A 144,179-nucleotide genomic window follows, 5' to 3' on the forward strand; every position below is an offset into this window, starting at 1 on the left:
CCATTATTGCTCTAGGGCAATAAAGTACCTATTACAATATTGAAGAACTCGGACATAATTTTGGATTTATAGATTTTTAAGCTTCTAAAACAGTCAAAAAACTGCCTATTTACAGAAACGCTGGCAAACTCTCCTACATACTGAAATTTTTAATGATCAAAATTTTTCACAAATTTGACGACTTTTTTTTAAAAATGTTAATTAGTAAGTTGTAATAATTACCCAATATTATTATATTTTATTAAATGAATTTACTTGTATATTAGATTTTATATATTTTTTTTTATTAAATTTCCATTTTCATCAAATTGACAAAAAGACAAAATTTCTAAATTTAATGATAAAGTGTAATAGAAAAGTTTATAAATTAATAATATATTCTAATGTTCGTTACAACAATCAATTTTTACTTAAAATAAAAAATGATAAAAAGTATTATAAATATTCCCTATTAAAAATAATCACATGTAATTTCTAGGGTTAAATTTCACTAAAAAATTAGTAGAAATGATTATTTATTAGTAAAATTTACTAATTCAAAAGCAAAAAGTCAGTCACTAAATCAAATTAAGTAATCATTTTTACTATCTCAAATTTTAGAGAGTAAGTAAAAATTTACTTGAAATACACTTATTGAGGAAAACTAATAAACAGAACTTACTCTATTATACTAGATTATAAATAACAAATATTTAAAAAATTAATACCCTGAAAATGGACCTTGAAAAAAATTATTTTGGACCTTGAAACCCTTGAATTTGTTTAAAGAATCGCTGGTCACCCTGAACAAATTAAGTTAATATAAATTAAAATTTTGAATTATTCTTCAATATACAGAGATAATAAATATAGATACATTTATCCTTCGAATATATCCTGTATTGTTTACGTGTAAATATTTTGGTATTTTTGTCAGCTTCATGTACTAACAGGAAATAATGTTGAGGAAATGTCATTGCTGTGTGCGTGTACGATATATATATATATATATATATACTTTGTACATAAATCATCAATATATGGTATACGTAAATTTTTTCTAAAGGGATTCAAGTTCAAAAAAGACTTTAGTTCGAAAGTTTTCATTTTCTCATATATCCAACAATTAAATTATTTATGACCTCTAATAATAACTAATTAACTCTCTAATTTTTAAATTATTTATTGACTTGAATCATAATAACCTCCTGCTTCTTACCGGCTATATTCAAGTACAGTGCGTTCTTGATTGTATTGCCCATAATACTGTATACGTGTTAGTCTCAGTAATATACATATATATGTAATAACTGTTATAACTAGATGCTTTGTCATCGTTTTCAATCTTTTCCTATCTTTTCTTGTAATATTACGTGACACTTGTTCTCGTTGCGTAGTAGTTTAAAATTAAGTAGCGAAATTTAAAAATGTCATCCGTTCAAAAGTATGGCCCTATAATTGCCACCACTCTCTTCCCAAACGTTGGGGGTTGGATTGGTAGTTACATAACCAGAAAAAACCTTAATCCCTGGTACGAGGTAAGAAAAATATTATTTCATTTATAACAATTTTTCTATGATCTATATACTTTAACATTTCTCAGAGTGTTTTATTGACTAATTAGTAGAATTATTATAAGATTAATTCGTCGAAAATTAATTCATTTCAATTCGTTTGAATTTGTTATTTTCTGGTGGCGATAGAGTTTTTCTTTAAAACGAATAAAAAATTTCAAGTACTTGAAAAAAGAGGTTTATATCTGTATACATGTAATTTTACCTTTTATTGGACTTTACATTTTTATCAAATTATTTTACATTATATACACGTACTATTAGTGGATCGCTCGATTGCCCTAGGTTTCTGTTTACATACATAAAGTTCGCAGATAATTTAGGCGGATGGGGGGTCAAGAGGGAGGTTTCGTTGCAACAACAGAACAGTATATTTGTATGTCCTGAATACGAATTATCTTGGTCTATTGTTTTTTTTAATTTTAAAAGGATTTTTTATCGAAGAAATTATTTTTAGCTTAACTTTAAGATATTTTTAAATTATCGTAAATATTTTTTTAAATAAATATCCATTTATTTACCATTACCGCTTACAGTACCGGCCAAAATTGTCAGTCCATCCATTTTTGAAGGAATGAAAATAATTTTTTAACATAAAATTTATGAAAACTCAAATTTTTTTTGGTTTATATTTTGAAAGACGATAAAATTTTAAAAAGAATACCTAAGACCTCACAGAAGTCATTTGACCAAAATTTGTAGAAGATATTCTTAAAAATCGTCATTTTCAATGTTTTACAAAAATTTGAATAACTTCTAAAATAACGAACGCTTTTTAATAATCTTAGGCTTATTTTAAAGGTCATTTTCTACGGAATAAGAATTACTTATAAGCATTAACCTGTAATTTTTTATTTGGAATAAGCATGACGTCAAAGTTGGACAAAAAAATCCAAAAAATTGAAATAAATTTTTTGTACTAAAAACTATTCTAGAACATATATAAAGCATGATATGGTATAGATTTTTCAAAAAGATTTAATAAAAAAATATGTTTGAATTTCAAAAATTATTTTTCTTTTAATAATATTATTTCAAATTTTTTGAATTTTTTTGTACAACTTTGACGTTATGCTTATTCCAAGTAAAAAATTACAGGTTAATGCCTATAAGTAATTCTTATTCCGTTGAAAATGACCTTTAAAATAAGCCTAAGATTTATTAAAAAGCGCTCATTATTTTAGAAGTTATATTCAAATTTTTGTAAAACATTGAAAACGACGATTTTTAAGAATATTTTCTACAAATGTTGGCCAAATGACTTATGTAAGGTCTGATTCTTTTCAAAATTTTATCTTCTTTCAAAATATAAACCAAAAAAAATTTTAGTTTTCATGAATTTTATGTTAAAAAAATTTCTCATTCCTTTAAAAATGTGTGGACTGACAATTTCGGACGGTACTGTAGTTATAAATAAAATCACACTTTTATCTGTACATTGCTTAAAACTTGAAGAAATCAAACTTTTTTAAAAAATTCGAAAAATCAAAAAATTTTTAATTATTTATTTTTTAATTGAATTTATTTAATTTGAATTTAATTGCTGTACTTTCTGTAACAGTGAAATTAATATCACCAAAATACATTTTAATTTGCTTTCACAATAATGACTGCAATATATTTTAAAAATATTAGATTAAAAAAAAACGATTTGAATGGAAGTTATAACTTTTTCGAAAAATCAAAAAATGTATATTTTTAATTTTTGTCTGGTTCAAGCGACACTAATTGTAGCTAATTTTTGAGATAAGTACAACCTACTTTTAAAATAAAATTTAAAAATAAATAATAAATTCGAATTTATAATCCAAAACCATATTTTTATTTTTAACAGTTTTTTTGAAGAACTATCATAAAATTATTACTTATAAATTATTATAATGAACAATTGTACTTAAATATTTTAAAATTAATTGAATTCTCAAAACGTTGCGCTTACAATTTTGATAAATAGGTTAACTTCAAAAGATTTTAATTTGAAATTTAATAAAATTTCAATTTTTAATGAATTTTATTAAAACTTTTAAAGAACTTGGATTTTTGAAAAATTTTAATAATTCAAATTCTTCTGAAATTAGTTAAATTTTTCAATATATATTTCATTAATTATTATAGTTAATAATGGATTTATAGAAGAATTTTCGTTAAAAACACTAAAAAATTGAATTTTGGAGAAGTTACAAATGATTGCAGAAATTCAAGTATATTTTCAAAAGTAATCAAATTATTCGTAGAAATTCAATTATGTTCAAAATTTAAAAAAAAATTCTCGTCAAAATTCAACTATTTTCAAAAATGTCAAAAAATTCTTGTCATAATTTTAATTTTTCCAAAAATTTTCCTCATTTTAATTATTTTTAATATATACTATGTAAACAAAATTTACCAAAAGAATTCAATTATTTAAAAAAAAATTTAACAATAAAATTGTTCGCAAACATTTAATTATTTTCATAATAATAAAAATTTCACAGGGATTCAATTAAACAAATTTAATTTCCCGATGAATTTCATGCGTTTAGCGGTTAGGCCACGCCTTAGCCCTTATTGGCCTTAGCTCGTTGCAAGAATCTCACCGGGAAAACCCGTGAGCGTCCTGCATTTTTACTGTCATAATTTTCACGCGTTAAATGCATATTTTTTCATGGGGAAAAGCCTTGTTTTTTCTCTCCGTGTATATATTTCAATTATTTTTAATACATACTACTATATTTAACTTTATATGATGTACCTATATTTTTAAATTACTGTATTTTTAATGGTTGTCCTCGTGGTATTCACCTAGGACATAATAAATAAATTCTATTCTATTCTAAAATTGATTTAAAATTTTTGATTTAAAAATCAATTTTAGTTAAAATTTTATGGAATAATTAAATGGTTAAGGTCATGTTATTCAGTGTGACGTTTTTCCATGGTAAAGTACATGGGGCACGTGACCACTGAATAACATAACCTTAAAGCATTATAGCATAAAATTTTAGAAATAATTGGATTTTGAAAAGGTTTCAAATTAAAATCTTCGAAAATTTGAATTTTTCATACTTGTAACTAACAATTCTGTAAAATTATTTTTTTAAAAAAGTTTAATTGAATTTTTTTTCTACTCAGTCATCTTTAATTATTACAAAACATGAAGATATCGATTGCTCCAAGTCGATGACTCGGAGTGATTGATTTCTTCATGTTTTATAACAATATTTTATAAGTTGTTTAATTTCAAAAAGGTTTGATTTTGAAATTTTTGAAAATTATAATTCCTATGGATAATTAATAATGAAATATTTATTTAAAAAAGAAGTTATTGATGTTTTTGAATAATTTTACACTTAAAGAAATTCGTAAATAAATTTAACAGAACATTTTTTTTAGTATAATTTCTTCTTTATTTTCGAAAAATTCAAAAATTTTCAATTTCATTTTCAATTAAAATTAGTAATTAAAATAGAATTTATAAACATTTTTCCCTTTATTTTTAAAAAACTTTGAATTTTATTAAAACGATTATAATTAAGAAATAGAAATGATGGAAATCATTCCCTTATGAAAATTGAGAATTTTCTACAAAAATATTAAGAAACGGGAATATATATGTAATGTTTTTTTTCCCAAAGAAAAGAATGAGTTTGTGAACAATATTGTTATTGAGTAATAAAAATTATGCCTAAAATGGGTATATTTCCTATTTTTTTAACATAATTATTTAACAATTCTCTAGTTTTTATAAATGAAAAGGAGAAAAATTTGCATAATTCAAATCAGTCAAACGAAATTTATTATAGAAAAAAGCATTAGGTATAATATACAAAATGGGTATATTTTTTATTCGTTAATCATAATTTTTTTCAAATTTTCTAATTTCAAATATTATTTTATTATAAATCATGAAAAAATACCTGCTTATTTTCGATTTATCAAACAATATTTTTTAAAGAAAAAAATTGTACATTATGCAACAAAGGCGTATTATGGTCAATTTTTGCTATATGTGACGGTGCATGGTAAGTTTCTCCATATAACACAGCTGGTCAATAAAGTGTTCATTATTGCACTAGGGTAATAATAAGTACTTTATTGACCTGTGAGCAGCGGTCAATAAATTACACTTTATTGCCCTAGGGTAATAATGGTTACTTTATTGACCTGTGAGCAGCGTTCAATTAAGTACACTTTATTGACCTAGGGTTATTGTTTAGCTCTTTAATAATTAAGTGAAATTTTATTCACTATTTGTAGTTGAATAATGTAATAAATATTGCAGTCGCTAAAAAAACCCACTTGGACTCCGCCAAAATGGATGTTTGGTCCAGCTTGGACTAGCATTTACTGCTCGATAGGTTACGCATCATACCTCGTTTATCGAGATGGAGGTGGCTTTCAGAATGCAGCCTTGCCTCTGTCCATTTACGGATGCAATCTAGCACTCAATTGGTCTTGGACGCCAATATTCTTTGGAGCCCACAAAATAAGATGGGTGAGAATATTTCTTCCGTTATTTCCAAAAACTACTATTTACCAAATGTAAAAATTACATTTAAAACTCAAGTACTTATGTGAAAATTATTTCAGGCCTTATATGAGATTATTATTCTCTGGGGATCCACTGTCGTAATGGGAGTTGCATTTTACAAAGTGAATCGAACTGCAGGCTTATTGGTCCTACCATATTTTTTGTGGAACACATTTGCAACCGCTCTCAACTATGTGATAGACAGAGAAAACACTGAGTCCTCTATAACATCATCAGAGAAAATCAAATAATTGAACAAAACCTTGTTTTTATAATTATTGTTTTATTGTTGCGTAAATGTTGTTTTACATTCTACACTTTTGTTAACACATTGTTTGGAGATTTTACATTGCACGCTTTTAATAAACAATGAGTTTCTCTCCTAGATAAATTTCGCGTTAGTATACGTACCCAGTAAGAAGACTTAAAAAAAATTAAAACTATCTGATATTCTTGAAAATGTTATCTATTCTATTTGGAAAATTCCCTTTCTTTTCAAAATTATAAAAAACTTTATCTTCTTTTTCTGGAATAAGTTTGGAATATTTTTTAATGTCGAAAAGTTTCGTTAAGTAAAACTTGAAATAGAAAATTTTTTAAATCCCCTAAAGGGAAATTTCGGACTTTTCATAATTTCAAGTGATTCATTTATTATAATTATGACATGTACAATTTTTTATTTTAAAAGTGTTATTTAATATTTTTAAGATTTAGAAGCAAAATAGTGCAATCTAATTTCTTTATACAGAATAAAATAGTCTAACATGGACATAAAAATAAAAGAAGAAAAGATTTACCAAAAAACTAAAAATCAAAATTAATCCCTTAAAAACCTTGTCTTGTCTATTTCGACACTACTTTTTTATTTTCTATGTGCAAAAAATTAAAAAGAAGAAGGAATTTTCCTTATTAAATGGAATTAATTTTTTTTATTACATTATATTCCAGCCTTGTTAACCGGGATTTTTTTTCCATTACCATTAATGGGAAATAAAATAAAGGTCAGTCTCGTTGCATCACGAGTACATTACAGTATACAGGTACTTACAGATAGGTAACAATAATTAATTCTTTATAATCATACAAGCCAGACTGAATAAATAATAATTAATTGATTTACAAATATTTACTACTCCAAATGTATTAAACAAACGAAATTATTCTCATAATATTTTGTTAAAAATATGCAAAAATTTCAGTATTCTCCATTGTACATAACATTCAATGTTAAATTAAAAATAGCGCATCTATTATATTTAAAAAAAAAACAACAAATAATTTAGGTCATTTCTTGACTCATCGCGTCAGATGAAATAATTTAAAAATAATAATCAATTGTTTAAAAATTCTTTTTCACTTACAAGTAATTTCTTATAAGGTAAAAGATTTTCATAGGGTCTGGAAAGAACACTGCATCATGTGGACTTGCACTTGTGCTACGTTGGATCAGTTGCGTAAATGAAACCTTGCTGCTGTAAAACGTATAATCGTTTCTCGACAGCATCTTTATCTACAAAAAAATACGATTCTTTTAATGTTAATACTTTTGTTTAATGTTAATACTTCAGGTGAAAAATTTGCTTTATATTTTCTCATGGATAACAGTCAAAAAGGGGACTTTTATTTTCAAAAAGGGGATTTTTATTTTCCAAAAAAGGGATTCAGTTTAAACAAAGGGGAATTTCCAAAATAAGTAAAAATTATTGTATTAGGATAACACATAAAATTTATTTAAAAATTTTTTTCAATAAAACTATAGCTTTTTAAAATCAAACAATTTTTTTGTTGAACTTTTTCTATTAATTATTGATATTTTTTTAAAATCTATTTCCGTAGTCTGTAACTTTCTTTAAATTTTTAGTCAGAATTTTGATTACAAACCTTAATAGTGTTTTAAAATTCCATTAAATTTAATTTATACAAAGTAAATTTCAGAAAATAAGTAGTAAAATTTAATATTAAAAATTGTTATTTTCAGAATTACTTTTGCATTTTCAAAGTCTTTGAATCCATAAAAAAAATTAGAAAAATTTGTTTTAAAAATAGTACCTAAAATTTTCTCAAAAATAATTTTTGATCAGTAATTGTAATGTTCGAGAAAAATTTGAACAATTTTTATATAAAAAAATGAACATTATTCAAAATTTACTATTAAAAATTGTTATTTCCAGAGTAAATTTTATTAAAAATTAATAAAATACCTATATATATAATAATTTAATTTAGTAAAATTTATTCTGAAAACAATACAATTTGTCAAAAATTCTAAACTATATACCTATGCATTTTTTAGAAGTAAAAGTTATTTTATATTTGTTATCTTTTAGAAAAAAATTTCTAAGTTTAAAGACTATGAGAAATAATATAGAAAGAGTTTTAAGTTTTAAAAAACTGAAATTCTTCCAAAGTGCTTATCGTATTAGTAAACCAGTAAAATAAAAAAGATTTTTGTAAAATTCAATTATTTTCAAAATTTTCAATTGAAAATATTAAAAAAAACTACATTATTTTCGAGTAACTTCAAAAAATGTAATATTTACGAAAACTCTAATAAAATTATTCAAAAACATTTAATTTACTATCAATAATTTTAATAAAATTTGTATCTAATTTAATTCCTTGAATTTAATTATTTAAAAAAATTGTAATAAAATTTCGAGAAGAATTTATTTACTTTCTAAAAATCCTAATAAAATTCAATAATCAAATGTTTAATTACAATTTATTATTAAAAACACGTGTATTTTAATAACTTGATAGAAATTCTTTATGAAATTCAATTATACTTTTACAATATTTCATTAAAATTATTAACATAATTATTATTTTAAAAAAATTCTAAATTTCCCGAAATTATTCACAAAATTTTTTGCGAGAATATAGCTAATTAGTTTCAATATAATTTTAATAAAATTTTTCGAAAAAATCAAATATTTATTTAAAAATATTAATAAAATAAATTAAAATAATGTAATTTACATCAAAATTCTTTCAATGAAAGCAATGTTTTAAAAAGAGGCGAATTTGTTGTGAAAATTAATTTTAATAAATAATTTGAAATGCATTCTTCTTAATAAAGTTTGAAATATTTGAAAAATTGTTTCTTATTCTTCGATTGAAAATAAATATTTTAAAAATTTGCCAAAGTAAAAAACTAACATGCTTATTTTAAACACTTGCGTTTTACTATGTTAATTTAAAAATCTTTCTATATTATTTATCATAGTCTTTAAACTTAGAAATTCTTTCTTAAAAGGTAACAAGTATAAAATAACTTTTACTTCTAAACAAAAAAAAATTCAAATTTTTGACAAATTGCTTTATTTCCAGAATAAATTTTACCAAACTCAAAGTATATTTTACTAATTTTTAATAAAATTTACTCTGGAAATAACGATTTTTATAATAGAAAAATTTACTATTTTCATTGTTAATTTTTGTATATAAAAATTATTCAAAATTTTCTCGAATATTACAATTAGCTTTTAAAAATTACTTTTGAGTAAATTTTAGGTACTATTTTTAAAGTGAATTTTTCTAATTTAAAAAAAATTATTTTTGAAAATAGTTAAAGTAGCTCTGGAAATAAAAATTTTTTATATTAAATTTTAGGTACTATTTTTGAAGAAAATTTTAAAAAGCTATAATTAAGAGAAAAAGTGAATAAAATTTTTAAATAAATTTTATGCGTTATCTTAATACAATAATTTTTACTTATTTTGGAAACTCTTCCTTTTTTAAACCGAATTCCCTTTTTGGAAAATAAAATCCTCTTTTTTACCTAATATTACGAAAAAAAAATCACTTTGATCCCTGAAATAAATATGCATTTCTCAGTTGTTTGTCGATAACCATCAACTGAATAGATAAGCATTTAATTCATTATAATTTTTGTGTGTTTCAATATATTCAATTTAAATTTATTCTTAGGAATTATTATGTCTTTTGAAATTTTTAATTTAAATCTATTTTTTTATTAATTAATTTTTAAGGTCTCTGAAGTTGGCGTCGACGCTCAGCGTCGAAAATTATTATTTGTGGTTTTTAGAGACGAAATTTTCACTAATTTCACTTCTTTTATTTGCCTATAGAAATAAATTATTTTTTAGGGAATTTTGGTAATATAAATATTATTTAAGAATATTATGATATAAATGTTCATTTCACTTACATTTGATGAGAAGTGCTCGGTCTTGGCTATGACTAACGTGTTGTGACAGAGAATGTAATAATATTTGCGCGGTATGATATCTCTGAAAACATTCGGCAGGATTTCCGAATAATTCGTCCAATGCTGCCGATTGGCACTAAAAGGAAAAAATTAATTTTAGAAAGATTCAAAGAAATTTTCTTGTTACGGTCAATAGTTCCTATAATTACCATTTGAATAGCGTGATTATAGAGTATTTTGTCTGCAGTTGCTCCAGTTTGACGCAAAATACCAGCACTGTTCAATTGTTTACACTCAGCCAAACACGATCTGAACTTATCATTCATTGTACTGACAACTGGAATCAAACATTAATAGAAATGTTAAAAAGTCAGGAAAGCAGTTTACCATTGGTAAATATCAAGCATCACAGTACTTTTTATCCTCAAAAAGGTGTTAAGGGAAATTTTTTTCTTAAAAAGGGGACAAAAAATATATCAAACAACAAATTAAAATTAGAGCTGTGCAAAATAATTCGAACCGAACTGTTTGAATTTTTTCGCCTAGTTCGAATGTCGAAAATTCGACATTCGAATTACTACAAAATTCGAACCGAACCGAGTTTTGTTCGGTTTTGGAACGCTAAAATGTCGAATTTTCGACATTCGACATTTTAGCGCCCCAACACCGAACAAAACTTGGTTCGAATCGAATTTTGCACATCTCAAATTAAAATGTATTAAAATATATATATCAACAATGTATTAATATTTAAATTTTCAGAAATTTCAAATTTAAACCTTTTTGAAATTCAATAACTTATAATAATAATTAAACATGATCGAGTGATAAAATCATTATTTTATATTAGATATAAGAATATTGTTACTGTAATTTTTTCAAAATTATTTCAGTTTATGAATTCCCTGACTAGAAAAGTAAATTTTTATAAATTGTTATTTACTTTGTTCGAAGGTAATTAAATCTTAAAAAATTATGATAAAACAATTCTAAGAATTAGTTTTTAAAATATTTAAATTTCCCGGGCAAACATTTTTTTTCCTGTCAATGTCATTTCCCTGATTTTACTGACAAAAATTTTGTTTTCCTGACATTTCCTTGATTTTACTGATATGTGGCCCCAATGAAAAATAAATAATTTATTCAATAATTGAAAATTTTTAAAAATTGAATTCTCATAAAAAATGTAATCAACAAATTTTTAAATAATTGAATTCTTTTGACAAATAATAAAATTTTTAAGAATAATTACATTTTTCGAGGAATTTGATTAAAATGTATTGAAAATAATTTAAATTCTGCAATGAGTTTTATTATTTATGAAATTACGAAATAATTAAAAAATTCCTAAAAAGAATTTTATTATTTATGATCTAATTGAATTATTGCCAAGAAATTTATATAAAGTTTTGTAAATAATAGAATTCCTGTAAAACTTTTATTATTTGTTGGAAAATTTTATTAAAATACATATTAGATATTGAAAATCATTGAATTAAGGAAAATTTTTGAAAATAATCGAAATTTTGCCAAGAATTTTTAATAGAATTTTTGAAAATAATTGAATTTTGGACAAGAATGTTATTATTTATAAAAATATTTGAAATTTTTTTTTAATTTTAGAATATAACATGAATTTTTACGAAGAATTTTATTACTTTTGAAAATACTTGAATTTCTGCAATAATTTGTAACTTTTTCAAACTTTCATTTTTTTTAGTGTTTTTAACTAAAATTCTTCTAGAAATCCATTATTTTTAATAATTAATTATAAATGTATATTTAAAAAATCAATTAATTTCAGAAGAATTTGAATTATTAAAATTTTTCCAAAATCTAAATTCTTTAAAAATTTTAATTAAATTCTTTCTAATTAATTTCTAACTAAATTTATAAAATTTCAAATTAAAACCTTTTGAAGTTAATTTATTTAAGAAAATTGTAAACGCAACGCTTTTAAAATTAAATTAATTTTGAAATATTTGAGTAAAATTATTCATTAAATAATAATTTATAAGTCATAAATTTATGATAGTTCTTCAAGAATTTAATTATTAAAAAAAAATATTGTCAGAAACATTAAAAATTCAAGGTTTTGTATTAGAATTCGTGGTAATTTCATAGCTTATGAAGCAAAAGGGAGTTAATTATTAAATTAACTCCCTTTTGGAGGAAAATTCTTATTTTTACTGTGTAAATTTTAACTCCCTTCATTTAACTCCCCAATGGGTGCGACTTTTATAGAATCCCCTGGGGAGTTAAAATTTAACTTCCTTTTTTTAAAGTGTACTGGTAGCGCTTTATGAATTAGATAAAAATTGGTTACTAGTTTCGATGTGAGACAATATTTTTATTTTGAAAAAAGTTGTCCCCTAAAAATTACCTTCTTTAACGCTGGCCGTTGGTTGCAATCTGCCTGCTTTGAGCTGTTGTGTCGCGAGACTCAATCCAGAACTGAGCCACTGAAGAGCTCTAACTAAAAGAATAACTTGCTCAGCTCTTCTTCGAGTAGCGGCATTGCTCGCTTGTTCAATAGCACCCAAAGGCGCTCCCAAAGGACCAGCTCTAGTTCGCGCAACTTCGCAGACACATTCACACAGGGCTACGACGAAATTAAGCTTTGCCAGTATTTCATTGTGATCCCTTTCAAGTAGAGTTTCCTCCGGCAATTCCGGAGCAAAGAACGTCAGCAGCCTATCATCTGTCGTTCCTTGATTAAGCTCAGGAAAGAAGCTCTGAAAATTGCCTGCCTCTGAAATAAAAAATTAAACCCATTGCTGTTAATCTCCACAGAATTAAATTTTTTTAAAGTTTCTACTTTAAATAGTTTAATGTATTTTCTTGTCGCAAGGAAATGCAGTCGTGAAGAATAGATATTTTCAGTTCAGAAATAAATGTTGAAATTATGCAACAAGAGAGATTTGTTATTGGACTTGGAATCAAAAGAGTTTAGGAACACATTTTTATGGCAATAGAAATACATATTTCAAGATGTGTTTAAGAGATTGCAATAACAAATTATGAAATATTACCTGAAATTTCTGGCAACGTGACTGCTCTGGTTCCAAAAGGTATGACTGGCGAATGTCGTAAAGTGTTGTTGTTATCCTGAAGAGTCTTCGCAGTGGGGGAACCTAACACTGCTAAAGGTCCAGTGAGAAGTGGCGATGAGGCGCTGTTATTTCCAGATGATCGTCTCAGTGGCGATGTTCCAGTGGAATTGAGAGAATGCCTGGCAACTGGACTCACTTGCCAAGTGTTGGGTGGAGGAGGTGTTTCACTCAATCTTAAAAGAGAGGAAAATTGAACAATTTAATATTTAATACAATTATGTGACCTGGTAAATTATTTAAAAGGGATCTTAAGCCCAAAATCATGTTTTCGAGAAAAACGCTCTTAAACAGGGTTGCCACAGGTCAGGGAATTAGGGGAAAAGTCAGGGATTTTTATTTAAGTACTGGAAAAAAATTGAATTTTGGAGAAGTTACAATATGATTGCAGAATATCAATTATTTTCAAAAGTAATAAAATTTTTCGCAGAAATTCAATTATGTTCAAAAATTTTTAAAAATTCTCATCAAAATTCAATTATCATTAAAAATAATAAAATTCTTCTCCAAATTTTAATTGTTTTCAAAAATTTTAATAAAATTCTTTGCAAAATTTCAATTATTTTCAAAAAAATTTCCAATTTTCTCTATTCAATTATTTTCAATATCTACTATTTTAATAACATTTTTTAAAAGAATTCAATTATTTAAAAAAAATGTTGATAAAATTCTAAGCAAACATTAAATTATTTTCATAAATAATAAAAATTTCACAGGAATTCAATTATGTTGATAAAATTTGTTATGATAATTAAATTTAAAGAAACATTCATTTATTCAGTAAATTATTTATTTTTGTATTTAAATAATTGAATTCTCGTAGAATTTTCCAATAAAAATTGATTTGAAAATTAATATTAATGAATATGTTAAAAGCATTATAGCATGAATTTTTAAAAATAATTAATAATTGAATTGTTTCGAAGAAATTTAATAAAATTTTTGAAAATTTACATTTTTCGAAAAATTTACTTAAAATTGTATTAAAAATAATTAAAATCCTGTAAAAATTTTTATTAATTTATGAAAGTAATTGAATCCTTGCAACAAATTTTATCAAAATTTTTTTAAATAATTGAAATAATGTAAAGAATCTTATTATTTATGAAAATAATTGAATTCCTGCAACGAATTTTATTACATTTTATTTAAATAACTAAATTCTTTTGAAAACTTTTATTAAAATAGTAAATTTTGAAAATTTTTGAATTTCAGCGAAGAATTTCAATATTTGTGGAATGTAATTTAATTCTTGCAAAAAATTTTTGAAGATAATTTCATTTTTCGAGAAATTTATTTAAAATTGTATTAAAAATAATTGAAACCCTGAAAAGAATTTTATTGTATATAAAAATAATTGAATTCTTGCAACGAATTTTATTATAATTTTTGTAAGTACATAATTTATTTTTTTTTTGAAAATTATATGGAAATCTAAATTTTTATAAAACATGAAGATATAAATTACATTTTTTTGTTAGGAATCAAAAATTAACTTCAAACTGCGAAGAGATTCGGGAATTCAACGATTATTGTTAATAAAGATTTTGCAAAATAAATTAAAAATAAAAATAAGAAAATTGAGTCCTTATTGAGAATTCTATTCGTCACCTATTTTTTCCATTTTTAAAAGTATTTTTTTTACTTGAAAACTTTAGTTTATCGATCGATTTTGATTTCCTAGAATATTAAATTTTACGTAAATGCAAAAAAACAATTTTCCATACAGATATTGAAGAAATGCTTTCTTCCTATTTACTTTCTCTTCTTCGATAAAAATCAAAAACAAAAGAAATAATTTTGTTAAACTATCAGTAATTTACATTTCGTGTTAGTCAGAACACTTTTCTCATAATTTTACACTCAACTCTACAATAACAAACTGTAAAGTATCCTCGACAAATTTTTCACTCTCTCCAAAAATACAAAATTGGCTCAGACAAATCGCATTTTTTTCAAAAGTATAACTGCAAAACTAAAGTGTTATTTTTTAATATTTAAAAAATATAATTTCAAGTTATTAATTATTTTACCAATTTAATTATTATTCCTGTACAATTATTACAAGAGAAATTTTTTTTCATTTTTTCCCTATTACACTATTGAAAAAATGTTTATAAAATTAATAATCATCACTGTGTTAATTATTTTCAACAATCCAAAAATTAGTGGAGAATCCGATACAAAATGGATAGACAGTTTAACTAAAAGTGTTCAAAAGAATAAAATTCACCAGACAATATTTTTCATAAATGAAGTAAAAGTGACGAAGAATCAAATAGTTGAGAACCTAGTGAGAAAGTTTTCGAAAAATATCCCAGTCATAGAAATTGTCACACCAAACTATGAAATACCGACAGAATTCGATTTTACTCGATACAATCCAAGAGTTTCGTTATTTATTCTCTCGAATTCGGAAAAAGATCCCCCACTCGTTCGAACCATCGATTTCTTGACTAAACTGTCAGAAGCGAAACGTCGACCAAAATGTCTGCTACTTCTATTCTACAAAATTGAAAATTATCGAAAATTTTTCGAACAACTCTGGCATCGTCAATTTCTCGATGTTACTCTAATTGAAATTGGAAAAAGAATAATTGGAACCGATTTAATTGTTCATACGAAAGATCATTATCCTGATCAGAAGATGATTAATTACAATCCCTTCTTAAAATTGATCACTAACAAAACACTAAGAACAAATAATGTTTGGTTTCCGGACAAACTAAAAAATATGCACGGTTATCAACTGGAGGCAATTTTACTTTTCGCTCCTCCGGACGTAATTATTCCCCAAGATCCTTCGAGTGAAATTTCTGGTTTAGCAATCATGAAAATAGAGGCTTGGGAAAAAGTGATAAATTTCAAAATGGTAAGATCGCCACTTCGAGAATGGGGAAAATTCGGATGTACAATTAAAGATAGCACTGGCGTTTGTCTCTATGTATATGCAAATAAAGCACAAATTTTAGGCGTCGAAGCTCCCGTAGCATTATGCGACGGAAAACCAAGCGAACTCAGCAAAAGTATCCAAGCAAGTAAAATCGGAATGCTCGTGCCACTCGTAAAAAAAGACATCGAAATCGATCAATTAAAATGGCAAATAAAAAGTATTCTCACGGTTGTAATTTTACCCATTTTCTTTTGGATTGTTTCCGTACTTTTGGACTTTTCGAGAAAAAAATGGAAGCTCCACTACATGTTTCAAATAACCCTGGGCAATGTAATACCACAGGAACCGCAAACATTCGGTGAGAGAATTATTTTCATCGCATTTATCATCGGATGTTTTATGTTCTCGTCGGAGATTTACACAGCTATAAATCGAGTCCAATTGAAAGGAAATTCACCGTATAAATTCGAAACTCTGGAAGATGTTGTCGACTCGAATGTACAGATAATTATTAACAGGAACTATGTAAGCATTCTGAATACTTCTGATGATGTTATTATGCAGAAAATTTTGAAAAATGCTGTCGTAGTGACTACCCATCAAGAAGAATGCGTGGAACGTTTATTGAAGTACAAAAATGTGACTTGTATTCTACCAGTCCTGAGAGCAGAACTACAACTTCGGAATAGAAGAGATGAATGTGGACAACCGCTTTCAAAATTTATTCTCGATAAATTTCTCTATGATTCCGGAGCTACTCAACTTGGTGCTGGTGTTCCTTACGCAAAACGCTTCGATCAAGTGCTTCAGAGAATTATTGATTCTGGTATTAGAAACAAGTGGTTGGAACCATATTCTGGGACAAATGCTCCGTTATCTAAAATCGGAAAATCTTGCACTAACAATGAAATGGAACCTGTTATGACCAAGCGGCAAATAATAATTGTTCTCGTCACTGGTTCTTTCTGTTCGTTTGTTATTTTTATTTTGGAGCTTATTACCCATCGTGTCTCTTAAAGTAATCGAACTTTATTTCAAAAAGTTTCTGTAACATAGTTCCAAATTAATAAGAGAAAAAAATGCTTAATTCATTTTTCTAGTATAAAATTATTAATATTTCCCTCATTCATTTCTATCCAAATCTGATTTTAAATTTTGTAATTTTATACAGAAATTAGCAAATGTTACGCGCTGAACATGCTAATCAGTTAACTATAATAATCTGATACTTTTGTCTTTAATTCATTGTCTGCATTTTTAAGTTAGTTTTTATGGTTAATTATGATTAACAAATAAAAAATATACCCATTTTGTTTATTATATATGCTGTTTTCTATAACAAATTTCCTTTGACAAAACATTCAAATTTAAATCTTTTGGAAATTCAACAACTTATAAGAATATTGTTACTGTAACTTCTTCAAAATTATTTCCATAATTTAAATTCAATTATTACTTTCTAGAATTTTTAATTAAAATTCTTCTTTAAATCAATTATTTTTAATAATTTTGGAAAAAGTTCTTCGAGAATTTTTAAATCCATTTGTTTACAATTCAATTTTGTGAAATTTCGAATATTCGAAAATTTTTCAATTAAATATATATTAGAAAATAAAGTCAAATAATTAAAAAAAATTCCTAAAAAAAATTTTATTATTTATGAAAATAATTGAATTATTGCGAAGAAATTTATAAAAAATAGGTAAATAATTGAATTCCCGTGCAATTTTTATTATTCATGAAAATAATGAAATGTTTGAGTATAATTTTGTGAAAATGTTTTTTAAATAATTGAATTCTTTTGAAAAATTTTATTAAAATAGTATATATTGAAAATTATTGAATGGAGGAAACTGTTTAAAAAAAATTGAAATTTTGCAAAGAATTCTATTGAAACTTTTGAAAATACATAAATGAATTTCCAAGAAGAATTTTATTATTTTTAAATATAATTGAAATTTTGAGAATTTTTTTAAATTCTTGAACATAATTTAATTTCTGCGAAGAATTTTATTACTTCTGAAAATAATTGAATTTTTGCAATCATTTTCTTATAACTTCATTATTTTTAATAATTAATTGAATATACATATATTAAAAAATTCAACTAATTTCAGAAGTATTTAAATTGTTAAAAGTTTTCAAACTAAGTTCTTTAAAATTTCTAATCTATTTAAGAATATTGTAAACACAACTCTTTTAAAATTTAATTAATTTTGAAATCTTTAAAAATAAAAATTATTGTAGGAAATAGAAAAAATTGAAGGTTTTGTATTGGAATTTGTGGTAATTTCATAGTTTAAGAAGCAAACAAAAAAGACATCAAAATTTAGAATTTTTTTATGAATTCTATAAATTAAATTTTGTCTATTACTTTTAATAAAAATCCCTGACTTTTCCCTGAATTCCCTGTCTCAAAATATACGATTATTATAGTTATAATTGTATTAAAACTATATTACAATTTATATTTTATTTTTATGAAAAAAATAATTTGAATTTAAATAATTTTTAAAATTGCTAATTTTATTCAAAAAAGCAGGTAATAAGTTAGCCGCGCTCTTTAGCGCGCGAATTATTGCTAGTTTATTATTATTATGCAAATTACAAATTACTTTTTTCAAATATAAACTTCAATTTTTGAATAATTTCAGTTTGAAAATTCTTTAAATTCAGTTATTAAGTACATCATTAGTTATTATTATTGATCATATTTTTAAAAATTGTAAAATAACTCTTCGCAAGAATTCAATTATTTTTATAAATAGTAAAATTCAGTTATTTTTAATACAATTTTAATAAAATTTCATGAATGAATTCAATTTTTAAAAAAAAATTTTCCAAAAATTTTAATTTTTAAAAAAAATTTAATGAATTCTTCGAAACAATTCAATAATTTGTGAAAGTAGTAAAATTCATCGCAAGAATTAAATTAATTTTTATAAATAATAATATTCTTTTCAGGAATTCAATTATTTTCAGTAAAATTTTAATAAATTTCAATAATGAAATATTTAATTATAATTATTAACATGCAGACACAATTATTTAAATTTTTTTTTAAAAATTCTTTATTTTATTCAATTATTTTCAAAATTTTTAATTAAAATTAGCCAAAAAACTACATTACTTTGAAAGAAAACTTAAAGAAATTCTTCATAAGAATTTAATTATTCACAAAAACTAATAAAATTGATAAAATCAGTTTAGTTTTCTGTCAACAATTTTAATAGTAAAATTATTAATTAAAATTATTAACAAAATGGATTAACTTCAATAAATAAAGGGGATCCAACTTTTGACATTGCAGATCGAAATTATTAAAAATTTGCAACAACCTTATTTTATTGAAAAATAGAAAATTTGTTGACCTATAAATTTGGGAAACTCATTTTTTAACATAAATACACAGGATAAGTATTTTATTTGTTGTAATTATTTTTAAAAAATTAAATATGATAGTTATAGTTTTCCTGTAACAGGTCTAATAATTATTATTAGACTAATAATAATTATAGTCTAATAATTATTATTATAATTATTATTAATAACACTGTTCGACAAAATTTTTCTACAAGAATAAATGAAAGTGATTCTTACAGGATTTTTGACGTAGATTACGAATCTGTAAGTGAAATTGTCCCATCACGTCTCAATTTTGAGAAGAACGGGGTCAAAGTGCAAAAAAATGGCTTTTATGGCACTTTTTGAAGTACAATAAAAAAGAACGCGACGTGATAAAATGCTCAAATATGGCTTAAATGAGAGCTCAAACCATCAACTTTAACATCCAAAAGCAAAAAAACATTTAGAAATAACTCAAAATTGTTGGGAACAACTTTTTGCCGCATGCGCGTAAAACAGCTATTATTTTAGCGATCATATAGGGTAAATTGGTAAAAAATTGTTCTCACAATATTAAATTATTTCTACATGGTTTTTTGCTTTTGGATGTTAAAGTTGAGGGATTAAGCTCTCATTTAAGCAATATTTGAGCTTTATATCACGTAGCGTTCATTTTTTATTTAACTTCAAAAAGTGCCATAAAAGACATTTTTTTGCACTTTGACCCCGTTTTTCTCAAAATTGAGAAGTGATGGGACAATTTCGCTTACAGATTCGTAATCTACGTCAAAAATCCTGTAAGAATCACTTTCGTTTATTCTTGTAGCAAGAAAAAACCTTAATTTTGTCGACCAGTGTAATTATTATTAATTATTATTATTAGGATTATATTATAATTATTATTAATAATTAGATTATAATCTAATAATTTGACAAAATCCGTTTGAATTTTATGTTTTAGGTGAATCTACTTTTCATAATCTTGATCACCGCAATCTGTGTTTTTCATGCAGACCTAATTAAGATCGCACAAAACACTTCCATTTTTAAATATTTAAAAAAAATTTTTATTCGAATTTGAAATTCTAATTGTCTACTAGTTGGATTGCCCTAGTGAAGTTTTTCCTTCAAGGTCGATCGATGTTTAAAACCTCGATATTTTTTTATTTCGATGTTTCCGATGTATCGAGATTTTTTCCCGACATTTGAAATCGATGTTAATTAAGTGGGGGAAAGAGGTTTTTTTAAAAAAAAATATCTCCTTTATATTTTGCCTCTAGCAATTTGTATTTTATCTTGTAAACAATTGCTCTTAGCGCATTGAAAATCTTTAAACACAAATTGGTATACACAAAAAATAAAAAAGATATTTCAAAAATAGTATTTGCCCCTCTTTAGCACTTTTGCTCCATTTTCCCCTAAATTTTTATTAAAACCAGCCAATATCGTAGGTTTTGAATTGCCCAAAATGTGAATCATCCTAAACTGCTAAACTATAAAATGCTATAATAAATAGTGAAAATTAAAATACGACTGAGTGATGTAATCATCTCTACTCTTATAAAATGCTATATTTGTCTTATAATATATTAATTAATATAATTTAACTGATAGAATTTAATTTTCATTGATTTCTATATTTCATTGTACTTTAATTACTTTTCTATTGAAAACTGGAAATTGCGCTGTTAAAAATTACCATTTTGATTTAAATCTTTTTAAAATCATCGATGTTTTTCTTTCGATGTCCCATCATTAGGTTGCCCCGTTAAATAAGTTAAATTTTGAAGATTCTAGATTTACCTTCTTCCTGGTGGAGTGCCAATGACAAATTGCACACTAGGTGGACTTAGAGAGCCAATATCAGGAGCGTGCGTTCTATGTGAGTCGACGCTGCACTTCATACTGATAGGTTGAGATCGAGGGATGACATTGTTGCTTGATCTGCCTGAAGCCGAAGGAGACGATGGTTGAGCAGCACTTCTCTGTGTCGGCACAGGAATAGGTTCTGAAATTGGTAGAAAACAAGGTCGAGGAGGGCTCACTGCTTCACGGCTGTTTTGCTTCGTATATCTGCTGAAAAAATTATCAATTAAACACTTGTATTCAAAGAGCAATAAATGAATATAAAAATATTTAGGTACTTGATCAATTGTGGATTCGGGTTGTTGTCAGCGTCACTACTCAAATCACTGGGCACAAGAACAAAGTCATCTTCAGGACTGGAGCACGGGCTATGCGTTTCAGGACCCGATCTCAGGACAACTCTTTCTGGAACTGGCAAAATACCAGGAGACGCTGGCAATTCAACCGGAACTGGACTCTGATTCTCTCGGGGTCCTTGTAAGAATGAGTGATTGAAAAATTCATCAAAAGACATGCGGTCTCTTGCATTTCGTCTCAGGAGGCCAAGCAATAGATTCGATAATTCCGGAGACGTTCCAGCTGGAATTCTACGAAATTATGTCAATTAGTATTCAAGTCTAGAAATTTAGAATCGTGGCAAATCATCCAAGTTGTCAACTTACTTTGGACCCAAATTGGCATTCTTCTCGTAATAAAGTTTCAGCGCTTGGGGTGTGTGTGCTTGGAAAGGAGCTTTACCCGTGAGACATTGGAAAACAATTGTCCCAAGGGACCACAGGTCTGCTTTTGCGTCGTATTGTAAGGACATGATAACTTCGGGAGCCATGTACATCGGAGAACCACAAAGAGTCGCAGCCATAACTCCATCTTGTAGAAATCTCGCGAATCCAAAATCCGCTACGAAATAATTTTAACTTAGTCTCTTGAGAATTTTTTTTCTTTCTTCAAGTTTCTTGAAAATTATTACTTACCTATTTTGAGGGTTATTTGATGAGGCTGAGGACAAGCTTTTCCACAATTATGACTGAGGAGAATATTTTGCGGCTTAAGATCTCTATGGACTACTCCTTTAGCGTGTAAAGCCTTCATTGCACCAGTTAATTGCTTGAGAAATACTCTAATTGTATCCTCTGATAGAGTTCCTTTAGCTATTTAAAGACACGGAAGAAATTTTTATTTTTTACATCAGTAAACAATGATTGAGGATTTTAAATTTTATAACTTACAGCCTAGATAATCAGCCAGATCACCGCCATTGCAAAACTCCATAACTAGGAAGACATTATGATGTGACTCCTGCGGAGGAAAGGTAAAAAAATTAAGATACCAAGTTAGGATTTACCGTTTCGTTTCATTTAATTATTTATTTATTCACATTAAAAAGTAAATACAAAATACCAAAAATTCTTAGAAATATATCTCGAAAATTAGTATGTAATAACAATACAACTGCATAATTTCAATGAGAAAGTAATTACATACCTTACAATCTAATAAAGCAACAACATTCTCATGATGCAGCTCCGTCAACTCCTGTAATAAAAATAAATTTTTAAAATATAATTACCGAAATCACAGTTAGTGATTTTTACATGTAATATTAGGTAAAAAAGGGATTTTTATTTTCAAAAAAGGAAATTTTGAAATTAACTTTATTATTGTATTTTATAGCGTATAAAATTTATTTTAAAGATATTTTTTTTACTTTTTCCCTTAAACAGAAAGAAAATAAATATTAAATTTTATAAAAGTGTTTTATATTTTGGAGAAAAAATGCGACAAAGGAAAAGTTCGATGTAAAAAATACTATACATTATTTTTTTACAGAAATTAAGATATTCAAAAATTTGAAATTCAATAACATATATATGTAAGAATATTATTATAAAACATGAAGATATCGATCACTCCAAATCTTCGACTCGGAGTGATCGCTCTCTTCATGCTTTATAATAATTAAAACATGCTACTTTGTTATTGTAACTTCTTCAAAAATTATTTTCATTATTACGATTATTCATTTCTAGAATTTTCAACTAAAATTCTTCTTTAAGTCAATTTTTTAAAAATAATTTTGGAAAAAGTTCTTTGTGAATTTTTAAATTTTTTTGTTTACAATTTAATTTTAAGAAATTTTGATTATTCTGAAATTTTTCAATTAAATATATTAGAAATTAAAAACTTCAAATAATTAAAAAAAATTACATTAAACTTATTGAGAAAAATCAATTCTACAGAATTCTTAATTAAAAGTATGAAAAGTTCAAATATTCAAAGATTTTAATTTGAAATTCATTTTTAAATCAATATTTATTAGAAAATTCTACGAGAATTCAATTATTTAACTATAAAAATAAATATTTTATTAAACAATTGAATTCTCATAAAGAATTTTATCAGTAAATTTTTAAATAATTAAATTCTCTTGACAAATTTTAATAAATTTTTTAAGATTAATTGCATTTTTCGAGAAATTTGATGAAAATTGTATTAAAAATAATTGAAATTCTGCCAAGAATTTTATTAAAAGTTTTGAAAATAATTGAATTTCGGACAAGAATTTTTGTAAATTTTTAAACCTAATTGGATTTTTGCGAAGAATTTTATTAAAATTATTTTTAACTAATTGAATTCTTTTAGGAATTTTTATTAAAGTTGTAGATATTAAAAATCATTGAATTGAGGAAAGTTTTGTAAAATAATTAAAATTTTGCCAAGAATTTTATTAAAATATTTGAAAATAATTGAATTTCCGAGAAGAATTTTACTACTTTTAAAAATAATTGAATTTCTGCAATCATCTGTAATTGCTTAAAAATTCAATTTGTTTTAGTGTTTTTAACTAAAATTCTTCTATAAATCCATTATTTTTAATAATGAATTAAATACCTATATACTAAAAAATGTAACTAATTTCAGAAGAATTTTAATTTTAAAAATTGTTTTTAAATCTAAGTTTTTTTTATATTTCTAATTAAATTCATTTAAAATTGAAATTTTACAAAATTTTAAATCAAAACAATCAAACACAATAACTTTAGAAAACAACAATTTTCCAGGATTTCGATCGAAATTCCCTGACTTTTACAGGTTTTCCATGTTTCCAGGTTGCGTAGCAACCCTGTGAATTTTTTTTAAAGTTTAGTATTTTTTGGACCAAAATTTTGTTTAGAAGCACCATTTTCTTTTCCTGAAATTACAGCTTTTTTAAATCAAATTTTTTTTAAAAATGTTTTCTGTTAATTATTGATATTTGATATTTTATATCCTTTTTCCGTAGTCTGTAATTTCTTTAAATTTTTAATCACATTTTTTATTACAACTCTATTTTTGTTTTAAAATTCCATAAAATTTTCTATATCTGAAATAAATTGCAGTAAAAAATTAGTAAAATGTACTTCGAATTTGATATAATTTCCTTCAAAAATAATAAAATTGAATAATAAAAATAGTAATATCCAGAATAACTTATACTACTTTCAAAGAGAGTCATTCCATTATATTTTGACTAAAGTCGTTGCCGACTAATTTTAAAAAATTGTAATATTTGGCAGAAATGATGTTAAAGATATTAGGATCACCGAACAAAAAGAATTTTTTAAATATTTTTGATATTTATTGTAAAATAAGCATCTAAAGTATATGAAGTCGTAAAAACTGTCACTTTTTCATCTATTAGAAAATATTAAAGAAAACACATAATTTACTATAAAAACGTAAAAAATTATAATAATTTATTAAGAATGAATTGTTTTATTATTATAAATTGATAAAAACAATTATTAATAAGAACTATTAAATAAAAAATGATTTTAAAGTTCACCTGCCAAATAACCTAAATTTGCCAATTTCATTCACTAAATGTGAGAAAGAGAAATCATTAAATTGAATAAAACCTTATGAAATATAAAGTACCTGTGATTAACTTTTAGTTTTCCTTATCACTTTCTTCCTTTTTTCTTCATAAATGTTAAAAAATAAGCAATTAAAACTAGCACTTTGCTTATTTTCACGATTTTAAAATGTAAATAACTTCTGCCCAGAAAAATGAAAAATTACGAAAATTGGGCAATAATTAATTGATCACTAGATACACTCACTAGAAAAAGATTTTCTTTGGTCCCGAAGCTAGTTCTCGAATTAATTAACTTTAAACTTTTTACTATTTTTATCAGGTTAATACATGTGTTTTTTAAATGACGAAGTTAGCTCTTCTTGTTTAATTGTTTTGAACCAACTTCAGTTTTAAAAAAATCACATGTATTAACCTGATAAAAATAGTAAAAAGTTTAAAGTTAATTAATTCGGAAAATAGCTTCGGGACCAAAGAAAATCTTTTTCCAGTGAGTGTATCTAGTGATCAATTAATTATTGTCCAATTTTCGTAATTTTTTATTTTTCTGGGCAGAAGTTATTTACATTTTAAAATCATGAAAATAAGCAAAGTGCCAATTTTAATTGCTTATTTTTTCACATTTGTAAAGATAACCTACCTGAAAATTTCTTACTCAGAGGTTTTCAGGGTCACTGATTACGAATCTAAAGTCAGATTTTAAAAATTTTCAAAATTGAAAATGATGGACATCTTTTTCAAATCTGCTTAAATTCCCTTGAAACTTGTTATTCAGGGATTTTTGGTATCACCATTTTGAATTTTATAAATCTGACTTCAGATTCGTAATCAGCGACCCTAAAAACCCCTGAGTAACAAGTTTTAACAAAATCCAATAGCTGGGTTTCCCGGGGCACGAAAGGATTTTATTATTTTATTCAATTAAATAAAATATGTTTTGTCACTTTTACTTAAGAATATGTATTTATTGGTAAATTTTCATATATTTTATCTTTTCAAGGAAAAGATTTTTTTTAAGTGCTAGAAAAATTGTAATAAAACCATTTTTCTATAATAAACTTCATGCCTTACTATGGATAAAATTGTAATTCCTTCAGTGAATAATTGTGTTAACTTGTTTGAAAGTTTATAGTTTAAAGTGATTAAATATTTAACTACTTATAAATATACCTCCTCATTTTGCTATACGTACATTAAATAAAATATTATCTATTGTAGAATTAACCTTATATATCTATTTTACATATTTTCTATTTCTCAATAACAATATTGTTCAAAAAAATTACAAGTTTCTTTAAGGAAAAAAAAATTACGTAAGTCCTGTTTGTTAATCACAATTTTTGCAGAAAATTGTCAATTTTAAAAAAAAAATGTGAAAAAAGTGCAATTTTAAAACAAAATTCCAAGATTGTTTTGAGCAATAAAGTAAAAAAAAAGTTTATAAATTCAATTTGAAAGTCAGAATTTTTATTTTGAAACAAAATTAAGAATTTTAACAGATTTTTGTAGCAACATTTCTATTCTGTAAATAAAATTTTTTTAACAAAAAAATTTCAAGTTCTAAAAATTTGTAAATAAAATTTTTTTTAACAAAATTTCAAGTTCTAAAAATTTGTAAAACAGTTTTTTTTATGCTGAACGTCGACGCTAACTTTAAAAACATAATAAAATTAAGAATTTTTAAACAATTTTTATAAAATAAAGGGAAAAAATTCAATTTATCAATCCTATTTTTTTACAAGATTTTTAGTTTCTTTGGTAAAAAATTTCCATAATTTCTATTTTTAAGTCCCAATTTTTAACGACATTGTAATTTTTCATAAAAATCCAGTTTTTTCGACATTAATAAACAAAATTTACATAATTTCTATTTCTTCATCACAATATTTTTAAAAAATTAAAAACTTTGCATAAATTGCAATTTAACTGTTTTCAGAAAATAAATGAATTTTTAGCAAGAATTTTTTAACAATATTTCAAAAACTAATAAATTTTTTTTTAATAATTTTAATTAAAAATTTGGAAAATAATTGCTTTCTTGAAAATTTTAACAATAAAAAAATTATATTTTAAAAAAGTTATTAGATATTTTTTTATTTTTTTGTAAATATGTTCTTGAATCATCGAAAATATGTAATTAAAAAAAATTAAAAATACTTCAATTTTACCGAAGTATAATACAAAAAAAATTCTAGGAATTATTTTTTTACAATAATTTCTTAATATACTGTTTTTTAAAACTGTTTTATGTTTTGAAAATAGTTGAAAAAAGATTAAAAAGTTGAATTATCCGAGGCCTGTAATCACGATTTTCTAACAAAAACTTTTTGATTTTTGAGAACCAAACGTCAAAAATTGGCATAATTTTGTAAAAAATGTTGTTTTTTTAAGGGAAAAGAAAACATCGTGTATATTTAAAAAAATTCTCTTTTTCAAAAGTGCTATGTTCCTGGAAAATTACTCATATACGCTAATTAGAATCATTAGTGTATTTATTTATCGCAGTTCCAGATTTAGATACTGAGCATTTTTCTATGCTTTTTGATTTCTGTTAAAGAAATACTTTAAAAGAAATTAAATTTTGTTTTATTTTATAAAAGAAAATTAGAAATTTCCGTGAAAATTTTTTTTTTTATAGAAAATAATTGAATGTTCGCGTAGAATTTAATCAAAATTTTTGTGAAAATAAATGATTTTAATATTTTATTTTTGAATTCTTGTGGGAAATTTTATTAAAATAGTCGAATATTGAAAATAGTTGAATTAAAGAAAATTTTTTGAAAATAATTGAAATTTGTCGAAGAATTTTATTTGCTATTCATTTATAAAAATAATTGAAATGTTGACAATTTTTTTTAGATTTTTTGAAAATAATTGAATTTCTGCAAATAATTTTATTAATTTTGAAAATAATTGAATTCTTTTGATGAATATTGCTATTTATGAAAATAATTGAATTTTGCAATGAATTTTATTAAAATCCTGAAAAGAATTGAATTTCGACGAAGAATTTTGCTATTTTTAAAAAAATTGAAATGTTGACGAGAATTTTTTTTCAAATTTTTGAAAAATATTGAATTTCTGGAAAGAATTTTGATATTTATTAAGATTCTTTGGAAGAATCCAACTGAATTCTTTCAAAGAATTGCGTTAAAATTTTTAAAATTGAAACTAATTTCAACAGAATTGAAATTAAAATTTTTCAAAATGTGTAGTTACAATTAAATATCAAGAATATGAATTAAATTTTAATATAACTTTACTAAATATCTTTTAATTTATTTTAAAGTTCAGTACTTTTTATATCAATGAAATTTCGCTTTGTAGTATTTTTCCCCCAAATTTTAAAATATTTATATAAAATTTAATATTTATTTTCTCTCCGTGTAGTTATTAACAGTATAAAAATTAAAATTCAATTCATATTTTATTTTTATAAAAAAAATTAAAATCTAATTCATATTTTATTTTTATAAAAAAAAAATTTGATTTACAAAATTTTAAATTCTATTAGATTTAAAATTGTTAATTTCGTATAAAAAAGTAATTATAAGAAGTTATTTTTTTATTAATTTTTTCTTTTGAAAAAAAAATAAGAAATTAAACTAAAAGGCAATTACAAACCTTTAATATTTTGATCTCTTTTCCAAGAAGATTTTGCGACTTTGCAAGACTTTTCTTGGTGATGCTTTTGATAGCAACAACGAAATTAGGTTTCTGAAATGAAACAAGAAGAAAAGAATAAGGAAAATTGTTGAAAGTGATGAAGAGATGACATTGGAGAGAAGAATTGGTACTCACCTTGCTGTGCCTGCCTTTGTAGACAACGGCGAAGGCTCCATGACCTATTAGGTCCTTGGGATTATATTCGTAATCGCCGACAATCTCCATGATTGCGTATTAACGAAATCCTAAAGTTTGGTTCTGTTAAACTCAAACACGAACTAAAATCATTGCAGCAGCCATACAAGCGAGATGGGAAATTGCTATTGTAAGCTGAGAATAGGATCGATATAAAGAAGAAGTGATTCACTTGTCAAACTGCATAGAGAACAAAGTTTTGATCTTCGTTTTAATGTGTGTCCCTTTTATTGCGCACTCCTGCACAAAACTCAATTTCTTGGTCTACATTTTGCCACTTCACATAAATCTACATAATTATTTAATGTCACCAATTCTAATTGTGAAAGTGAAATAGTTCGTCTACTTGCTGCAGAGCAAACACACACACAACAATGAAAAACGTCAAACTCAAGAAAAAATAGAAGAACAGTACAAAAGCAGGGTTGCGCAGTTACACGTAAACACACGTAGATCGAGTTTGTGACGACGTATTTATGCGCATGTGTTACTACGAGTGTGACAGAGATGCAGCCTACAGTCTGTCGTGTTCGGACACGTGCGTTTTGCGTTGAGCAAGGAGTGTACACACCGGTCATCAAGCAAAAAGAAATGCGACTAAAATGGATCTAATATCTAAAATCTGTTTCAACAGGAAGTCTTTTCACCCTAAAGGTGCTTCTATACCTCCGGTGGATTGGTCAAGCAATCGGCTTGATGAATTTTCACGGTCGGAAAATGTACTTTCATGGCGGGTATTTTTGAAAAAGTAAATGTTGAAAAGGTTTTTACTTGAAAATTTATTTAAAAATATGATTTTATCATAGAAATTATTTTGAAAGTAATGTTAAAAAACATGTTTTATTTTAAAAGTTATCAAATTTTAATTCAAAATGTTTTAATTTTCCAAAGAAGTGTAAAAAGCCTAATGTTTTTGAAATGCTAGTACAGACGGTACAGACTGTTTGTTATGAATGTACATAACCTAGCGTTGTGTTATCGTGCTTGTGATATTATTATATTCTAAATTTAATGATTTAATTATATTAAATAATCAAAATAATAATGAACAGATAACACAACGCTAGGTTATGTACATTCATAACAAACAGTCTGTACCGTCTGTACTAGCATTTCAAAAACATTAGGCTTTTTACACATCTTTGGAAAATTAAAACATTTTGAATTAAAATTTGATAACTTTTAAAATAAAACATGTTTTTTAACATTACTTTCAAAATAATTTCTATGATAAAATCATATTTTTAAATAAATTTTCAAGTAAAAACCTTTTCAACATTTACTTTTTCAAAAATACCCGCCATGAAAGTACATTTTCCGACCGTGAAAATTCATCAAGCCGATTGCTTGACCAATCCACCGGAGGTATAGAAGCACCTTTAACCTATTAACACATAAGGCCAACATTATGGAGAGTCTACAACTCCACAAAAAGCACTTGCACACACTTCACTTTTAAGAAGATTAGAAGTTTTGAAACCAGGGGGCAAATCTTAGGTAGCGGGGATACGTAAAGCGTAAAATCCGTAAAATAAGGTCAATGCACAACTGCTTTGCGAACCTTAAGGCTGCGGTTACACCTCTGCAGGCAGCCTGTCTGCCTGCAGGTTGTCATGGTAACGTACAATAGTAAGAGAGTCAGTGACTTCAAACTTCTCCCTTACTCTCGTTGCTCCTGCCTGCGCAGGCAGGCAGCCTGCAGAGGTGTAACCGCAGCCTTAGGCCGCAGTCCCATGGCAGCGTTTTGCGTTGCGTTGTAATGAGAGAGAATGCAGCAAACGTATATTTGCGTCTTTTTCTCTCCCATTACGACGCAACGCAAAACGCTGTCATGGGACTCCACCCTTAGAGTGCAGTCCCATGGCACCGTTTTGCGTTGCGTTTTGTAACTAGGCAATGAGTGTGAGAGAGATGGAGATATATATTGGCTATATTTGCACTCATGGCCTAGTTACAAAACGCAACGCAAAACACTACCATGGGACTGTCATAGGGCCGTTCCAGAATGGACTCAAATGGTCTCGACGCAAACGCAGACGCGACGCGTCCCAATGCTAAAGGTGCTTCTATACCTCTGGTGGATTGGTCAAGCAATCGGCTCGATGAATTTTCACGGTCGGAAAATGTACTTTCATGGCGGGTATTTTTGAAAAAGTAAATGTTGAAAAGGTTTTTACTTGAAAATTTATTTAAAAAAATGATTTTATCATAGAAATTTTTTTGAAATTTATGTTAAAAAACATGTTTTATTTTAAAAGTTATCAAATTTTAATTCAAAATGTTTTAATTTTCCAAAGAAGTGTAAAAAGCCTAATGTTTTTGAAATGCTAGTACAGACGGTACAGACTGTTTGTTATGAATGTACATAACCTAGCGTTGTGTTGTCTGTTCATTATTATTTTGATTATTTAATATAATTAAATCATTAAATTTAGAATATAATAATATCACAAGCACGATAACACAACGCTAGGTTATGTACATTCATAACAAACAGTCTGTACCGTCTGTACTAGCATTTCAAAAACATTAGGCTTTTTAAGGCGCTCTCTCACCTCTACTGCCTGCCTGCCTGCACAGGCAGGCGCAATGAGAGTAAGGGAGAAAAAACATTTAATTTGAATTTTCTGACTCTCTTACTCTTATGTGTTACCATGACGACCTGCAGGCAGGCAGGCAGGCAGTAGAGCTGTGCGAGCGCCTTTACACTTCTTTGGAAAATTAAAACATTTTGAATTAAAATTTGATAACTTTTAAAATAAAACATGTTTTTTAACATTACTTTCAAAATAATTTCTATGATAAAATCATATTTTTAAATAAATTTTCAAGTAAAAACCTTTTCAACATTTACTTATTCAAAAATACCCGCCATGAAAGTACATTTTCCGACCGTGAAAATTCATCAAGCCGATTGCTTGACCAATCCACCGGAGGTATAGAAGCACCTTTAAGTCCAACGCACAATAGGTTCGCGAAAGTCGTTCGCGAACGAGACGCATGAGACAGACAAGGACACAAATATATCTCTGTCATTTTATTATTTTTTTTTTTATTTATTTTATTATTATTATATTATATATATTATTATTATTATTATTATTATTATTATTATTATTATTATTATTATTATTATTATTATTATTATTATTATTATTAATTATTATTATTATTATTATTATTATTATTATTTTATTATTATTATTATTATTATTATTATTATTATTATTATTTATTATTATTATTATTATTATTATTATTATTATTTTATTATTTTATTTATTTTTTTTTTTATTTTATTTTTTTTTTTTTTTTATTTTATTTTTTTTTTTTTTTTTATTATTTTTTTTTTTTTTTTTTTTTTTTTTTATTTTTTATTGCCTTTAGAATTGTTTCGTTGTGGACTCAACCTTAATCTTGGATCTAATGTAGAGATACCTTAAGCCCGTCTGGCTACCCAACCTAACATTATGCTATATACAATAGTGATGGGATATCGATATTAAATATCGGAACATATCGATATCTATGTCACGATAATCGATATTTTAATATCGATATTAACGTTTTGATATATCGTTACCGTTATCGATAAAATTTTTAATATCGATAATTCTAGCGCGCAACCGCGTAACGACCACACGATGTGTCACACGTTTTGAGTTTTTTTTTAATTAAGAAATTAAGTAACTATTAAGAAGTACTAAATATAAGTACCTAATTATAAAACTCTTATATTATAAAATATTTATAACGTAAACAAAACTTTTAAACCATTTTTTACATTGATTTTTAGGCCAACGCAGAATAAAATCTTTAATAATCGTAAGCGTAACGGTTAGAATAAGTTAAAGAAGGAAAGGTATATTGTTTATCCTTCTCTAACCCATTCTATGCTTTCGGTTACGATTACGGTTCCGGTTAAAGATCTATTCTGCGTTGGCCTTTATGTGGTAAAAATAATGTAAATTTTGAGGTTATGATTGTTATCCCTGTTCTTTGAATATATGCAAGTTCGAAAGTTTTATTGAAAGCTGTCATTTTTAAAGCATTAAAGGTCATCATTTTGTTTACATAAAAATATAAAGTTTGTTTTTATTTATTTCGGTTATTACAAATAAACAGTCTTTATATACTTAAATTAAATTTTCTATGTTCATTAATTAATAATTAAACGTTTTCTTTATATATTATATCTATAAAATATACATTAATATAAAAACCTTATTTTCCTATTCTAAAATTTTTTTATTTTTTTCTTTAAAAAGAAAGTGACTTAATTTATTTACGTTCTTTATATTTATTGAAAAATAATATTAAATAAATAATTATTAATAATATCAAATACACATTCAAAAATTTCTTAGAGTTCTGCGCATGCGCGATATCGTTTTTACGATATATCGATATTTATTTTCGATAACGATATATTTTTAAATATCGATATTACAGATGCAATATCGATAAGCGTAATATCGATATCAAATTTTTTCGATATCCCATCACTAATATACAATGCTATGTACGCTATACACAATGTTTAAATAATTCTGAAATATTTTTTAGCTTTATGTGTAATAATTAATAGTGAAAAAAATGTCTCGAAGAAAAAGTGAAAATTTAAAACGTTATTCTACAGTAGGTAGATTGAGCATAAATACTACAGGGAGCCTTGACGACGATTCGAATGTATTCAATGCAAGTAAGTTTCAAAACTTATATATTGAGAGTAACATAACAAATACTATAAAACCCCTTTTCCAACTTTCATATTAAAACAGTAGGTACTTTAATACTTGAACGTATAAATCCGGTAAAAAGAGGATGATTGAATAGAAAATTAAAATCTTTACAAATATCGCTGAAATCTGAATCATTTTAATGCCAAACCAATGTCACTTTTCAAATTTTGTGTAAACATTTTAATCTATTTTTATAAACCTCTTCTTACCGGGAATTTTAGTTCTATTAAATTCATCTAAATTTCTGTGCCATGGAAATATTTTTGGCAAATTTGATTCCTTTATTTTCAGTCTTAAGTAAAACTGTTTCACTCTACACATGGTAAATTATTGTTTATATTATGTATATTAAAATAACGCACGCTTGGATGCGTTAAAGTTTTTTTGTTTAAAGTTTATTCAAAATACTTAATAAATGAGTTTAGATTTTTTTTAAAATTAAAATGCTTCAGAAAAAAAATGGTTAAAAGTCCACAAGATTATGATCAACGAAAACATGTTTTAAATAAGTATATTATTCAAAGAGAACGCAAAAATATTGTCACAAAAATGTATAAAAAAAGAAGATTTTTATTTTTGCTTTAACAATAATTGTTGTATTTTTCTTTAAACCAATATTCGAAAACTTAAAAAAAAATTTCGTTGATCAACGTTGTGGACTTGAACTTTGTAAATGTGACCTATTTTTGACATGTTTTCAAAAAAAAATTTTCACAATTTTGCAAAGTTTGTAACTTTTTTCTGGATGCTTTAAAAAATTGTGGGTTTTGCACATATTTTAATATTCATATAACTTACCTTCTATTACAATATTACAATTATTACAATAATTACAATAAACTCAGATATTCATCTATAGATTCACAAATATTAAAACTAGATTTTTTAAAAATATGCCAGCAACCACTCTCAGATTTTCAGTAGATTGACCCTTTATTTAAACTAAAAAATATAAAATCAGTCATTATAGAAACTGACCCTTTGAATTTATACAATATTTTTTCCTTAATTAAATTAAATTAAAATAAATTGCTTTCTGTACATTCCATTATTATTATCATGTGTAAATATTGTAATAATATACTTCCCTTACCCTTATTAAATCTTATTACAGAAAAGGTGTAAAAAATTAACTAAAAAATTAATTTTTTTATATGGTTTTTTAACATATTTATTACAAGCAGCAGAAAAAATATTGCTGTTTCTTATAACTAATTCAAGTCTTCTAAAATATATGCGTGAAAGATTTTGAAAGAAAAAAGAGGTTAACTCGTTAACACCTTTTTCAGATTTTGACGATTTTGTCACAAATGGGGGTTAGAAACGAATTGAATACTTCTTACATATTTGTAATTTAAAGAAGATCGAACAATTATTTTCTTAAATGTTAGATGATCCTGTTTTCTACAATCGAATGGGACAGTTCAAGCGCTCCTTAGATGCCACTCATACAGAATCAAGTCATTTTGACTCGGAGTCACTAGTATCAGCGGGAACACCTCCCAAAAATTGGCACAAGAACTTGGATAAATTTAATAAAACATTAATGCATTCTCCTGCAAAGCGTAATCCTCATCATTTAAATACAGGTAAGACATTTTTAACTTTGTACTATATTATTGTATTCTCCAAATTTATTTGAAATTCTTTCTATTCAATTATTTTAAATATTTAAAAAGCAAAGTTTATCACTTTATCTTGAGAAGTCTGTAAAAGTCAAAAATTTTGTATATTAGTCCGTAAAGACACCCCACACTTTAAGCTTGTTTTAAAAGGTTTCTATTTGACGTAAAGTCAATTATGGGTAGTGAATTTTATTGGTTTTTTTAGTAAGGAAAACAATGATATAATTCATATTTTGATAAATTAAAAGAGTTTTGATAGCAAAACTGTCAAAAAAAAAAAAAAAATTGCAAAATTGCAAAATTGCAAAATGACTTTTTCTACAAAAAACGTTCTAGTTTCTTAAAAATTTGACTAATTTAAAAAATATTTTTGATTTTTAAAGTTCAATAGATACAATTTTAAGAAAAAAAAATTAGTTTTTGTATTACTTAAAAAACATAATTATTTGAACTACTAAAGTGAAAGAAATTAAAGACAATTGGCGAATAGTGAAAATCATAAAAATGAACTATAAAATGGACTTTAACAATTAATATAAATTTACTAAAAATAGTGTTATAAATTCAAAAGTTTACAAACTTAATATATCTGAATACAGTAGAGACTCCATTATCCGGACTAATGGATGCAGGCACTTGTCCGGATAATCAAAAATCCGGATAATCGAGTAAAGTACGAATTAAACAAATTTTTTATTCATAATTTTATGTATTTATTTGCATATGTATTAAAATAAGACTGAAATAAACTAAAACTTTTAAAGTCAACATTAATAAATATTTAGTTAGAAATATTTCAAAATATTTACATAAACATTTTCTTAAAATAATTAAAACACTTTAAAACGCAACATTTCGTGTAAATAAATTTAAAATAGAAGTTAATTAACGGCTTGAGACCTTGTAAACTTTATATTAAAAAAAAAATTTGTAATTTTAAATTTGTCCGGATAATCGAATATCCGGATAATAGGGGTCCGGATAATGGAGTCTCTACTGTATATTAACAATAAAATTTATAACTTATGAAGTGATTCTGTAAATTAATATTAAATCAAAGTTTTAATTAACAATTTTAAATGCATCTAAAATATGTTAAGACATTATTAACAATATAGAATTTATATTTTTAATTTTACTGTCATTTACCACATTTTTTTGTTTTAGAATTTAATCTCTGACTGTAGAGAGAGCACAGAAATTTTTAATACCTAAATCTTAACTCAAATTTTATAAGTAGTTACAAATACAAAATGTCTAGATTTTTCATAAAAGTAGAATTTTTGTATAAAAATGTTCCTTTTTTATAAAATACAACTTTTTCATGCATAACCTATTAATTTATACTTTATCAGATGATTTTAACTGATTTAAAATTATTTTTTAAAAAAATTTAAATTTACTTATTTTGATAATTTTTGTAACGCTAGGGAGTAACTGGGGTGTTCAGACACCCCACTCGTATTTTAACAGGAGATAGAGCTCTTCCTAAAGCAAAACTTTTGGCGGCACTACAGCTGTCAACAGCCTAAAACTTTCAAGTATTGTACTTGATGTTTTTTTTTAATAAAATAAAATTTCTCATTTTAGGACAAGTTGCAGAGCAAACTGGAAGAGAAATGTTTGCGTCGAACAAGTCCCCATCCGAAGAGGAGTCCCTGAACAAAACCAAAAATTCAGAATTGACTGACTTGGACAAATCTACTACTCTTAATTATTCAGAAGAACTCCTCAAGAAACGCAAACCACGAACTTTACAAAAACTTGGGAACATTGAAAGTAAATCGACAGATGTTTTTAAGAAATTCTTTGATGATGACAGCTCAAGCGATGCGCCTAAAGGGAAACAAGCTTCCTTGGAAATTTCAAACAGAAGGAGATTAAATGAAAGAAGCAAGTCGAAAAATTCAGAAACGACAGACTCGGACAAAAGCGTTGAATTCGATTATTCAGAAAAGCTCCTTAAGAAACGCAAACCAAGAACTTTACAGAAATTTGGAAACGTTGTAAGTAAATCAACAGAAAGTGTTTTTAAGAAATTTTTTGATGATGATGATGATAGTTTAAACGATAAGCCTAGAGAGAAACAAGATTCCATGGAAATTTCAAGCAGAAGAAGAAATACCTCCAACGAAAGTGCAAACGCGTCTCAAACTAAAGCAATTATATCAGTGAGTCGGAAGAGAAAGTTAGAAGGTCTTGAAACAAGTCACAATTCATCACTCACCAAGAAAAGGAGCTCAGCGGGATCTGAAAAAAGTGTTAATCTGTCACATAGTCCAACTATGTCGTTAAAGTATATAGAAAAAAGTGAAACGTTTACACAACCTCAGAAAGAGAAGTTAAGGGAGCTTTTAAATGAAAGTATCAGTAAAGCAAGACTTGGTAAAAATGAATCAACAGCAAGTCGGAAAGTATTGATCTCTCCTCCTATTGAAGGCGATAAATCAACCACCGAAATTGTTCAAGATTCAAATTTACAGTCGAAAAGTATCTCCAGACATTCACAAAAAAGCACTCATGTTCAAAATAAAAGTGCAGGAAAAAGGAGTTTTGTCATTAATGAACAAAGTGCTGTTGACAATTCAGAATCAGAAATTGACGTGGAATCGAGAAATGAACAAACTTTAAAGGGTGATGCGTTACAAAAAATTGCTCAACTTGATAATCTTCATGTGTTGAATGCTTCTCAAAGCGAGGAGTTGGTGAACAATAGACACAGTATTTCCGACAGCAATATTAAATTAAAATCTCCGAGGAGAAGTTCTCGTTTGAACAAAAGTGTTGAGTTCGAAAGGCAGTTTATATCCAGCCACTTGAGTAATAATTTCATTGAGGAGCCTCAATTTGAATCGACGAGGAAATTAGACTCGAATCAATCCAGGCCAAGTCCAAGGAAACGAGAAGCTATTAGGAAATCAAGATCGAGTGGCATCCAAGTTGTTGATGAAGGTTCAGAGATTAAGCCAAGTGCAGCAGTGCAAAGTGAAAAAACAGTGTCTCTTAATAACTCCAAGACTCTAAATCGAGATGTTAGCGATGAGAAAGAGGCATCTAATTACAATATCCAAGTTACTACTTCTAATTCTAGTCCTAAAAGTAGTACGTCGAGAAAGAGCGATGCAGTGAATAATTGGCCAAAATCAAACTCGAAGACTATTGGAGATGACCATTCCGAAAAGTCTCTTACAATTAGCTTATCTGAGGAAGGAAGCTCTCGTGCAAGTGTATCATCTAGAGAGGGATCTGTTGAGGAATTCCCTCACAACAGCAGTCAACGATTGTCGTCAAGCTTCAAGAGGAGCCCTCAAAAGAGTTGTTCGCCGGCAAGTGCCAATAAAAGTATCCAAGACACAGAGCATCGATCCCAAAAACCAAAAATTATCAGTTCTCAAATTGTAAATCCCAACGATATTGACTTGAACAAACTGAGAGGAAATTACAAAGAATCGCAGACTGAGGAGAGTGTTGAGGGCAACCTTGAGGGCAACCTCGAGAGATCCGGCAGAAATTTCAAGACTTTTTCGAAACGTCCTCGCGTATCAACAATTGAGGAAGAGTTCAGCCTGATGCATGGAGTTGAAGACGATCAAGTTCCATCCACTTCCGACGGTCGAACCGGCAATTCTCGAAATCGTACCACCCTTGTAAGCAATAATGTAAGCAATACGCTCAAGTCCACAACGCAGCACAATTCTTCCCTGAAGAGTCTGCGAAAAACATTAGAAAGCGAAGAAGACAGCGAATATAGCGATAATCCTTTGATAACCTATTATCAAGATGATGAAATTAATAAGGAAGAGAGTCCTACTTCTTCACCAGCCGCTGACAGAAGCAACAAGCAAAACAAGGAGAATGTTCCAGAACCAAATAAAGTTGAGGAAAATAAAAATATCAAAGACTTTGTTGAATCAAGAACTAGAGAAAGTTTAGCTACTTCAACAAAATCAGTTGCGAAACTCAATACGGATAATAGTGAGTTAATGACTGTTTCAGAAGTGATGAACGATAAGAAGAAATGGGAAGAATTCTATAAAAGATTGTCAGAAAATAAAAGGCAGACACAAAAGAGATTGGATGCAGCAGCGGCAGCGGCAGCTAGGCTCAAAGTTGAGGCCCAGAAGAAGACTGTCAAGCCAATTAAAGAAAAGAAACTACCAAAACCTGTTCATCCTGCTTATCTGGTGAATGGAAAAGTTTACAAGCAACCAAAACTTCCTAGGCCGATGCCTTGGGCCACAGACAGACTGTACGACTACATCTCGAAAAAGATAGAACCAAAATATGACATCAGAACGAGAATAGAATCCGGCAATATTGTTAATCATTTGGCTGCAGTTGTTAAGAAAACCTTGAAAGCAAAGTTGTTCAAAAATTATGCGGAGGAGCTTGGAAACCTGAAGAAACACATGGCTGAAGCAGGACTCATTGTTACTGACAAGGATTTCATAGATTTTTGCACCGAGTACCTACCAATCAGCTTTAGAATGAAGGCGACGCCAATGTTGCTTCCCGGCAACAAAATGAACATGCCTTACGATTGGTCAAAACTTTACACTCCTATAGAATATTAATAACTTTACAACACTTTATATGGTAAATTAAAAGGCTAAATTATCAAAATTATTGCACAAATGTATAAGCAAATTGTTGAAAGGCATTTATTACACTTACACTTTTATATTACATTCACAAATTTCTTTCGTTAAATTATCATTAGAATTCATGCAAAAAATTAAACTACATTTATCATAATATATTTCGCGCTTCAGTAAGTGTTAATATTTATTTTTCTAATGATTTTATAAGAAGAGAAAATGTTTCTATTTTTATAGTTACCCAAAGTGTTCCAATTATCTATAATTAATTTTACATAAAAATTAATTATTTTCATAAGAAATAAAATAATTAACAAACAGTAAAATGTTTTTAATGGAATATTTCATATTCTGTTTGTATTACGAGTTATTTGTATTTAATATACATATCTCAAGTCAAACGTGGATTTATATATGTTAAATAAATTATTTAAATAAAAATTTGTTTTTGCTTTAGTGAAAAATCAACTGTCTCGTTACTAAAACACATAAGAAAGTTTCCTTCTAATACTAACCGTCTATTAACCGGGAATAAGCCAGGAATTTTATGCCAAACAGGACATTTTTTCACCGAATTAAAAAAAGTTTCATTATTTTAATTTGTTTTTAAAAAATCGCTTTTTATTTCAATTTTTATAGATATTTATACTGTTTGATCTCAGTTTGAATTAGTTAAAAATAATTAATTGGATAGTAAAAAATCAGTCACTGATTCAACTTTTTAACAAATCGAATTTTCAAAGTATTTTAATTTAATAATTGATAATAATCACTATTACAAATACGTAGTTGAAGAAACTGATGAATTTGCTGCGTGTAAAAAGAAAGAAAATCTTTAAAAACACGAAGGTTCTCCAAGTCTGAAAACTATATTGGAACTCAATGTACAATTGGTAAATGTGACGCGTCGCGAAAAAAGGAGCTTAAACCTGCCTGCCTGCCTGCCTGCCTGCCTGCCTGTGCAAACAGCGCAGCTGCAATTGGTATAAAAAAAATTGTGAGAGAAAAACATTTAACGGTGTTGGAACAAAATAAATTTTTACAAATGTCTTTCAGAACTCATGCTTCACTTGAAATGGATTATTATATATCACAATTCAAACAATTTTCGCAATATTTAAAAAAAACATCTGGAATTTTTTTTTTTTTTACAACAGCCGATTTGGCAGTAAATAAAAATATATACTGTAACAGATTTGTAAAGTCTTTGTCTAGCAGTAAAATACTTGATGTATTTTAGAATCCACTCAATGAATTATTCCTATTATTAATAATTAATTTAATATCACGGTTAAACAGACCATCTTCTTTGGACCAACATTTTGATATCTCTGTAAACTAGCCTCGACAGCAACTGAAAAATATAATATAAATATATACATAATTTTAATTTGAACGTGAAATAACGTGATGACTGAACAACTTTAGAACTTACACACAGCGCCAAGACGTCGGCAGCCATAAGCATGTAGAAAACATTGTGCCATCCGTAATAGCTGGAGACAAGGCCAGCCAGTAGTGGCCCAATTGCGGCGCCTACGCTGCCCGTTCCGTCAATAATGGAGGTGACGGTTGCGAGAGCCTTCGCGTTGTTGCCCAAACTGGAATGTGTGCCTAGCTCAGCGGACACTGCGGTCGTTATAAGGGCGTAGGGTCCGTTCACTAAAAATCCTGCCGTGAGTAATAACAATACATTCACGCCGAAACTGACTGTGCCCAAATAGTCGTAAATAAAGAGCTGAAAAGTTGGAATACAAAACGTTTATTATGTAGTTGCTTCATCATTTTTTGCCTAAGAAATTTCAAACGATAGAGAATCTTTTTTGTAATTTAATTCAACGCTCTGAAATATATTCTCCATAAAATTACAACCTGTTTAATTACCTAGTGTTTCAAGACACTTTATCGAATAAACATTTAATAAGAAAGTTCTCTCACTAGTCCTGAGCTTGAAGGATTTGAAACATTTCTTCTATGGAAGCGTTCACAAATGATGACCATGATGACATGCACTTTTTTTATATTTCAGGCAATTTTGCGGTCTTTTGCATGAGAAAAATACATTGTATCGCACGTTTAGTAGAAACACTCAAAAAACGTGACATCATTTGTGAACGTTTCCCATCGTACAATGGCATAACCATAACCACAAAGTAGTATAAGAAACTTGCCTAATAATCGCTTTCTCTCCACAGTATTTTAAGAGGCTTCGCTCTTAAACTACTGATGGCTTTTTTATACTACTTCTCGGACTACTTACTGTAGGCACTGCAAGAGCAAGCATCACAGCACAGGTTAGAGCACTCATGCCAGAATAGTCCGACAGCATACCAGCTGCAATGGCCCCAAAAACTCCTCCAATGTCAAATACAGTTGAAATGTTGGCACTTTCTTTTGCATTGTACGTTGCTGTAAAATAATTTATAAGTCATCAACTAAAACATATTCACATAATATAACCTAGTTCATTTGTCGGGTCGAATTGTCGTTTAACCCTCCATCCGTCGCATGATGAGGACTTTCCTCACCCAGTTTCTTTTTTTATTTATAACTGCTAAAATACAAAAAATTATAATTCCATATTTTCAGTACCTTTCACAGCACACTTCTTCTTCTTCTTCTTTATATAATTATATTTTTATTTTTTTGTTATTGAAAATGGAAGTTAATTTTACTGCCAATAGGTTTCATAGAAATTCTAATGAACATTCCTAAAATATTTGGCATTTTATAACAATTTTGGACTAATTTATGATGGTGAGCAGTTTGCTCTTCTGCGACGACGGATATAGAGGGTTAAGTTTAAACCTAAAGCTTACTCTTGTACCCTTGTACTAAAGGTTTAGAGACAATTAAAATAAATCGCGTCTTTTCTAGCTTACTTTTGCTACTTAAAGTAGGAATTCTCCTAGGATTGCCAGTGACTATCCCTTTTCTAACTTATTTACTTATGCGTTTTAAAAGTACTCCACAATGCAATGTTCTTCCATTATCTATATCTATTAGAGCTGTTCATTATACATATATAAACATATCCGTGAATTTAAGCAATAAACAGAGAAAAATGGAAAAACGAGTTGGGGTACGATTACACGGCTTTTGGAAAAACCTTTCTCGCCTTTCTCTTTTCTACGACAGATTGGCATAAGTTTGTCTCACTCTAAATTTTCTTACTTTTTGTAGATTGAGACACATTTATGCGAAGCTAATGTTACATACATTAGCGTCATTTTTTCTGCTGGTCGTTCCCCTTGAAGTGGTTTTTGTTATTAAATTGTATGTATATACCCAAGCCAAACAAGAAAAAATCTTTCATTTATCTACAATATTAAAAAGTCAAGGCAAAATGAAGTTTTCAAATTTTTATAATTTTAAATCCTATTGCAAATAATTAATGGAAATTTAATTTTTTATACATTTAACAATCAAAATTCTTTTTTAATTTAACAAAAACATGACATTTGACTTTAATGAAGCATGCGCTAAGAGATTATTTATTATTTATTTTTGAGAAATAAGAAAAACACAGAACGCAATTTTCGATTTTAAATCGACTGTAAAACTTGTGTCCTTCATTAATAATTATTCAACAGATTTAATAATCATTTTATCATGACTTCGGTGTAAATTAATGTTTAAAAAATTAATATTTGAAGTAATTGAAATACTAACATGAAGCAGCAATGTAGAGTGGTATATAAGGAAAAGGAATATTCGAGAACTCCTGGAATATTGATTGCTCCTAGAAATCCTATGGGTATGTCATTTTTTGCATGTCTATTGATACATAGCATAGGACTCGTTTCCGTCCGTAGATTTTCCACTTCCTTTAAAAATAATTACTCGTTAGAATAATAATATTAAAATTCACCATAATAAAAATAGGTACTAAATTAAAAACAGCATAGAAATATATTTTATTTTGAATGTAAATAACTTATGAGTAACGTACTCTGAAGAAAGCTACCCAAGCAGCATTTAACATGTCTACAGTTTGCAGAGAAAGTGCTTACAATTATTTAATAAAACAATATTTCATTTCAAAAGAATAATGAAAAATCTATTATGAGTAACTTGTAATTTTTTGCTGCTCAGATACCTATCTCCAGAGCATACTATAAATATCCATATCTGAATGCAGCGTTACCACAGTAAATTGGTAAAATATTTTGCTGTCTGAAAAATTAACAACGCTCCTAACGCGAAAGAACATTAGCCACTGTGGGTGTCTGAAAAATAAATTATTACATAACCCCTGCCTACATATGGCATTTTGACCTTCGACGACTAAAGAAACTTTGGAGGTGGATCTACGTGATCTACACGGAGAAAACTGGAGGGTCAAAATATTGATGTTCAACCCAACTATTGTGATAGTTCAGTAGTCCTGATTTTATTTTTTGGTAGTCAAGAGAACTCTCCTTGTATATCTGTTTTGTTCAAGAAGACTAGAGACTATAAAGTGCCAACACATGCTTAACTGTATACACTGTATCTGTGTTCTTGAGTTAGTGTTTGTTTTTCGTCAGCTGTTGCAAATGACAGATAAAATATGTATATAGTTACGCATGTGTCGTCCTGTCTCTACACTCAGAGATCTTTTGGACTGTAGCGGAGCAACGTGTGTGACAGCAGCTCCACTATGGTTGTGGTGCGCTGCAATTTTGGACGCGTGACTGTCCAAAATGTGGGTGTTGTTCAAAGTGTCCAAAGTAGTGTTGTTGAACAACTTTTAGACAGTCACGCGCTCAAAATTGCACTGAATTGAACCGCAGCAACCCAAAAGTCTTGTATGACTTGTGTGACTATATTTAAATTTTAAAGTGTTGTTTACCCTGAAATATAGTTAATCGACACTCTAGGTAGTTTCTTCAAACCTCTATTCTTCTCCGTGTACTAGGTGTCCATGCCTATTATATGTACACTACAAAGCCCACGTAATTTAACTAGCGCTAAAAGTGCGGTGGTAATGCATAGTATTTAGTGATACAATAAGGGTTATAATAGTTATAATAGTGCAAAAAAAACCAAAAGTTTAATCGAGTACGTTCGAGTTGAACCGAACTTAATCAGTTTGAGCTGAAGTCGATCTATATAAAAAGCTCGTCGCATATGTTTTAATTAGTAAATTGAAAACTCATTTACTAATTACTTTATTGATTCAGTATACCGCATAAATTTGAAATTTTCTACTTATTAATAGTTTTTTGAGCAATTGAAAAGCTCGAATTCAATCGAGTACTCGATTTCACTCGATACATCTTTTTATCTAGCTATATACGAGCTTTTTGCTCAATTCAAGTTGAAATGCAAAAATTATTTTTATTTAAACGCCAACAAGTGTTCGACATTATTGCTGTTAAATTATAAAAAAATTGATCAACATGCACTTACATGAAAATCGCTGTGTTGGTGCCAGCCACGCCGATAAGCCACATTCTAGGTATAGAAAATGATGTTTTCTACGTTAGTGTGAAGCATGCTGTATGCACAGAGTAGCATAAGGAGACCGAACAGTGAAACACTTTTAAGCTCTTCGCAGAGCACTGCCATGATGAACAATAAGAAGACGGAAAAAATTTGGTGTATCAGACGTTCCTACCAATTGCTAACTTTTATAAGGAATTTGTATAGATTAATGTTTGTCAGTCAGCAGAAAGTGTAAAACCGAGCAGAAGCAGAATCTCATGAGTGCAAGAGAAATAGTCAGATATTCCTGACTTTTTCACTCTCATGAAATCCTACTTTCGGTTTTACGCTTACTGCTTACATGGGATCGCGTCCTGAGATTAGAAAAATTTGACAAAATTATGAAGGCAAGTTCCCGCAACAAATAAAAATTTGTTAAAAGTCATTTAAGAAGAAGAAATGTGTATGTCATTCGGTTTTCTTACACTACTCCATGGCTATGTGCATAGAGCAACCCACATACATAATATGCTCAATATATAGAAGGTGCACTGATAAAAGCTGTTATGTGTCTGTTATGTATCATAATACCAAATTAAATATAATCACAAGAATTTTTTAATTACTACAAATAATGCGGTTGCATGAAATATTTAAATTATTCATTAAAGAGTAACTGGCAATTTCCAAGTGAAAAGAAGAATATTTACGGCTCTATTTCAAAATTGATTTCTAACTTTGGGAAATTTCTGTTATTGCTGACAATTGAACCGCCGGATCGTAGAAGGGCATATAGCCAATATAATTCAAATGGGGTATATGCCCTTCTACGATCCGTCGGTTCAATTAGTCCCACTTTCAGAAAACACAACAAAAAGTAAGCTTTTTCAAAACTAAAATTGCCAGCAACCCCTACAAAAATTAGTAACAATGTGTATTAAAAATACCTCAGTCTACTTTACGTTCAACTTGAAAATTTGACAAGTCGTACTTTAGCTATCTAATATAAAACTATTTTAAAATTAAAAACCCATACAGCGCATTGTATTTCAACAAGATTCACAGAATTTTTCAGTAAAAGATTTACGACATTTAAGGTATTAGTCGCGCTGCTGGCTCTGGCCAAAAGTTTACCGGGCCGCTTACAAGAGTGGGGCAGTGAGAGTGAGAGAGACAGTTTAACTCCCCACTCTATTCGTTCGTATGAAATTTCATATAATTTAACTATTTTTTTACCTTTCTGTCAATATATTTATAGTTTGGTGCGGTCAAAAAAGGTCATGTTTTTTTTATGCATTTGTTTCATCTAATTGAATACTTTGGCAGTTTTATTTCAAAATCTGACGATTAGTTATCATACATATAAATAATTATTTAACAAATTTAATACATGCATTGAGTACTCTCTCCATGCAAAACGTTTGAACTTTGAATTCATTTTTTGAAGCTTTGAAACGGTCAAAATTAATGAAATTGGTCTCATTCTGTAGATAAATACTTGAGGAATAAGTATGCAAAATTTGAAAAAAATCTGACGAAAACCATTTTACGCGACTTATACCTTAAACACGTCAGAATTTTTGTCACTGAAAATAAAAAATGGACCAATCTTTGTTATTCTATTAACAGACGCGCTTCACAGTGGAGAAAAAAGTCCACCTTTTGGACAAAAATCTACTGACAACTCAAATCTTAACCGATTTTAATATTTTTTTTTTTTAAATACTCAAGAAGGTTTGGTCTATGAAGCACAACTGCGGTAAATTGAATAAATAAATATTAAATTTAATAGGACATTGCATTGTTATCATAAGATTTTTGTTCAAAGAGGTGCACTTTTTTCCCACAGTGAGCTTGCGCATAAAGAAATATGAAACAATGGACGCAATAGCGATATTTTCAGCTGTTGAGTATTATGCTTGTAATAATAACCAACAATAATAATCCATGTGCAAATCATTAATACGGTCAAGAGGGAAAAGAACACAATCAATCTAGCACTGAAAAGTTCGATGAGCTTCTTGAAAGTTTTTATTAAAAGTGAAAATTTATAAGTGCACTAATCAATTTTCTATGGTAAAGCTCTTTCTATCCTGCAACTTTTCTGAAGCTTAGAAACTACCCAAGTATACTAAAGAAATACACGAATTTTCTTTTTAAAACAAATTTAAAAATTCAGGTTTCGTTGCGATTTCAGCACATACCTCATCAATATTTCGTGTTTCTTCATCTCCACCACTACTTTCATCTGAACTTCCAGGTGTTTCAATTTTTCTATATCCCAGTGGTCCAGGTGTTGAGTAGCCAACATTTTCTGGATGAGGCACTAAAAATAAGAAAATGAGAAAGCCACAAATTCCCATTATGGCTCCAGGAACTATGAAGCTTAAGCCCCAATCACTTTGGACATAGTAAGCTGCAATCAAAGTGCCTAAAATATTCCCTAAAGAGGTGTGTGAATTCCAAATTCCAAATATATCAATCCACGATTTCCTCTTCCAAACCAGTTTCCAACAACTGTAACAACGCCTGGCCAGCCAGTTGTTTGGCATATTCCACCAAATGTCTGAAACACATGTTTCAGATTTAAGTCTCTTAATTTCAAAAGTTTTGGCAATTTTCAACATTTCCAAAGTAATTCCGTCACTTTGCTTTACATGATATTTTTGAGAAAACAAATTTTGCGATTTTACGGTTACAACCATGTGACCGGGAATAACAAAAGTTTGGTAATATTAGAAATTAAAGACTTATTCTTCAGGCTGTTTAAATTTAAAATAGGTATTCATCACGTGAAACCTACCTGGACCAGAATCAAATAAGAAAGACTATGTATATTATGTATATGATCTTGCTATTCCAAATAAGTAAGATGCAATTCCGGATGTAAGCATTCCCAGAGCCAAAAAATAACGTAGATTTACCCTTTCAGCAATAAAGCCACTGAAAATTTAAAAAATTTAATTTTTAATCTTGTCTCTGAAATTTCAGAGTCAACTGTTGATAAAATAATTCATTTACTTAATTAAATCGAATTACAATAATAAAAATGAATTTAATTACCTAAGGAACATCGCACCAGCATATGCAAATAAAAATGCTGAATCGAGTGTTCCAAGTAATGCCGATGAATCGTGAGTATCTGGTATCTGCAAAATACGGAAATCACTGTGTACATACTATGTTGTGAAAAATTAATTTAAAAAACTTATTTTTGCAACCATTTAGAAGAAAACTGTATTGGGTATATTTTTTTATAATGTAAAAAATTGCATTACTAAAAACACACTTTTTTGAACACGTGTCATCAATTTTGCAAGTTGGATGTTGTTGTTGTTGTTGTGTTTATTATAACATTTTTTGTTTTGAAGCGGGAAAGCCTTGCCAAAACAATTGACGAGCAGTTGCTATGTCTGCAATAGAGCAGCTTACGGTAAATAGATAAGTATTTCAAGGAATCCATGAGTAATGATTCTGTCAATTAGAATTTAAGATTCTTGTTTTTAATAAACTACCAAGAGAATAGTATACGAATCCAGGGTTGCCACGCTTCTGCTCTTTTCAAATTTCCTGACTTTCCCAGGTTTTCCAGGTTTTTAAAACTACATTTATATTTTACCCGTTTTACCAAATTAAATAACTACCTAATTTCCAGACAAAATTTTGACTTTCCCCTGATTCTAAAGAACTTTATTTTTAAATAAATGTTTAATCACTATTATTTTTTCATAGAAATTAATAGTTTCAAAAGTTTTAAACTTTTGGAAATCTTTATTCAATAACATATAAGAATATTATTATAAAACATGAATTTTAAAATGTGCAAATAAATTTCACCATGAAAAAAAATTCTTCAAAAAAAAATTTGTCAGGGAAATTGACAAATTGAAACTTGTGACCACCCCGAGTTAGTAATAAAGGAGCGCGAATTTCAATCACACGGGTTTACAAGAAAAATTAAAAAAATTCTATGATCCGATGAGAAATTCCATGAGATTTCCATGAATCAAAGTGAAATCCCATGACAATTCCATGATTTCCATGACTTGTAGAAACCCTTTCATCCCTCATCAGAAAACTGTTTATATTCTCTTGTTTTCTTAAAAATTAAAACAAATGTTAATAGAAATAGCTTTTAACAATAACTTGTTATCTCGATCAATTAATTAAGACATTATAAACGAGAAACAAGACTTTATAATTTTTGATTAAGTGACATTTTTGTATTATTACTTTTTTCATAAACAAAATGTAAAAGTATATGATTAAAGAATGTTGTGTGTGTGACTTTTAATGACGATATAACTTTGTTATTAAAATTTAATCTTGAAACAATTACTCATAGATAATGATAAGAAAGGTTAAATGTGACATTTTCAGAATTAAAAAATTATTTTATATAAAACTAAAAATTCTTAGCTGGAAAATACAGATTGTAGTTTGAAAATGGACTAGATTGTAATTTAAAAAGAATATATTTTTATAAACATTTAAACAATAACAGGCAGATAAGTTGAAACTCGCCCCCAAAACTTTTGCAACTTTATTGAAAAGAAAAATATATATTATTAAAAGTAACTCACCAAAAGGGGCCCAATCACACCAAGTGTCTCGATTGCTAGAATTTACAGGGAAATTAGGTGGTGGAGATAAGTTACTGCAATTGACAGTCAGTACATTTTTAACGACAGAGATTGGCTTTCTGTTCAAGTGGTAGCACATGTAGGATAGAAAGGTGAGCACCAAAACAGCGCCTTGGTTCCACAACAAACGTGTTGACTGATGACAAGGGCAACATCTGCTCGTAATCTTCGAGACAATGTGTGCACCAAACGGAACATCTTTTGTTCTGGACATATTATGCGAAACAAATTACTTATCCTGTTTGTTATTGTAAACACAAGCTGTTGTGTATATTTATGCAATTATGACAGCTGCAAATAATCAAATTGATTAAATATTATAACTTCCGCCATAAAACAGGGTGGCCACTTTTTTTCTAAAAAAAAATTCACGGTAATTTCCCGGTCCATTCCCGGTCATAAATAATAACTCTGAAAATAAATTATTCCATGAAAGATTGAAAGAATTTCCTGATTTTTAGACAAAACTTTGACTTTTTCTCAAACCCTAAAAATATTTTAGTTTACTCTAAAAATAATTTTGAACTTAAATAGATTTTTTGAAATAAATATTTAATTATTATCCTTTTTTTTCTATATAGTAGGTATTCAAATTTCAAAAAAAAATTCAAATTTCAAATCCTTAAAATTTGAATAATTTTTAAGAATTGCTACTGTAACTATTATTAAAAATTATTTTCAAAATTTCAATTCAATTATATTCTAGAAATAACTAAAATATTTCTAAAATCCACTTGTTTACAAGACAATTTCATGAAATTTTGAATAATTTGAAAATTTTCCAATTAAATATTACATATTTAAAAACATAACTAATTTGAAAAAATGTGAATAAAAATATTTTTAAAAACTAACTTATTCAGAGTTTTTAGTTAAAATCTTTTAAAATTCAACTTTTCTAAAACTTCAATTTGAAACTTTTTAAAATTCAATCTATAATAATATTAGTAATATTAATTTAACATTCTAAAATATAGAAAAATTTGCTTATGAATAATTGTAAAAATACTAATTGATATTAATGAAAAATACGGTTTTTTAAAATTTATTTTCTAAGAAAAGAAATTTTATTTATTATTATTGCAAAAAAATTTTTTAAATTGATCTATTTTTCACTATTTTATAGGATGTGAAATTTTTTCTCTTTGAAATTTTTTTGACATATTTAATTAAAATTATATTTTGTTTAATTATTGTTAGAAATAGAAAGAATTTAAAATTAAATTTAATATTTTCTTTTTCTAAGTCTGTCACGTTGGACAACAAAATTCATAATTTTCTTATAAATTCTAGAAATTGAATATTTTTATAGTACTTTTTATAAAATTCTCTGACAAAATATAAATAGATTTTATAGAAGATCATTCAATCTTTTTTAATGAAATATAGTTAATACCTAAGTCTATTAAAATAAATATTTCTATTTTTTCTCACAAAGTAATGTGTGTTTTAAAAAAAAAATTCAAAAATCCCGGTCAAGATCAAAATTCACTGTCTTTTCCCGGTTTCCCGGTCCAGCGGCCACCCTGATAAAACTTAATCACGAATGTCTAAAACTATTCTCATTATGAAAACTTAATATTTCTCACGAACAACTGTACGATTGAATAGAAATGATAAATATACAATATAAACGTCAAAGGACAAAGGACAACACATTCTTAAGGTGCTTCTATTACGGAAGCTTCTACGCGCCACCCTGCGGCACTCACTCGCTTTACGAGGCACAAGGCAAATGTCGTTTGAAGCACCCTGCTAGTGAATGCCTTGTACGATGCCTCGGTGTGTGCCTCGTAGGGTGCCTCGATGCGTGCTTTGTGCGACCAGTAGTAGACCAGTGTTTTGAAATTTTAAACGGCTTTAAGGGTGAAGTCCCATGGCAGCGTTTTGCGTTGCGTTTTGTAACTAGCCCATTAGTGCAAATATAGCAAACATTAATCTCCATCTCTCTCACACTCATTGCCTAGTTACAAAACGCAACGCAAAACGCTGCCATGGGACTCCACCCTAAATGTAAATCAGAATTCTCAAAAAAAAAATTTGACTAGTTCAGGTTAAATTAATAGCTAATTGCTGTTAATATTTTTAAATTAAAAAGTGTAAATTTTAGAATAATTGAAGGGTGGCATGACAAAAGGGAGTCAGCAACAATTTTTCGAAATTGAGATATTTTTAGAAAAAAATCAGGTAAATTCTTTTACACAGTTCTGTAAAAGGATTTTCTTGTAAATTGTTTTTTAAACTCGTTTTTAATAAAAATAAGAATAAGACAATAGCCTACATATTTTTACTTACAATGCAATTCAGTTAAAAAACAAAAGAAAAGAATATTATTATGAATAGATTAATATCGTTAAAAATATTTATTTCTTTTTTATATCATTAAATATATATTAAATTTCTCTGAAAAACTGTATGTCTATTTAGAAATAATTTTTATTCTTTATCTAATTTTCAATAATTTAAATATTATTCTTCTGTTAATTTTTAAATATTCCTGTTTGTAGTTTACATTTGATAATTTCTATACTTTTTACTTTCAAAAGTTAACATTAAATTAACAATTTTCTTGAAAACAAACAACTTTTTCAAAGCAAACTTTTTTGCATTCAATTCGTCATTTCAATATTAAAAAACTAATTTTTCAGTTTTTCTTTAAACTGTATATTTTTTAACAATTATAATTTTATAACAAAATATGCGCATTTGACGTAACCACAAAATAGTACACTTTTACTTATTTTTCTCACTAATATGTAGGTTGTAGGTTTATCTTCATAAATTTTATTTCTACTGATTGAGCGAAATAGTATTTCCAAACGGTTTTTTTTAGATTTTTCTTTAATGATCAGAAAAAATTTTTAATGTGTTATTTTCGTTTCCTGTAAAATCGTTAAATTGTTGCTTGACCATTTTTGTCATGCCACCCTTCAATTACAAATTTTGTTGAATCTTGTTTTAGATTGTAGTGAGGGTGTTGAAATGTTTCTTTTACTTGAGTATAAAATGTCAAGGTTATGTTTTCACCATTTTCACCTACCAAAAAAGTTATTTATGACAAGCTGCAAGTACGATTCAATATATTTTTATATATGAGGATTGAATTCAATAATTATTCAAGATGTACATATTTGCTTAAAATTTTTAAGACAACTAGAGGTTATATAACCTATCTCTCAAGTAAAAATACATTTCAACACCCTCACTACAATCCAAAAAAAGATTCAACAAAATTTGTAATTATTCTAAAATTTACACTTTTTAATTTAAAAATATTAACAGCAATTAGTTATTAATTTAACCTGAACTAGTCAAATTTTTTTTTTGAGAATTCTGATTTACATTTAAAGCCGTTTAAAATTTCAAAACACTGGTCTACTACTGGTCGCACAAAGCACGCATCGAGGCACCCTACGAGGCACACACCGAGGCATCGTACAAGGCATTCACTAGCAGGGTGCTTCAAACGACATTTGCCTTGTGCCTCGTAAAGCGAGTGAGTGCCGCAGGGTGGCGCGTAGAAGCTTCCGTATTCTATACCTCCGGTGGATTGGTCAAGCAATCGGCTTGATGAATTTTCACGGTCGGAAAATGTACTTTCATGGCGGGTATTTTTGAATAAGTAAATGTTGAAATGGTTTTTACTTGAAAATTTATTTTAAAAAATGATTTTATCATAGGTAGAAATTCTTTTGAAAGTAATGTTAAGAACATGTTTTATTTTAAAAGTTATCAAATTTTAATTCAAAATGTTTTAATTTTCCAAAGAAGTGTAAAAAGCCTAATGTTTTTGAAATGCTAGTACAGACGGTACAGACTGTTTGTTATGAATGTACATAACCTAGCGTTGTGTTATCGTGCTTGTGATATTATTATATTCTAAATTTAATGATTTAATTATATTAAATAATCAAAATAATAATGAACAGATAACACAACGCTAGGTTATGTACATTCATAACAAACAGTCTGTACCGTCTGTACTAGCATTTCAAAAACATTAGGCTTTTTACACATCTTTGGAAAATTAAAACATTTTGAATTAAAATTTGATAACTTTTAAAATAAAACATGTTTTTTAACATTACTTTCAAAATAATTTCTATGATAAAATCATATTTTTAAATAAATTTTCAAGTAAAAACCTTTTCAACATTTACTTTTTCAAAAATACCCGCCATGAAAGTACATTTTCCGACCGTGAAAATTCATCAAGCCGATTGCTTGACCAATCCACCGGAGGTATAGAAGCACCTTTAACCTATTAACACATAAGGCCAACATTATGGAGAGTCTACAACTCCACAAAAAGCACTTGCACACACTTCACTTTTAAGAAGATTAGAAGTTTTGAAACCAGGGGGCAAATCTTAGGTAGCGGGGATACGTAAAGCGTAAAATCCGTAAAATAAGGTCAATGCACAACTGCTTTGCGAACCTTAAGGCTGCGGTTACACCTCTGCAGGCAGCCTGTCTGCCTGCAGGTTGTCATGGTAACGTACAATAGTAAGAGAGTCAGTGACTTCAAACTTCTCCCTTACTCTCGTTGCTCCTGCCTGCGCAGGCAGGCAGCCTGCAGAGGTGTAACCGCAGCCTTAGGCCGCAGTCCCATGGCAGCGTTTTGCGTTGCGTTGTAATGAGAGAGAATGCAGCAAACGTATATTTGCGTCTTTTTCTCTCCCATTACGACGCAACGCAAAACGCTGTCATGGGACTCCACCCTTAGAGTGCAGTCCCATGGCACCGTTTTGCGTTGCGTTTTGTAACTAGGCAATGAGTGTGAGAGAGATGGAGATATATATTGGCTATATTTGCACTCATGGCCTAGTTACAAAACGCAACGCAAAACACTACCATGGGACTGTCATAGGGCCGTTCCAGAATGGACTCAAATGGTCTCGACGCAAACGCAGACGCGACGCGTCCCAATGCTAAAGGTGCTTCTATACCTCTGGTGGATTGGTCAAGCAATCGGCTCGATGAATTTTCACGGTCGGAAAATGTACTTTCATGGCGGGTATTTTTGAATAAGTAAATGTTGAAAAGGTTTTTACTTGAAAATTTATTTAAAAAAATGATTTTATCATAGAAATTTTTTTGAAATTTATGTTAAAAAACATGTTTTATTTCAAAAGTTATCAAATTTTAATTCAAAATGTTTTAATTTTCCAAAGAAGTGTAAAAAGCCTAATGTTTTTGAAATGCTAGTACAGACGGTACAGACTGTTTGTTATGAATGTACATAACCTAGCGTTGTGTTGTCGTGCTTGTGATATTATATTCTAAATTTAATGATTTTATTATTATTATATTAAATAATAATCACGAAGTACGTGATAATAATGAACAGACAACACAACGCTAGGTTATGTACATTCATAACAAACAGTCTGTACCGTCTGTACTAGCATTTCAAAAACATTAGGCTTTTTACACTTCTTTGGAAAATTAAAACATTTTGAATTAAAATTTGATAACTTTTAAAATAAAACATGTTTTTTAACATTACTTTCAAAATAATTTCTATGATAAAATCATATTTTTAAATAAATTTTCAAGTAAAAACCTTTTCAACATTTACTTTTTCAAAAATACCCGCCATGAAAGTACATTTTCCGACCGTGAAAATTCATCAAGCCGATTGCTTGACCAATCCACCGGAGGTATAGAAGCACCTTGAATTCAATTATTTTCTACAATTTTCAACTAAACTTCATCTCTGAATCAATTGATTTAAATAATTTTCCAAAAGTTCTTTTAGAATTCATAATTATATTTTAAAATAATTTTTGAAAGATAATAGTTTTTCAATTTTGAAAAATTTCCAAACAATTAAAATTTGGTAAAATCTTTTAAAAATAATTGAATTTCTTAAAAAAATTTTAGTATAATTTAAAAAAACTAATTAATTTTTTGACTAATTTTACATAATTAAAAATGTTGAACATGATTGTTGACGGATGCTGCGTCTGCCGACTGCGCTGGTGAAAAAAAACAATTGTAGAAAGCCCCTTTGCGGATATTGACAAACAGTCGTTCCTAAACAACCTTGAAGTGAAAGATTTTGGATTAAATATAACATATACGGTAGCCCATCTCTGTCAACAAAAAGTGCTTATTCTAACCTCTTTTATGGTAGTTGAAGAATAATATTGTAAATATACTATAGAAATTCATTTTCATCTTAAACTAATCAATAAAAGTTTATTTTTCATACAATTTTTTTTAAACATAAGAGTAAATTAAGTATGTCAGCAGAAGTGGTGGAAAAATTACCGAATTTGCAAATAGGGCCTGATCCTAGTATAAGTTATCCAATTCATGTACAATATTGTGGAAACTGCTCTCTTCCTATAGAGGTAATATTTAGTACTTTATTGAACGTTTCAAATGAAATAAAATAACAATTAAATTGTCAATTTTATTTTTATAGATGAAAGTAATTTCTTATGCAATTTGTCAAACTTCTTATTTAAAATTTACTAAGTGTCAAATAACATTTATTACTTGTTGAATTTTAGTTACAAACTAAACAATTTTTTATTTAAAACCTTCTGATATTGGTGAAAATTTATTAGAAAAAAATAAGTGTAGTGAAAATTTATTAATCTATTTCTATTGATTTTTCTTTCAATTAAATTCTTATTTTGCTCCTTTTTATCGGCTTTTCATAGAAATAATGAATTTCGGAAGGAAAAATTTATAGAAAATGATTATAAATTGAATCATCTCCAAACAAACCCTTTTCTCTATCTCATGGGCCACTAATGTTCATGAGCATTAATTATTACGGAGTGTCTATTCGGCCAGTTAACTGTCAAAATAAGGTGGTTTAAATATTCTGCCAGTGAACTGGCAGAATAAGTTAGTTTTCTTATTTGGCCAGTGTATCTAAAAAAATATACAATTAATATCTAAATCAGGCCAAATAAAAAAGGGACTCTATTTGGCCAGTCAAAATAAACAGTTTTTAATATTTCAATATACGGGCAAGCTGCCATTTTGATAAATTAAAAAAACAACCAAATAAATGAAGTATGTAGAGACAATTTAACAAAAAGGGTGCAAAAGGTGAAAAAGTAAAATCAGGGAAATGACAGAAAACAAATTTTTTTGGTAGGTATAAATTAAGAAAATTGAGCCATTTTTCGATTTATTTTCAAAAACTGCAACAAAATACCTCATCTTTTAGTATAAAATGCAAATTATTTTCATTTTATAGTGCGAAAAAAAACTATAACAAATTTTTCAAAAATTATTCTTGAATCATTTTTTAAAACAATTGAAAACAATTATTTCTTTCAGGTATTTTTTTACAATTTTTGAAAATCAACTTTTGAAGAATTTTCATTGTAAATTTTGAAAATTATTGAATTATAAATTTCATGAAAATTCTTTAAATGTAAATTTAAAAATGAAAATTAATGAAAAATAGCTTCTAATTTTTTAAAATTCAATATTTTCAATTAAGTACATATTTCTAAAAATTCAGATATATACAAAAAGTAATAACATTTTAGAATTATTTTTAACATTTTGGAGAAAAAAAACGTGTTCAAAATTTTTAATTAAAATTCCATAAGAAATTAATTAGTTTTTTTTTAAATTATACAAAAATTCTTTTAAGAAATTCAATTATTTTTGAAAAATTACATTAAAATATTATTAAAAACTAATTCTTCGAATTGTTTTATCATAATTTTTTAAGATTAAATTATTTTCGAACAAAATAAATAAAAATTGATAAAAATTTACTGTTTTAGATTTTGTTTAAATTTCTGAGAAATGATGGTCATATTTATAAATAAAATTCTTCAAAATTTCGATTATTTTTATTTAGATACTTTTTTCAAAACTTCAATTATTTTTAGAAGATTTTCAATTGTATATAATTAAAAAACTATTATCTTTCAAAAATTATTTTAAAATATTTTTAAAAAATTAATTGTAAGAATTAAAAGAATTAAAAATTTGTTGTAATTTTTAGAAAATATTATACCTTAATAACTTAAGAAAAAAACATGGACAATTACAATTATTATAAAAAATTTACTTTTTGTATTTGAATAATTAAATTCTAATAGAACTTTCGAAAAATTGTTTAAAATAATTGATGTAGAGATGAAGTTTGGTAGTAAATTATAGAAAATAATTGAATTTAGAAAGGATTATAATTGTTATTTTTGAAAATTATTAAAATTCATAAATTTTACTCATTTTCCGTAAACTTTCATATTTTCCTGTAAAAAAAATTTGTCAGGGAATATAATTTTAATGTCAGTAAATTGTCAGGAAAATTGATAATCTGAAACTTGTGACCACCCTGACAATATATTAGGTATTTTTTGGCCTATTGAAAAGTTATAATTTAAATAACTTTACCGATTTAGGAAGAAATTATAAGAAAACTTCGTAAGACACAAATTTTAGGAAATGTGTGCAGAATAAAAACAAATTGCTTTTTTTCCTTCAAATGTGCATCAAGAACTTCTTCTATACTAACAACAAAAATAACAAAAAGCATAAGGTGCTCCTACTTTATTCAAAAATTTTAAACGAAATGTCTATCTTGGGGCTCTTTTCCCTATATATTTATTATTTTTATAATATTAATTATAATATAAATTTTAACAAAAATTTCTTAATAAGTTTAGTTCATGTCACACTTAAAGCAGATTTACCCGTTTTGGAATTTTTTTAAAATTTTTTATAAGATTGGTTAAAATGTTAAATAAACAAACAAACATCCAACAGATATTTATACCTGATGGGCGCTTTATTAATACAATGGCCAAATAGTAAAACCATCTTATTTTGCCAGTGCACTGGCAGAATTATTTAGTCATCTTATTCTGCCAGCTTTTCCCTTATTTCTAGTTACTGGCCAAATAATTAAACCACCTTATTCTGCCAGTTAACTGGCCGTATAGACATGGTCTAATTATTAACCGTTTCTATCCCCTCAACTACCCTAATTTCAAGAAACAGCCCCTAAGAATGTGCAAACCATTTAGTCCCAAATGTACGTTTTTTTCTCTTCATATTTGCACTTATCATTTTCAAAGATGGTGGACTAAAAAAATTCGCAAATCATGTTTCTTATGTATTTTTTCGTCCTCTTTCAGAATCGGCAAAAAAATTTAACTTTTGACTTAAGCATTAAAAGTTGTGATTATTTAAACAAAAAAAAAACACAGAATTTTTTGGTTTTTGTTTCATTAAAACTATATTTTTGATTGGAAATCGCTTCAGAAAAATTTTGGACTGACAAAATATCGCGTTCAAAATGTATGACTTATCATTTAGGCATTGCTAGAAATTTTTATTTTTTCGAAATTCAAAATGAAGGCTCAAAAATGGCAGACAAAATATCTAAAATTTTGAATAGTCAGAAAAATAAATTCTACACACAGTTTCTCATCACAAATGACTAAAATTGGTATACAAATAACATCCATTATAAAATTTTATCACTGTGACTAATTTAATATATTTTAAACAATTTTTATAAACAAATTGATTTTTTTAAAGTCACAAATATTGAAAAAAATTTGTTTGTTTACAAATCGCTCTTATTTTGATAGTTGCAATGAATGTTGAGGATCAAAATTGTTTAATATTTTTATTTAACAATGTTATAAACAATTTTATAAACAAATTAAGAATTGACAATAACTGAAGCTAAAATATATTGTCTTCTTTCACCGACTTTTTTTTACTGTTCTCTTAATGAATCTTTGAAGTGAAAATTATTGATCACAATTATTTAACAACTTTATAAACTATTGTTATAACCAAATTTTAAATTAACAACAAGTAAATAATGTAGAAATTTCGTTTTTTCCTTTACTATTTTTTTCTATAGGATTAATGAATCTTGAAACTTTAATTTATTTACTAATATTTTTCAATAGAGTTATAAACAATTGTTGTAAACAAAATTATATTTTAACAACAATTGAATATAAAAAAAATAGTTTTACTTTTAATATAGCTACTTTTTTCTATGTTATTTCTATGTAAGAGTAATGCCAATACCAGCACTTTACCTTCAGTTATTGTAGCTAAATAATTTATTTACAAGAATTGTTTATAACTTTGTTAAAAATATTTAGAATTAAATTTAAGTTTCAAGATATATGAACCCTATAGAAAAAAGAATATTAAAAGAAATAGTACATTGTACAACTAGTGGCGAAGAGTGAAGTTTGCGGCTCGAGCGTAGCGAGAGCAGCAATCGCTCGAGAAATACATTCTTTCACCACGAGTTGTGCACTACGTTTTCTCCAACGCCTTGCGAGGAAAGGTTTCTTCGTGAGTTTCGTATAATTTTAATTTAACGTCTGCTTATCTTTAATATAATAAAAGGCGAATGTTTTGAGTGGGGAAGAAGTTAGATACAAAATAAATCTCGGTCAAAGAACAAGAAAAAAGAATAAATTCATGACTTACTTTTGCCACGCCAAATTTACTTTCGCCACGCTCTTCAGAGCAGTTGAGAAAAGTTCTACTTTCGCCACACTTTTCTACCAAGAAAAGTTCTCCTTTCAGAGCAAGTGTTGGAGAAAAACTCTTTTTTTATATTCAATTGTTGTTAAAATGTAATTTCTTTACAACAATTGTTTATAAATTAATTGAAAATTATTAGTAGGTAAATTTGTTTATAACATTGTTAAATAATGTTAAACAATTTTTATCCTCAACATTCATTGCAAATATCAAAATAATAGCGATATGTAAAAAAACAAATTTTTTTCAATATTTGTGAATTTAAAAAAATTGTTCAATATAATTTTAATTCTAGCTTTCACACAATGTAAAGTTAAATCATTTTAAATTTAAAATATTATTTTCTTTATAACTTTACGTGTGAAAAATAATATAAAATTAATTTTTCTCCAGACTAAAACATTTTAAACTGCCCATAAAATGTAAAACAGCATTTGAAAAGTTAAATATATAATCCTTGATTGAAAAATCCATGTATTCTTAGGATTATCCTAAAAATTAGTTCCAATTTAATGCATATTTTAAAAGTTCTTAATTATTAAATAATAGGGGAGAGTCGGTAGTGGCGAGACACGCTTTGTTTTTTTTTGTGTAGGACTCATATTTTCATGAATATTTGGTCTGCTTTTGTGCAGACAGACTAGTGAGACTATCTTTTACAAATTTACATAATATAGATAGCATATGTCTTCAAAAAAAAAGTTATTACCGAATTTCAAAAATGTCCCGCGACTACCGACATTCAAAAACGTCGGTAGTGGCGAGACATTACTTAAAATATTTGCCGTTAACCAAATTTTGAAAAGTTTAATTTTATAAACACTTTTTCATACGAAGAATAAAACTTTAAAACTTGCTTAAAACTATTGACAGATTAAAACTATAAAAAAACTGTATTAAAACTATAGTGACAGATTTTACATCCAGAAAGTGTGTATCATATAAAAAAGCTTCAACAGAATAAAACTTTACTTTTACACCAAAAAAAGCAACACTGTCAACTCAGCTGTTTGAAATATCGCAGTGTCTCGCTATACCCGCTGTCCCGCCACTGCCGACAACGCCCTAAATAATTTAAAAACAATAATTACATAATAATTAATAATTTGTTAATTAAAATTATTAGCAATCAACTTTAGAAACAATAAATCAAATTAATAATTTTTAAGGGTAAACATTGTAATTGTAAACATTTCAGAAAAAATTAATTTTTTTATTGGCTTGAAAAATTCTTTGAACTTTCTAGAATAAGGAACAAAAGGTTTTATACATGTCCGAAATCGATTTCATTGAAATATCAAGCTTTTTACTGGAGAATTTTACCTTGCATAAAACATGTATTACAAAAATGGCTCCAGTGCCGCCATTTTGGAATATTAATATTTTTTTTAATATTTTGAATCGGAGTTTTTACTATATATTTAAACAATTGTTATAAACAATAAAGTGTCGTTTTTTGGGTCGAAAAATGAGTTTTTTTGTTCAAGTGCTTGCCAATTACACAAAAATAAATATTTTTAAAATCCGCTACGAATTTCTGCTAAAATCGTAGAGTATTTCCAAAACTCCGTAAAGTATTTTTTCATATCCAAGAGTCAGCCGTTTTCTTGATATCCTATAAAGTTGCATAGAATTGAGATACAAGGTTTGCAGATTAAGATTTTTCATATTATTTTATATATTAATTTAATTAACATTAAGCAACATTTTTGTGTCGTCATTTTGACCTCCAATTTCATTTTTTGTAAGGAAAGAAGGTTCTGTGATCCCTTTATAGTTATAAATTATTTTATTTTGAAGTTTGATTGATTGAAATTAAATATACTTAATGATAATTTTAACAATTTGTTAAATTTCAGTACTGCGAGTACTATCCAGAATACGAAAAATGCAAACAGTGGCTTGAAAGAAATTTACCATCAGAATTCGAAAAAGTTAAGCTCGGTAAGATGATTCATATTCAAATGACTAAAATAATATATTTATTTTAAAACACAAAAAAAACCACGTCAACTTTGAATAAAATTTTTAAAGATTTCTGTTAGAGTTGTGCAAAAAGCTCGAGGCTCGAGGCTCGAGCGAGCTTTTTCGAGCTTTTCATTTTTCGGGCCGAGCCGAGCCGAGCCTAATCAGTTCGAGCTCGAGCCGAGTTCGAGCCGAGCCGAGCTGTGTAAAAAGCTCGAATAGTTTCGAGTACTCGAGTTAATTCGAGTACTCGAATTTTTCGAGCACTCGAGGGAATTCGAGTACTCGAATTTTTTCGAGCTCTGAGTAAATTCGAGTTCTAGAGAAAATTCATAGAATTTTCGCATTTATTATATTTAGCAAATAGAAATATTGATTCAGTAATTCAAAAAAATTCGAAATTTTTTACTTATTAATAGTTTTTTTAGTAAGTCAAAAGCTCGAATCCATTCGAGTACTCGAAAAATTCGAGTACTCGAATTCACTCGAGTGCTCGAATTTAATCGAGTACTCGAATTTACCCGAGTACTCGAATTTTTCGAGTACTCGAAGTCACTCGAGTACTCGAAAATTTCGAGTACTCGATACATCGAGCCGGCTCGGGCTCGGCTCGGCTCGGCCCAAAAAAATTTCGGCTCGGCTCGGCTCGACTTTTCGAGCTTTTTGCACATCTCTAATTTCTGTAAAAGTAAAAACATTTATGAAAATCCATAGTTCAAAACGAACTAAAGAAACTCTTTTAACCATTTTTCGAAATTAAAAATTTTTAACTTTTAATAACAATTTTATAAACAATGTGTACTTTTGAAGCTTTCTAGAGCAAGCATTTTATTAATTTTTATTAATTTAATGAAACTTTATCTAACAAATGCGTCATTTAGTTAATTATTACAGATTATTATTGCATTATACAGATTTTTTTTAAATGATGCAAAAATATGTTATTGTAAAAAAAGTTATAAAAATGTTAAATTTCGAAAAATGGTTAAAAGTGTTTTTTTAGTTTGTTGTGAACTATATATTTTCATAAATATAAAAAAATTGATAGTACAAATTTAAAAAAAATGTAGGGTCAGGCTTTGCCAAACGGATCAGCTAAAATTAAATAAATATTGTTATTTCTGATTTAGAAGTTTGTTATATATCTTGTTTGTATAATAATCAGCAGAAGATGGAAGTACAGAGGCTGGTGGAGGAGGAGGAGGGGGTGGAGAAGATGAGAAAAAGCGACAGAAACGAGGCGGCAAGGGAATGCTAAAAACAAAAAAGAAGGAAGATATCCCTAAGTTGGTAACCGTGTCCAGAGCACCTAGAGGAAAGAAAAAGTCTGTTACAGTAGTGACAGGATTAAGCACTTTTGGTAGGACGGCTTAAAATATCATTTTTTTCTATTAGTCTTGTAATTATTTCATCTTCTTCATATTGAATCTATTTTTTCAGATATTGATTTAAAAGTAGCTGCTAAGTTTTTCGGAAGTAAATTTGCGTGTGGATCTAGTGTCACTGGTGAGGATGAAATCGTAATTCAAGGTGATGTAAAAGACGATCTGTTTGATGTGATTCCCGAAAAATGGCCTCAGGTTTGAAACAATTTTCGTTTTAGTATTATTATCAAGAATATTGCTTCGATAATAATAATTTAAATGTAAATATTTAATTTCAGATTGATGAAGATTCAATAGATGATTTAGGAGACCAAAAGAGATAATAGGTGACTGAAATTTTCTGTAAAGAAATTGCAGAAACTACAAAATTCACAATTTTGAATATTTTTTACTTTTGTGTCCTGAACTCTAAAAATGTACTTTTAGACTCTAATTATGTACAGAATTTTATCTTAATACATACATTTAATATGCATTGATTAAAGATAATTTTTTCCTTATTCTTGTGATGTTTTAATTATATCTATATTTTTTTAAATATGTTCACAACGTTTTTACTTTAAAGAACTTAGTTTGTAAAAATAAACAAAAATTTCAGTTCTTTCTTTTTTGTTTTAAATTATCAAAGTTTAAGAGTTTTATAGAATATTGAAAGAAACTTTTTTATTTGAAAAACATATTTTTTATTGAAAATCTTTTTTCCATGTAGAAAAACTTATCAATTATATTTGTAATAAACTTTCTTATTCACTTATCTATTTTTATCTCTATATTAACATTATAAACGATGCTGTAAGTCTATGTTTAACAATTAAACCAACGATGTGTTTACAATTTTTCTACTAAATTCACTCTCGTTATAACATAAAAATACAGTTATAAAGTAAAATTCTGCAACAAGTTTCCTCAACGAAGATTTCTGCTAACAGTGAGTTAACTCAAAACAATTATAATTGATTTATTTTTTCTAAATATTACTTCAACTGGGTTGTTCCTCTTTTTCTTCTAAATTATCCACAATCACTTGTAATAATGATGCAACATCTTCTTCCGATAGGCGATCTTCACTGTCTTCCACAATCTTGAAAGCAAAAGAAAAAATATTTAAAGTTTTACAATTTCTATATAATTAACCACTTCACTGGCGGGGCGTTCCAAATGGCGTTCCACGCGCCGAGGCCCAGACTGGCAAAAACACCGAAATGGCGTTCCTAATAAAACTTTATTTTTAAAGAGTGTACACTACTTTTTACTACTACAAAGCAATATTTCTATAGTTTAGACATCAGGGAACAAGATTATCACAATGAAAATTTCAGTTTTTGAGATTTTTAATGTTTCTTTGAACGTTGAAATAGTCGATTTTTAACACTTTTTAACAAATGGCGTTCCACTTTTGTTATTATTAATAATTATTAAATTTTATTTATTAATTATTTATATTTATTTTTTACTTATTACATTATTATATTATAATGTTTTGTATGTAAATATATTTTTTAAATAAAAAATATGAGTTTTACTGTGTAAAAATTGAAAAAAAGTGGAACGCCATTTGGTGAAAAGTGGTAAAAATTGACTATTTCATTGTTTGAAAAAACATTGAAAATCCCAAAAACTGAAATTTTTATTGTGATAATCTTGTTCCATGATGTCTAAACTATAGAAATATTGCTTTGTATAAGTTAAGAGTAGTGTACACTCTTTAAAAATAATGTTTTATTAGGAACGCCATTTCGGTGTTTTTGCCAGTCTGGGCCTCGGCGCGTGGAACGCCATTTGGAACGCCCCGCCAGTGAAGTGGTTAACATCTTTGTTTTTAAAACAAAAAGGCATACGCATTATTCCTCAATGTTCAATTCTTTGGAATTTTCGGAAAATAATATTTTGTGAAACAAAACTGTCTATTTGTAATTTTTGTTTTTGTTTGGCCGTATTAATTAATTTGTTGAGTAATGAGAAGGCCTAGATACGGATAGGCCTTCTCATTACTCAACAAAAAACTGTCTGTTGTTCAACTAGATTTTCTTTTTTTCTAATTGGTATTTTAATGAATCATTATATAATAGTCATTTTTCAAAAAATATTTAAAGAAAAACTACAAATTCTATTAATTAAAAACAATATTTATTCTTAATAATTTAACAATTCTAGGTTTACCATGAACTCGGAAAAAAATGATACGTATTTTTTGTTGTCGGCAAAGGAGATGATTTAATGGTTAAAACTACCCCTTTTATTGCTAAAAAAAACCTCTAAAATTATAAAAAGAAGGTTGAAACGTATTTTTAAAATTTACTTGAAATCGCTTAAAACTTGTTACTCGGGTGTTTTTGAGGTCACTGATAATGAATTTGAGGTCAGATATAGAAAATTCAAAATGTCGGATCCAATATGGAGACCGAAAATTTTGAAAAATCATCAAAATCGCAACTTTTTGGTCAAAGATTTCAAAAAATCGATTTTTCTTTTTTTACTTTAAAATGTTCTTTAGTATCATAAAACTACAGTTCTTAAACATTTTTTAAGAAATATACAAAAGAAAAAAAAAGTTGTAGCAATTTTTATGACCGTTTCTTAATTCACTGCGATACTTTACCAAAACTTTAAACGCTTTTTTCTCGAAAAACACATTTTTGAAAACTAGGAGACACTTTTCTTGAAATCTACAGAATCGATTTTATAAAACAATTCAATTTATTAAATATAAAACTAGACAACAAACCTCTAAAATTTCACATTTTTAATTTTTTTTAATTTTTTTTTATTTATTAATTAACTTAAATTCCCATTAACATTAACATTTTTATTAATTAATATTTTCTATAAATTTCAGTTAATAACTCCAAATGTTACATTCCAATTTTCCGATTGAAAATCCTTTAATTCTTTTGATATGTTATGTAAAACATTTTATTGGTAAGATATTTTTATTGTTTTCTTTATAGTGACTTTTATGTTCATTTTAATTATTGTTTTATTTTTTGTTAATTTTTGTTCTATTTATCAATTTTGTTTTATTTATTTATGTTCTGTTAAATTATCATTTTAAGTCTTCGTGTATTTCTTTTTTGTTTTTTATTTTTATTGTTTTAATGTTTATAAATTATTATTTAATGTCTTCGTATTTTCATTTTATATTTTTGTTTTTTGTATTATTTTGTAGACTCCCTGATGAGGAAATCGTTTTGATTTCGAAACGTTGGAGCATTTTATACATTAAAAACCACTTGTCCGAATGTATTCGTGTAAAAAGTTATTTTACCTATTAATTTAACACATTTTTAAAATGTGAAATTATTACCCTGTTATTATGTTTTGCAATAACTATAACCAATTAACCATTAAACACACATGCTATACAATATATAAGAAAAATTTTCTATTTACCAGTTGAATCTCGAGAGCAGTTTTTGGACACAAATTCAGTAACGTCAATTTTTCACATTTTGTTAATTTAAATGACTCGACAGCTTTTAAAAAGCTACGAATCTTTTCTGGAGATTGTTTACTGGATGGTATATTTTCCAGATATTTCACAGTCTGATAAGTAATGGTAGCTAACTGTTGTTCTGAATTTTGCTTTTTACTTGATTTCATTCCTTGCAATATGTTTAAAACTTCATGGTTACTAAGATAAGCTGTGCATTCTTTTAACCTGGAAAAATTTTGGTTAAATATGTTTAAGGAGGTTGTTTACAGGTACGCAGACCTTCAGAAAAAATATTGATTTGACATTAAAGAATTTTGTAATATTATTGTTAATCGTATCTTCTGGAAGAACAAATATAAATTTTCAAGAAAGAAATTTGAAACTTACAAGAATTGTTTATTTAGTCATTTTGCATATGATCAGTTTTCTTCATATTAAAAGGTTAAACTTTTACAAAACTGATTCGATTTAAGTCAATGATGGCTTATTTTCTTCAGAAAATGATTCTCTATAACTTGACCGCTCAGATTTATAAAAAATACACCGTTTTGAAAATATGCTTATTTGTTTACAAAAATTTTTTTTAAATAAATCACTTTTTGTAAACAAATAAGCATATTTTCAAAACGGTGTATTTCTTTGTAATTCTGAGCGGTCAAGTTATAGAGAATCATTTTCTGAAGAAAATAAGCCATCAGCTAAAATCGAATCAGTTTTGTAAAAGTTTAACCTTTTAATATGAAGAAAACTGATCATATGCAAAATGACTAAATAAACAATTCTTGTAAGTTTCAAATTTCTTTCTTGAAAATTTATATTTGTTCTTCCAGAAGATACGAATAACAATAATGTTAAAAAATTCTTTAATGTCAATTCAATATTTTTTCTGAAGGTCTGCATACCTGTAAACAACCTCCTTAATACATTACATATTATATATATTTATGTGATCATCTCCCAAGAAGGGAACCTATACGAAGCAAAAGAATTCTAGGTTATGTTCGTATTAGATTTATCTTTATAAAAATTTAATTTTTAATTATGTAAATTTGAAACTAGTTTTTATTGAACATTTTGAATGTAATGAAGACTTGATCATTAAGAATTTTTAGTAGTAATCGATTCTTTTTCTGTATTTTTACTCCAAAAATTATAAACATAGCCTAAAATTTTTTGCTTAGGTATTTTTCTTGGAAACGCGTCACAAGTAATATAGTTTATATTAAATAATAATTTTTTATTGGAATAATTTTCTCTTTAAATTTTTTATATAAGAGTCATTTTACGTGAAATGTCCGAGGCGCATGATTATTCCACAAATGTCATTTGACCGAACTGTCATTTTACCGAATTGCATTTATTTGAATTGCCATTTTTACGAATTGACACTTTGGCGAAAAGTCATTTTTGCGAAATATCATTTTTACGAATTGTCATTTTTACAAATCGTTATTGTTCCGAAATGTCATTTTTTCGAATTGTCATTTTTACGAAATATCATTTTTGTAAATCGACATTTTTACGAATTGTCACTTTTGCGAAAAGTTATTTTTTCGAATTGTCATTTATGCGAACTGCCATTTTTTCGAATTGTCATTTTAACGAAATGTCATTTTTTCGAATCGACATTTTTACGAAATGTCACTTTTGCGAAAATTCATTTTTTCGAATTGTCATTTTTACGAAATGTCACTGTTACGAATTGTCATTTTTGCGAAAATTGATGTAGTAACTCTATATAAGCATACAAGTTTACTACAGCAATTTTCGCAAAAATGACAATTCGCAACAGTGACATTTCGTAAAAATGACAATTCGAAAAAATGGCAGTTCGCATAAATGACAATTCGAAAAAATGATATTTCGCAAAAATGACTTTTCGCAAAAGTGTCAATTCGTAAAAATGTCGATTCGGATAAATGCAATTCGATAAAATGACAGTTCGGTCAAATGACATTTGGGGAATAATCATGCGCCTATGACCCAAAAAACGTTTTTGACTGTTTCGAAAAATTTGAGGGGGTAAAGGGGGATCAATTTTACCAATTTTGCTAAACACCTTCTACTTTTTCAATTTCTTCTGTACATACTTGTAATGGGAAACATTTTGTAGAATATGTTTCTGAAAGGTTTTTTCATGCTCTTTCCAATGATTTTAAGCTTAAGAAAATGACGTAAGTTCATACGTTGCAGGCTCTTAGTCTATATAAGAAAAATAAATATACCAAAGGATTTTTTAAAATTTTTAGAATTGTGAAAGTTACGCCATATTGAATTTTTTTGATAAGATTATGTAATTTCTTAATTATTTTCTATACATGCATTATACTGCTGTCCCGATAGAAATAACCGTATCTGCATTTCAAATAAGTCAGCTATTTGCCATTGAGATAGTGGCGATTAGGTTACTTATCCGAAATGTAATGATTGTTGGGACAGCAGTATAAATACATTGTAAAAAATGCACATCCAAGTTAAAAACAATATTTTAATACTTAGATTTTTAAATCCAGGAGCTGACTATGAGGTTTTAGTAAGATATAAAGTCTTTGAAAGTTTGAAGGCATTTTTTTTGTCATGGGGCAAATGAAAAATGTCATGCTAGCCTTTCCTGAATTTATCGGAATAGATGCAATCTATAAACTCCTCGATTTGAGAGCACCTTGTGGTAGTGGAAAATTCTCCAGGTCAAACTGATACACGGAAAAAATAAATTTAGCAGATTTTACGAAACTGTTACGGAGTAGCGGATACAGCTTTTTACGAAATTGAGTTTTGTAAAATGTAAGGAATATTTCAGGATAAACTTCAAAAATATTCAGTATAAACTGCGAAAGTTCTGTACTTCATCCTGAAATATTCCTTACATTTTATAAAACTCAGTTTCGTAAAAAGCTGTATCCGCTACTCCGTAAGTTTTGTAAAATCTGCTAAATTTATTTTTTCCGTGTATTGTGGCAAACTGTATTTTGATGCACGAGATCAAAGAAAACATACACTGGTTTATGGACTCTTAAAGAGAAACATCCGCCGAGGTCAAAAATTAAAACAGTGAAGGCTGATAAAGATTTAACTGAGTGAATTTTAATTTGAAAGATTTTAACGTCGTTAGACAATCTTTCCCGGATGCAAAAGTCATTATTTGCCTCTGCCACACCCAAAGAACTTTCAACAGAGAGATAACTACAGAGAAATTAGAAATCACAAATAGTAAAACAATTACCATTGTTTCTACCTCTCGTATTAGAAAATCAGACACGAGAGACATTTGTGGAGGAAGAAGCTTCTACAAGTAAAGACGAAAGAAGAAACGTATGTTCAGAAGTTTTCACGGAAGATGAAGTCGATTTTTCGGACACAGATCATTTTACGGAACACAACGTTTTTCCAGGAGACTATTCAGAAGAGAATATTCCATCAGAAGAATATGTTCTAACGATTGACACCTTAGCAGCTGATGAGGTGTTATCATCAGAAATGCACTTGCATTTCTGATAGTTATTTTCGATAGTAATTGCAATGTAATTCAGGAGAAAGATGTCTCAAAACTAGTTCCTTAAGCTGATGATGAACCTCCTAAACAAAAAATTCGTGGAAGATCAAAAAACTCCTTCACCTCAACGACCATGGGTCTTCCAAAAAAGATATCAAAAACAAAAGAAGATAAAGGTAAAGCAACTCCTTTCATCAAGGAAACATTAGACGTTAAAATACGAAGTGTTTCGTCGATGATTCCTTAGTGGAAAAAGCTTTAAGAGGATATAAAATTAAAGAATGCGAAATAGAAATGAAACCAAAATTAATAAGTGGAGCAATTATAGATGACGATGTAAATTTATCTTTAATTAAGTCTTATTTAAGCGATGAAACATGGCTCAGGTGGGGGAATTACAACAAATAAAAAAGAGAAATAATAAATGGAATTGTCAAACATGCCAAAAGGATTTAGAATTATTTGCTTCAGGTGTGACTCCTGTTTGGAATGGTTTCACTAAAAATTTGGTGAAATCTACTAAAACCATCTACTGGTTCTGTTATGCACGTAAGGCTGGCGGCAATTGAATAGTTTTTTTCTAGTTGTAATATTATATTGGATAATATTTTGCTTTAAAATGTTCATTAAAAAAACAATAAATATTTTATTTAAAAAAAAATATATAATATTAAATATTATTATAAAACAAGAATAATGATATTATATAACATAATAAATATAATATTCAGTGTTATGGATTCTTGGAAACTGTTATTTGAAAGAAATTATTATACTAATTATAATGTGATATTGAAAGGCGACGAATTAAATATAATAAATATTATACGAAAAAAGTTTTTATATTTAATTACTTCACAATAAATTGAACAAATAATTTTTTGATCTAAAAAAGGGAAGAATTTTTATTTAAAATGTCCGCTAATGAAGACAATTTTTGGGATGCGTTTACAACTCATTTTTTTACCGTTTTTACGCATAAATGTTTTAAGGTTAATTAAATTGTAAATAACACAAAAAACATTATTTACATTTTTTAACTCTTTGCCTGTTTCCGACACACGGGTGGGTCGTGTTCATTTTCATTCAAAATAAATATAATTTGTATATAAATTGATAGATATTTTTCTTTATATCTTTATATCAATATTATAAGACATTATAAGGGTCATTAATGATATTTTTTACAATAATTAAATAATTAGTTATAATTTAAATATATTATACTATTTGAAAAAGTATCAGATTCCGCTGGGCATTTTGGGACAATCATGTTTTTTTTTCCTCAAACAGTTAAAGGGTTTTAAGTAAAAAGAAATTAATTCATGATACAATACTAGTCAAAATTGAGAGATGAATGAAAAACATTTTAAAACTTAAAATTTATGAAAACTAAAATTTTTTGAAAGATGATAAGATTTGAAAAGTACACAAGATCTTTTAGAAGTCATTTGGCCAATATTTTATTTCGATATTTTAAAAAAATCTTCATTTTCAATGTTTTACAAAAATTTAAATAACTTTTAAATAATTAACGCTTTATAATGATCTTAGGCTTATTTTAAAGGTCATTTTCTACAGAAGAAGAATTACTCATAAGCATTATCTTGTAATGTTTTTCTTAGAAAATGCAGATCGTCAAACTTGGACCAAAAAATTCAAAAAATTTGGAACAATCTTATTAACAGAAAAATCATTTTTAAAATTCAATTCAATTCCTAATCTTTTATTAAATTCTATTAAAAAATCTACACCATATCACGTTTTATATATTTTCTAGAATAGTTTTTAGTACAAAAAAATTATTTCAAACTTGAATATTTTTTATTCAACTTTGACGAACTGCATTTTCTAAGAAAAAAATTACATAAATAATTCTCATACTGTAGAAAATGACCTTTAAAATAAGCCTAAGATTATTAAAAAGTGGTTATTATTTTAGAAGTTATTTAAATTTTTGTAATGATTTTTTAAAAATATCTAAATAAAATATGGTCAAATGACTTCTGAAAGATCTTGTTCTTTTTAAAATTTTATCATCAAAAAAAATAAAAAGAAAAAAATTTTAGTTTCCTTAAATTGTAAGTTTTAAAATGTTTTTCATTCACCTGAAAATAGGTGGTCTCAATTTTGACCGGTTGTGTATCAAAAGCTAAACATGTTAAAGCACTTACTATCAGTTCTTTTATAATTAGTTTCATTATTAACTGTATTAACTGAAGAACAGGTAAATAAAAATAATGTCGAGTTGTGACGGGCCAAATAGTCACTTAGAAATTTTAATGGTACTTTTATAACTGAAAAATAATTTTTAAAAATCAAATATATGGTCATATATATGGGGCATTCCACGCCAAATCGGAAATTATTTTGCTTTTGCATCTCAAATTTTTTTTAAACATTTTTTTTCTTTTAGTACTCTTTGAAATGAGCTACCTTGATTTTTTTCAAATTTTTTTCATAAAGCAGTTCAGGAGACACAGATTTTTGAAAAATAACGTTTTTTACGTAAATTTTTTTTTAATTTTTTTAAACTCGGTCAAAATTGATCGAATTGGACGTTTTTATAATGAAAAGTTTTGTTTTTACGCGTAGTTTTTAATAAAAATATTTTTAAAAATTTTTTAAATAATTTACAATAAGATTTTAAAATTTTTAAAATAAAATTTCATTTTTAACAATGTATGTATCGATTAATTTTTTTCAAAATTTTTTGTAAGAAACTAGCACTAAATTAACAATTTTTAAGCCTTGTCCGATCGTGGGCAAACGATGGGATCTATTTATTTAAAAATTTTTAATTTTTATATACACAGTGAAAACGGTAGGCCAAGCTTGTCATTTGACCAAATCTCAATTTTACACAGAAAGAAGGTTATGTTTGTAGAGACTTAGTCTGAAAACACATTTTTTAAGAAAATTTTGTGTGATTTTGTCAAATGGCAAGTTAGTCATTTAGCCACCACTGCGTATATAAAAATTAAAATTTTTAAAATAAATAAATCCCATCGTTTGCCCACAATCGGACAAGGCTTAAAAATTGTTAATTTAGTGCTAGTTTCTTACAAAAAATTTTGAAAAAAATTTATCGATACATACATTGTTAAAAATAAAATTTTATTTTAAATATTTTAAAATCTTATCGTAAATTATTTAAAAAATTTTTTAAAATATTTTTATTAAAAACTACGCGTGAAAACAAAACTTTTCATTATAAAAACGTCCAATTTGATCAATTTTTGACCGAGTTATAATAGCATTTAAAAAAAACTTTACGTAAAAAATGTCATTTTTCAAAAATCTGTATCTCCTGAACCGCTTTATGAAAAAATTCGAAAAAAATCAAGGTATAAATCATTTCAAAGAGTACTAAAAGAAAAAAAATGTTTAAAAAAATTTGAGATGCAAAAGCAAAATAATTTCCGATTTGGCGTGGAATGCCCCATATGTCGAACCTTTAATTTTTCAATAAGAAAACAATTTTTTATTTTTAGAGGCAACTTTTAAAAGCTTATAACTTTTTTCGCAATTAAGAAAATATTAATTTTCGTACGGAAAAGTGTCAATTGTTTAATTAACTTTAAAAACATGCGTCTTAGAATTAGTAATTGTTATTCATTGCAAAGTTTTATAGTCGTATTCAAATTAAAATAATTGTTTATCTATTTAATAAATTAATGTAAAATATTTTGGAACTGATTCATCGTATCAAGTACTAATATTTCTAACAAAAACCAAGTAAAAAGTTATTGAAATTGACATTGCAAAATCAACAATTGTAGTGACCGAAAATGACATTTTAAATTTAGTTGTCCATATGTATAAAATTATTGCTTTTGAGGTATTTCTGAATGAAAATATCCTTATTTTATAAAATTTCTATTTATCTTAGTGTTTAAGTGCTATTTATACTTACACTTCCATAGTTATTTAAAAAAATAGATTCGTTTACAGTATTTTAATAATAATACAAAGTTACAACCTAAGTACTTAATAGTATTATTTTTGGAGCAGTTATTTTTTCAGCAATTAAATTATAACAACTTTCCGGCTTCTTGACTACGAGAATAGGTTAGAATTCAGAAATTCATAAAGGCCTAAACACAACTGTTCGCGAAATCAAAGCATGCGTTAGAAAAGGACAGAGTTATATTTCTGTCCTTTTCTATCTCATCTCAACTATCCTTCTTTTATCCATAAAAAAAATTCTGCTTTGCTTTACGTTTTAAACCATGAGTTGACATTACTTTGCTTATAAACAAACCTGTTTATTATATGTATTATGTTTTAAAAAATTGTGCCTCTAAATTAAAAAATAAAATCATTTCAAATTATTCAGCCTAATCTTTTACAGACAACAAATTCAGTATTTTACTCTTTTTTCTTTAAAAAATATTGAAACGAGTTAATTATTGATATAGTTATAATTTCTTGAGTAATATTATTTAAAACTGTTTATTAGCTTTTATAACAAAGTTTAATATATAAAGAATAATAGGAAAATAAAATTTTAGGTTAGTATTACTATTTTAAAAATAATTAAAGTAAATCCTTTTAAATAAGTAAAATTTGCCTTCTTAAAATACTTATTATTATAAATTACATCAATCGTACATATTTATTAAAAATGACAATAAGCAGAAGGTGTAAAATATTGTGTGTAAAATTGGAAGATTTTTCTGTCACTTCAGAGAACGTGTGACAACGTCACAAGGCAAAGTATCAATACAAAAAGTTCTTGTCCACATGGTCTGATATAAACACTTTTTTATTAAAACGATCGAAAGGAAAGGTTTGTTTATTATGACATCAAGGTTTAGTGGAGCTTTGCAGTTAACAAATCTAGATGATTTTATTAACCCTTCACAGGTAAAGTTAAATAAACTATTTACTACCTATATCTATAATTATTTATTTTTTAGTTTTACTCAAATTATTTAATTCCGTCATAAAATAATAATAATCAAATATACTACTGATACTGCTCTAAATTATACAATGTTTTCTTCTTTTTATTTATAAAAAATAGAAAATCTTTATAATTGTTAAAATAATTTTATTAAGAAGTAGGAAATATAGGGGAGAGTCTCCAGTTGTGAGACACCTCCAGTTGTGAGACAGTCAATTTTTTTTAACATGCAATATTAAAAAGCCGATTGGTTTATATAAAAACATTTCTTTTTATATGAGCCAACTATTTCGTGTACACCGAGGCGGATATATAAACTGTTTTTGTTAAATACCAACACTGTGTGTGATAATCGACTAAAAAGCGTTTTTTCAATAAATGCAAAGTACTTTTTTTCCAAGTTAATTAATTGGAAAAGGTAAATGTAATGCATTTTCTTTTAGTGTTTTCCTTATATTTTGTGATGCAACATTGCATTGTTCCAATCTACGGTTGAAAATAATTTAATTTTCCTTTTTCAAAATAGCGCCAATTTCTGGGTGTGAGACACAGCATATCACCAGTTGTGAGACGGTGTCAACACCCATCTGGGCAGCATAAAAAATACTACTTTGCAGGCATACTATTTAAATGTTGTTTTGATTCTTTTTTCTAGTATTTTTGGGCATGTCAAGTGGAAAAAAGTCAATTGATTCAGAAGAAATCAATTTTAATGCTCTTGTTGAAGCTATTAAATTGTGTTTTTTTGATAGTCATATTTTGGCGAATAAATATTATTATTTAGTATATAATAATATATATTATTAATATATTTAATTATTTCTACTAAACATAACGTTTTATGTCAAACTTATTAAATTTTAGCAATTTTTAATGAGTGTCTCACAACTGGAGACATTTTTTTTTGACAAAAGCGATGTGCTCGGAAAATGTATCGTAAAATTTTTTGAGTTCATCGAAACACTATACTTTCTTTTAATAAAAGTTGCGTATTTCTGTTACCTTTCGAACGGTGTATTTTATTTACAATTTCGTTTGCCCGTTTACAATTTACGGGTCAAAAATGAAACCCGTCTCACAACTGGAGACTCTCCCCTACCTATTTTATGCATCATTTTTATTTCCTAATAACAATATTGTTCACAAACTCATTCTTTTCTTTGGGGGACAAAAACGTTACATGTTCCCGTTTCTTAATATTTTTAAATTTTTAGAAAATAAAGGAAAAATTTGTACTCAAAAAAATGTTCTGTTACATTTATTTACGAATTTCTTTAATTGTAAAATTATTCGAAGACATCAATAACTTCTTTTTTAAATAAATATTTTATTATTATTATTTTTCCACAGGAATTAAGATTTTCAAAAATTTCAAATTCAAATCTTTTTGAAATTAAACAACTTATAAAAGTATTATAATTATTTTATATTAAGAATATTGTTACTGTATCTTCTTCAAAATTATTTTCATCATCATTTCAATTCAATTATTATTTTCAAGAATTTTTAACTAAAATTCTTCTATAAATCAACTACTTTTAATAATTTTTGAAAAAGTTCTTTGAGAATTTTCAAATACATTTGTTTAAAATTCAATTTTACGAAATTTCGATTATAAGGAAATTCTTCAAGGGTCAGAATTCGTGAAATTTTCACAGAAAATAAAAAGTATTTTTTTTATATCGAAATGTTAAAAAAACATTTCTATTTGGCCTTAAGAATGTGTCCACCAAAAAACAGAAAAAAAAATTATTTTTTATAAAAGTTATTGCAAAATTAATTTTTTTGCAACTTTTTAAACAAAATTTTATTTCTCCTAAATGAATGAACCGATTTAAATGAACCAAGCGGGAATATAAAGGGGATAAAATATACTTTTGTTTAGAATTATAAAATTTTTAAAAAGTTTATTTTTTAATAATTATTTAATAAATTTTTTGTAAACAATTAATTTTTTTTAATGTTCTACGCCTTTTAAAAATTTGAAAAAAATATTAACATACACTTAAAACTATAAGAAATCAAAATCCGTTGAGAAAATTTTGGAGCGACAATTATTTTAAAAGTTATAAACAAATTATATTGGCGCGGTGTTGTGCATCAACGCTGAACTTAGTTTTTGATCATTTTTATCAACTTTTATGGTAATATAATTGAATAAAAATGTTAATTTGACAGTGTTTTGTTCATTTCGTAGTTAAAAATAATGTTTTAATTCTGAAAATCATCAAAATCGCATCTCCGTTCAATATAATTGAAGCGTTTTGTGCAGAAACAGCATAAGTCCATAATTCGAAATTGTTCAGGAATCAATAAAAACTGTTTTTCTCGTAAATGTTAAGATTTTTTTTAATTTGGCTTTTTGCATTATATTCTACTAACTAATTAATTAATCTAATTCTTTCTAATTCTACTAAGTTAAAAAATCCAATATGATTAATTAATTATCTACTTAATATAAAAAATTAAAAAATAAATTAACATTTGGACTTATGCTGTTTCTGCACAAAATGAAATGAAAAACACAGAACATTTATTAAATCTAGTGAAATATCAAAGTTTTATGAAAAATTTAATAACATTTATTTAAAATATGAAATTTGGATAATTTTTAGTAACATTTTATAAATAATAAAATTGTTTTAAGAATAAATTTAACCAATTTTCAATATTTTCTAATTTTAAAATAATTCAGTCACCACTGTCACTTTTTGCTTCCCATGAGTGTTTTTATTTATAATATAAACTGTTTAATATAAATTATTAAAATACGTCAAGAATATCACAAATAAATATAAAACTTATCATGGACTTGTGCTGTTTCTGCACAAAATGATATTTTAATTATTTTTTTTAAGGGTTTAGAGTTTTGTCACTTATGTAATATTTTATCAGATTGAAAAGCTTCATTTAAAGATAAATTTTCAATAAAAAAGTGATTTTCGATAAAATGGACTTATGCGGTTTCTGCACAAAACGCTTCAATTTGTTTATAACTTTTAAAATAATTGTCGCTCCAAAATTTTCTCAACGGATTTTGATTTCTTATAGTTTTAAGTGTATGTTAATGTTTTTTTTCAAATTTTTAAGAGGCGTAGAACATTAAAAAAAATTAATTGTTTATAAAAAATTTGTTAAATAATTATTAAAAAATAAACTTTTTAAAAATTTTCTAATTCTAAACGGAAGTATATTTTATCCCCTTGATATTTCCGCTTGGTTCATTTAAATCAGTTCATTCATTTAGGAGAAATAAAATTTTGTTTAAAAAGTTGCTAAAAAATTAATTTTGCAATAACTTTTATAAAAAATAATTTTTTTTCTGTTTTTTGGTTGACACATTCTTAAGGCCAAATAGAAATGTTTTTTTAACATTTCGATTTAAAAAAAATACTTTTTATTTTCTGTAAAAATTTCACGAATTCTGACCCTCAATTAAATATATATATTAGAAAATAGAAACTTCAAATACCTAGTTTTAAAAAAATTAAATTATACTTTTTCAAAAAATTTATTCTTCAGAATTGACAGTTAAAAATATAGAAAAATTCAAATTATCGAATACCTCGAATATTTTAATTTGAAACCTTTTAGAAATTATCCAATTATTTAAATACAAAGGAAATAATCTATTGAATGATTTTTAAATTTTAATTCTTATAAAGAATTTTATCAACAAATTTTTAAATAATTGAAGTCTTTTGACGAATTTTAATCAATATCGTAAAAATAATTACATTTTTCTGAGGAATTTGATTAATATTGTACTAAAAATAATTAAAATTCTGCGATAAGCTTTATTATTTCTGAAAATACATAATTTCATTTTCAAAACAAATTTATTATTCATAAAAATAATTGAATTCATAAAAAAATGTACCTATTATTTATGAAATTAATTGAATTATTGCGAAGAAATTTATAAAAAATTTGTTAATAATTGAATTCCTGTGAAATTTTTATAATTTATGAAAATATGTAATTAAATGTTTGAGTACAATAAATTTTATTAAAATTTTTTTTAAATAATTGAATACTTTTGGGAAATTTATTAAAACAGTAGATATTTAAAATCATTGAAATGAAGAAAATTTTTGAAAATAATTGAATTTTGGAGAAGAATCTTGTTATTTATAAATATAATTGTGATTTTGACGAGATTTTTTTCTAAATTTTGAACATAATTGAACTTTGTAAGAAGAATTTTATTACTTTTGAAAATAATTGAATTTCTGCAATCATTTGTAACTTCTCCAAAATTCAATTTTTAAAAATGTTCTTTACTAAAATTTTTCAATAAATTCATTATTTTTAATAAAATTAATAAATCGAAGGTGAACTTATTTGCTCCACCTGTAAATTTACGTTCTTACAATTTAATTCGTGTACCACCCCATAGAACTAACTATGGTAAAAACTCAGCTATTTCTAGAATGGCTGCTGAGATGAATGAATATTGTGATAGAATTGATGTCTTTGAGCAAAACGAGAACATATTTACTAATAATTTGCGAAAACAAGTCTTATTGATAAACTAATTTGTGACAGTACTTACTTATTTTTATAACCGTTTTTTGTATTAAGGGCTTTGCCCGTATAAGTATCTTAAATAAATAAATATATAAATAAATAAAATATATATTGACAAATTTAACCAATTTCAAGAAGAATTTGAATTATTAACATTTTGCAAAAATCTAAGTTTTTAAAATTTTCTTATTACATTCATTAAAAATTAAAATTTTATAAAATTTCAAATTAAAATCTTTTGAAGTTGATCTATTTATGAATATTGTAAACGCAACTCTTTTAAAATTGAATTAATTTTGAAATATTTAAGTAAAATTATTCATTTTCCAAAATGTGGTAATTTTAGTTTACAAAATCCTTGGCAATAACATTTTTTTAATGAAGGAAAAATACATACTTGCAAATGAAAAATACAAGATGTAATTTTACTATTTTGAACATTGATATTTTCAAATTCGATAATTTATTAATTTATAAATTGATTAAAATCATCACAAAATTTTACATTTCTCAAAATGATAGGTACTTGACCATTTCTCGAATGAATTTATTCGAACATATTTTTCTCCGAATGATCATTTTTTCGAATACAATTTTACCAAATGCATATTGACCGAATATATAATAAATTTGAAAAAATTTGGCATTGCTGAATACAAAATACAGTATAAAAAATTAATGTAAAATAATTCATTTTTTTAAGTATAAAATAAAATTAATGTTAAAAGATATTAAATTGTCTATAAAAACTGTCAATAGGTGATGAAAACAAAAAATAGTGATTAATGTTGTGAGCGATTGCACTTAAAAAATTTAATTCATTTCTGTCTTAAAATTTGGTTCGCAAAAAACATTTGGTTAATTCAAACTTGAAATTTTTTTATTGAAAATATTGATTAGAAATTTATATCTGACACTTTATTTATTTATTTACAATTGTTGCTAAGGTAACAAGAATTCAATTTCAAAATAACGTTCAAAACACAATTTTTTGGTCTAAAAATTCCCAAATACCTTTTTGTGAAAAATTTATGTTTGGGAACATGGTTTCGGGGAAATGGATTCGGGAAAAGAGCATTCGGAAAAATAATTTTTAGTAAATTCGACATTCAGACAAAATAGATTCAGGATTTTTTAAGGGAATCTTTAAAATATTTGGATTGGCTATAAAAGTAATTAAAAAATATTTTAAGAAGATAATCCAAGGTTGTGGAGTCAGTTATAAAAAAGTTTTTTTTGTTTTTTAATTAAAATTTTTGAAATGTAGAGGACAACCCAGTGGGCAAAAGGAACATTTACGTTCGAGGAACGTTCCTAAAACGTTTCATGTCTATATATAAATGTTTTTAACATTTTAAAAATTGTTTATGTTCTAGAAGCATATTTTAAAACATATTAAAAAATAACAAAATGTCGGCCCTATATCATTCGAAAAACTTCTTTTCAGGAATGCATAAAACCAGTGGAAATAAAAAAATCTGATATAAAAACTGGATCTAAAATTAAAATTCAAGAAGATGGTTACGTAGAGATTGATGAGGTTAATAATATTTTTAACTGTTATTAAAAAATTTGCAAAATTCCTTTTTTTAATAATAATTTTTATTGTTAGAAAGGAGACACTAAGCAACTAGAAAAGGTCGGCATTACACTTGCCGATTGTTTAGCTTGTAGCGGTTGTATAACATCTGCTGAAAGTGTACTTATTACACAGCAAAGTCAAGAAGAAATATTGCGAGTATTTGAAGAAAAGAAGAACCAACAACATGTAAGTTTTTAAATATATTTACAACAATAAACTTTAACATTGAAGAAAGTGAGCTCGTTGGATACTCAAGATTTGTTCGGTGTATTTAAGATTCTTTGTAGAAACGTACAATGAATCTTATGAAGGATATTAAAGCAAAAAAAGTATTTTGTTTTTTTAAAACTTGACTATTTTAATTTTTAAAAAGTATTTGAACTTCTGAATGTTTATTACAGTTAGGAGAAGGAAATACAGCCAAACATATTGTTGTAAGCTTATCAATTCAACCAATTCTTTCATTAGCTGAACGATATGGGCTTGAACCAAACGAGGCAGCTCTTAAGTTGGCTGGATATTTTACCCAACTTGGAGCAGATGCTATTCTCGATATGACGGTTGCTGAAGATTTTGCTCTTTTAGAATCAGCTAGAGAATTTCTCGATAGGTTTAAATCTTCTCAAGAAGGTGCACAACGTCAATTACCAATGTTATCATCCTCTTGTCCAGGTGATATTTTTAGGCTATCAGTATTGTGTATAAATTTTGGTATCGAAACCGATTTGGGTGTTTTTTGACTCTCAGTATGAAATGACGAATACTCTTTTTTACTTTGGATACAGGCTTCAATTTCGGCGATAATTTATTTAACTTCTTTTCAGGCTGGGTTTGCTATGCCGAAAAGACGCATGGGAATTTTATATTGCCGTATATTAGTGTTACAAAATCTCCACAACAAATAATGGGTTCCCTAGTGAAATATCATTATGGACAAATGAAAAATCTTTCTCCAGAAAATATTTATCACATAACAGTAATGCCTTGTTATGATAAGAAGCTAGAGGCTTCTAGACAAGACTTTTATAATCAATTGAAAGAAACCAGAGATGTCGATTGCGTCATTACGACAAGTACGTAATACAAAGATTTATTTTATTCTGTAGTTTACAATTTTCATATTCGTTGATATCCTTATAAAAATAATAAATTATGCCTTATTCAATTGTATTCTTTTCCTGTACGTATTACAAAAAATTCAGAGTTAACCTATTTGTCGAGTAGTTGAAACTGTATATCATTATTCTTTACCTAAATGAAATAAAACTCAAAATAAGTAAGTAAAACATTCATTTAAAAAGAGAATGTTGACTTCCTTCGGCTAGCATTTAGTGAACATAAAATTTCAGATCATACCATAACAAAATGTCCGCTTTTTGATAAGCCTGTATTTTGTAGTTGAAATTGAACAAATGCTACATCAAGAGGGCCTTTCTTTACAATCTGCGACACTTGGTGAAATTCAGAGACCATTCGATAACAGAGAACAAACAGATTACCAAATTTGTTCTCATAATGGATCCGGTTCGGGAGGATATGCAGATTTTATTTACCGTTATGCAGCCGAGCATCTATTCCAAAATCATGATGCTGAATTAAAGTTGAAAAATTTAAGAAATCCCGACTTTCAAGAAGGTGTTTTAGAGAAAGACGGAAAGATTTTGTTGAGGTTCGCTATTGCTAATGGATTTAGAAATATTCAGAATTTAGTTCAAAAATTGAAGAAGGGAAAGTCTAACTATGATTTTGTTGAAATAATGGCATGTCCTTCTGGTGAGTGAATTGCGTATTTTATGGACGGTATATTTATTTTACTTTTCAAGAAAATATTTTTATTAAATACTTATTATATATATTCCAGGATGCCTTAATGGTGGGGCACAAATAAAAGGGCAAAGTAGTTCACAACCGCGAGAATTAATTATGAAATTAGAAGAGGCATATCACAAAGTACCCCAAAGTAATCCTGAAGAAAATCCAGTTATTAAAGATTTGTATAAAACGTGGTTGGAAGGTGAATATTCAGATAAATCGAGTGCTTTTTTTCACACTCAATATCACGAAATAGAAAAAATGAGCACAGCTCTAAATATAAAATGGTAATTTATTGTAAATGTTCTTTAATAATAAATATTTTTAATGTAGTTGATATTTTTTTTAAGTCCTTTGAATCATTAACCTTCCCATCCAAAAAAATCAGGCGTTATATGTACTTGGTAAACTATCTGGCTCTTAAAGTTTCATAACAAATCACAAGAGAAATTTTCGGGTTATACCGATAATTTCTTCAAAATTTATTTTACGCAAATACGCTTTACCATCTGAAAGCATGAACATTTTGGACGCGATATTTCATGGTTCTACAAACTTTTCTGACTTTATACCTTCGAAAAAAATTCACTTTTAAAAAATAAATTTCAAAAAACGTTTTTTTCAAAGAAATGGCTGTACTTTTTAGTTTTGGATTTTTTTTTCATTTTGAATGCAGATTCTGAAAGAGCGATGTCCAAGACGTAAGGAATAGTTCTCTTGGATTTTTTTCAACCCCTAGTCGCCGAGAAAATTACCATAAAGAATTGTCTCTAAAATGTGTCCATCTGGTCCTTAAAGGGTTTAAAGTAATGCAAAAAATTAAATTTTTAGAATTCATAAGAAAATTCTGAATTTTGGTATCTTTTCTGTTTACCTCATAAACTATGAAATTACCATAAATTCTATAATATAAAACCTTGAATTTTTTCTGTTTCTGACAATAATTTCTTTTTAAATAATTTAATTCTGGAAGAACTATCACAAAATTATTATATATATAAATAATTTAATGAATAATTTTACTTAAATATTTCAAAATTAATTTATCTTTAAAAGAGTTGCGTTTACAATTTTCATAAATAGATCAACTTCAAAAGGTTTTAATTAAAAATTTTATAAAATTTTAACATTGAATGAATTTAATTAGAAATTTTAAAGAACTTAGACTTTTCAAAAATTTTAATAAATCAAATTCTTCTAAAATTTGTTAACACTAAAGAACACTAAAAAAATTTCATTTTGGAGAAATTTCAAATGATTGCAGAAATTCAATTATTTTCAGAAGTAATAAAATTCTTCGCAAAAATTCAATTATGTTCAAAATTTTTTTTAAATTCTCGCCAAAATTTCAATTATTTTTATAAATAATAAAATTCTTCTCCGGTATTCATTTATTTACAAAAATTCAAAAATAAAATTCTTGGCAAAATTTTAATTATTTTCAATTATATAAATATTATATATATGTAATATAATATAATATATTATATTCACTTCAGGGTAAGACTCCGTCAGAAAAATTACAATTTGCATGGGGTCTTCGGATTATTCTGTAATTTGGTGAAGTTGTTATATTTGATAACAAAAATAAGTGTACCAAAGGATTTTAAAAAATTTTCAAAATTGTAAAAGTTAGGGGCCGTACACATAATACGTCACGCGGCTAGGGGGAGGGAGGGGGTCTGAGAATTGTGACTAAGTGTGACATGGGGGAGGGGGGGGGGGTAAACTCATGTGTTACGTCACAATCTTTTAAATCCAAAGATTATAAGAAATTATATGTGACAATGTCACTTTTTCTAAATAAAACAAGTTAAAAATGCTTTAAACTATTTAATATCTATTATGTACCTATTTAACATCTATTGGTTTATTATTTATAATATAATATGATAAATAATATATTCTCTTAATTTGAATCAGTTAAAAATCTTGGTTTTAACTGACAATCAGCAGTGACTGACTTTTTGCTTCTGAATCAGTTAAAAAAATAACTGAAAAATTATCCACAAAACACCGAAACTTTTCTAAATATGTATATATTAAAGATTTGCTTGCATACTTCGAAAAATTTACTTGCAAAGTTTAGTTAAAATTGTGTAAAGATTTAAATTTCTCACTATACAATAAATGTTTATCGTCAAATTTTCTTAAAAATATCCCAGTAAACGAAAACTAATTGAAATGAATTAAAAAGAATTCACAAAGAGCTTTCGTGAATCCCGCTTTGTGACAAATACGAATTGGAGCCATGATGCAATTTTCCTGAATTCGTGAAACTGTATTGAACTTCCGAACCTTCTATCCGTACCAATTCACTGGACAAGTTTTGAGCCTTTAATTTTTTTCAATTCGTTAGCACGAATTCAATGCATTCCTTGGCCATTTCTTTCGAATGCGAATTCGTTTGGACAAATTGGTACATATTGAATTGAATATACAAAGAGCGTGAGTGAATCCCGCTTTGTGACAAATACGAATTGGAGCCTACCAAAAATGTTAATTCGTTTCAATTCATTTGAATTAGTTTTTTTTACTGGGATAGCTTGAAACATTCCTGAACATTTTAATTACATTTTCGACTATAATTTCGTGAATATTTTCAAGAAAGTTTCGCGTTAAACATTTATTGAAGTGGGATATTTAAATCTTTACACAATTTTCACTAAACTTTGCATTTAAATATTTCTAAGCTTGCGAGTAAATCTTTAATAAATTTTTAGGAAAGTTTCGGTGATATCCCACATAGCACAATAATTTTCTGCAAATTTGCGGCAAGTTTTCAAAGCCAAATTCGAAAACTTGCCTGGCAAATTTGCGGTAAATACCAAAATGTCCGTTTGGTGGCAAGTTTGCAGAGCAAATTTGCAGAAAATTTGCATGGCAAAGTAAATGTTAAATGCATGCGCAGTAGTTTTCTATGACATCTAGAGCTGCGCACTACATTTATGTCACCTTCCCTGTTAGGGAAGGCAACGTTTATCAAAATACTTACATTTTGAATACAAAAAGATTTTTTTTGAAATTTTTAGGTTTTTTGAAAGTTTGCTGCAAATTTTCCTCAAGTTTACTACAAAATTATCTGCAAGTTTGCCACGCAAGTTTTCTGCAAATTTGCTCTGCAAACTTGCCACCAAACGGACATTTTGGTATTTACCGCAAGTTTGCTGCAAATTTGCCAGGCAAGTTTTCAAATTTGGCTTTGAAAACTTGCCGCAAATTTGCAGAAAATTATTGTGCTATGTGGGATGTAGGTAGTTAAACGTGACTAAATGAATTAATCAAAAAAAATTGTATTGAAACATCAGTTATTTTTAACTAATTGTCAGAAAAAAATATTTTTAACTGATTCAATAATTTTGAGTGTAGGATATAATATATAATGTCAAATGTATAAAATTCACATTAAAATTTACGTGTGTGACGTGACGTTATAGGGGAGGGGGGGGGGTTCAAGGTTTGTGACGAAGTGTGACATAGGGGGAGGGAGGGGTTAAAAATGGTCAAAAATCGCGTGACGTATTATGTGTACGGCCCCTTACGCCATTTTGAATTTTTTTATAAGATTTTTTTCAAATGTGAATATTTCCGAAACAATTTAACGGATTTTAATAAAATTTAAATATGTTAAAGTTAAAATCATGTCCTTTCAGAATTTTTCAAAAGAAAAAAAAATTTTTGTTTTTTTCAAAAAAAAAAGTAAGAAAAAATTTTTTGAATCGATTTATTAAGCACGGGACCGATTTTTGAGTATTTTTCGATATATAATAAAATATTCCTTATAATTTCACCTTTCATTTACAAAAAAGAAAACGATGGAGACTTTAATAGTTTTCGAGATATTGCAATTTTTGTGGAAGCGCGACCACGTTTCAGTGCCAGCGCAGTATCTTTTACCCGGGACGCCTCACAGTGGGATTTTTACACTTTACTCTTCAAAATTGTCTAGAGCCTACAAATTTTATTGGATTTTGATGTTCTTGGTCTTAAATGAAAGAGGATAAAATTTCTAAGAGATCTCTTCAAACCGATTTTTGAATTTTTAATTGTTTATTTATTTTTTTGTTACTCAAAGTTAACGATTTAAAATATTTTTGTATAAAATACTGTTTATTTTTTATTTTTCCATTGCACAAGATCGAAATCCATTTAAATTAGTCTAGTCTGACCACCTGACAAATAATAATGCATAATACAGTTTATTTAATTTGTTAAAAAAACAATTTAAATTAACAAATAGATAACTTTGGTCTTTTTTTTAAAAAATTGTTTTTTTGTAGACAAATTTATGTTTATTTAAGTAATGTATGTCTATTTTGTAAGAAAATGATTTGAAAGTTAACAATTATCATTGTTATTAATAATTATATAACCATCAATAATCTATTTTCTTTTGCATTTATAAACATTTCCAGCATTTTTTAAACTTTAAATATTTATATCATATGTACATTCTTTCAAAAATTAAAAAAATTTATTAGCTCAAACAATTACATTTGTTATAAGAAATTATTAACTTTATAAACAAATAAATGGCTTATTTCTGCAAAAAAATAGAACCTTTTTGAACGAATTTAACATTTTAAAGCTCTACTTAAATATCGATAACTTTTGAGTATTGTTAATATCAATGATAATCATTAACTTTAAAATCATTTTTTTTACAACGTAGACATGAATTACTTAAATAAACATAAATTTGTCTAAAACAACAATTTTTTTAAAAAGACCAATATTATCTATTAGTTAATTAAAATTGTTTTAAAATCAATAAGTAAATTTTTTAAGTTTTTGAAAGAATGTACATATGATATAAATATTTAAAGTTTAAAAAATGCTGGAAATGTTTATAAATGCAAAAGAAAATAGATTATTGATGGTTATATAATTATTAATACTTTTTTGGTAATAAGTTAGATTATATTGATAGTATCTTCACAATAATATAAGTAAATAAAATACTTACCCTTCTTGAAATATTTCTTTTTTTCTGTAATGAATTTAATCCCATGTTTGAAAAATAATTCGTAAACTATAAGATAACATTTTTCACACAGAATTTCGAAAAAAGGGGTTTTCTAGAATAATTTTACATAGGAACGGAATAAAGGTTTGTTGTAAAATAACAGAAAATATAAAAACTTTATTATCGTATTCAATTAATCACACATGTTATATCACATTTTCAAATAATACTGTAATTGAAAGAAAAACATACTTTGGTATTACATATTGCATAAAGAAATTTGTTTAGAACAAAACATTAAATTAAAGCTATTTTTCCATACATTTTAAGGGATTATTACAATAATTCTCGGGGAAAGAAATTAAATACTTCACATTTTTTTTTAATTTATCGTTAGTGTTTTGTGTCAATTATTTCCTCTCTATGAGTGAAACAGCAACTACAGAATGTGAAAATTATTTCTATTATTTTATTATTTTAGAAATGTATAGGAAATTTTTCGACTTCTGGAAACTTTTACATTATAAAAAGTAACAATGATTTATTTGTTTTTCAATTTCAAGAGATATTGGATACAGTTTCTAAAAGGTGACAGCAAATTTAGAAAGCGAAAATAAATGTTTTTTCATCATTTTAGGATTGTAATGAATTTGTGAAAATGTTATAATCCCATTATGCATTTTTTAACTGTAAGCTAGGGAAATATGGGTTACGATACAACAATTAATCACTATAAAAACAGGACATTATTATCGTAAAACTCTTGTATAATTTTAAAACAATGAAACGTTTGATATTCATTATACAATAAACCATTGAATAATAAAATTATTAACAAGAATGTTTCATTTCCATTTCGGACGATATTGTTATAAATAAATAATAAAAGTGACTTCATTAATTCGGTTTCGATTCTTAAAAATCCCGGTAAGAAGAGGTTGATTCAAATGAGTAAAACAAATTCCTAATGTTGTGGAATTTCAAATACTTTTAATCCTACCAAATGTCGACTCAAATTAATTATTCCTACTGAATTGAAGTTGAAAATAATTAAAATATTTCTATACATCAAATCATCCTCCAAGTTGGTCTCAATTCTAATTATTTTCAGTGAATTACATTTAAAGCTGAAATAATTCTATTTTATTCATAAAAGCTATACATGGATTTTTCATTAAGTCAAATTCCAATCTACATTTCAGCATATGTATATAAAAAAGCATTTTTCCATATAGGCACAAAAGTGAAGTTACATTGTTTTTTATAAAGTGTTTATAGTTGTTATAAAAGTATTTCAGTGTAAGCGTTATATAGAAACGTTTAATTGGCATTCAAATGTTTAAAAAAAGTTTAAAATTCCCAGATAGCATGTAGTCTTGCAAAAATCTTCAGTTTTAGTCCTGAGCATGAGCTGCTGCTAAAGCTTGAAACGTTGACATAAAATAAAAAGGTTTTTTAATCTTTATCTTCGTTAGTTTCTTCAAAGATCTAAAGTTGCTTGTTTTTTATTCTATTTACATTTTATAAATAGAATAATAATAATTATTATTATTCATTTAAATTAATTAGAAAATAAGGGGGTTTTCGGGGTATCTGATTACGAATCTAAAATCAGATTTTAAAAATTCAAAATGGCGGTCATTTTTTCAAAATTTATCAAATTCACTTAAAACGTTAAAACTTGTTATTCTGTGGTTTTCGGGGTCACAATTTTTAATTTTTTTAAATCTGACTTTAGATTCGTAATCAATGACTTCGAAAACTTTCAAATCACAAGTTTTAACAAAATCCACTCGCTGAGTTTCCCGGGAGCACGAAATGGTTAAATATCAGTTTACACGTTGAAAAATTTGAAGCTTGCAAAACTTTCCCGGTAAGCTTCCCGCAAGATTTTTGCAACATTACATGCTATCTGAGTTTCTTTTAAATATATTAATATTTATACATTTATGAAAAATGTATATAAAAATTCATTTACCAATTGAATTCGTTAAATTAATTTTAGTTTTACTGTAAAAAATTCAGTACAAATAAATGTACATCAATTCCAATAATTACAGTAATTACATTTTGTAAATAGAATAATTCTACTCAATTCTTGCTTTCATTTCATTCTATTCGTGAACTGAATCATGATTCTAAAGGACAGTGTTGAATTATTTATGCTAAAGGGGAGTTTTCATTTCAATTCACCTCTTCTTTCTGAGATACCTCGTATAATACATGAAATAAGTTATTTTGCTGCATATAACACTATTAAATTATGCTTTTCAATTTGCGGTTATCGTACGTACATGTATAATTTCATTTATACCTATGTCTTTAGGAAACTGAATTTTTGAAAATAATGTTAACATTTCAGAATAAACTCCAGAAATGTTAATTATTTTTAACGCTTTTAGAATGAACGGTGTAGGTATCTGTGTATACAACAGTGCATCTGTTAGTTCAGAACAGTTATGTATTTGCAGATTTAATTTCTTCTGCTTAGTTCGATTTCGTTTTATAAACTTTTATAGATAACGGGTTAAAATATATTTAAAATCAATAAAATTTTTTTAATTTCAAATTTAGAAAGGAAATACAAGGCATACTTTCTTAAGTAGGCCACACTTCTTTTCTTCATTATAAATTTGATCGAGAAACATTTTATAATTATACGCAGATTAAAGGTAAAAAAGTCGTTTTCAATGGCTTTAGGCCATTTTTGAAATACTAGCCAGATTTCTAAAATTCAAAATGGTTTTGTTATTTTCCCCACAGCACCGAAACTTTCCTAAAAATCGCATAATTATAATTATGCGAAGATGTAATTTCATGTTCAGGAAATGTTCAGGAAAGCTTCGCGCTAAACATTTATTTAATCGGGACATTTAAATCTGTACACAACTTTCAATAAACATAGCAATTAAATATTCCGAATATTGCAAGTAAATATTTAATAAATTTTTAGGAAAGTTTCGGTGCTGTGGGGGTTGTAATAAGCTACAGACTTCCAACCCATTAGCAATTTTGAACAATAGAATTATTGTAGTTCAATACAGCAAGATTGGATTGTTGCAAGCAAATAAACTATATTATTCAGACGTTAGAACTTTGATATGAAAATTTTTTTGAAATGGATCGTTACGTGGGGTGTTTATGGAGAACACAAATCAGCTTTTGAATCAATTATGACAAAGTTACAATTAGACATATTTTTTCTGGGAAATAATGGTATCTTATGTAAAAAATTTGTTTAAGTATAGTATACATATAAAGAGCTAAAATAAACTATAGCTATTAGCGACATTACATTGCCGTTATCAACACATATAAAATTTTCGACGTCATTTTCGACGTATTACAAAAAGTGCACCAATTTAATTTTGTGCAAATAAATTTGACGCCAGTATTGCAGGAATTATCCACTTACTTTCCACTTTTTGTGCTAAATACTGATCGCCATATGTCCTGTTTATTTAACTTGTTAAATTCTTTGCTCTATTGTCGCTGTTATATTTTACTATCATTTTCACTGAAATTTAGATATAAAAAAAAGAAATTCATTAGGACTATCTAGAAATTTGGTTATTTTGAAAGTGTTCATTATCATTTAAAATAACTTCAGGAACCGACTTTTTTAAATCAATGTTCGAAGAAAATCCATCTTCTATATACGTAATAGAATGCCTATCAACTTCTGAGCATTCCTTCATCTGTCCTGCTTCACATAACCAACCTTGATTACTGTCCACTTCTCTTGAAACAACCAGAAATAATTCTTTTTCTCTACTGTCTATTTGGTCTTTTAGGTAAGCCAATAATTCAGAATCCTGTAAATATTAAGATTTAAAAATTTTTTTTTAAATAGAAAACGATTATAAATTTAATTTAAAAAACAATCTCAAGATATATTCAATAGTATTAAAGACTGAACATCACTTTGGGGATAACCTCAAGGCACTTATTGGCACATCTAAGGTCGTAGGGTATACGAAAGTACAAAAGTGGTAGTATGGTTATTACTGGTGGCGCTATGGTTGTGACTGATGGTGGTTTGGTTATTACTTGTAATTGACTACACATTTAAGACTCACTAGTAGATCGTAATTTAATTAAAATTATATACCTAATAATAACGTCACAATAAATATGTATTTATTGTTATATCTCAAGTATTTATGTTCATCCATCTCCAACTCTAATTAATTTTTTTCAAATAAAAAGATAAATTCATGCAAATATACCTTTCCGATAAGTTGAGGAGCATCTAATTTGGAGTCTAAATTGTAGAAAGCACCGTCAATTTTTTTAAGAGCAACCCAATGACGTCTTTTCAATGGCAACAATACAAATCCTAATTTATATTCCGTTGGAACGTTTAATATAAAACCTTGGATGTTTTTAAGACATAGACAACTTGGATCTCTAAAGGTGAGAAAGAAAATTAAAAATTAATTTTATTAGGTAACATATATTACAAACTCTACGAGCTTTATCTACCCTGATACAAATTTTAATTGAAAACAAAACAGTGATTAACAATCCATATAAATCACTTTTTAAATGAAGCATTAACATTTTAAACATCTTGAAATCTTTGCTTCCCGTATTAGAAAAGGAGAAATAAATTAACAAGTTTGTATGAAAAATAAAATAATAAAAAGTTTTAAATATAATAAGAAAATTTGAATTTTAAATATCTATACCTTCGCTTATCAAACCAAACAGCTTCACAGCCTCTTCTTTGCAATGCTGCCATAATAACGTTAATGTCATAATTGCCAAGACCAAGCAAAGATTTGTGAGGATTTATCCATACGTCTGGACTTAAACTGTAACAAATTTGGTCTAGTTCTTGCTTGCTGAAGCCTCGTTCTTGAAATAAATTGTTTAAAGCATGTAATGCGCATAGTTCTTTAACCTGTAAACAAAATAAAATTAATGTTGGTTGGTTTTCGTTATAAGTCTGTTGTCTTCGAAGCACAGTAGGACAGAATGCAAGAATCCTGGTCAAGACTAAAAAAATATTTAATTTAAAGGTTTAAGCATGGAATCAAGTAGATGACGCATTTCTGTACAGTATATCTGGAACTAAGGAGTAATAGTGTTTTTTTACATTTTATCCAACAATAGTCGAGCTATATCCACACCTGCAAGCAAAACGGACTTCCTAACTGGTATGAACATTTCTCCTAAATTTACTGATTAAGGAGATCAGATATTATTTTCTATTGGATCTTTTACACAAACTTCAAAACACAAACGCTCAGACCTCCCTCTACCCTACTCCTACACGAATAGGCCTAACTAACACAATGAATCTAATGAATCACTAAAACAGATTTCAAAGAAGGCTAATAATGAGAACGTTAATTCTAATTTTGCTTCTTCAAAAGAGTCCTCTAGTGCACCTTCTGATCTTCTCACTGTTATCGGTGATCCCAACAGACGATGGAGCTATAAATCCTAATCCTGGTTCTCTTGCCGACGTTAATGAGTCGAATGAATCTATGATTTTTGAGGAGCACGATTTTAATAACTAACAATATATAAGACTCTTCAGTTGTGATGGCTAAAAACTACTTCGCAGCTTATAAAGTTTTAATTTTTTGCTACATATAGACATAAGTGAACATGTACGAGAACATATACAACAACTTGTACAAGTACTATTATTATCATTTTGGTACAACACAATTTTTAAATATTTGATCTAGTACAAATTCTTATACAAGATCTTGTACAGGACAGAGATGCCAACTACAGGATCATGTACAAGAATTTTAAGGACAGATATGGAAATGGGATATCCCATACTGTGAGGGAATTGTACTAAATTTTTTTATCAAAATGTGAAATATAATAATTTTAAAAATAGTTAATATGTATGAGTAAAAATTCTATTAAAATTTTTGATTATATTAATTAATAATCATTTTAATGCATTGGATTTTGAGATAGCATTATCTTGAACTAAAGAATGAATTAGAATTGTCTTGCATTAATTTGTGAGTTAACTTCATCTTGCACTCGTTTTTGAGATACATAGATTTATACTGAACTGACGTTTGTAATGCAAGCGTCCTGAAACTTTAATAGGTAAACTTGCAAATTTCCAGAAAGCTTGCTGCGAAAGTTTAACGTTAAATTAAATATTACTAAATATTTTTTAGAAAGAGGAGTTATTTTCAAATATATGCTAAACATAGGTAACAAAATATGTATATGCCCAATCACAGTGTAATAAAATGTAAATGCACATCGTGTTAAGGGTTTTAAATTAACGCGGCAATACTGCAGTAATATTACACTGCAAACTTCCATGAAGTTATTTATTTAATACACTAACAAATAACACTACTCGCAACTTTCACTCGCCAAATTTTTTGATACTCCGTGTACATATACTGTATAGAAAAATATTTGACACTTATTTTTTTAAATCGGTAAAATCCTGTTAATGGCATTGCAAATTTTAAAAAAGTATTTAATTGTTCTTCTCAGGTTTAACTTCGACGGCAAGCAGACTTTACTGATCTAAGTATTGCAAGTCGTGTTCGTTGACAATACGGACTTTTCGTATTGATAACGAAACAAATATATATGCATTTGTGTAATAGCTGTGAGCATAATAAAGAAAATTTGCATTAAATAAATAAAAAAGTAATTTTGTATTGTTTTCGAAGAGCAACATATGGGTGTAGATTCGTTCAGAAAAAAAGGGTTTAATTTTTTTTGCAGTATTGTCATTATATTTTGTGATTTACCTTCGTGTTTAACCAAAATCCTGCATCACAAAATGTGTTGGTCTTTTTAAAAAATGACTGTCATTCCCGGTTGTGGGCACCTTTATGTTAAGGTGGCTCTACCATCTGAAAATGATGTGGACTACTGTCTCATCTATCTAAACTTTCTGCCAAGGAAATTGACAGCCGCAAACTCGATTAAATGCGATGAATATAGTCGTTCAGTGCATTAGTACTAGCTACTTCACATGCAAGCATTATGCTTTTGTTAGCGATGAGCATAGTGTGAAAACGTGTCATCATTTTTGTTCTTTATCCCGGCAAATTCTCTTAAAATAAAGAAACTTTCATTTCTTCTTTATTTGTGTTGGTTTCCTTTAATATTTTTCCATTTTTAGCGGATTTTTCAAGGGGGCCCACAACCGGGTACAAACATTTTTTTGTCAAAAAATTTCCATTTCACTAAATTTCTAATAAAACTTTTTTATTTAAAGGAATCAATTAAATTCCTTCACTGACAGTCACCTTAGACCTCTAGCTTTAAATTTGTACACATATATTTGTATAATATGCACATGGACAAATGTTATGAGGCAAGAACAAAAAGGTGCCCACAACCGGAACACTTCCCTTATATTTATTGAATAAGAAAAAATTTCACTCACAATCAGTCATTTCTCAGAAAATTTAAGTGGTTCACTGTTGACGCTGGTTCAATGTAGCCCACTCTCCCCTAGGTCAAAACGTCGGACAAGAACTTTTAACTGGTCAAATTAAACATTTACTTCTCCAGTGCACCGGGCCACAGTGGAGTTTTTTGTACAATTTACTATTAAAAAATGTCTACAGCTTACAATTTTTGAACAGATTTAAGTTTTCTTTGTTTTAAATCAAAGGGGACATCCCTCGAGGCCGATTTTTGGGATTTTAATTGTTTATAATTTTCTTTTTAATCAAAGTTAACAAATTAATACATTTTTTTAAAAAAGGACGTTATTTTTTCTTATTCCGTTGCTGCACATGATCTAAATCAATTAAAATTTATCCAATATGATCACCAGATAATTAATAAAGCATAAAATAATTTATTTCAATTGTTAGAAACAATATACAGCCCAACAACGCGTAGGGGCAGTAGACTGCAGAAGTAAATGTATATTTTGACCAGTTAAAAGTTCTTGTCCCACGTTTTGACCTACACATTTTTTTAGGAAAAAACCTCACCTTTATGAAAAAAATTTTTAAAAAATCAAAAATGTCCATTTGATAAAAAAATGAAAGGAGGAGGGTCTATAAGGCCTATTTTCGGCCCACTTAAAATTTTTATTTAAAAGCTTGAAATAAATTTTCCGCCAAAGAAAAATGATAATTATGATGATTGAAGGTTAAATGAGGGTGTTTGGAGAATATTAACCCTTAAATAATAAGGGTTTTCGAATAAAAAATGGGTAAAAAATAAGGGTAAAAAAATTTTCAATTATGAATTAATTGGCTCGAAACTTGTCACTCGGGGGTTTTTGGGGTCGCTGATTACGAATCTGGTGTTAGTTTTTCAAAATTCAAAATGGCGGATCCAATATGGCGGACGACTTTTTTAAAACATGAATTAATTCGCTTGAAAATCATTACTCGGGGGTTTTTAGGGTCGCTGATTACGAATATGATGTTAGTTTTTCAAAATTCAAAATGGTGTACGACTTTTTTAAAAAATGAATTAATTGTCATAAAAATTGTCACTCGGGGGTTTTTGGGTCCTGGATTACGAATCTGATGTTAGTTTTTCAAAATTAACATCATATTCGTAATCAGCGACCCTAAAAACCCCCGAGTAATGATTTTCAAGCGAATTAATTCATATTTTAAAAAAGTCATCCGCCATATTGGATCCGCCATTTTGAATTTTGGAAAACTAATACCAGATTCGTAATCAGCGACCCCAAAAACCCCTGAGTAACGAGTTTCAAGCCAATTAATTCATAATTGAAAATTTTTTTACCCTTATTTATACCCATTTCACATTCGAAAACCCTTATTATTTAGGGGTTAATATTCTCCAAATACCCTCATTTAACCTTCAATCATCATAATTATCATTTTTCTTTGGCGGAAAATTTATTTCAAGCTTTTAAATAAAAATTTGAAGTGGGCCGAAAATAGGCCTTATAGACCCTCCTCCTTTATTTTTTAATTGAATTCTTAAGGTAAAAAAGGTGTTTTAAATTTGTTTACATCATTAGAAAGTGCTGAAAAACAGCAAAAAAACTTAAAGAAACTACAAATTTTTCAAATATTCCATGTAAGACAAAAAATTTAAACTTTGACCCCCTCCAGTTTTTAAATTTGTTTAAATAAATTAATAATATTTGGTATTTTTAATTGTATCTAATAGGACTACTGTTTGTGCAAACTTTTAACTTGATGTTATTTTCTGAAAAAAATTATAGCGACTTCCAAAAAGTTTTAGCGGACATAAAACATTTTGGAAAAAGTTTCTATTTTTATCTGGTAATCACAAAAAAATTTTCAGAAAAATAAAAAATTATGTTTCTGAGAAAATTGAGTTTTTTCAAGATTTTTCAAAAAATGGCCGCCATTTTGTTAATTTTCAAAAAATTTCAAATTTTTAAGTTTACAAAGAAAAAGTATCAAAAACACTACTAAAATCAAGAAAAAAATTGAAAAATATTTATTTTTGTAAGAACTAGAAAGATTTGAAAATAATTTGTCAGCTGTTTAGCTCTAAAAACATTAAACTTGATTTAGAATTTTCAACCTATTCGCCCTGCATGAATTGAAATAGAAACAGCCAAGTATTTTCCATTAGAAATTTCTGGTTGTCCTTTTCGCTTAGAATGCCCCATATATTTAATTTATATCTAAATCCGTTAAATAGTTTCGGAAATATAAATATTTTTCAAAAAAAATTTATGGAAAAATTGAATATGGAGTAATTTTTGCAATTTTGAAAATTTTCAAACATATTCTTATTTCTTATTTAAGGGGGCCACCCCGTGTGATGGGTTCAAAAAATCAAAAATTTTTTTTTTCATAAATCAAATCTACAATATGTGTAGAATATGTGGGTAAAGAGAATTTTTTATATTTGACATCCTATGAAAGTTACAGCACTGAGAAGACAAGGAGTTGCCAAGCGAACGTGGACGCCGATAGACGGCGTTTTTATGATCATCATCACTTTCCAGTTTTATAATTCGGAATCATTAAAATATTTTTACTTACAAAAATTTGAATTTGTTGTTAAAATGTAACTGAATATATGGTAAAAATTTTGAAGTCCTAAGTTTTCATGGTTCTTAAAAAGAAAATCCCAAAAAAACTCTTAAAAAACGTCTGCCACATGGGGTGACCCCCTTAATAATATGGGTAACAAAATTCTATACAGATATAAATAATTGAAAATTCTGAAATAAATGCATCGTTTGCCCTTTCAAAAAAAATTTCTTTTGCGGTAGTCAAGATATCTTTGGAGTGCTTCATCTAAAATAAAAAGATTACAAATTTTCTGTTAGTGAGTGAATATACCACGTGATTGAATGAAGGGTCAAAAATCCAAATTTAAATTTCTTTTAAAACACTTCTTTCAATCACGAGGTATATTCACACATTAACAGGAAATTTTTTGTATTTTGATTTTAGATAAAACAGTTAAAAAATATCTTGACCACGGCAAAAGTAATTTTTTTGGAAAAGGGTCAAAATTATTCAAAAAAACATACGTTTTATGGCCGTTTTGACCCCTTAAAAATTGTAAATTTAGTGATAGTTTATTATAAAACCTTTTGAAAAAATCGATAGACACATTAAACATGTTAAGAAAGGCATTTTATTTTAAAAACTTAAAAATCTTATCATATTGTTAATTATTTTGAAATATTTGTTTGATATTTTTATTGAAAAGTACGTTTAAAAACAAAAATTTTCAAAAAATGCCTAATTTGATCAATTATTGTCCGAGCTATTTTATATTAAACAGGGTTGCCAGAAAAAATTAATTTTGTTTTTCCCTGATTTCCAGACAAAATTTTGACTTTTTCCCTGACCCTAAAGAATATTCTGATTCACTCTAAAAATTTTAAGATACTTAAAAAAACATTCTATTAGATTTACTTACAAATTTCTTAAATTGTAAAATTATTCGCAAACATCAATAACTTAATTTTAAATAAGTATTCAATTACATATTATTTTTCCACAGGAATTAAAATTCTTCAAAACTTTTAAATTGTTTCCACTACTTTAATAGAAATCCCTGACTTTTCCCTGCATTCGCTGACCTGTGACAACCCTGTTAAAGTACAACAATATTTAATTAAATTGTTTTAAAAATAATTTTATAAATTGGTGATGTAGGTACAGTTTATAAAAAACTCCGTATTATTAAAAATTTTGAAAGTTTTTAAACTTTCAAAAATTTTAATAATTACAGGCTTACAGAAGTAAACAGGCTTCGAAACAGGCTTGTAAACAGGCGTTTACAGGCTTCGAAGTCTAGTAGCAGGCCAAAAAAACAGGGTGTCTACTGAAAATATGACTTAAAATTCCAGGACATTTTCAGGACATTCCAGGACAGATTTCTTATTTTTCCAGGACATTTGTATGTGTAACAGGGTTACCACAAGTCAGGGAATTCAAGAAATTCAGGGAAAAGTCAGAGATTTTTACTAAAAGTACTGGAAAAAATTAAATTTTAAGAATTTATAGGGAAATTCTGAATTTTGGTGTCTTTTTTGTTTGCCTTATAAACTATGAAATTGCCAAGAATTCTAATACAATTCCCTCAATTTTTTCTATTTTTGACAATAATTTCTTTTTAAATAACTTTTAAATAACTTCGCATAAATTCAATCATATTACGATGTTATTTTGTTTGGATTTGTAAATTCAATTATGTTCAAAATTTTTTAAAAATTCTCGTCAAAATTCCAATTATCTTTATAAATAATAAAATTCTTCTCCAAAATTCAATTATTTTCAAAAAATTTAATAAAATTTTTGGCAAAATTTCAATTATTTTTAAAAATTTTCCTCATTTTAATTATTTTTTATATCTACTATTTTAATAAAATTTTCCAAAAGAATTCTATTATTTAAACAAAATTTTAATAAAAATTTAACAGGAATTCAATTACTTACCAATTTCTTTTATAAATTTCTTCATATCAATTCAATTATTTAAAATTTTTTAATGAAGTTTCTCGAAAGAATTCAAATATATAAAGCAAATTGAAAAAAATCGTCTGAGAAATTCAATTATTTCGAAAAATTTAAATAAAATTCTATTAATAATTCTATTATTTAAAAAAATGTTGACAACATTCTTTACAAGATATAGTTCATTAAATTGCAATTTTAATAAAATTTTCCTATACAATTCAATTGTTTTCAATACATTTCTTCTTAAGAATTCAATTATTTTCACAAATAAATTTTTTATGGGAATTCAATTATTAAAAAGAATTTGAATAAAATTCTTCGTTAGAAATAAATTATTTTCTTTCTTGAGAATTGAATTATTTTTAAAAATTTTGATAAAATGCTTTATAGATTTGAAAAATTATAATAAAATCGGTCATAGAATACAATTATTTTCGTAAAATAAAACATTTCTTCTAGAAATATACTTATTATCACAAAATGTTTGTAAAACTCTTCGAAACAATTCAATTATTTTCGTAAAAAATAAAATTCTTCTAAGCAATTCAATTATTTAAGAAATTTTAATAAAATTCTTCCCAAGAAATTAATTTTTTTCAAAAATAAACATTTTCACAGGAATTCAATTATTTAAAAAAAAATTATTTTTAATTCTTTGTCAGATTTCAATTATTTTCAATTTTTTATTTTTAATTCTTTGTCAGATTTCAATTATTTTCAATTTTTTATTGAAATTTCTTGATGAAATTCAATTATTTTTACAAAAGTTTTAAAAAATTCTGAAAAATTCAATTATTTAAAAAAATTTGAATAAAATTCTTCACAAGAAATTAGGTAATTATTTTTATAAATAATAATTTTTTTCTCTGGAATTCAATTATTTTTACAAATAAAATTATTTACTGGAATTTAATTCTTTAAAAAAATTTTTAATAAAATTCGTTGCAAGAATTCAATTATTTTCATAAATAACAAAACTTATCGCAGAATTTCAATTATTTTTATAAAATTTTAAATAAAATGATAGAAAATTGCATTTATTCTTACATTTTTTTTTAAATTCGCCGAAAGAATTCAATTATAATTAAATTTTTTTTATAAAATTCTTCATAAAAATACAATTTTAAAAAACATGCAATTACTGAATAAATTATTTATTTTTTATTCAAATAATTAAATTCTCTGGAAATTTTCTAATAAAAATTGATTAAAAAATGAATTTCACTTAAAATTTTAATTTATAATGGAATATTAAAAACATTATAGCGTGAATTTTTAGAAATAATTAAATTTTGAAAAGGGTTAAAATTAAAATCTTTGAAAATTTGAATTTTTAGTTACAATATTCTTATGAAATAAAATAATCATTTTAAATTTATTGTAATATTCTAATAACAGGGTGTCTAGCGAATTATGATTTTCAAATTCCCGGCAAAATCCCGGATTTCCCCGACCTAAAACTAAATTATTCCCAGATTTATTTTTAAGACATTAATGACTATACTATTAAAATTTCATAATTTTTTAAATACAGTGGAAACTGAATTATACGAACTAATTCAGGCAGGATCTGGTTCAGATAATCAAAAGTTCAAATAATAGAAATTGCAATTATTTTTTTTATATTTGTGGATAAAAGATTATTTTTGAATTATTTTGCAATATCCAATGGCACTTATGTCTTCTTTTAGATATTTACATTAAAAGTCACTGAGGTTCAACTGCAATAAGTTAAAAATATTAGGATTTATAATTAAACTTTTAATTGAAGACTTTAAAATGTTAAAAATGTATGCGCAACAATTATATAAATAATAATAATATACGATCAATTCTACGTCACAAGTATATTTTATTTATAGTATATGGAGTGTATAACTCCTTTTTCATTTTAAGCCAAGTATAATAAAGTAAAGAAAAGTAAAGATTTCCTTCTTCTTCTTCTTTACTTTATATTTTATTTATTCCTTTTAGAAAAAAGGTATACGTATCCTTTATTTTTCTATTCTATAGGGGGACCAAAATATTTTTTGCAAACTATCCTTATTATTTGTAAGTATGTATTAGATAAGTTTTCTAAATTCAATAGTTTTAGAGTTATAGATTTTAGAGTCTACTTTTAAAAATCCAAAAATTTGGTTACCTATAAAAAATGAAAAAATATATTTACAATAATATATTTTCATCCTAATTGAAAATGTGGACTGAAATTTAACGTGAAATTGCCTATATACTTATAATATATCTTTTTTTCATTTTTGAAAAATATAAGACTGAAGGTAGTTCTCTGGCTTCTACCTTTTGTAAAAATTTATTTTCTTCAAATTTTGAGGAAATGTTTCTTTTGGTGCCCTTTAAATGTGGTAAAAATTTCAAAACCCTTTGCGATGCTAAATTTTGACTTATTCAAGTTCAAACTTTCACTTTTCCATGCGTTTATGTTAAAAATAAAAAATGTCAACCACAATATCTCGTTTTTTGACATGGCAAAAGGTTTTGAAGTTTCTATCACATTTAAAAGGCATCCGAAGAAATATTTCCTCAAAATTTGAAGAAAATCTATCGAAAATCAATTTTTAAAAGAGTAGCAGCCGGAGAACTACCTTAAATTGAAATTTTTTTTATAGATTTTAATGAATTAGAGAAAATTTCCAAAAATTCCCGGATATTTTTTTCAATTCCCGGCAATTTCCCGGGTTTTTCCCGGTCGAACTAAATTCCCGGCAAATTCCCGGTTTTCCCGTTTTTCCTGGACGCTAGACACCCTGTAATAAGTTATTGAATTTAAGAATCTTAATTCCTATAGAAAAATAATAATGATTAAATATTTATTTAAAAGAGAAATTATTAATGTTCTTCAGGGTCAGGGAAAAAGTGAAAATTTTGTCTGGAAATCAGGGAAAAACAAAAATAAAATTTTATGGCAACCCTGTGTAATATTATTTCATATTACGATTAACATAATTTAAATTAACCTACTTGAACAAAAATATTTATTTTATTATAAAAAAAGTTAAAAATCAATATTGTAGATACCAGTTTCTTTAATCAAATGACAAATTGAAATTATTTTTTGATGGATCAAAAAATTATTTTTTTAAATTTGAGTAAAATTTTTAAATTATTGAATGTTGAAAAACAAAATATTGAAAATTCAAGGACAAAAGTACAAAATCCAGGACATTTAAGGACATATCAGGACATTTTTTCAAATTCCAGGACATTTCCAGGAATTCCAGGACTTCAAGGACCAGTAGACACCCTGAAAAAGTATGAAAAAGTAGCATTTTGGAAGAAAAAAGTTTCCTCTAAATTGAAAAAAGTAGCATATTAAAAATGAAGTAAAATTAGTTTTTTAAGTAAGAAAATTAAGTGAATATATGTTGTTGTTGAAAAAATTGAAAGAAAAAAATACTAGAATAATAGGAATTCACAAAATTTTTATTAAATTTTGATATAAACATAAAACATGAAAATATAATAGCTTTTTTGTCGATATTTTACATTAGAAAGTAAAACGCACTTGTTCATAACATTTTGCACATAATGAAATGTAATCGCTAATAATACTTAAAAAAGAGCTTTCATAGGAATTTGTTTTTTAATAACAGGCTTATAATTTTGAGAAGTAAAATTAACACCTTTTTTCTCATTATTATTTTTTAAAAAACTATCAATAACTTTTTATCAGCCATCTAATTTTTAGAAATGAAACGTAAACATTTTTTAGTAATTATTTACTAATAACAACTATCAAAATAGAAAAAATGGATTGTTTTTAGTCATATAAATTTTTTAAATTTTAGAATCCACATAGCCATAATTTTGTACAATAATAAATTATGAGTAATTTAATTCTAATAAAAAAAATATAATAAATAGTCATGTTAAATAAATATTATTTTGGATTTTAAATCAAACAATTTATATAACCAAAAGAATTAAGTTTTTATTCTTAATTAATTGATTTTTTCTATACTTGATGAAACTTTTATAAAATCAAAAAGGTATTACTATTAAATTATATGTTGAAAAATGAAAAATTGAGTTTTTAATTTTTTTAAAAAGCTTAAAGAATTATTAAAATTAGATACGAAAAATTCAAAACGTTAAAAGTTGTAATTTAATAAACATCCACTATTAGTAATTATTATAATCACGCGTTCAATAATAAATTTAATTCACTTGGCGGGCTTTTTGAAATCTACGAAATTCACCAAAAAAACTAAAATTCTTGAATTCTGTCAATTTTTTTTACCTTTTTTTGGAAAAAAGTAGCATTTAGTAGCTTTTTGACAAAATAAGTAGCAAAAAGTAGGCTTGACCAAAAAAAATGTCAAAAGAGTGGAAAAGTGTGTCACTTCGAAGCCTGCCGGTTTAAATTATTATCTAAAATTTTAACCGAAATTCATTTTTAAATCAATTTTCATTAGAAAATTCTACGAGAATTCAACTATTTAAATACAAAAATAAATAATTTATTTAATAATTGAATGTTTCCTGGAAATTAATTTTTACGAAAAATTTTATTAACAACTTTTAAAAATCATTGATTTCTTTTAAGAAATTTAATTACAATTTTATTGAAATTTATTATATTAACCCCTTCCCTGTTTGGAAAAATATTCATTTTAGTGCCCCAAAATGTCCATCGAAATCTTTAAAATTGTTCTATTACTAAAAAATAATAAACAATTTTTTTTATCACTTTTTATCACACTATAGGTATCATTGATACCTATAGTATGTGAATAATGATATAAAAGAATTTATTTTATAATTTAAATAACAAATTTCTATTTTTTGCTAAAACTTTCACGACCTAACGTTGGGTCGGAAACAGTCTGGGACATCTTTTTTTACGACCCAACGTTGGGTCGCAAACAGGCAACGGGTTAAAGAATTTTATAACAATTTTTGAAAATAATTATCGAAAACTTTTTGAAGAATTTTATTAAAATTTTTAAAAATACTTGAATTCTTCCGAAGAATTTAAATAATAATTTATGAAAATAATTGAATTCATGCAAAGAATTTTATTAAATTTTACTTAAGTAATTGAAATTTTGATAAAATTTTTTTAACATTTTTGACAAAAATTTCGCTACCTAATTATAAAGATAATTTAATTCTTGATGAGAATTTTAAATAAATTTTGATAATAATTTAATTTCTGCAAAGTTATTTTATTACTTTTCAAGAGAATTGAATTCTTGTAATGAATTTTTATATTTATCAAAATAATTGAATTTTGGAAAAGAATTTTATTAAAATTCCTTAAAAAATTTGATTTTATGGGAAGGTTTTTATTGTTTATTAAAATAATTGAATTCTTTTACAGAATTATTTAAAAATTTTTGAAAACAATTGATTTCCTGTGACGAATTAAAAGTTATTTATGAAAATAATTCAATCATTGCAACGAATTATATTATTTTATTGAATAATTGAATGTTTAGTAATTTTGAATTCTTTCGTAGAGATTTAATAAAAATTTTAAGAGTAATTCCATTTTTCAAGGACTTTATTTTAAATTGTATTAAAAATATTTAAAATTCTACCATGAATTGAATTCCTAAATGAAATTTTATTATTTATAAAAATAATTGAATGTTTTCGTAAAATTGTATCAAAAATTTTTTTCAATAACTAAATTTTTTGATAAATTTTATGAAAATAGTAAATATTGAAAATCATTGAATTACGAAAAACTTTTGAAAATAATTGAAATTTTGCAAAGAATTTTATTAAAATTTTTGAAAATAATCGAATTTTAGCCGAAAAATTTTGCTATTTTTAAGGATAATTGAATTTATTCTTGATGAGATATTCGTTAAAATTTGTAAAAATAATTGAATTTCTTTGAAGTATTTTATTACTTTTGAAAATAATTGAATTCTTGTGATGAATATTGTTATTTATAAAAATAATTGAATTTTGCTTAGAATTTATTTAAAATTCCTAAAAATAATTGAATCTTTGTGAAGAATTTTGTTATTTTTGAAAATAATAATTGCATTAAAACTTTTTTGAATTAAATTTTTTATTAAATAAGTTTTAAATTTATTCTTTATATCCAGATCGAAATGACCCAGTGTGTCTACGGAAGGTTAAAACAAACCTTGATGTGAGATTATTATGCTAGAGTTATAGTATGTAAATATTTCAAATTTAAGTGTTATTGAAACTTCCAGGAAGTAGAACAAGAAAAATATCACTTGATTCGCTGTTATGCTTAACCTAAACTGACACTTAATTTCTAAAGAGAATTTCATGGAACTAATTTATTGGTATTTTCTTTATTATTATAATAGTATTCAGTCAATGTTGTTCTAATATAAATATATTTAAATGCGTGTCTCTACATATAAATTTGAGTTACAAGTTACAAGGAAATTAAGTAGAAATGAAATTTAATAGAGATATTAATAGCCTATGTTAAGAAAATAGGTATATATTGGGCATGCCATATATTGTAAATATAAATATAAGATAAAGTTACCTGTCGCTCATGATATATAGATGCAGTCATATCAGTGGTTGTGTTAAAAACCATGATTCCTACATTACTATTACTTCGTTAAAAAATGTTTACTTATATTTTTTCAATATTTGAATAACGCGAACTCTCAAAAGTACACAAGTAATTATATGGGGAAGTAATAATCAATAAATATAACCTTGTTATGTTCGCGACTTGAGAGTTCGACACACCGGACACAGAGCTCAGCTCAATGCATTGAATGTATGATATGACATGATGAATACTATCTATACCTATAGTCATCAGGTGGTCGGAACTCGGAATTTTGAATACACTAGCGCCTCAGTCAATCTTTACGTGTAGTCGACTTCTTTCCTATACACTTAAATCTCCCAGGTGCATAAATAAACCCCAAAAATTTCATTTGTTCAAATATTCCGGTGATGTAATTTTCGTTTAATCGAATTTAAATTAACTTGAATTTCCATTTAACCGAATTTTTATTTAAAGGGACTTTCTAGTGTAGAATTGGTAAAAAAGACACTTTTTTAAAATCTTATTGTAAAAAATGTATTATAGTTATTGCAAAAATTCCTTTTGGATATTGTTACATATTACAAGGAGAGAATTAAAAAAAAAATTTGAGTATTTTTAGTTCATTTTTGCAACTGTAGGTGATGTCTTCTAAAAGATACATATATTTTATGCGGAGAGACAGTTTCCGGGCAATTTCTTTTACATAAATTAAAAATTCAAACGGGATTCAGCTTCAAATACTATTTTTTAATGTTTTGCAATTTCTCTCAAAAAATCGAGAAAATGCTGAGTTTTTTCAGTAAATTTACCCCCATAGAAAATAACAGAAGGTAAAAATATGAAATTTTAGTGGTTTATTGTTGAGTAGTTTTTTAGATAAAGAGTCGAATAGTTTTTCGTTTTTTAAAATCGGTTTAGTAAATTTCGAAAAAAGTATTTTCCCCTTTTCAAAAATGTGTTTTCGAGAAAAACTCGTTTAAAGTTTTTGTAACGTTTTGCAGTGAATCCAGACAGTAATTTTATGATACTATTCCTTTTCATCTCGTATAGGAACATTTTAAAGCAAAAAAAGAAAAATCGATTTTTATGAAATTCTTAACCAAATTTTGATTTAATTGAACTTATATTTGGGAGAATACTGTTAAATAAACTGAAATTTAAAATTCCGGAATTCCCATTTTGACTAATTTTTGTTTTCACAAATGGTCATTTGTAAGAATTGTCATAACGACGAAATGGTCATTGTTTGAAATAAACCTTTTCATCTCGAAATGGAAATGAAGAATGCACAAACTCAGTCCGCCATGACAGTCGGTCATATTCGGAAAATGACCGACCGGAAATAATAATTATTATTATTGAGACAAAATTATTCGAGATGAAATGGTCTATTGCAAATTTTAGACAAATATAAACATTCGACCTTAAAGGCCTAAGCACAACTGCTTCGCGAACGTCATTCGCGAATGCAAAACATGATTCAGAAAAGGACAGAAATATATTGATATCTTTTTCCATCTCATTCTTCACGTTCGCGAACCTATTTTGCGTTTTCCTGAACTTTTGTAAATTCGATTTAATTAAGTTCGAACTTTTAAAAATTCGATGAAATAAACATTCGAACTTTTAACAATTCGACAAGAAAGTCATTCTAACTTTTAAAATTATAACAAATGGTTATCATAACCTTGTCGACGTAAAAATCTTAACCTTGTCAAAGCGCCAAAGCGACGCGTTAAAGTATGTGAGTGAACGAGATAGTGATATGAGGTTGTTTCTTTCACTCTCATTTACTTACGCTTTAACGCGGACGCTTTGACGTTTTTACGCTACAATGGGACTCTCAAGTCAATTCATTCGTCATAGTAAAAAAGACAAGCTTTGGATTAAAAGAATAAAAATAAAAAAACATATCGTGTCCGAAGCGGACTCCGAAAATTAAATAAACTTTTAATTTAACATGTTTTTATGATAATTAATAGTATATTTTGCAACGAGAGTGGAGAACAACGGCTGAAAAACGCATTTTATTAGTTTTCAAAACTAATTATAAAATTTTTATCCACTTATTATTGCAACTGAACATATTAATATAATTAATTTTTCAACATTTTAATTTTTACTAATAAAGTAAGTTAGTTAATTAATAAGTTAGTAAATTAGTAATTAAGTTAGTAAATTAATTAGTTAGTTAATAAGTTAGTTAATAAGTTAGTTAGAAACTTAGTCAATTAGTTAATAAGTTAGTAGCTAAGATAGTAAATTAGTTAGTAAGTTAGTAGCTAAGTTAGTAAATTAATTAGTTACTTAGTAAGTTAGTTAGTAAATTAGTTAGTAAGTTAGTAGCTAAGTTAGTAAATTAATTAGTTCCCTCACAGCACGGGATATCCCGCGAATATCCCATTTCCATCCCGTGATATCCCTAGGATATCTCAGGGAGATCCCATGAGATATCTCACGGGACGGAAATTTGGATATCCCAAGGACATCCACTGGATATCCCTGGGATATCCACGGGATGTGCAAAGTTTTCTTTCGTGGGTCATCCCGTGTGGGATATCCCGCGTTGGATATGTTAGCGCATGCGCAGGAAACGAAATGCAATCGTTCCAAGTGTCAAAGAGTGTGTGTCAAAGAGCTGTGAAATTATATTTAACGCATTTAAATTAGAAAAAGTTTGTTTAAATATTTGTTGCATTAAATTAACGAAAGTGGAAAATAAATATATTTATAAATTCAGCTTGAAGTGTACGATTTTTTAGTTACTTTTTTGGTAGATGATATATTAAATTATTCAAATATTTATTCTAACTACATTCTAAACAAATACTGCATGAATTACTAGATTAATTACTGAAAATCCAGTATATTTTTTCCTTCAAACAAGAAGAAATAAAATTCTATATGTATGTACTCATATAATCTTACACGCGCAGCCGTCGACCTACCCAGCTGTTGAGTGTCATGGCGACCATGGCGTCGCGTCATTAGATCAGAAGCGTGTGTTTTGCAGTGTGTGATTATAAGTGTTGCTGTTTAATATGTTTAACTTTCACATTTTTTTAGTTTCTTGTAAATATCTTTAACCAATAAATATTTATCAGTAATAGACAAAATGAATTGACCAAAATTAGTTTAAACCCACACACAATAAATGTTTAGCGTTAAAAAGACATTTTATTGAATTCAACTAATGTTTATTAAATCACAAAAAAATAACTTTGATATATTAGTCAAATAATCTTTTATTTTTAAAATAATTTTTTTCTCATTCTGGTTATAATTTAATAATGGTTTTTCAACTCTTTAAAGCTCTAATTATTTTTCAACATATTACTATATTTCTCACGTGCCATATCCCGTGTGGAGAATATTTGGATATCCCGCGCGAGTCTCCCATGGGATGGAAATTTGGATATCTCTGAGATGTCACAAATATCCCTGGGATATCCCAATATCCCGCGAGATATCTCTAGGATATCCCTGGGATATCTTTTTGCTGAGAGGGTTACTTAGTAAGTTAGTTAGTAAATTAGTAATTAAGTTAGTAAATTAATTAGTTAGTAAGTTAGTTAGTAAGTTAGTAAGTTAGTTAGTAACTAAGTTAGTAAATTAGTAACTAATTTATTAAATTAGTTAGTTTGCTAGTTAGTAACTATGTTATTTTGTTAATTAGTTAGCTACTAAGTTAGTCAGTAAGTTAGTTAGTAACTAAATTATTAAGATAGTTAAACTATGTTAGTAAGTTAGTTAGTAACTAGTATTGTATAAAGCCCTAAGCACAACTACTTCGCGAACGCAAAGCACACTGAGAGAAAAGAAGAGGTACACTGCTGTTCATTTGGAGGTTGTGTATTGCAATTCAAATGAACAGCAGTGTACCTTCTTTTCTCTCAGTGCAGTTGTGCTTAGGCCTTTAGTAACTGTGTTTTCAATAAAATAACCAAAACCAATAAAATAACAATACAATAATTAGTATTTATTATCTAATTTTATGTATGTTTGACCTTTCAATTTAGTCAAATAGATAAAAAGTTGTGAGTTTTTGAATTTCACGGTACATGCGGAAGGGTTGAGAATTCAACTCTTTGCAACTAAAAAGGGGTGGTGGTAAAAAAGCTAGACAGTTCACAAAAAATGCCTCATATGTGAATAGTAGTAAGAATTTTCAATAAAAATACTTAAGAAAGAAGGTTTAAAATTAAAATTTGCTTTAATTTCAAATTATTTTTAAATATTGAAAAGGAATATATAAGGTTTAGTTACGTAAAAATTAAAAATTGCAATTTCTCATTATTATTAATTAGTATCGCCAAACCAATGAATGAATTATCAAATTAAACAATAAATATTATGTACATACTATAGGAGATAATTAGAAAAATTAGATTTTTTGTGAGTATGACGACGTTCTAAATTCACGTTTTCATTGAAAATGAACCTTTAACGCTTTCCGTTTGAAAACGTCATTGTTGTTGTAAACTCATTGTGGTTAGACCTTTAGTCGAGTTGAATCCAGGCATTTTGAACTGGCCTTTAACCACAAAAAGTTAACCTATCTATAGTAAGTGAAAACCTTGAGATATTGAATTGAATTGTTGTTTGTTGACATTTAGAATAGCCGGTATTTCCAAAATCATTTAATTGACAAAACTTTTTTGCATTTTACTTCATTGATTAATATTTTTCCAGACTGTATTCGAATTATTCACTGCGTCCAAATATTAATCTATAAATGGAAAGAAGAATACCTTAATTTGCACTATTTAATGAGGAGTTTCGCCTTAATAAAATTTCTACTGTTACTAAAATAAAGTGCAACCTATTGACAAGTGGAAAATATTTTATATTTTACAATATTATCAATAAAAATGACGGAAATATCTTCAGCAGAAAAAGTATGTATTCTTTATTATTATAATTACCTAATATAGAAAAAAATCATTGTCACAGAATGTTTTATTCTTAGTTTTCTAAATGTAAAAATGAAAAAATCAATTGATAAAAAAGACTGCGTAAATCAATGTTTTCATGAAGAACTCATGTCTCACAATTTACTGCAAGTTTGCTGCAAGATTGTTATGTAAGATTATGAAATCTTTATGATATTTTAAGGAAAAACTTATTTTTAAATTTTCCTTAATCAATTAGTTATTTCACTTGCAACTATTTATACTACGATGTTGCCAACATTCTAAAAACATAGTCTATTGAATCAATCATTAACGCCAGAGTTGATTATATTCAAATTGTAGGCGAATAATAAAAAGAATATGAATTTACAATAATCAACAAAATGAATTAAATAATAGAGTTAAAATTATCGATCACCTCGAGTCAGGTTGAGAAAAAATATAACGATTTTTATATCTTTTTATGTTTTAACGGGCGCAACCGTCCTCATCAGAAAGTAAAATTTTATTATTATAAATAAATAAATAATTACTTTAAAGAATACATTTTACACATGAGTAAGTAATTAAAAAAAATTTTTTTACCAGTAAAAATTTATAACGATGATAAAAACAAAATACTGAACATTTAAAAGTTTGTAAATCTTTAAACGTTCTGATCAACGCGAATTGATACTTGACACTAATAAAATATAAAAATAAATTATAAAGTTTGTCAGTGATAAACATTTTAAATGTTGACCATTTGAATAAAAGACTTGTAAATATATAACTCTCCAACATGAGGTTCATTATTTACATTAATTTTTTATGTATTGGAGCGATTCCATGTCAAGTGATCAAGGTGGACAAAAATTTTTCTTCATCTTGCCTAAACTTGGGGCTTTTGTAGTACTAGTGGATAGTGATTTTTGGTAAAAATAATTTTTTATCTAGTCCAATATTTTCCTAGGGGGAGGGGGTGAAAGTTTTGGTGTTTTCGGTACAATATGCTTATTTTGATAATTTTTTATTCTTAAACAATTAAAAAGAAAGCTTAAATTATCAACTTTAATGCCTAGAATGGAAAGATGATTGACAATCACGGGGAATCTATTTTCATTAAGAGAGATATTTCGAAGATCGTACTACCGAAACAAATTCATTTTACGTAGACAAAATATTTGTTTTGTGAACTATTATTTGTGTTGTCTTTAAAGACAGAAGACCCCATTCCGCATTGAGGCATTTTCTAGAATAGATTAAAACATTTAAAATACTGCACCAAACATTGATAATTTTTCTGATGATACTTATTTTTTATATTGTTGCATATTTATTCTATAAATTTTAATTCTTTATTTTAGGAGAAATACACGAAGCATTTAAAGAGGCAAATGGATGGTTGGCGAGAAATTATTATACCTATAAATTCTATTTTACTGTGGGAACGTTCTTGGCATCCAGGATTTCTTTTTGGACTATCCTCAATTATATTTTTGTAAGCCATGAGATAGTTACTAATTATTATTAATATTATTTAATAAAAAATTACGTGATCCTACAACAAGATAGCTATAAAATATTTACTTTTTCACTTAATTAATTAAGAAAGAAGTTTATGTTCACTTTAAACAAAATAGAAAGCATTTATTTAAGTCTAGTAGAGATGAGAAAATTGTTTTTTTTTCTATAGTGTTTTATATAAAAAAAACAGTATATCAAAGGATTTGCCAAAAACAAATTTTTTGTTATTATTATAAACAATTAAAGTTTTTAGACACTTTTTTTTAAAAATTAATTAAAAAGAAACTTGTTACCCGATTTTAATAATCCAAGAGGCATTCTTTTTTATTTGAGTCAAAGTTTTGAATAACATTTTTTTCGTAAAAAGATATTGAAATTTAATAAATAAACAAACTATTCATTTATAACAAATTAGCAAAAAACCATGTTTGCAATCGAATTTTAAAATTAAAAAAATAGTACTTATTCTTTGATTACCACTGAGTAATATTCCGTTGATAAAAAAAATGGCACGGCTTGGACAACTGACTTATTTAAACATTGTTTATCCCGAGTAGGACGGGATTTGCATGTAACGTCACGCGCAGCGGTCCTTTGACGCGGGAATATAAAAGAATATCAGAGGATAGGAATATCAAAAAACCTATTAAAATAATGTTTAATTGTTTCTTATGGATGAAAAAACTATAACAATTTATTTAATTGTTTAAACAATTAATATTGTTGTTATTTTTTCATAAACAGTAGTTAGGGCTAGAAATTTCTAGTCTTTTCTCAATTGCTCAATTTTTCAATGAGTAAAACATCTACTAATGACAAAAAATTAATTAATTAAACATTGTTTAAACAATTAATTGTTGTTATTTTTTCATAAACTTTACTTAGGGTTAGAAATTTCGTTTTTTTCAATCGTGCAATTTTTTATGAAGAAAAATCTACTGATGATAAAAAATAAAAAATTATTTATGCATAATATAAAAAAAAACTAGTAATTTCTAACCCTATTTGCAGTTTATGAAAAAAACAACAATAATTAATTGTTTAAACAATTTAATAAATAAGTAAAGTTTATGAAAAAATATTAATTAATTGTTTAAACAATGTTTAATTAATTAATTTTTTATCATAACTAACTAAAAAAAAAAAACCTAACTAACTACTGTTTTTTTTTTTTTTTTTTTTTCCCTAACTACTGTTTATGAAAAAATAACAACAATATTAATTGTTTAAACAATTTAATAAATTGTTATAGTTTTTTTTGTCCATAAGAAACCTTTAAACATTATTTTAATAGGTTTTTTTTTATTTATTTATTTTTATTTATTTTTTTATTTTAAAATTCGATTGCGAACATGGTTTTATGCTAATTTGTTATAAATAAATAATTTGTTTGTTTATTAAATTTCAATATTTTTTTTACGAAAAAAATTTTATTTAAAACTTTGACTCAAATAAAAAATTATGCCTCTTGGATCATTAAAATCGGTTAACAAGTTTCTTTTTAATTAATTTAAAAAAAAAGTATCTAAAATCTTTAATTGTTTATAATAATAACAAAAAATTTTTTTTTGGCATATCCTTTGATATACTGTTTTTTTTATGTAAAACACTATAGAAAAACAACATTTTGGCGAAAATTTGAAATAAATATAACTTTTTAACTTGATAATATAAATAGTAAATAATAAAGTTATTAAATAGGGAACAGTAGAGAAGCAAAAGTAACCACTGAGTGAAGAATCACTCATTAACTATATAACTATAATAATCTTTGTATTTCATTCTTTCATTTTTTTCTGTTTTTATATGCTTTTTATAACAGATTTCGTTTGACTGATCTAAATTATGGAAATTTTTTTGTTTTTTATTTATAAAAAATATTAGAAAATTGTTAAAAAATTATAATTAAGAAATAAGAAATATACCCATTTTATGCATAATTTTTATTTCTCAATAACAATATTTTTTACAATCTCATTCTTTTCTTTGGGGAAAAAATATTACGTGTTCCCGTTTCTTAATATTTTTGAAGAAAATTCTCAATTTTCATAAGGAAATAATCTGCATCATTTCTATTTTTTAATTACAATTTCTTTAATAAAATTCAAAATTTTTTTTATAATAAAGGAAAAAATGTTTATAAATTCTATTTGTTAATTATAAATTTTCATTGAAAATGAAATAGAAACTTTTAAAATGTTTAGAAAATAAAGGAAAAGATTTTGCAAAAAAAAAATGGTTTTTTTAAAAAAAATTTTTTTTTGTAAATTTTTAAAATTTTCTGTTACATTTATTTACGAATTTCTTTAATTGTAAAATTATTCGAAAACATCAATAAATTCTTTTTTACATAAATATTTAATTATAATTATTTTCCACAGGAATTAAGATTTTTAAAAAATTTCAAATTAAAACCTTTATGAAATTCGAAAACTTATAAGAAAATTATTATGAAACGTGAAAATATCGATCACTCCTAGTCTTCGACTCAGAGTGATTGCTATCTTCATGTTTTGCAATAATTTAAATTTCCATAAAATTTAAAAAAAATTTATTTATATTATTTACAAAAATTTTAATAAAAACCTTTGAAAGAATTTAATTATTTTCATAAATAATAAAATTTTTCATAAGATTTCAATTAATTTTAATACAATTTTAAATAAATTCCTCGAAAAATGTCATTATTTTCCAAAATTTTCTGCAAGAATTCAATTACATTTCACAAATGAAATTCTTTTCTGAAATTCAAATACCTATTTTCAATATTTAAAAATTTAAAAAAAAAATTCAATTATTAAAAATAAAATTTAATAAAATTTCACACACAAATTTAATTTTTTTCATAATTAAATAATAACATATTTTACAGGATTTCAATTACTCAAAACAATGTAATTTAAAATAAAATTCAATTAAACTTTTTCAAGAAAAATTAATTCTACAGAATTGTAAATTAAAAGTATAAAAAATTCAAATTTTTAAAGATTTTAATTTGAAACCTTTTCAATATTCAATTATTTCTAAAAATTCATCCTATAATGCTTCTAATATTCAATTAATTTTTAAAATTTTAACTGAAATTCATTTTTAAATCAATTTTTATTAGAAAAATCTACGAGAATTCAATTATTTAAATACGAAAGTAAATAATTTATTGAATAATTGAATGTTTCTTAAAATTTAATTCTTATAACGAATTTTATCAACTAATTTTTAAATAATTGAATTCTTTTGACGAATTTTAATCAAATTTTTAAGAATAATTACATTTTTCGAGGAATCTGATAACAATTGTATTAAAAATAATTGAAATTGTCAATGAGTTTTATTATGTATAAGGGCAATTCCACGTGCGATTTAAGTCGACCTCTTAAAATCGACCAAAAATATTTTTTTTCTATTTTGTATCGAAAAAAACAGATACGTATTTTTTTACTTTTGTTTAATTGTCCAAATTTTCGGGTTATGAATTTTTGGACTTTTAATAATTGTAGACCTATATTCAGTAGCTTATAAGTCCGAAAATATTGAGTTAAGGAAAAAGTTGTCAAAGAATGAAAGTTTTAGTTTGCTTTCGACTTTTAAGAAATGTAAACAAAAAATTTTTTTTAAAAATTTTTTATTTAAAAATTTTTTTTTTATAAACAAATTATTTTTTTAAACTTTGGGCCAAATTTTTTTTTATTTTTTTAAAATTTATTTATACTTTATAGTATGGAGAAGATTTTCCAAATAGTCCCGAAATGGGCCTGATGTGTTAAATGAGTTTTAAAACATTTTCAAAAATCACCTGCAAGCATCACAGTAAGATTTTTTTACAATTAACTTTTTAAAACTACCTACAGCGTAGATCCTTTAATTTAAAACAAAGAACACTCAAAAAGATTAAAAATTATACGCTGTAGACAGTTTTAAAAAGTTAATTGTAAAAAAATCCCACTGTGATGCTTGCAAGTGATTTTTGAAAATGTTTTAAAACTCATTTAACACATTAGGCCCATTTCTGGACTTTTTGGAAAGTCTTCTCTATATTATAAGGTATAAATAAATTTAAAAAAAAAAAAAAAAATCCGGCCTAAAGTTAGAAAAAATATTAATTTGTTTATAAAAAAAAATTTTTTTCAATAAAAATTTAAAAAAAAAATTTTTTGTTTACATTTCTTAAAAGTCGAAAGAAAACTGAAACTTTCATTCTTTGACAACTTTTTCCTAAACTCAATATTTTTGGACTTATAAGCTACTGAATATAGGTCTAAAATTAAAAGTCCAAAATTTCTAAAATTCATAACTCGAAAGTTTGGACAATTAAACAAAAATAAAAAATACGTATCTGGTTTTTTTCGATACAGAATAAAAAAAAATATTTTTGGCCGATTTTAAGAAGTCGACTTAAATCTCACCCATAAAAATAAATGAATTCCTAAAAAAATTTTATTTTTTATGAAAATAATTAAATTATTGCGAAGAAATTTATAAAAAGTTTGTAAATAGTTGAATTCCTGTAAATTTTTTATTATTGATGTAAAAAATTAAATGCTTGCATAGAATGTTATGAAATTTTTTTTTAAATAATAAAGTTCTCTTGGAAAAGTTTATTAAAATAGTAAATATGGAAAATGATTGAATTAAGGAAAATTTGTGAAAATAATTGAAATTAGAACAAGAATTTTATTGATATTTTTTTAAATAATTGAACTTATTGGAGAAAAATTTTGTTATATATAAAGATAATAATTGGGATTTTGACGATTATTTTTTTGAAATTTTGAACATATTTGAATTTTGTCAGAAGAATTTTATTACATTTGAAAATAATTGAATTTCTGCAATTATTTGCAATTTCTCCAAAGTTGAATTTTTTAAAATGGTTTGAACTAATATTCTCCTATAAATCCATTTTTTAAATAATTTTAAATACATATGGGGCATTCCACGCCAAATCGGAAATTATTTTGCTTTTGCATCTCAAATTTTTTTTAAAACATTTTTTTTCTTTTAGTACTCTTTGAAATGAGTTACCTAGATTTTTTTCAAATTTTTTCATAAAGCGGTTCAGGAGATACAGATTTTTGAAAAATGACATCTTTTACGTACATTTTTTTAAATGCTTATAACTCGGTCAAAAATTGATCAAATTAGACGTATTTAAAATGAAAAGTTTTGTTTTTAGTAAAAATATTTTTAAAAAATTTAAAAATAATTTACGATAAGATTTTAAAATTTTTAAAATAAAATTTCATTTTTAACAATGTATGTATCGATCAATTTTTTTCAAAATTTTTTGTAAGAAACTAGCACTTCTTTAACAATTTTTAAGCCTTGTCCGGTCGAGGGCAAACGATGGGATCTATTTATTTAAAAAATTTTAATTTTTATATACACAGTGAAAACGGTAGGCCTAACTTGTCATTTGAACAAATCACAATTTTACACAGAAAGAAGGTTAATTTGGAGAGACTCAGTCTGAAAACACATTTGCTGTGAAAAATTTGTGTGATTTTGTCAAATGACAAGTTACTCATTTGGCCACCACTGCGTATATAAAAATTAAAAATTTCAAAATAAATAGATCCCATCGTTTGCCCACGATCGGATAAGGCTTAAAAATTGTTAATTTAGTGATAGTTTCTTACAAAAAATTTTGAAAAAAATTGATCGATACATACATTGTTAAAAATGAAATATTATTTTAAAAATTTTAAAATCTTATCGTAAATTATTTAAAAAATTTTCATAAATATTTTTATTAAAAACTACGCGTGAAAACAAAACTTTTCATTATAAAAACGTCCAATTTGATCAATTTTTGACCGAGTTATAAGCATTTAAAAAAAATGTACGTAAAAAACGTCATTTTTAAAAAATCTGTATCTCCTGAACCGCTTTATGAAAAAATTTGCAAAAAATCAAGGTAGCTCATTTCAAAGAGTACTAAAAGAAAAAAATGTTTTAAAAAAAATTTGAGATGCAAAAGCAAAATAATTTCCGATTTGGCGTGGAATGCCCCATATATTGAATATTTTATTTATTTTATTTTTAATATATACACGGGCAATGCCCTGTATTACAATGTTGAAAGAAATACTTAAACTACAAAAAAAGGAAATAAAAAAAAAGAAAAAAGAATATTATTTGAATTATTAAAATTTTTTCAAAAATCTAAGCCATTAAAATTTATATTTGAATTTATTCAAAATTGAAATTTTATAAAATTTCAAATTAAAACCGTTTGAAGTCAATTTATTTTTGAAAATTGTAAACGTGACTTTTTTGAAATTGAATTGATTTTGAAATATTTAAGTAAAATTATTAATTAAATAATTTCAAAGTAATTATTTTATGATAGTTCTTTAAGAATTAAGTTATTTAAAAATAAACTATTGTCAGAAATAGAAAAATTTGAAGGTTTTGTACTAAAATTCGTAGGAATTTTATAGTTTATCAACCAAACAAAAAAAAAAACACAAAAATTCAGAATTTTCTTACGAATTTAAAAAATTTAATTTTTTGTCAGTGCTTTTAATAAAAATCTCTGATTTTTCCCTGAATTCCCTGTCTCAGAATACATGATTATTATAGTTATAATATTATTAAAACTGTATTCCAATTCATATTTTATTTTTGTGAAAAAAAATTTGAATTAAATATTTTTAAATTCCATTCTTTTTAAATTTGCTAATTTTATTTAAAAAAGTGAGTAAGAATTTAGCCTTGCGAATTGTTGCTAGTTTAGTAATAAGTTAGATATGGAAAATAATATTTTGTTTTACATGCAGGTCAATATGGATTCTAGAACCTGCAGTACTTACATTGATATCAATTAGCTTACTTATGGGAGCCCTTATTGACTATATCGTATTTACCATATCGCCGTCATTTTTTTCTACAAATAGTTGGACTGGACAAAAGGAAAGAAAATTGGATGAGATTTGTCAAAATTTATCTGTCACTATTTTAGGACTGCAAAGCACTTGGAAATCTCTCCTTCAGATGCGAAACAACCGTCCTAATTTTGTAAGATTTTTATATATTGTAAAAAATTGTATGCTTTTTATCCTATAGGAAGGTTGCTTTTTAAAGTTCGGTTTGAGTATTAGTAGCTACTGTTAATAAAAGTTTAAAGTTTACAAAAGAATTAGCTTTAACTACCACTACATTTCAAATTAACTTGCTTATTTATTCTAAGTAGTATTTTATAAGCAGAAAGCATAAATGTTTTTATTATTCTAAATAATTTATATCGAAGCAAATATGTTATAATTCTTTGTTTTTCATTTAGTATTATGGATCATTAATAACAATTTTATTGTTCATCTCATGGATCGGAAACACAATAAATAATCTGCTTCTCTTCTACATAATAGGTAATGTATTGTTATATTTTATTTCTATTTTATTTATTATACTTTATACTATAGAAAGATCTTTTATATTTTTTTGCAATTAACGGTTATATTATGAAATAAAAAAGAAGTATCATATTTTTTTGTTTTTTCAGTAACAATCCTACTTTTATCTCCTGGTTTAAAGCATGAGCATCGAGCACAATCTGTGATTAAGTCAATTTATAATCAAGTACTTCATCGCAAAACGTCTTAAACTAAATCCTCTTATTAATTCTGTTTAACTATAAGAGAACACAGTGTTAAGAAAATTACAAGAACAAAAACGAGATATTGGTAAAAGTAATTTATAACATGTATTACTGTATGTAAATATGTTTTGAAAAAAGAATCCACTTATAATGTTAAAAGTGAGTCATTTTTGTGGTAAACTTCGGCTGAAATTACTTATTTTACTTTAAAGCTTATTTATATAAATTTATTTTTAAATTAAAAAGTCAAATCAAAATCTAAAGTAGTTAGCTTAAAGTAAATCTATTCAAAAAATTATAAAAACCACGATAGACATAGGGTCTTTCAAAATTGTCTGAAATTAAAAACCAAAGTGTTATACCGCTAGTAAAAATAATTTTTACAAACTGTATATGTGAGTAGACATAGCTTATAAATGTAAGCGTGAAAATATTTAAACTAAAAGTTTTGAAAAATAAAATTTTTCTTCCAAAATTTGGTTATCTTTTCTTTATTTTAAAACACTTTAAATTTACACTTTACTTTAGTCACCCTCTCTTAAAAAATAGAGTTCGAATGTCTCAAAATAACAAATCTTAATTTGTTAATAAAACCACTTAATCGGAATTGAATATTTTAACTAATTAATACGTTAAAACTCCTCTATACCCCCTTCACAGGCTTCCGGAAGAACAAAATAGTTGATTCGCAAAGTTATTAAAATATGATACACCTCCACAAAAAGTATCATGTACTTTTGACCGAAATACCCTTCAGTCATGTACTTTGGTGCCTTGTAACCGATTCTGAAGTCCGTTTTGCTTCATCAGGTCAAGATTTTTTCCAAAACTCAAAATATATGTCAAACATTTGGAAGTATAAGAATTTTTTAGAAATTGATGGACTTTTATAAAACTTGATATATATTGATTTTCGGGGTCGCTCATTACTAATTTGATGTATGATTTAAAAAAATTTTAATAGCGAATCCAATGAGAGATTTTAAACACTCAAAATGGTAGATCACAAACATATTTTTTTAAAAATGTTAGAATTTGAAAAAATTTAATAACAGTGTGTTTTTGAATTCCTGAGTGTGAATCCAAAGTCAGGTTATTAAATTTTTAAATATCACATACATGATATTATGTATAATACAAGCTTCTATTTGTTAACTTACATAAAACTAAAAGTCAAAGTGAATGATGACGTTTTGGATGGGCCACAAATTCAAAGAATAGGGTATTTGATTTATTTATTTATACACTCATCATTTTTCTTAATACCAGCGTTACATGTTCCCCAGTGAAAATTTTTCTTACAAATAATACCTTAAAACTATATACTAATATTAACTATATACTTAATATATATGATGCTTCTGCAGAACGACTTTAACCCTTTAAGGACCAAATGTACAAAAATTTTATCCGAACTTTGGGAGCAATTTTTAGTATGAAAACGGATTGCTAAAAATTTTGCAATAGACATTTCTTAAAGCTCAGGAACCGCTCTTTCGAATGCTGCAATAACAAATATTGAAAATTTATAAATAAACAAATTACATACAGTTATTTAAAAAAAACACAATTTTTGAAAGATTTTTTTTGAAAATCAAATTTTTTTTATTATTTATGGCGAAGGAATACGTCTCAAAGGTAAAAATATCGCGTCAAAAATGTCTAACCTAAAATGTTGTAAAATAAAAATTAGAAAAAAACAAAATGGCGGATCAAAAATGGCGTTCAAAGTTGACTTTTTAATAAATAATATACAGCAAGTGCACATTTTTTTAAAAACCTCACAGATTCGCTTGAAACTGGTTACTCGGGGGTTTTTGGGGTCGCTGATTACAAATATGATAATAGTTTTTAAAAGTTCAAAATGGCGAATCCAATATGGCGGACACTTTTTTCAAAATTTCATCGGATTCGCTTGAAACTGGTTACTCGGGGGTTTTTAAGGTCGCTGATTACGAATATGATAATAGTTTTCAAAAATTCAAAATGTCGAATCCAATATGGCGGTCACTTTTCAAAACTTCATCAGATTCGCTTGAAAATAATTACTCGGGGGTTCTTGTGATCTCTAATTACGAATATGATAGTAGTTTTCAAAAAATAAAAATTTCGGAGCATATACATTAATTTTTGTAATGTTTTACAGTAGTAACTTCAGAATTGCGTTAACTTTATTTTGTTGTAAAATATTTCAATTTTTATTAATTAATTATTTAATAATTCGAAAAAGGCGTCATTTTTTCGTTTTAGATATTGAAAGTACACATCTTAAGCTTTTTTTTGGTACAAGAAAAAGAAAAAAAGGGTCCTTCTTAAAAGAAAAATCAAAAAAAAAATTTATACCAAAAAAATATAGGTATATATTACTTGGTGGTTAATTAGTCATACATATTACTAACTACTGTGAAAATATTAGCCCGATCCAACAACTTGCAATTTTGACTTTGGTACACTCGATAAAATTTGCCCCTTAAACATAATTAATCTTTAATTATGAGGCTTCAAAGACAGACAAAACTCGATAATAACAAAGAACAGTTACTATTAGTAATATTATTATTAAGTTTAATATTACTATATTTTACACAAATTATTTGAAAGCAAAAAAGGGTTTAAATTTTTATGATTTCTAACCTGCATAATGTACATGCTCCGAGATTTAATTTTTTAAAATCTACTATCATATTCAAAATCAGAGACCCCAAGAACCCCTCCTAATCAGTTTCAAGTGAATCCGATGAACTTTTAGAAAAAGTATCCGCCATTTTGAATTAGCTATTTTGAATTTTTGAAAACTACTATCATATTCGTAATTAGAGACCCCAAGAACCCCCGAGTAACCAGTTTCAAGCAAATCCGATGAAATTTTGAAAAAATGTCCGCCATATTGTATTCGCCATTTTGAATTTTTAAAAACTATTATCATATTCGTCATCAGCGACCCCAAAAACCCCCGAGTAACCAGTTTTAAGCAAATCCGATAAAGTTTTGAAAAATGTCCGCCATATTGGATTCGCCATTTTGAATTTTTGAAAACTATTATCATATTCGTAATCAGCGACCTTAAAAACCCCCGAGTAACCAGTTTCAAGCGAATCCGATGAAATTTTGAAAAAAGTGTCCGCCATATTGGATTCGCCATTTTGAATTTTGAAAAACTATTATCATATTTGTAATCAGCGACCCCAAAAACTCCCGAGTAACCAGTTTCAAGCGAATCTGTGAGGTTTTTAAAAAAATGTGCACTTGCTGTATATTATTTATTAAAAAGTCAACTTTGAACGCCATTTTTGATCCGCCATTTTGTTTTTTTCTAATTTTTATTTTACAACATTTTAGGTTAGACATTTTTGACGCGATATTTTTACCTTTGAGACGTATTCCTTCGCCATAAATAATAAAAAAAATTTGATTTTCAAAAAAAATCTTTCAAAAATTGTGTTTTTTTTAAATAACTGTATGTAATTTGTTTATTTATAAATTTTCAATATTTGTTATTGCAGCATTCGAAAGAGCGGTTCCTGTGCTTTAAGAGATGTCTATTGAAAAATTTTTAGCAATCCGTTTTCATAATAAAAATTGCTCCCAAAGTTCGAATAAAATTTTTGTACAATTGGTTCTTAAAGGGTTAAATTAAGAATCTTCTTTCTCATTTGTTTAGAAAACCCGTCTAATTGGTTTTTTATCACAGGAGAAGGAAACTGTACACAACCTCCTCTGTGTACAACCAGTTTACCGACAACTGTGTTGTTGAAGCCAGAATTTAATAAAGTGGAATAATAATGTTATTATTATAGTTGTATTTATTTATACAGACTTTTTATACAAAAGATAGAACTTGTGAACAAAGAACGAGTACGATAACGAGCAAAGACGCAGTGTAATAGAAGCCGGAAACCGGAAATATAGACCTTCACACATTAGTCCAAAAAATTATGTATGTGTCTCTTTATAATTTAAAAATTAAGCTTGCACATAATAATAAAAACAATCAAAAAACAACACTCTCCCTTAAGCTTAAATTTATAGTCCAAAACAAATTCACAAATTAACGTTCACTTTTTGTAGTCCAAACTCCGCAACACGTCTTCTGTGATTACTCGTTGACAATCCCTTTGTACACGGAAAAAAAAAGTTCACGAATCTCTCGTGAACTAGTATATCACTTTTGGATGGGACACAAAATTTCAAAATTTTCATTCACTTTTGATTAGAAATGGCGAACGTCAACGAAAAACTGAAACAAAGTTAATGAATTTTTGATGAACTGTTAAGGAAGAGTAGTTCGTCAAAAGTAGAGGTACAAGTTCACGAAAAAATCGTGAACTCGCGAGTGTCAGTAGTATGCGCAGTTCGTAATGCGCATCAAATATGGCTGATCAAGCATTCATCATTCAGTCGGTGTCATCGGTGTTTACATTCGGGAAAATTCTTTGATGAAAGTTATTATTTAGAATCAGTGTTTTTTATTACTTAGTGAATATTTTTGTTTGCTAATTTCCTTTGTGAAACAAATAATTCATAAAATGAATTAAAAGTTACGATAAGGGACTTTTTCTACTTTGCACGGTCCTGAGTTTTACAGCAGACAAAGCTAATCGTTTCGTTTGTCGAAGGACAGTATGGAAGTTTTAGTTACTCCAAATATGTATATAGACACGAGTCACGAATATATATATATAAATCGTGGGTGTGAGAAGGTATATGAGGAAACACAGGCGTAATTATATATGAACTCCAAGTTGTATAATATAACTGATCCAAACTTTATATTCTTATATTTTTATACAATATTATCACAGAATTTATATTATTCTATACACACCATACCTCTCTCTACCGGGTCGGAGAGCATTCTTCTTCTTCTAACCTAACCTCGGGGTTGAGCGAAGGAGATCTCCCCCAGACTACAGGTACGTGTCATGAGGGGGCAACTCCCCACACACTCCCCCCCGAGTGACAACGAGATTCTTGCGAGTAGGGAACGATTATTTTCAATTGTGGAGTGCAATTATGTTCTTTCTTTTTCTTTTTCTTTAAAATATTTTATTTCACTTTATTATTATTTTTTTTTTTTTAAACAAAATGAAACAAAAAATTTTTTTTTTTTAATTGAAATTATTATTCTGACTCGAGTGTTATCAAGATTATTGTTAATATTAACATTGTTCTTATTTTTTTTAAAATCAACATTTATGCTTATTGCGAATTATCTTTTTACACTAAGTAACATTTTTTAATTTACATTTGCACTTCTTCGAAGTATTACAGGAATGTGTTTAGTGCGTTTCGTATTTTGTTGAGATGTACTTTTCGATTTACTCGTGCTACTCGTTTCACTGTTCCTTGTTCGCCCACTCGCAGTGCTTGTTTTGTCGAATCTAACGCTTTTCCCTAGTCGTTCGTCCGTTTGTATTTTAATTTGTTTAGTTATAGTCTGATTGAAAGGGATTGCGTTATTTTCGTCATTTACCGTTTCGGGATTTTCTGTTACACGCGTTACATAATTTTCGATATCGTAAATGGGTTGGCCAAAATATTTGTGGCTCATTTTGTTGGATGTCTTTACAATTTCTCTCATATTTGGGTTTTTATTATTTACAGAATTATTTGTTGTCAAATTTTCGTATGGAACGAAGTGAGCGGGTTTTACATTCTCGATAGATACATTTTTCGATTTTCCGTTTATGTCGATTTCGTAAACGCGTTCTGATGTTCTCTTGACTATTCTGTGAGGGCCGGTGTACGGGCATTGGAGGGATCTTTTATTGGGAGGAGCTTTCAGGAAAACGTGAGTGCAATTATTAAGTTCTTTGTGAACAAACACTTTCCTGCTGTCATGGTGCTCCACCGGCACCGCGCGAACCCGGTGCATGTGGCGACGAAATTCCGAGAGAAAATATTGAGGGTCGGTCGATCCGTCTTCGGGAGTGATTAATTCGCCTGGAACACGCAGTGTTGTCCCAAATAGGTATTCTGCCGGAGATGCTCCATTGTTCGAAATATGAATCCGCATGCCCAAAAGAACTGTAGATAGTACGTAAAGCCATTCACTGCCCGAGTGGCACATTATCGCCGCCTTCAAGGTGCGGTGTGATCTTTCCACCAGCCCGTTTGATGCTGGATGATAGGACGTGGTACGAGTTCTATTGCAACCGATGACACGTCTCAGTTCTGAAAATAGTCGAGCTTCGAATTGCGCGCCCTGATCTGTGGTCACAGTAACGGGGCTTCCGTATCGTGAGATCCATTGGTCCACGAATGCCCTGCATACCGTTTGCGCACTTATGTTTTTTAGGGGTACTGCCTCCGGCCATCTTGAAAACCTGTCGATTAATGTCAAACAGTAGCGATATCCTTCACAATCGGGTAACGGCCCTATGATGTCCATATGTACATGATTAAAGCGTGCGGAAGGCAAATCGAATTTTCCCGGGTTAGTGTGTATATGTCTGCCCGTTTTGGACCGCTGGCATTGAATGCACCCTCTGCACCACATTTTAATGTCCTTGTTTATAGACGGCCATATAAATTTGGATTTGATTAATCGTAATGTTGCTCTGGAACTTGAATGGGCTGGTCCGTGAAACAATTGGAAAATACGTTGTCTAAGTGTTTTCGGGGCGAATGGACGGATTTGTTCTTCGAGTGTATCGCACCAAATTTCGATGTTCGCGTCACCCAGATTTATTTTACGGAGTTTGAGAGATGAACCACTCGAGTTATGAATGTATTTCAGTTCTTCGTCATTTATTTGTTCCTTTGCGAGTTCTTCGAAAGATATGGCAGTTGGTAAATTTATCGAGTCAACACGAGATAATGCATCAGCCACTACGTTTTCTTCCCCTGATATGTGCTGAATTTTCTTGACATACTGAGATATAAAACCAATTTGCCTTTGTTGTCGCTTTAATAATTTATCAGTTTTTTGTGATAGTGCGAAAATCAGGGGTTTGTGGTCAGTGACCAATGTGACGTCGAGAAACTCCATCATGTATTTAAAATGTTTTATAGCTTCATACATCGCTGTCAATTCGCGATCGTATGCGCTATAACGTTGTTGAGTGGGAGAGAATTTCCGTGAGAAGAATCCCAGGGGCTTCCAGTGGCCGTTTATTCGCTGCTCAAGTGCTGCCCCCATACCAGTATCCGATGCATCGGTAATTAATCGTGTTTCAGCGCTGGCGCAGGGATGGGCAAGGGTTATCACATCGGTCATGTCGTTTTTTATTTTTTCAAATGCTTCAGATTCGGGGTTCCACACAATTTTTCTCTTGTCATTTTTTCGTACGTCCCGCAGGTGTTCGTGAAGTGGCGCCTGAATTTGTGCAGCGTGAGGCAAACTACTTCTATAAAAATTCACCATGCCCAGCCATCGTCTAAGGTCATTTTTTGTGTCAGGTTTAGGCCAATTCATGATTGATTTTAATTTGTCCGGAGTTGGTTTACATCCTTCGTTGTTAATTGCAAAACCAAGGAATTCGAGTTCTGTTTGCCCAAATTGGCACTTAGCGGGGTTTAATCTTAAGCCAAATTCTTTTAATTTTTTGAAAACCTCCCGAAGATGTTGTTCATGGTTTTCCTGTGACTCAGATGCGATTAAGATGTCGTCTATATAGGCGAACGCAAATGGTAGGTCGCCTAGAGCTTGATATATGTACCTTTGGAATGTTTGACCGGCATTACGGAGTCCAAAGGTCATTACCGTAAATTCGTACAGTCCAAAGGGGGTGATTACTGCTGTTTTCGGGATGTCCTCAGGTGCTATTGGTATCTGATGGTACGCTTTGAAAAGATCCAATTTAGAGAAAATATTTTTTCCATGGAGATTTGAGGTGAAATCCTGGAGATAGGGCACTGGAAATTTGTCGGGTTCCGTAACGGAATTAATACGCCGATAATCGCCGCATATCCTCCAGGATCCATCCTTTTTAAGTTTCAACAGTATAGGAGATGCCCATGCAGCGCTGGAAGGTCTACATATACCCGATTGAGTCATGTCCCGAAATTGCTCTTTGGTCGCCTTTAATTTTTCTGGGTCCAACCGGCGGGCACGTTGGGCAATTGGAGGTCCGTTGGTGATTATGCGGTGTTCAGTTTTGCACTTTTTTGGGTCGATGGATTGTTGTAGGCTGACTATTTCAGGAAATTCTTTCAAAATTTTCGCGTATTTTAATGTTTGATCGATTGTACTGACGTTGCAGATACCCACATGTTTAATTGTTCCGTTTACAGAAAGATTTGTAATAGAATCTATCAATTGTCGTCCTCGCAGGTCCACGTATAAACCGAAGTGTTCCAGCAAGTCCGCTCAGCAAGTCGAATTTTTTTTGTACCATAAGTTGCTATCTTCGTGTTGTTAGCAGCGAATAATGTTAAGTCTGAGGGGTGAAGGTCATTTTTTCCTACGAAGGGGATTATAGACACATCGGACCCAGTGTCGACTAGAAATGTTAAACGCGTTAATTTGTCTGTTATATGAAGACGCTTGAAGCCCTTACTGCCACCGACTACGTCGACTCGGTGGGGCGATATTAGTTTCCCGAATTTTGTCTTTCATCCCACTTACACGGTTGAACACATTTATTTGGTTGGCATTTTTCTTGAAACTTCCAATGATACCAACAGATGTCGCTTGGTTGTTTGGAGTGAGAACGATTACGTTGTTTATTATATCGCGAGGATGACCGGGAACGATTACGGAAATTACCGCGGTTCGTTGCTTACCGCGAAGTTTGAAAGTAGCCCGTTTTTGATTTGAGTGTATATATTTTCTGGTGGAGGTTCTTTTAATACTACACATCGAACGCATGTTAATATGTCAGAGTCCACCGCTGCAATTAATACATCGGCCTTATCTGCTTCAGCAGTTATTTTATTACGCGTAAATAATCTTTCCACCTGGTTAAACCAGAGGTGTGGGTCATTTTTATTAAATGGAGGTAGATGTGTGACTGATGATGTTGTGTTGTTAGTACCCGTCGGCATGATCGAAATGGGGGGAATGGTAAGGTTTTTGTGAATTTAAATTTATATTGTTTAACGAAGTTTCTTCGAATTGAATTAAATCGTCAGTATCAACTAAATTGGATGTCAGTATTGGGTTGACTGAATTAGCTAGTTTGTCTATGATGCTTACTTTCGGGGGTGTGCGGGGTATTTTAGCTGATTTTATTGTTTGGTCACCGAATCTTGATTCGAAATTACTGTTGTCCGCGGAAGAGGTGTTTTTTTTACGACGAAGGGTGTCCCAATTGAGTTGATTTTGATTCTTGTTCTTTTCTTTCTTTAGCTTTTTCTCCACCGCGAGTAACTACCATTACTTAGTTAAATATCACTTGAATGGGTGATCGCGGGGGGCCGGGGGAACACCAGACAGCAGAATTCAAATTACGTTACAATTATTCAGTTAACGTTACGTTTAATTTTTTAATTAAATCGAAAAATATATTTGACTATAGAACTTTTTATCTTTTCAAAATTAAAAGAAACTGAATAAAAAGAAGAAATCGTTCGTCAATCTCAATTGTCTCCTCAATGCTTACTCACAGAAAAAGTCAAGATTTCGAAAATCATAATCTGTTACGTTTGTGGTATGATAATAATTAAACACTGCGAGTGTCGCTGTCATTTGTTACCTAGATTAATTTTTAAACACACATAAAATTTCATACAAACAATCCTCAAATTTGTTACGGAATAAAAAGCAAAAAGAAATAAAAGTAAATTTTCAAAATATTATAATGACTGGAATTCTATCGTTATTCTTTTACGTTATATTGCACTTTATATACGCTTCACAGACGTTGATGTAATTGCGAATGAGGAATCGTCACAAATTTGTTATTATTTTATTTAATCAGTTATTTATTTATTTTGTTTTATTTATTGACTAATTATTTTTTAAATTTTGTTTGTGGTTCGTCATTCGCAATGAATTTGAAATATATAAAAGAAAAAAATACAATAGGCTGCTAGTTGGCGCTGTTGTTGAACAAGTGGGGTTGAGACAGGAAAGATGGCGGCAACTGGTCCGTAATGAACTGCAATTCTCCCAACTTATGGTGGGGGTAATGGCGTCTGATGATTCGATTCAGCTTGGCACAATTTTCCACCAAAATTCCGTGGAGAGAATCTCCTTATGTCCTTGCTCCTTCCACTCCTTGCAGGAAAATTTGCAGCTTGGCAGACTCTTGTTGCGAAATGGATTGACGACTTCCTCTGCTCGTTCTCAGAATTGATATTCTTTATATTTTTTCAATTAGTGTAATTGAAAAAGAATTTTGGGAATTTTGTTTGTATTTTTATTTAAAAACTCGGGGTACAATGGTGGAATACCACGAGTTGCTCTACGACCGGGAGCTTCGAGTCTTTTTGTGTTGGAAATTTCCACACTGAGCTTGTGGCGTCGGTTTCCTTCCTTTTGGCGGGAAGGCTGTATGGCGTGTAGAGTTTTAAGAAGTGATATTTCACTTACAATTTGTGTGATGATTTGTTGAATTTTGTTTTTTTTATTATTTCGAAGATGTTTCCGGTCTTCTTTTGGATTTTTCACTTGATGCACTGTTTCCACTTTCACGTTCTGTGTCGAGGGTCACCAATATGGAAGTTTTAGTTACTCCAAATATGTATATAGACACGAGTCACGAATATATATATATAAATCGTGGGTGTGAGAAGGTATATGAGGAAACAAAGGCGTAATTATATATGAACTCCAAGTTGTATAATATAACTGATCCAAACTTTATATTCTTATATTTTTATACAATATTATCACAGAATTTATATTATTCTATACACACCATACCTCTCTCTACCGGGTCGGAGAGCATTCTTCTTCTTCTAACCTAACCTCGGGGTTGAGCGAAGGAGATCTCCCCCAGACCACAGGTACGTGTCATGAGGGGGCAACTCCCCACAACAGTGTATCTAGATTTAGCCGTGGCGGTTAGTTGTTAGAAATATTATGTTATAGGGTATAGGTACTAGGTTCGAATCCCGTGAAGCGAATTACGAATTTTAATGGCGATAAAATTGTTTATTCTGTGTAGTTGGGTGCGTAATAGGCGTCAAGTTATCAAATAAAGTGAAATACTATAAAAAAGTAGTGTCTGGAAATTATTTTTTCTTGTTTTTAGCATTTTTTAAAAGTTCACGAATTTTTCGTTAACTTTGACGAAAAGTTCGGAAACCGTACTATGTTTCTAGTGAAGGAGTTGATGAAATTTTGACGAACTGTGTTTGTTGATTTTCAAGAATTTTGTGTTCCATCCAAAAGTGATATACTAGTTCACGAGAGATTCGTGAACTTTTTTTTCCGTGTAAGCACATCTGCTATCATTTCTGATGACTAAAGGTACTCCAGGACTATCAGTTCGTTTTCGATTGCCTCCCTCACAAGATGATGTCTCACATCTATATGTTTTGTTTGATTATGAAGAACATTACTGTGAGCGAGTTTCTGTGCTCCCTGGTTATCGTTCAATATTTTAATACTTTTTGGTTCTTGAAGTTTCAGCTCCGAAAGAAACCTTTTTAGATACATGGCTTCTTTCGATGCTTCAGCAAGTCCCATGTATTCCGCCTCGGTGCTTGACAAGACGACCGTTCTCTGCTTCCTAGCCTCCCATGTAACTGCTGCTTTTCCGAGAATAAACACAAATCCCGTGTATGATTTCCTGTCAACGACACAATTCGCCCAGTCAGCATCTACGTAGCCTCTGAGTAGACTTTTAGTTTTCTGAAATTTAAGTCCAAGGTCGGACGCTCCACGAAGGTATCTCAACACTCCCTTTAGCGCAATCCAATGACACTTTTCGTAACAATTATTGAATTGGCTAAGCCAATTAATCGTAAAACAAATGTCTGGTCTTGTACACACTGATAAATAAAGTAGTGCTCCAATGAGCTCTCTAAATGGATAATCACTCAACACTTCACGAGAACAATCATCTGATTACGAAAGTTTCTCTCCCAAGTTGATCGTCGTTGTCACTGGTTTCGATTCTTGCATTTCGTATCTTCTCAAAATTTCCTCGATAAAATTTGTCTGCAAAATCTCGATGACATTGTTCTTTTGTGAAAATTCCATACCTAAACACTATTTCACTTTCCCCAGGTCTTTCAAATCAAAATGTTAATTCAACATTAGTTTCAATTCTGCCAACCATTTTAAACAACCCGAAGCAAGAAGCATGTCGTCTACATTTGTCACCACAATCATGCAATCGTTTCCTCTTGTAAATCTGTAGACACATGGATCCGCACTTGTCGATTTAAATCCAAGATTCTGTAAAACTCGATGTAATTTCTTATGCCACTGTCTGCCCGCCTGCTTCAATCCATACATGGCCTTTTTTAAAAGACAGACTTTCTTTCCTTTTTAGGGTTCCGTACACCATAGGTGTACTGACGGAACCCTTATGAAATCACTCGTGTGTCCGTCCCAGCCACGCAAAATGGGATGTCCCCCCCCCTAACTTCTACAAATCTCAACCTGGTGAGTTGAAATTCAGCAGGGATCTTCAGTTTTAAGTGCAGATTACAGGAAAAATATAGCGAACCCGATTGACAAACATATTTGCGAACTAGGAGGGAAAGAAATTCAATTTTTTCGAAAAAAATGCTAAAAATGACCCTGTCCCCCACCTTAACTTTTACAAATCTCAACCTAGTGAGCTGAAATTCGGTAGGGATCTTCAGTTTCAAGTGCAGATTACAGGAAAAATATAACGAACCTGATTGGTGAAGATATTTGGGAACTAGGAGGGAAAGAAATTGAATTTTTTTGAAAAAATTGCAAAAAATGACCCTGTCCCCCCCTTAACTTTTACAAATCTCAACCTGGTGAGTTGAAATTCGGCAGGGATCTTCAGTTTTAAGTGCAGATTACAGGAAAAATATAGCGAACCCGATTGACGGACATATTTGCGAACTAGGAGGGAAAGAAATTCAATTTTCTCGAATAAAATGTTAAAAATGACCCTGTCCCCCCCTTAACTTTTACAAATCTTATCCTGTTGAGCTGAAATTCGGTAGGGATCTTCAGTTTTAAGTAAAGATTACAGGAAAAATATAGCGAACCTGATTGGCGGAGTTATTTGCGAAATTGAAGGGCAAGAATTTGAATTTTTCGAAAAAATTACACTGTCCCTACTTTAACTTTTATAAATTTAAACCTGGTGAGTTAAGATTCAGCTTGTATATTCTTTTTCAAGTGCAAATTATAGAAAAAATAAAGAGAAGGAGATTGGCGAAGATAAGTATACTATAAAAGAAAAAATATAAAGATTTATTAATAAAATAAAATAATAAAAATATTTATTCGCAATTTAAAAAAATATATTACTATTTTTTTAATTATTTTTTTCAAATTTTGTAAGAATTTTTGAAATAATTTTTTTATAAACAATGAGTTTTATTTTGGTGTACGGAACCCTCGATCTTAATGCGAGTGAAACTCGCACTTGTCTGATTTTTTAATTCACTTAGCATTTTCAAGGCTTCTTTTTCGTCGTCACTTGGATTTGTCGATTTTCTTTTTAAAAAAATTTCCTCGATCATACGGAGAAACTTTTTCTTCTAATATTGAATATATTTGGTTATCTTTATTCTAAAAGTACGTTAGAATGTGAGGATTTTTCGTGCGTTGTGCTAATAATTTCAACATTAATACGAAAATATAAGTCCGTTATATATTAAGCAACCTTCGGTGTACAAAAATTAATATCTGCATTAGAAATAGTCTTATTTTTCTTTAGAAAAGAATAAAATGCTAGTTTTTGTTTGTGAAATAATACGGTAATTCTAACCTTTTTCCACATATAGATAGAATATATAACAGACATTCTAACGTAACATACCAATTTTGGAAGGACTGCGGGCGGACTTAACCGATTTCGCCCGAGCATCACCGAGTCCATCACCTGACGTCGCGAACTAACCCTAATGTTTTCGAAGTTGAAATTCACACGTGTATGAAAGAAAAAAACCTTTTATTAATAAACGTGAATGTCTCCTCATGCCAAATTAAATTCAAGAACTGTTCCTCAATATAACATAATTTTTTTCACGACTTTTACTTATTTACATAATTTGATTAGTAAGTTATTTTAAAAAATGCTCTCTCTCGAAGGCACATATTTTTCCACTCGTTTAATATATAAAGACGATTCAGCTGTGTACTTCTAACGAATCGTGCGATCTTTCGGTTTCCGTGACCAATCGTCGTGTCTTTACTTGCGTGTGCGTGTGTGCGTTAATAATATAGGTTAGATTCTTACGTCGTGTTAAATATATTTACCTACAGTTACAGTGACATACACTAATGCCATCTACCATCAGATCCAAGTATCACTATCGTCTCTATGAGTATCTATAGACAATTAATTTGTTGTGTTTCTTTTTAATTCATGGCTTTCCCAACTTTGCAAAAATTATTATTTTCTTTCTAAAACAACATACTAATTTTCGTTAGTTTCCTTATGAAGAACTGTAAAATATATACTGAATGAGTGTTTTTGATAGTCTCAATAGCAATTTCTATAATCTATGTCGTTTTTCCCTTGAATCTAACCTAACATACTAAAATTTCTCACCAGTTTTAAGAATTAGTGGTATTAAAAGTTTCTCCGTGCAGTTCAAGAAATAATTCGGGAATTTCCATAAAAATGTTCTCCCTTAGGTCTCCGTTCAAAAAAGCCATCGTAACATCAGGCTGATGAACAACGAGATCATGTTCGACTGCCAAGGCCATCAAAAGTCGAATTGAGCTTATCCTTGCCACTGGCGCAAACGTTTTATTAAAATCCACTCCTGGACGTTGACCGTAGCCCTTAGCTACCAAACGGGCTTCCCGTTTAAGAAGAATTCCATTGTCTCCATATTTATTAGTCAAAACTATTCTGGAACCGATTATATTCCCATTCTCAGGACGATCAGTGATGACCCACGTTCTCTCTTCAATCAGCGATTTGAATTCATCAATAATTGACAGCTTCCATTCACGAGCTTCAGGTCCTGATAACGCATCCTGGACTGCGACTTCAGCAACATTAGCGTAATCAGGTAAATCTTCAGGTCTTTTTCGTTCACGAGTCACTCTATATACTTTCCTCGGTCTACCTCGATTACCAGTCCTTTCAATTCGTGGTCTGCCTGACAGTTTTCTCTCTGGATTCTGCTCCGGAACTTGTTCAAATCTTAAAAAAGGTTCTTTATCAGCTGATAGATAATCGTAGTCATCAACATCGCTGTCATCTTCATGGAAATCTTCTGGCACTTCTTCTGGTATTTCCACTGGCACTTCCTCTCGAATTGGATTAGTAGATGAGTACTCGAATTCAATCCACTTTTGTCCATTTAAATTTTCACTCAAATTTGTCGTTCTCTCGAGGGGCGATTTCAACGATTGATGTTCATTTCCATTCGGTAGAAATTTATTGATGAAGCGAACGTCTCTGGAAACTTCAATTTTTCTTTTCTCAGGTATCCAAATCCTGTATCCTTCAGCAGTTTCAGAATACCCGACGAATACACCTGGCTTCCCCAGATAATCAACTTTCGTTTCTCCTTGAGATTTATCCAAAATATACACTTTGCATCCAAAAATTCGGAGATGAGATAAATCAGGTATTTTTCCCGTCCAGATTTCGAAAGGAGACTTTCCATCCAAACTACGAGAAGGAGATCGATTTCGTACATAATTCGCTGTTGATATTGTCTCTCCCCAGAAAGACGGTGTCAGATTCGACTCGGCCATCAATCATCATACAGCGTGCTGTCTCAACAAGAGTTCTGTTCTTCCTTACGGACACCCAGTTTTGTTAAGGTGTGTAGGGTTTTTTTTAAACTCGTTTGACTCATATTCCGTGCCATTGTTCGATTTTAATTTTCTTATTCAACTGATTTTCAGCACAAGATTTAAAATCTTTAAAAGCATCTAACGCGTCACTTTTATTTTTCAAAAAACTGACATGATACCACCGAGAAAAATCGTTAATACATGTCATAAAGTATTTTGCACCGCCTAGAAATTGTGTTTTTAAAGGACTAGGGGAGAGTCTCCAGTTGTGAGACGGGTTTCATTTTTGACCCGTAAATTGTAAACGGGTAAACGAAATTGTTAATAAAATACACCGTTCGAAAGGTAACAGAAATACGCAACTTTTATTAAAAGAAAGTATAGTGTTTCGATGAACTCAAAAAATTTTACGATACATTTCCGGAGCACATCGCTTTTTTCAAAAAAAAAAAATGTCTCCAGTTGTGAGACACTCATTAAAAATTGCTAAAATTTAATAAGTTTGACATAAAACGTTATGTTTAGTAGAAATAATTAAATATATTAATAATATATATTATTATATACTAAATAATAATATTTATTCGCCAAAATATGACTATCAAATAAACACAATTTAATAGCTTGAACAAGAGCATTAAAATTGATTTCTTCTGAATCAATTGACTTTTTTCCACTTGACATGCCCAAAAATACTAGAAAAAAAATCAAAACAACATTTAAATAGTATGCCTGCAAAGTCGTATTTTTTATGCTGCCCAGATGGGTGTTGACACCGTCTCACAACTGGTGATATGCTGTGTCTCACACCCAGAAATTGGCGCTATTTTGAAAAAGGAAAATTAAATTATTTTCAACCGTAGATTGGAACAATGCAATATTGCATCACAAAATATAAGGAAAACACTAAAAGAAAATGCATTACATTTACCTTTTCCAATTAATTAACTTGGAAAAAAAGTACTTTGTATTTATTGAAAAAACGCTTTTTAGTCGATTATCACACACAGTGTTGGTATTTAACAAAAACAGTTTATATATCCGCTTCGGCGTACACGAAAAAGTTGGCTCATATAAAAAGAAATGTTTTTATATAAACCAATCGGCTTTTTAATATTGCATGTTAAAAAAAATTGACTGTCTCACAACTGGAGGTGTCTCACAACTGGAGACTCTCCCCTACACAAATCTTAGGTATGCATTATTTCGAGTAATTCCTTGCTTCGCGACACTCATCCTATTGGAAAAGGGGTCTGACAAAATTTTCCTTCCAAACACGGCTCACAAACAGGTAATTTATCTTTCGCATTAAACTCAATATCGAGGGCTCTTCTGTGCCATAATTCAATTTTCGGTGACACTTTATCCTCACTTAGAACAGTAGTTACTTTTTCAGTTTCACAAACAAAATAAAGGCCATTGACTCTATCTGCAATCATCTTTACTTCATTATCCTTGTCGAGAACAATAGCGTTGTTTTTCCGAAAAACGTCAAATCCTCTGTCAGTAATTTTACTGACCAACATCAAATCCATTCGTAGATCAGGGACAATAAGTGTATCCTCAAGCTTGATAGTTTTTTCACTTTTACCATCAGACACAGATAACTTTATAGTTCCTTTGCCAGTCACATCAGTTGAAGCATTACTAGCTAAACTTAATTTTCCCGTGGCACAATTATTTCTGTCTACGAATGTATTTTCTTTACATGACATATGCGAGGTGCATCCAGAATCCAAACACCATCGATTCGTTTGTTCTACACTAAAAGCATTTTTCTGCTGAGGAGTTATCAACTAACATGTCTCAACTGCAACACTTGTTTTTTCTTTCGTCTCTCGATTTAACACAACACAGTCGACTGCTTTATATTCTATTTAAAAAAGGACATGTCACATCTATTTTCTATTCTATATATATAATTTAAAAAAGGACATGTCACATATGTCACGTGTCACATATGTCCGTGTCACTTATGTCACATGTCAGATATGTCACGTATATATAGTTTTGTGTAGAGATCCTAGAAGGAGAGATGAGACACGTTTCCCCTTCCACTAGTCTGGTGCCAAACCGGAATCGGATGTTCATTATATCCCCGCGAAAATTTGAATTATTTTTAAACAACGATTGTTGAAAGTGAGGTTATGTTTATACGTCACACGCGATATTGCATTGCCTGATTGTATTTGCGTCGCTTCGAGTATTTTTCACTCATGAGGCTCATGTGGTAAATATTTTTAAAAAAATGGTGCAGTGTTGTATTTTATACTGTAAAAGTGTTTCGGGTAAAGGCATAATTCTAAAATGTTTCCCGAAAAACGAAATTTTGAAAGACTTGTGGGTAAAAAGTATAAATTGACCAGATTGGGCCCCAACATTGAAATCATGTGTTTGCCAGGTAATTCTCTTTATAATTATAAGGTAAAAGTAATGTAAAAAATATAAATAATCTCACGCAGTAACAGTTTACTTTGAAGTTAAAGAAAAATTACAATTTAAAAGGAACATTTGTTTGGTTAACCTAAAAAAGTTCTCAAAACATGTGTGTAAATATAGCAATAATAAACTAGAATTACAATAAAAACAATGTACAAAAAATAAAAAGATATAAATTAAAATTTAAAGTTTACTTTTAAAAATTTTAGTTGCATTTTACCTCGGATATGTGGGAAACTGTTGACAACATAAAACGTTTAAAAACAGATGCTGTTCCAAGCGAATTTCCAACCTCACCAAAGCGAAAAAGATTATCTGGAGAAATTTTTTGTAGATCAGGAAAAAAGGTAAGTAGCATTCTTTTTATTACAATTGTTTCTTTTACAGAAATATTTACTTAGTGAGAATTATAAAATATGTCAAGTATTTAGTTCCTTTTTAATTCATAAATAAGGCTTCTAAATTTAAATATGTTTTCTTGCAGCAAAGATTGGCGACAAAGATTATTTCTGATAATTCTTCGGAAAATCCAACAATTAAACCTATAATGATTGTTTCTGATGAGCGTTCTGAAAATCCGACAAATGAATCGACAATGATTATTTCTAATTTAGCTTCGACTAGTACAAACCCTGAAAATCTAACAACTCCTGCGATTGAAGTAGAATATGAAGTTGGAAATCAGGTAAAAAGAATTTTGTTTTGACGAAAATTATATTATTTAGTACAATCACCTTTATCTGTAATCAGAGTAATAATTGGATATTTTTATTTTACTTAATAGATAAAGATGAGCCAACAGAAGTCTGAAGAAAATACTGATCCTACACTGATGAAAGAGCAAAATAAATTACCTAAATGTGACGAAGAGAGTGTTCAGAAGTTATTTGCTAAACAGTAACATCAAATTAAATTTTTAAAAAGTCGATTAAATAAAGTTGTAAAAGAAAAAAGAAGATTGGTCTCAGAGAAACACAGCACATACAAAGCAATATTGTTAACTTTATTCACAGAAGATCAAATAAATCACCTGATCAAACAACAAAGAGCTGGGGAGAAATCAAAGGTTACCAAATGGTCAAATACCACAGTTAAAAAAGCTTTACGTTTAAAATTTGCTTGTGGGACTGCAGGATACGAGGAGCTGTTAAAACAAGGATTTCCTTTTCCATCTCGCAGAACGCTAACACGAAAAATAGAACACATTAAATTTAAACCTGGAATTTCCGATGAAATGTTAAAATATTTGGAGTATAAAGTGGCCAATTTTAAAAATGATCGCGACAGAGAATGTTCTATAGCATTAGATGAAATTAGCATATTGGGAGGAAAAATGTTTGATCCTCAAACAAAGGAGAACATAGGAGAAATAACATTTCCACCAAATGCCCAAGGTACAGTAAAGCATGGATTAGTTTACGTTTTAACTGGAATTCATGCACGTTGGAAGTAAGTGATCGGTTACGAATATACTGGTGCTGGGTTCGACGGCTCATTATTGAAACCAATAATTTTCCAGATCATCTCTAAAGCCGAGAACATCGGTTTACGAGTCAACAGCGTCACCTTTGACATGGGACCATGTAATGTTGCCTGTTGGAATTCGTTTGGCATAACAGCTAAAAGAACTGCGGGAATCGAAAATTCGATTCCACATCCACATCCTCGTGGCGATTCCAATCGACGACTTTACTTTTTTGCGGATGTGCCACATGTAATGAAAAATATCGTGCAAGGTATTATTAATAATAAGGTAATTTATTTACCAATTGACATTCAAGAAAAATACAATTTACCGACAAACGTTGTTAACGCCGAACACTTAGTTCAAATGTTAGAAGTTCAGGAAGATTTGGTCTTTACCTTAACCCCCAATTTAAAAAAACAGGATATACTTCTTCCAAGTAATAAATCCTTTCAAAAAATGAAAGTGGGCAGAGCGACGAAAATTTTAAGTTCAGAGGTTAGCGCAGCACTATATTTCATATCTCATGAAAAGTCTCAGCCAGAATTTGAAACTACAGCTTGGTTCGTTGGCTTCATCGCCAAATGGTTTCGACTAATGACATCCAGGAATTTACAATCCGCGATAAGTAAATTTGACATTGTTAAATACGAAGAAACAATTTTCTTTTTGAAAATATGGTTACTCTATGCTACCTGTACCGGTGCATGCTAAGTTCTCCCATGTAACCCAGCTGGTCAATAAAGTAACCATTATTGCTGGGTATTGCTGGGTTATAAGGGTGAACTTAGTACGCGCCTGTACAGGTAGATAAAGTGACCATAATACGCCTGAGTTGTATAAAAAATATAATTTGTTTATTTAAAATTTAACAATAATTTTAGACCTGCTAAAAATACCGATGCCAGCTGCGGGATTGATTTTTTAGGTTAGACAAATCTAAAACTCAAAATTCAAGTTAATTTATCTTCAGTAGGACTGTGCCTATCGCCCGAACTAAAATTTTTAATTTTTATGCAAACATAACAAAATGGCGTCAATTTAAAAAAAATTTTCGAAAATTAAGGTTTTTTTTGGCAGTTTTTCGGTTAAAAAAAATAGTAAAAATTAATATTTTTAAATAATTCTAGTTCCTGCGATACCCACACATGTGACGAAGATTTTTGTAAAAAAATTTTGAGAATCGGTCCAGTACTGCTACCCAAAGTAAAAACCTAGTATGTAAGTTGCATTTGCCGTTAAGACGAAAGTCGTTTACATGGTAAGCGACTATAAATCTTACGGCAAATGCGACTTACTAGGTTTTTACTTTGGGCAGCAGAGTAGTTTCCGAAGAAAACATCCCGCAGCATGGAAAAATGTAGTTTTGAGAAAAACGCGTTTAAAGTTTGTGTTGTATACTTAAATAGCCGTGTACGCGCTCAAATAGTACTTAAAAAAATATTTTGAGGGCTGGGATCTTTCTAAAAATTTTACACCATATTTTTTAACATATTTTACTTTCGAAATCCGTAATAAAAAAATTTTTGCTTTTTTGAAGATGACAAAGTGGTATGAACCTTTAAAGTAAACAATTTCCAACATATTTTAACTAATTAAGTAAAATTAAGTAAACTGTTTGTCAATTTCAAATTATAATAATTTAATAATAACTGAATAAAATAATTAAAACTCAAGAATTATTGACAAATTTCGACCTAAAATGTATTAAAAAATTCAGTTTCTGTTCAAAACTCTTTGTTTTTACCCCGAAATATAATTTTGACAATTTTTATTATAAACCACGTATTGTCAGACATTTTTTAATTATATGACAGGCAGCGGTATAAATGCCTAAGGTAGAATTAGCGTAAATGTAAAAAGTTCCTACAATATATAAGGTTTATTTATAAGTAAATCTTTCAATAATAAATGTTCAACTGATTGTTCATTCGGTCCCAATAATATGGCACTAAGCAAGGAATCACAAAATAATTGAATTCACACTAGGTAAAGTGAAAACTTTTAATTTGACAGATGGCAAGAATCATAAACGAAAAACAGAAGTTTACTTCTCAATCCTCTCTCATTCTGACAGTAAATTGAAAACAGTTGTGAGTCAGCTATCGACCCGGTAAGAAGCGTAGAGTAGAAAAGAATTCAATTTCTAGAAAATATGCTTGAAAACGAGAATTTTGAATTATTCTGAATACGCGAATTTACCTCAGAGTTCTATTTCACGGGAACCATCAAAATTTCAGAAAAATCAATTCTTCTCTATTGCTCTCGTCGATCGGGAGATAGAAAAGAATTCAAATTTTCTATTTTTCCTAATGCGCAAAGTTTTATGGTATTGCAAGTTCTTGAAAAAATTATGAAGTTCTATTCTTGTGAATTGACTGCTAACGATTCTAGGTAGTCAATTCAAAAGAATAGAATGTTCGACGAGTAAATCTGAAATGTTTATTATTCTCAATTGACTGCATCAAATTTCAGAAGCGCATTAAAAGGAATAGAACTTTTGACAAACAATTTGAAAAAACCTAATTTTTCTAATTGTCTGTAAGAGCTTCTCTAGTTATTGTCTTAAAATAAAATGCAGTGACAGTTATGGTTCGCGTCGTGTGAATTTCATTGTAATTTCAGTGCTAAACTATTAAAAGTAAATATTAAAACTAGTGAAAATATGGTTAAAAAACGCAATGTGCTTACGATAAAATATAAAATGATACTGAAAGGAATTTTCATGTATTCAATGTTTAAGTCAAGTTTTGAAACCTAACCTCACTTTCTAGTGGAATCTTGAGTGGCAGTGAGTTAATTCAGAGGAATAGAAATTTCTACTGATTTGCTGTATAGGTACTTTCTCATTCTTTTGAATGCGCGTTTCATATTTTTGTGAAGTCAATTCAGAATAATAGACTTTTCTGAAATTTTGGTCGTTTCCGTGGAATAGAGCTCCGAGGTAAATTCGCCTATTAAGAAGAATACAACTTTTGAATTATTTTCAATTCTTCGCTTCTTACCGGGGAAGTACCTTATGCAGAGTGAGAGGGGATAACACCTGATAGACAGTCAGAACCATGTGATTATGTCCACACCAACATTGCCATCAACAGGACTTATTAATTCTATGTGTTGAATTACACCATCTTGCGTTGAGTGTGCGTGACAATTATTGGTGAGCCATGAAGAAAAACGATGCGCGCGTTCACCTTTCCACCTTGTTGACGCATTTCCAAAATCCCTTTCAAATTTGTCATTTCCTCCCGTCTTCGTCATATCA

At 27.6% G+C, this 144,179-nt stretch overlaps 8 protein-coding genes and 1 pseudogene across 12 annotated transcripts; 5 read left to right on the plus strand and 4 right to left on the minus strand.

The window, feature by feature from the left end:
* Nucleotides 1-1,059: 1,059 nt before the first annotated feature.
* On the plus strand, nucleotides 1,060-6,454 carry LOC122505268 (translocator protein). Its single transcript, XM_043616773.1, has 3 exons — nucleotides 1,060-1,517; nucleotides 5,815-6,027; nucleotides 6,123-6,454. Exons 1-3 carry the CDS (start codon nucleotides 1,407-1,409, stop codon nucleotides 6,312-6,314), a joined length of 516 nt encoding a protein of 171 aa, XP_043472708.1. The 5' UTR covers nucleotides 1,060-1,406; the 3' UTR covers nucleotides 6,315-6,454.
* Nucleotides 6,327-29,570, minus strand: LOC122505267 (serine/threonine-protein kinase unc-51). Of its 2 annotated transcripts, none has more exons than XM_043616771.1 (13): nucleotides 29,103-29,570; nucleotides 28,926-29,018; nucleotides 22,931-22,981; nucleotides 22,675-22,744; nucleotides 22,420-22,596; nucleotides 22,111-22,345; nucleotides 21,727-22,035; nucleotides 21,386-21,658; nucleotides 13,267-13,520; nucleotides 12,618-12,986; nucleotides 10,444-10,571; nucleotides 10,235-10,370; nucleotides 6,327-7,573 (listed from the first exon to the last, which is right to left on the minus strand). In XM_043616771.1, the coding sequence occupies exons 1-13, from the start codon at nucleotides 29,190-29,192 to the stop codon at nucleotides 7,500-7,502; spliced, it is 2,259 nt and encodes a 752-aa protein (XP_043472706.1). In that variant the 5' UTR covers nucleotides 29,193-29,570; the 3' UTR covers nucleotides 6,327-7,499. The 2 variants fall into 2 exon arrangements, with proteins under 2 accessions (XP_043472706.1, XP_043472707.1); XM_043616772.1 differs by having other exon boundaries at nucleotides 21,386-21,655; nucleotides 29,103-29,569.
* Nucleotides 29,571-33,651: 4,081 nt separating this feature from the next.
* Nucleotides 33,652-40,591, plus strand: LOC122505274. Its single transcript, XM_043616782.1, has 3 exons — nucleotides 33,652-33,864; nucleotides 35,296-35,493; nucleotides 37,120-40,591. The coding sequence occupies exons 1-3, from the start codon at nucleotides 33,759-33,761 to the stop codon at nucleotides 40,101-40,103; spliced, it is 3,288 nt and encodes a 1,095-aa protein (XP_043472717.1). The 5' UTR covers nucleotides 33,652-33,758; the 3' UTR covers nucleotides 40,104-40,591.
* Nucleotides 40,592-40,791: 200 nt separating this feature from the next.
* LOC122505275 lies at nucleotides 40,792-50,535 on the minus strand (annotated as a pseudogene).
* A 5,729-nt stretch (nucleotides 50,536-56,264) lies between these two features.
* On the plus strand, nucleotides 56,265-64,513 carry LOC122505276 (density-regulated protein homolog). 2 transcript variants are annotated; one of them, XM_043616783.1, is made up of 5 exons: nucleotides 56,265-56,538; nucleotides 62,548-62,632; nucleotides 63,819-64,013; nucleotides 64,094-64,233; nucleotides 64,317-64,513. In XM_043616783.1, the coding sequence occupies exons 1-5, from the start codon at nucleotides 56,428-56,430 to the stop codon at nucleotides 64,359-64,361; spliced, it is 576 nt and encodes a 191-aa protein (XP_043472718.1). In that variant the 5' UTR covers nucleotides 56,265-56,427; the 3' UTR covers nucleotides 64,362-64,513. The 2 variants fall into 2 exon arrangements, with proteins under 2 accessions (XP_043472718.1, XP_043472719.1); XM_043616784.1 differs by having other exon boundaries at nucleotides 63,822-64,013.
* A 184-nt stretch (nucleotides 64,514-64,697) lies between these two features.
* LOC122505279 (DNA-directed RNA polymerase III subunit RPC9) lies at nucleotides 64,698-75,036 on the minus strand. The gene is made up of 3 exons (XM_043616786.1): nucleotides 74,881-75,036; nucleotides 67,429-67,696; nucleotides 64,698-65,119 (listed from the first exon to the last, which is right to left on the minus strand). Exons 1-3 carry the CDS (start codon nucleotides 74,886-74,888, stop codon nucleotides 65,018-65,020), a joined length of 378 nt encoding a protein of 125 aa, XP_043472721.1. The 5' UTR covers nucleotides 74,889-75,036; the 3' UTR covers nucleotides 64,698-65,017.
* Nucleotides 75,037-75,251: 215 nt separating this feature from the next.
* On the plus strand, nucleotides 75,252-84,129 carry LOC122505277 (probable cytosolic Fe-S cluster assembly factor GK14772). Its single transcript, XM_043616785.1, has 8 exons — nucleotides 75,252-75,478; nucleotides 75,656-75,833; nucleotides 81,851-81,943; nucleotides 82,016-82,171; nucleotides 82,387-82,657; nucleotides 82,810-83,058; nucleotides 83,384-83,758; nucleotides 83,847-84,129. Exons 2-8 carry the CDS (start codon nucleotides 75,768-75,770, stop codon nucleotides 84,086-84,088), a joined length of 1,452 nt encoding a protein of 483 aa, XP_043472720.1. The 5' UTR covers nucleotides 75,252-75,478; nucleotides 75,656-75,767; the 3' UTR covers nucleotides 84,089-84,129.
* Nucleotides 84,130-90,386: 6,257 nt separating this feature from the next.
* LOC122505280 (josephin-2) lies at nucleotides 90,387-107,655 on the minus strand. Its single transcript, XM_043616787.1, has 4 exons — nucleotides 107,172-107,655; nucleotides 93,455-93,669; nucleotides 92,993-93,173; nucleotides 90,387-92,578 (listed from the first exon to the last, which is right to left on the minus strand). The coding sequence occupies exons 1-4, from the start codon at nucleotides 107,223-107,225 to the stop codon at nucleotides 92,318-92,320; spliced, it is 711 nt and encodes a 236-aa protein (XP_043472722.1). The 5' UTR covers nucleotides 107,226-107,655; the 3' UTR covers nucleotides 90,387-92,317.
* A 3,988-nt stretch (nucleotides 107,656-111,643) lies between these two features.
* LOC122505281 (ADP-ribosylation factor-like protein 6-interacting protein 1) lies at nucleotides 111,644-121,680 on the plus strand. 3 transcript variants are annotated; one of them, XM_043616791.1, is made up of 6 exons: nucleotides 111,644-111,753; nucleotides 111,882-112,087; nucleotides 113,449-113,582; nucleotides 120,388-120,625; nucleotides 120,891-120,975; nucleotides 121,110-121,680. In XM_043616791.1, exons 2-6 carry the CDS (start codon nucleotides 112,061-112,063, stop codon nucleotides 121,208-121,210), a joined length of 585 nt encoding a protein of 194 aa, XP_043472726.1. In that variant the 5' UTR covers nucleotides 111,644-111,753; nucleotides 111,882-112,060; the 3' UTR covers nucleotides 121,211-121,680. The 3 variants fall into 3 exon arrangements, with proteins under 3 accessions (XP_043472726.1, XP_043472725.1, XP_043472723.1); XM_043616790.1 differs by having other exon boundaries at nucleotides 111,719-111,813; XM_043616788.1 differs by lacking the exon at nucleotides 111,644-111,753 and having other exon boundaries at nucleotides 111,765-112,087.
* The last annotated feature ends 22,499 nt before the right edge of the window (nucleotides 121,681-144,179 follow it).

The sequence above is a fragment of the Leptopilina heterotoma genome, unplaced genomic scaffold, assembly GCF_015476425.1.
Source record: "Leptopilina heterotoma isolate Lh14 unplaced genomic scaffold, ASM1547642v1 Lhet_351, whole genome shotgun sequence".
NCBI classification, from domain to species: Eukaryota; Metazoa; Arthropoda; class Insecta; order Hymenoptera; family Figitidae; genus Leptopilina; species Leptopilina heterotoma.

What these genes read in the sequence shown, in the direction of transcription:
- LOC122505279 (XM_043616786.1), bottom strand. An exon ending in CTGCTCTCGAGATTCAACTG is followed by an intron (nt 65,120 to 67,428) that starts GTAAATAGAAAA and finishes TTTGCTTTCAAG; the next exon opens with ATTGTGGAAGACAGTGAAGA.
- LOC122505267 (XM_043616771.1), bottom strand. Translation starts at nt 29,192, where the DNA reads ATGGAGATTGTCGGCGATTACGAATATAATCCCAAGGACCTAATAGGT. An exon ending in GGCACTCCACCAGGAAGAAG is followed by an intron (nt 13,521 to 21,385) that starts GTAAATCTAGAA and finishes CTCTCTTTTAAG; the next exon opens with ATTGAGTGAAACACCTCCTC. An exon ending in AACGGCCAGCGTTAAAGAAG is followed by an intron (nt 10,572 to 12,617) that starts GTAATTTTTAGG and finishes GTTTGATTCCAG; the next exon opens with TTGTCAGTACAATGAATGAT.
- LOC122505280 (XM_043616787.1), bottom strand. Translation starts at nt 107,225, where the DNA reads ATGGTTTTTAACACAACCACTGATATGACTGCATCTATATATCATGAG. An exon ending in CTATATATCATGAGCGACAG is followed by an intron (nt 93,670 to 107,171) that starts GTAACTTTATCT and finishes TTTTGTTTACAG; the next exon opens with GTTAAAGAACTATGCGCATT. An exon ending in GTTTGGTTTGATAAGCGAAG is followed by an intron (nt 93,174 to 93,454) that starts GTATAGATATTT and finishes TCTCACCTTTAG; the next exon opens with AGATCCAAGTTGTCTATGTC.
- LOC122505268 (XM_043616773.1), top strand. Translation starts at nt 1,407, where the DNA reads ATGTCATCCGTTCAAAAGTATGGCCCTATAATTGCCACCACTCTCTTC. An exon ending in ACCTTAATCCCTGGTACGAG is followed by an intron (nt 1,518 to 5,814) that starts GTAAGAAAAATA and finishes TAAATATTGCAG; the next exon opens with TCGCTAAAAAAACCCACTTG. An exon ending in GAGCCCACAAAATAAGATGG is followed by an intron (nt 6,028 to 6,122) that starts GTGAGAATATTT and finishes AAATTATTTCAG; the next exon opens with GCCTTATATGAGATTATTAT.
- LOC122505281 (XM_043616791.1), top strand. Translation starts at nt 112,061, where the DNA reads ATGACGGAAATATCTTCAGCAGAAAAA. An exon ending in AAATATCTTCAGCAGAAAAA is followed by an intron (nt 112,088 to 113,448) that starts GTATGTATTCTT and finishes TCTTTATTTTAG; the next exon opens with GAGAAATACACGAAGCATTT. An exon ending in GCTTCTCTTCTACATAATAG is followed by an intron (nt 120,976 to 121,109) that starts GTAATGTATTGT and finishes TTGTTTTTTCAG; the next exon opens with TAACAATCCTACTTTTATCT.
- LOC122505274 (XM_043616782.1), top strand. Translation starts at nt 33,759, where the DNA reads ATGTCTCGAAGAAAAAGTGAAAATTTAAAACGTTATTCTACAGTAGGT. An exon ending in TTCGAATGTATTCAATGCAA is followed by an intron (nt 33,865 to 35,295) that starts GTAAGTTTCAAA and finishes CTTAAATGTTAG; the next exon opens with ATGATCCTGTTTTCTACAAT. An exon ending in TCCTCATCATTTAAATACAG is followed by an intron (nt 35,494 to 37,119) that starts GTAAGACATTTT and finishes TTCTCATTTTAG; the next exon opens with GACAAGTTGCAGAGCAAACT.
- LOC122505276 (XM_043616783.1), top strand. Translation starts at nt 56,428, where the DNA reads ATGTCAGCAGAAGTGGTGGAAAAATTACCGAATTTGCAAATAGGGCCT. An exon ending in ATTCGAAAAAGTTAAGCTCG is followed by an intron (nt 62,633 to 63,818) that starts GTAAGATGATTC and finishes TATAATAATCAG; the next exon opens with CAGAAGATGGAAGTACAGAG. An exon ending in TTCCCGAAAAATGGCCTCAG is followed by an intron (nt 64,234 to 64,316) that starts GTTTGAAACAAT and finishes ATTTAATTTCAG; the next exon opens with ATTGATGAAGATTCAATAGA.
- LOC122505277 (XM_043616785.1), top strand. Translation starts at nt 75,768, where the DNA reads ATGACATCAAGGTTTAGTGGAGCTTTGCAGTTAACAAATCTAGATGAT. An exon ending in ATTTTATTAACCCTTCACAG is followed by an intron (nt 75,834 to 81,850) that starts GTAAAGTTAAAT and finishes ACTTCTTTTCAG; the next exon opens with GAATGCATAAAACCAGTGGA. An exon ending in GTTATCATCCTCTTGTCCAG is followed by an intron (nt 82,658 to 82,809) that starts GTGATATTTTTA and finishes ACTTCTTTTCAG; the next exon opens with GCTGGGTTTGCTATGCCGAA.